Source organism: Lissotriton helveticus (assembly GCF_964261635.1).
Source record: "Lissotriton helveticus chromosome 1_1 unlocalized genomic scaffold, aLisHel1.1 SUPER_1_unloc_61, whole genome shotgun sequence".
Classification (NCBI taxonomy): Eukaryota; Metazoa; Chordata; class Amphibia; order Caudata; family Salamandridae; genus Lissotriton; species Lissotriton helveticus.
This window is the reverse complement of record NW_027611705.1, coordinates 466,017-600,780: the sequence shown is the minus strand read 5'-3', so window position 1 is coordinate 600,780 and position 134,764 is coordinate 466,017. Positions and strand designations below refer to the sequence as shown.

The following is a 134,764-nucleotide window of genomic DNA, read 5'->3' as shown; positions in this document are numbered from 1 at the left end:
GACGCCATACTGTATCTAGACTTGTGGGTCGATTATACGAAGAACCTAGACGAGAAATATAGATGGCCTGTTTCAGGAACATGGGATGCTGAATGCATCATGAGAATAGAAGAAGCGCTCTGGAAAAAGAAAGCCAGACAGTCACAGAAAGATGCCATAGAATTATGGCGTAAGGAATCACAGACGCACAGAGAAAGAATTCAGAAAAGCAGAGAAACATAGAGAAGATTCAGAAAAAGAACGAGAGAAAGAATTAATTGCAGAAGCTGAACGTGTTAGGGCAGAACAAGTAGACCGACAACGAAATACCCTTATGAATGGCATGTATCTTCTTCTGGCCGAGGGCCTGCCTAAGGCCACCCCGGAAGTGCCAAGTAATTTACCGCCACCATTAGTTCCGATTAAAGTAGGCCATAAAAAGACCGCAGCAGATATTTTTCTTTCTTCCTATCTAGAGGATGTAGCTCCAGCATATACTAACATACCCGCACAGCCTGGTAATAATGCACACCTACCCGCTCCAGCTGATCAACCTGTTGTTCATGCTACGACACCCCCTCATGCCCATGTCACGCTTCCCGCTACTGTTCCCACTACAACTGTTCCCGCCGTTGGGCCTGGGAATCCTTTCCCCCGGGGCCCATCTACTGTACATACTTTACCGGCTACGATGACTGACGGTCAGGCTGACGGTCACGCTTCAGGAGGTGCAGCAGGAGGTCATTTTTGGACCCCACCACCAGTACAGCGATTAACAGCAAGAGAATCGAAATTTGCCTAGCTTACGTAACGGTAAGTTTCAATTCTATTAAGGACACGGAGGCGAGGATTATGCTATATCTTCCTTCGCTTTATTAACATAAAGACTCCACAGCAGCTTAGGAAAAGATATAATAAGAACAAAAAATGCTTTAAACATAAAGCATTGACGTAATGTTCAACAAATCAAACAACAACTCCCAAGAGTCTCTTTGCATAACATTAGTCCATAGTCCTTCTACACTGTCCATCATCACTATATAACCGGACTTCTCATCATCTTCCTCCTCTTTCTTCGCGCAGATCACGCTTGAGCCTCATTGGTCCTGTTTAGCACCGTCGTTGCCTGTCAAAAAAGGAACAGCATCAGCGAGGTGGCCCAGGAATGCGACAACAAGGCGAGGAGCATTCAGTGATTAACACAGTACTGACAATGTAAAGGAAAACGCCTTACTTACTGCCATACGGGTGGGTAGAGACACCACTGTGGCCTGGGTGGGATAATCCTCGCCTCCGTGTCCTTAATAGAATTGAAACTTACCGTTACGTAAGCTAGGCAAATTTCGATTCTATGTCAGGACCGGAGGCTTCAGATTATGCTAGTTTAAAGCTTACTTACCACCAACTGAGCCAAATCCACCACCGGCTTAAAATAAAACCTCTTGAAGGTGGAATCCGAGGACCAATCCGCTGCTCGCATTAGGTCCTCCAGACGAGCACCCACCGAGAATGCCTTAGAGGCCATGGCCCCCCTTGCGGAGTGTGCTCCAAAGAGTGAAGTATTGATGCCCGCTTCTTGCATGACCCATCGCACCCACCGAGCAATAGTGGGGGAGGAGACAGCTTTGTGTGGCTTCCGCAGGGCAATCAACAACTGACGCTCGCCCGGAGGGCGCAGATCCAAGGTCAGGTCCTCATATGCTTTGAGGCATTGCACGACACACAACTTAGGAGTGTCAAGAAAGGCTGGATAAGAAATGGAACGCGACGACGTCTTAGTGCGTCGGCCCACGGTAAAAGTAACCCCATCCGGGGAAAAAATGCGTGCAGAGACATCCAGCGCGCGCACGTCAGAGACGCGTCTACAAGAAACCAAACATAACAACATGGCTAACTTCGCCGACAGCTCTTTAAGAGACAGATAGGAATTGGCCGCCACGACAGGAACACATTCAGAACCAAATTGACGTCCCAAAGGACGGAAAACCTGGGTTCTGGCGGCAGCGCGAGGCGAATAGCTCGCAGAAGCCGGCACACAAAAGGATGTTCCCCTACCGGATGGCCATCGATGTTATCATGGCCAGCAGAAATCGCCGATCGAATAGCATTGATCGTCCTATACGCTAGACCCTTGTCGGCCAAATGCGCTAGGAAATTCAGCACGGGAACGAGGCCTGCGACCATGGGATCCAGGTCCCTTCGTAAACACCAACGCATCCACTTAAGCCAAGCGGATCTGTAACGCTTCGTCGTACTATCGGCCCATGCTTTGGAGAGCAAGTGCTCAGCCGACCCCGAAAGGCCCGGGAGCGACCAGCGTCTCCTGAGAGCCTCCACGCCACGAGGCGGAGAGAGTTCTGCATGACGAGAGGGTGAGGTTCCTGATCCTGGTTCGTCAGGAGCAGAGGAAACAGGGGGAGTAGGATTGGAAAATCCCAAGAAAGTTCCAGAAGAACCGGAAACCATACTTGAGACCTCCACAGCGGTGTAACCAACACCAGTTCCGCACCCTGGCGGCGTATTTGAGCCGCCGTTCGCATGATCATGGAGAACGGGGGAAACGCAAACGGCTGTTCCCGACTCCAATCCTGCAAGAACGCGTCCGTGGCCTCCGCTAGAGGGTCCGGCCTCCAGCTGTAAAACCGCGGCAGCTGGTGGTCGAGACGGGACGCAAAGAGGTCCACCGAGAAGGGGCCCCAGAGGGAGTGTAGCCACCGGAAGACTTCCGGATCCAGTTTCCACTGGCTGGCGTCCCTGAGATGTCGAGAGTGCCAATCTGCTACCTGATTGCACTGGCCTGGCAAATACTCCGCCGTCACCGCAATGTGACGAGACAGGCAATAATCCCAGAAGTCCTTCGCCAAGTCCGCCAAGGCGCGGGAACGAGGACCTCCTAGATGGTTCACATATCGAACCGCCGAAATATTGTCCATCCGTAACAGGACACAAGCCTTGACCGAATCTTTGGTCCAACAGCGAACCGCGAAGGAGCCCGCAAGGAGCTCCAAACAATTGATATGCAATTGTTGTTCTTCTGACGACCAGGCGCCGCCGGTGGAAAAATCCCCGCACCGGGCGCCCCAGCCCGACCTGCTGGCGTCGGACTCTATGATCAGGTCCGGAGCCGAACCGAAGATCGCTCGACCATTCCATGCCTCCATGTGAGACAGCCACCATGACATCTCCTCCTTCATCTCGTCCGTGAGGGGAACCCACTGATCGTAACTCATCCCACGGCGCAGATGTTGCGCCTTCAAGCGCTGAAGAGCCCTGTAGTGCAGCGGGCCTGGGAAAATCGCCTGGATGGAGGACGAGAGAAGGCCCACCACCTTGGCAATATGACGCAGTGACGTACGATCCTTTGCGATCGTCTGCCGAAGCAGGTGTCGTATCTTCGCGACCTTCCGACCCGGCAGGCTCAAGACCGCCTGCACCGAGTCCACCACGAAACCCAAAAAGGTGATCTGCTGAGTGGGAACCAAAACCGACTTGGAGCCGTTGATGACGAACCCTAGTCTCTGAAGCAGGCCGACAGCCTGACGCAGCTGGCCCGCCAGCACCTCCGGGCACTGCCCCATGAGGAGGATGTCGTCTAAGTATACTAGCATCCGGACCCCCTGACTTCTGAGAAACTCCACCACCGGGTGGAGGACCTTCGTGAAGCACCACGGGGCCGAAGAAAGACCGAACGGCAGGGCGGTGAATTCGAACACCTTGTCGTCCCACAGGAATTGTAGGAAGCGACGATGAGGGGGGTGGATGGGAACGACCAAGTAGGCGTCCTTGAGATCCAGTCTCACCATCCAATCCAGAGGGAGGAGCACGTCTCGAAGGAGGTGGATCCCCTCCATCTTGAAGTGACGGTAGACCAACCACCCATTGAACTCTTTGAGATTGATCACAGGCCTCTTGCCCCCATCCGTCTTGTCTACTAAGAAGACGTTGCTGAGGAACCCATGTGGGTGGCGCGTTGCTAGACGGATGGCTCCCTTGCGCAGCAAGTCCGAGACCTCTCCGTCTATCAATTGCGCGTCGGATTCTGAAAAAACCATCGGGCGCGGGGGCCTCGCCTGAGTTGGCTGGTCGTAAAACTCGATATGGAAACCTCTTACAGTTTGCAAAACCCAAGCATCGGCAGTGAGCAATTCCCACTCCCCGTAAAAGCTTGCCAGCCGCCCCCCAATCGGAACCTGATCCAAGCAAAGTACACTTACCGGGGGCATTTCCCTGTCCGGAGTTCTTCTTGAACCCTCTGCCACCGAAACGCTGTCCCCTGGTGGGGTAGAAGTTGGTGTAGTTGGCCGAGGTCTGGTATTGACCTCTTCCGGAGCCTTGTCCCTTGTTGTTGGTCTGCTGAGCACGGCCGATCGCGCGGCCCCTACCACGACCGGCCCCTCCAGAGAAACGCTGGTGGAACACCCTCTTGATGCTAGACTGGGCCTTGTCCAGCGACGTGAACATATTCACAAACTTGCCCAGCTCGCGGATGAAAGGCTCGCCGAAGAGGCCACCCTGGGCCACAGCACCCGCCTCGGACGAGGCCAGGTCCCCCAGCTTCGGATCCAGCTTGATCAGGAGAGAACGCCGCCTCTCAGTGGACAGGGCACAGTTGGCGTTGCCCAAGAACACGATCACCCTCTGGGCCCAATTCGAGAGCACCTCCGGTGATATGGCGGTGCCATTCGCTCGAGCCTCCTCCGCCATGTCGAGGATCTTCGTGGCGGGCCCGACCGCATCCAACAATTTGTCCTGGCAGGCCCGCCAGGACCGGTCAATCCCTTTCCTGGGGTCCTTCATAAACTTCGCCAAGAAGGTGGCCATCTTGGGGTCCAATTCCGGCGTCATAGCCACTTTCCCTTCCAAAGTTGGCCGAGGGCACTCCCCACGTAGGCAACCCCTCGCCTCCTTTTCTAGGGGCTTGCGCAGTCTGCCTGCAACAAACATCGCCACCGTCTCCCCCGGAGCCCAGGCCGCGGATCGGGGGTGGACAATCTCGTCCGGGTCCAGCATGCCCGACTCATCCCGGGGCATCTCCTTGGCCGAAGGCGCCGGGAGCCAAGAGCGGGTCGACTCCCCGTCGTCATCCGTGTCCGGAGAGTCGTAGATCGGGGAGGCGGGCGCCGTAGTCACGTCGCCCGAAGTATTAGGGTCCACCAAGGGTGCAGGGGGCACCGCCGACGCTTTAGCCAGGAAGGCGTCACGAAGACGCTCGAAAGCGCCCCTGTCCACGCCTTGGGCCTCCGATGAGGGCCCCTCCTTACAAGGCCTCTTCGGGGCGGGTGGCAACCCGCCGGACGTCCCCGGGAGTTCGGGGGACGGAGGTACATGCGCCGCTGCCAGCTTCGCGCACTCTTCCACGATGCGGGCGGAAAGGCGGTCCTCCATGGGCCCGACCACCTCCGTCACGCAGCGATAGATGGAATTGTCCACCGCCTGATAAAACTCGTCATCCTGCAGATAGGGGCAGGGTTCTTCTTCGTATTCCCCTTCCATCTCGGAACCACGGGCAAATGCGGGGCACCCAAGAGGGCGGCAACCGAGAAAGTTCTCGAATGTGGGCAGGCCAAGCGGCTGCGATCACGTTTTGGGCCAACTGACGTGGCAGGTGGGCTGCACCAACCCCCAAGCGCGCAGACCCTCCTCGCCGGGACCGGGTCTACGTACCCCTCAAGCGCGCTAGGCCACACTCGGGTAAAGGTGCACAAAGGCCACCCGAAGGTGATTCACGCAGTCAGAGCCGCTATACAGACCCCAGCGGGCGTCAACGTGGGTAAACTACAGACCCGGGTCACGAGTTGTCAGAGGGGTACGCGAGGGCTGGCACCTGCGCAAGCATACTCCACGGCGCGGCTCCTGGCACTGCGGAGGCGCGCCGAAGGGTCGGCGAGACGACAGGCCGCCCCCTTGCGGTCTAAGTACACACTGCACACAAGTGGGAATAAAGTCGCGTAGGAACGAAGAACGTTCCCGCAACTGGGGACTCTGTAAGGGAATAAACCATGCAATGAGTCCCCCAAATGATCGTACACAAGACAATCAATCACAATGAAAAAGGGAAAAATATAGGAAAGCACTTATCTGGCTGCGGGAGCAGCAAAGAAAGAGGGGGAAAATGATGAGAAGTCCGGTTATATAGTGATGATGGACAGTGTAGAAGGACTATGGACTATTGTTATGCAAAGAGACTCTTGGGAGTTGTTGTTTGATTTGTTGAACATTACGTCAATGCTTTATGTTTAAAGCATTTTTTGTTCTTATTATATCTTTTCCTAAGCTGCTGTGGAGTCTTTATGTTAATAAAGCGAAGGAAGATATAGCATAATCTGAAGCCTCCGGTCCTGACATAGAATTAGCAATGCAACGTACTCCGAAACCAGCAACAACTGAAAGACTTAAAGAGTATCTTACAGACTGTAGATATGATCCAGTACCAGGTAAAGACGGTCGCATGATGCTAGCATCACTACGTATACGACGAGCTTCAGACTATTTAGTGTTATTGCCAGAAATGACAAACTATCTAGATAAAATATATCACTTTATACAAACGGGACAGGGTCCTGAATGTATTTCCGAGGCCATGGCAGAAGGTAGACACTCAAGGTTTAATATTACGATTCCTCATAAAGATCGGCCTGGTGTAAACAAAGACGAGATGGATATACTAACTATATGGGGTCAGAATATTGCAGACGGAAAACATGATAAACAAAAGTGTATAGAGGCCATGTACCGAAAGATCCATAAAGACATAGTAATATTTCATGAAAAAGAGAAGGCTGCAAGAGAAGCAGATACAGACAAGAATGAAACCTCAGAGGAGGATGATCCAGAGAATACAGAAATAATAGCATATGTAGGTAAGGGAAGACCCTTTAATAAAACGATACGTCCAGAAAGCAAGAGACTTTTTCTCTCTGCTATGTCAAATCCGAAAACTCCTCAACATCTATTCCAGGCTACCGATAAAGTACTTCAAGAACGAATGGGGTACCATGTACTCAGTTCCATGGATGAACAAGAACTAGCCCGGTCAGCAGTACAATGGGCTGACAATTCTAATATATATAATGATGATGCAGTAGCGCAAACATTTTTGAACCTCTCCCCAGACGAACAGCGATTAGCTGGTATGTACATGATTCAGCACCTCATCTCGTTGTATAATAGCCAACATTCTGATCCAGGCCCCCTTTCGGATGTACTAGTAGAGTTACTGACGAATAAATGGAGAGGCCTAGGTACCAATTTAATTAAAGTAATTTTAGAACATCGATACAGATATAGTGTCTTCCTGAATCCACAGTTTGTTTCAGCTCCACCCCCGGAAAGGAAAATGTTTTACATAGACAGACAGAACCCTTTACGAGAAGTTCATCCCATTCGGAAACCGGATAACACACTAGAACGCGTGTTTGTATACACGCCCATAACTAAAATGGAATTACTGGAGATGAAGAAAATAGTGCCAAGTCATGATAAAGATCCAGCAGGGTTTCACCGAGAAATAAAAGACATGCTCCTCATGGGAGACTACATGTATCCTGATATTATGAAAATACTGAAAGTACTGTTACCTGCAGGTATTTACGAGAAACTCAAAGAAAAGGAATGGGAGATAAAAAGATTAATTGGACTGAATTAGAAGACGAAGACAAAGGTCGAACCCCAGGTGTAGGTCTTGGGGATAAAACTAAAGCATTACCAGGACTATTAGTACAGATTTTGCCAAGATTATTGACAACTAAAAAGGAGGACTGGGATGCAATCTCAGCCTGCAAACAGAAACACGACGAAGATACTAGCGATTTCTATTCTAGATTTGAGAAATGTTTTATCATTAATAGTGGTATGAAAACTAGTAGCGAGTCTTACCCACATCTTTTTGTAACCAAATTAGTTGAGAACTCCCTACCCCAGGTTAAGAACCGTGTATTGAAAGTCGAGAGCACATGGCAAGCAAATACGCCTTCCCAAATGTTACAAATGTTACAGTACCACCAGAACAGAATTAGAGAGGAACATGATCACGAACAGAGACGTATGAAAGATACGAAAATGAAAATGTTAGTTGCTCAGTCAGTTCCAGCCGACGGTCAGAAAAGGGGTACGACACAGTCCAACAATTCAGCTGCTCCCGCTAAAGGGACATGCAACTATTGTAAACAGACAGGTCACTATGTAAATGATTGTGCAGTTCTGAAACACAATATAGCTACAGGTAAAACTAAAGAGAGACCACGTCCTCCTAGACAGGACCAGGTTCCACATCAGGTCCAGCATCACAATCCACAGAACTTACAGCCTATGCGCGTTCCACAGTACAGACAACAACTGGTCCTCGACATAATTTTGCCAATAGGAATAATCATAGACCTCAATCAAGTGAATTGACTCCACATCCAGAACAAATCTGTAGTCTTAGTGGTATAGAGGATAATAGCCCACACACTCAAAGGAATATTGTTACAATAAGTGCCAAATAACCAATGAAACCAAAGAAAGTCCAATTGGGACGATTAATTTAATATACCATACAGTAATGTTTGAAAATCAATATATCTATGTACATGTATTTACACAAATCATAAAGCAAAATACACTTTTTGTTAAAAAAGAGAACGTGCACAGAGAAAGATAAAGTAAGTGCTCAAGTGAATGATCAAGAAGATCAGAAGAAAGTGTGGTTGATTTATGTACAAAAGAATAATGAGCCTGTCCTAGGAACTGCTTGTAAAAAATACTTCTTTTTTACTCGCTAATTGCTATGTACAATTCCTTAGTCCTTCAATTGCACCATTGGCAATGAAGAGAGGGGGTAGGGAGTGGACAAGGGACAGGGATTAGTAGGTACAGGCTCCCAAGGGGGAATGTCGTCGACGTTTCGACCCAAAAATGTAGTGGGTGGTTCAAGTCCTCAATAGCGGGTCTTCATCAGGACGGAGTAATGGGGAAGAATTTCTTTCAGAGTGCACGTCAATTAAAAACATTCATTGGGCACCCTTCCGTAGTGCCTTGTCAAGACAAAGTGCGTCGATTAGTCCGCACCCAAAATGTGAGAGTATCCAAAGTTATACTACAGCGTTGATTCACAGCTGTTATTCAAAGTGTCTATAAAGCCAATCTGACTCCGTTTGAAAGTGCATTCGTTAGCCGGTATCGTTGTGTCTCAATTGATACAGACACCCGGTGCCCGTGTCTTCCGTAAGGGCGAGGGGTATTTTGTCTCTCCTCTCTCAGTATCTCCGCTTGCTTACGTTCCGCTTCCCGCACGGGTTCGCGAAATGGAATGCGGAAGCCGGAACAAAAAAAAGAGAGGGAAGTAGGCTTGCCTCTTATTGAGGTTCCTGTAGATCAAGAGGGTCCTTATGTACATAGTCAAGTATTAGGAAAGGATAGAAAGTTTTTGATTGACACAGGGGCAAGTAGAACGACTATTAGTCATGAGGAGGTTCCAGGGGCACCCCTCTCAGGCTCGCAGAATGTTTCCCTTGGATTTTCAGGAAAGCCTATTGTTAATGAAGAATCGAAACCTGTTCCCCTAACAGTTGGTCCGTTATCACGAACTACAGACTTGTTGCTTACGAAATCATGTCCAGAAAACTTACTTGGTATCAAGACACTGAAGGCTCTAGGAGCAGTTATATGTTGTTCCCCGGAAGGAGTTAGACTGTTTTTACGTGACTTTAAGGGTCACTATGTATTACGAGATTTTGATGCTAGATTGAAATATGTACCAGAACATTTGTGGGCACAAGGCCCAACTGATGTAGGATGTATGCACATTATACCATATCGAGTTACACTCAAGCCAGGAGTTATATTACCCCGAATCCGACAATACAAGTTACCACCTGATACTGTAGTGGCTTTACTGAAAATCATTGACGAGCTCATAGCACAAGGAGTGGTAGTAGAAACCGACTCAAATGTTTGTAATTCCCCTATCATTCCGATCCTTAAACGAACTGATCCGAATGCACCTCCAGTTTATCGACTAGTGATTGATCTACGAGAATTGAATAAATGCATCGTACCACAGTACCCTGTGGTTCCAGACATCTCTTCATTATTGACAGCTATTGACCCAGAGGCTACGTTCTTTACTGTTATTGACCTGAAGAACGCCTTCTTTAGTGTCCCCATTGACCCGGAAAGCCAATACCTTTTCGGATTCTGTTTAAATGGCCGTAGCTTCAATTTGCACGCGCACCTCAAGGATTCACAGAAAGCCCCAGCATCTATAGCCAAGCATTGAAAAGACAACTTGACAGTATCCACATGCCTGCTAACACTGCCCTACTCCAATATGTCGATGATCTATTGATCACCGCCAGAAGCGAATCGGAATGTGAACATGCATCACTGACTGTCTTGTACTTCCTGGCTGACAAGGGACACAAAGTGTCCCCTTCGAAGCTGCAATTCTGTGTTCAGCAAGTGGTGTACCTTGGGTACTTGCTGTCCAAGAGGGGGAGACAGCTAACACCTGATCGCATCCAGTTAATTGTAAATATGCCACATCCCAAGATTCAAAAGGAAGTGCGGGCCTTCATAGGTCTCACCTCTTACTGCAGACAATGGATTCCTCAGTATGCATACCTAGCCAAGCCACTTATACAGTTGACAACCCAGGAGGCAGCGACTTCAACTGTCCTCCCTTGGACTCAGGAGCACACACAAGCTTTTGATGAATTGAAGAAAGCCTTATGTCAAGCTCCAGTTTTAGCGACACCATGTTACAGCAAACCTTTTACACTCTTTGTTACTGAACGTGATGGTACAGCATTGTCTGTCCTCACACAAGATCAAGCAGGTTCACATAAGCCTTGTGCTTACTTTTCAAGTACATTAGATCCAGTAGCCCAGGCTCTGCCTGCGTGCTTGAAATCAGTTGCAGCAACAGCTCTAGCAATCAGACAAAGCGATTCCATAGTGTTAGGACACCAATTGACAGTACAAGTTCCACACTCCGTGGAAGTCTTATTAAACAGAACACAGACTCAACACCTAACTATAGCACGACTGACAGGTAATGAATTAACATTATTCCAGCCACACATAGAAATCAGACGCTGCAACATTTTAAATCCAGCTACACTGTTGCCATCAAACAAAACAGACCCTACTCCACATGACTGTGTAGAGATCATTAATGCAGTAACGAAGCCCCGACGAGACTTGACGGATGTCGCATTGACTAATCCAGACCTGACACTTTACGTGGATGGTTCGTGTATGAGAACAAGCACAGGAGAATTAGTGGCCGCATACGCAGTGACCACTGAAACCGAAATCAAAGAAACACACCGTATTGATACACTGTCTGCTCAAGCTGCAGAGCTCATTGCTCTAACTCGAGCCTGTATAATAGCTAAGAACAGGAACGTTAACATATACACAGATTCACGTTATGCATTCGGAGTTGTACACGACTTCGGAGTCCTTTGGCAAGAAAGAGGTTTCTTGACCTCTCACGGAGCCAAGATCCAGCATGGTCCCCTCATTCAAGCACTGCTAGAAGCAATACATTTGCCATCAGCCATAGCCATCATGAAGTGTAAGGCACATATTAAAGTCACAGATACCATTTCCCAGGGTAACGACCTGGCAGATCGAACAGCAAGACATACAGCCCTGACTCATACTCATGTAACTGATATGACAAGGACAATAGTACCGACACATTGCATGATAGTTAAGGATCCCGCACTAGATGTAATTGACATACAGACACATGCTACTCCAGACGAAATCAAGAAATGGACTGAACTAGGAGGGATCCAGACAGACCAGGGATGGATGACGAAGGGAAAAGCCACATGGTTTCTCCCCGACTCTATGGTTCAAGTTATGATTAACACAGCACATAGTCCAGCACACTTAGGAGAAAAAGCCATGTTAGACAGTTTACAGAATCTTTGGTACAATAAACATTTACGAGCAGCAGCAAAACAGAAATTGCGTACTTGCATGATCTGTTGTCAGTTCAACCCAGGTAAAAGCATTCCCGTAGAGCAAGGTGGATTTCATCCTCCCGATCACCCTTTTGAAGTCCTCCAGATGGATTATATCCAGATGGAACGTTGTCGAGGATTCAAGTATGTCCTCGTAGTTGTATGTGCTCTTTCCCGTTGGACAGAAGCATATCCAGTTTCAGATTACACTGCTCCGACCACTGCCAAACAGCTGGTTCGTGAATTCTTCCCACGGTATGGTTTGCCTCATATCGTGTACTCAGATAACGGACAGCCATTCTCGTCTGAGCTCATGAAGCAGGTTACACTCCTGCTAGGATATCAGTGGAAATTCCACTGCGTCCGACATCCCGAAGCCGCAGGTCTCGTAGAGAGACACAATCAGACACTGAAAACACGCCTTGCCAAGATATGTGCCGAGAAAGGTGTATACTGGATAGTTGCATTGCCAGTTGCACTCTTTTACATGAGAATGGTAGCTCATTCAAGAACAGGGCTATCCCCGTATGAGGTGGTCTTTGGCAGGCCACCGAATATGTGGGGGACGCCTCTGCCGAGAAAAATCACTGATGTTGAAAGTAACATGTTGACAGATTACCTTGCTTCATTGATGTCTGCACTACAATCATGTCGTTCACAGGTCGCGGCAGCCTTTCCCGACAACACCGAGGTGAAGCCACATCAGATCGTCCCTGGAGACTTGGTGTTTATCCGGAATTTTGATAGGAAGAGTCCGCTGGAGCCCCACTGGAAGGAGCCGAAGATTGTTTTATTAACCACAAGGACTGCAGTGAAAGTGGAGGGCCGCAAAGGCTGGCTCCACTCGAGTCATGTTAAGAAACATTATGGACTGCCGCCAAATACTGACTCTCAGCCCAGCCCCTGCCCAGTGACTGATACTAAACTCCCCCTGGTAGAGAAAACTCCTCAGCAGGAGTATAAACTAAAATTGAGGTCTAGCAAGTCAGACAGTTTAATTGTTTAAGTCCTCCCCTAGGTGAAGCGGTTAGACAGGTTCCTGACATGTACCAGTTAGACCCCAATAGAGAGAGAGATAGACAGAAACAGATCTAGAAACGAAAATATTGTAAATCTCTCAAAAGCTATTGCATCGTCGCTTTATTGATTATGTTTTTTCTGAGTATTGCGATTATTGTTGCACATTTACTTCCCTATTGTCACATGTGCACATTCTTTCTCAAATGACACTGCCGAGCATACTTTCAGTGAACTGCCCCCTCACGAGTTATCTTACAGATTTGCGCTGCGCAACAATACTTTCATCAGTATGTTACACCATTCCCATCAGACCAGCAATGCTACAAATTGTTGGATATGTGGCCGACTCCCTCCCTATCAGAAATACAAGGGAGTTCTGCCCCTCTTTCCGTATCCGTTTACACATAATGGTTCCTGTGGTGCATGGTTTAGTTTAATGGATTCTTTAGATTGATTCCATAGTTTACCAAGGCAATTGGGTATGGGGAAATCTGAACACAGTTATGCACAAAGTATGTTTCCCTGACAAGGAGGGTCTACCCAAAAGGACAGGGACCGATATAGAAAACGAAGTATATGGATTAGGTAATTATACACTTAACCTCATGATTCTGAATGTCCAGTCCGAAACCAAGCCAGACTTGCCCTCTATGTCAGTGTTACCAGGTAAAGGTGAATTATGTGTCAGAAAGAATGGTTCGGTACACCTAGGTCATAGTGAATGTACTACTGTGATCGAATTCAGTGATAAAGGCAAGTCTACATTCAAAGCTACCCGCAATTCCTATTTCATTTGTGGTCAGACAGCCTATATACGTTTGCCACTAGAGTGGGATGGGACATGTTACATTGCATTCCTTCTGCCACCTGTTTTTCTAGCTCCACCTGATTATCATAGGAACTCCCGTCTAGTACCTAATAGACCCAAGAGAGAACTCCCGATTGTCGACTATACTGAAACGGCATGGGAACGATACACAGATTTCAATAAAAGTTTCTTTCCCTATTTAGGAGCTGTCTTCAATAGCAAATCAATACGTCACTTGACCAGAACCCTCGAAGCAGTAGTGAATGAAACTACTTCCGCCCTAGGCAACTTAACAGAGGAACAGTCTGCTATGAGACTTGTTGTCCTTCAAAATCGTCTTGTCCTTGACGTCATCCTGGCCGATAGGGGCGGAGCCTGTAAAGTCCTCGGATCGAGCTGCTGTGTTTTCATTCCAAATAACGCACTATCAGTATATGAAGCTATTACCCGTCTTCATAAGATAGCTAATCAGATACATCAGAATCTAGGCACCTGGACTTGGTCCGGTTGGCTCTGGAGTACCATATCCGCTTGGGGATGGAAAATCCTGTCATTCCTAGGAGTCATACTACTCATAGTGTTCAGTTGCTGTCTCTGTTTACAATGTGGGCCAGCGATTTGCGGCTTGTGCGCCACATCATGTATTCCCCATTCGAGTTCACGTTCCAAATCCCGTCCGAAAAAAGATGAGCAAATGATGTTGTATGAACAGATAGATGGATTAATGAAGATCGATATATCATGAAGGGTCCGTAGGGGACAAGGAGGGAATGAGGTAATATGAATTTTTATGGTCAAGAAATGTCCCCTAACGTGAACCCCACTGTCTCCATGTACGTGCTTCAAGTACATGTAACTTCCCTCCATGACCAGATATGAAGACGCAAATACATTTGCGTCCAACGTTAACAAGTCCTCTTTCAGATCCACCATGAATGGATTGAATATTCAGTTCCTAAGTATGCCATGCCAACGTCTTTACATGGTGCACTTTCACTTTTCTCTGGCTTTACAGAGCTAGGCCCTGATTTCTGCCATCGAATCCTTTCTGCTCTCTGCCTCCTGAAAGCTGCAGCCTTGATCTGCATCCATGACCTTTACCTTACTCCCTGCGCGGCGAGCGGTACCCGGCCCGGCCTATTTGCCTGCCAAGACAGTAATTTGCCTTCAAGTTATCTGCTCCGCTCCTCGAAAATACATTCCTGTCTAGTGTTTTAGGTAAACATCCCCCCAGCTGCAGAGCAAAGGGCCCGGCCTTTCTGTCTCCTTACAAGTAATTCATTGCTCCCGTTACCATGGTAGGCCCATGGCCCTCGCATTACACGTAGACACATATGCACGCACTAGCAGTCAGTATAAAATAGCCTCTGCCCGAGAGACCTTTCCTTCTAGATACTACAGTTCTCCAAACACAAGATAGCAGATATGATTAGGTTTAGGTTGTTCTGACACGCCAGACTTCTGTCGCCCTTCTAATGCTAAATGTCAATTCCCCAGCACCCTCTGGTTCCACGTCAATCACACGTCATGCTGCCTGCGCGCGCATCCCTGCCATATATTTCTGCTGACACTGCAGGATTCCTCTAGGGATCCACCCACCTGTGACACTTTCATGTGACGTTTCTTGCACACACCTCCGTGTACGCCCTCGTGCACGCCTTCTGTTACGCACATGTGTTCTTATCTCGTCTCTTTCAGCTGTTACGCCTTCTGTATCCATCACCACTGTATGCATTTACTATATATATTGTGCACTGTTAATAAAGCATTGTCTATCCCTTCCTGAACCTTCGTGGTGATGGAACATGATACCATGGTTCGAACCATTCCATTTTATGGAATAAAACCCTTATAAACTCAGATTCCACGGACTCTGCCTCTCATTTTGATTGAGCTATTTTATTGAACTTTACCGCATAGAAATTCAGCATACGGTAAATATTTATTTACCACAGTTGGCACAGTCGTCGATCCATTGCCTGAGGTTGCGTGTGACAGTGTCGGTGGTGTCAGTTGGTGGGTTTCGGGCAAGGGTGGCAATTAGCTGGTGTTCTGTGACTTTTGCTCCAGCTGCATCGGGGGGCCGTTGTGTGTGGTGATGCATGGTGGGTTTCTCAAAGGTGAAGTGGTGGTCGGTCCAGTGGAGTTCGGTGGTGTGGTTGAAGGTGACATAGTTGCTGGCAGAGAAAATGCTGTTGAGCATGTGTCCGGCGGACTGGGTGGGAGTCGTACCTAGCTGTTTGAGTCCGAGGTTTTCGAGCAGGGTGGTAGAGTTAATGTTGAGGTGGAAGTTCAGGTCTCCGAGGCGGATGTAGTCCGTGGGTGCAAGGGCGTGTGTGCTGACGAAGTCGGGGATGGAGTCGCTGCACTGTGGCCGGGGGGGGGGGTCTGTAGATGAGGGTTCCTCTGAGAGTGGTATTGGGGTCGATCTGGATCTGGAAGTGCTGGTGTTCGGCGGCGCTGAGAGTGTCGTCACTGCTGGTCGAGATTCTGAGGGTGTTCCTGTGGCTGATGGTGATTCCTCCTCCTGCACTGTTGGTACGGTCCCTGTGGGTGATCTTGTAGCCGTCCGGGATGGCTATGGCGATGTCGGGTGCAGAGGAGGGTTTCATCCAGGGAGGATGAGTCGGGTAGGTCCCAGAGTTCGATGGCGTGCTTGCGGGCAGAGCGGGTGTTGAGTAGTATGCATCTGAGGTGGTGGCGTCCTATCCCGGTGGGCGAGGTGGCGGTTTGGAGGCAGGTGAAGCTGCAGATCTGGCAGGAGAAGCGTCCTTGGGTGCGCTTCGGGGTGGCCAGGAAGCAGGTGAATGATCGGCTGGCGTTGAGTGCGTGGAGGGTGCTGGCATCGCAGTGGCATTCGGGGGGGCAGGGGGTCTGGCGCTTTGCGCGGTTAAGGCACGGACGAGCGCAGGCAGGTTTGCATTTGGCGTGCTTTTGGTACGGACGCCATTAGAAGGGGAGGTGGGAGGGAGGAGCAGGGGTCGCAGCAGCGGGAGGGGGAAGGAAGGCTGGAATGCTGGAGAGCTATAGAGCGAAAAACAGGCGGAAGCAGAGAATACAAAGAAAAGGAATACAATAGTGGGCCCACTGGGCCACTAGGGATATGGCGCAGGTGGGAGCCTGCGGGTGGAGGAGGACCTTGAACTTGTGGCAGCAGCGAGAACAGGGAGCAGGGACATGGGCACAGACAGGTAGAGCTGTGCGGCATGGGGAGCGACCTGCTTGGATCAGGGTCAGGGGTCGCTCCTTTATCTCACTCTTGATTCATGGCTCTTTAATCCACCACCAGCCACTCTTGGCTTCTTTATCTCACTCTTGATTCCACCTCATGGCTCTTTAATCCACCACCAGCCACTCCCGGCTTCTTTAGCTCACTCTTGATTCCACCTCATGACTCTTTAATCCACCCCCAGACACTCTCTGCTCCTTTATCTAACTCTTGATTCCAGCTCGTGGCTCTTTAATCAACCCCCAGACCAGTGGCGGCTGGTGACATTTGAAAGTGGTGAGCCGTAAAATGATAATCATACTGCACCGTAGGGAGGGAGCGTAGCGAGCGAGCACGAACCACCTAAGGAGGGGTCGGGGATTTCCCCACGAGAAAATTTTGAAAAAAAGAGTGGACAAATTGTGCATTTTCAAGCAAATTTGAGAAAGCAGGAAGGTTAATAAAGCAATTGTGAAAGTACAGTTATTACATTAATAAAGTTAATAAACTAACATTATAAACACCACTCTCGGTTCTACTAATTTTAAACAAAATCCTTAAAATCATCCACATAGCACCAACAGCACTCTGGCCCTCAGTACAAGTCCAAATCCTGGGGTGAGACATTAAAAAAACAGAAGATAAACCTACGAAAATAAAAGAAAAAAGTCGCCTGTCAATGAGAATATATGGATGCAACTGAGCAAAATGGTTTGCAACAGGAGCTGTATCGACGGCTCGATTGAACAGATCTTGCTGAGTGCAACTACTATGGGTGGAAGCAGACAGCTGAAAGCACATAGCGCTGTGTCAAGCGTTCGAGGGTCGGAGTGTGAATGCAAACTTGGGGGCAAAAGCCACTCACTGTACATGCCTGCCCATATGTTACAGTTTGTTTGAATGCTTTTTTTCCCCAGCTCAAAGGACAGTGGTTAAGGCCATCATTATGTCAACACTGGACTATGGCCACATACTTTATCTGGTGGCGGATAAAGCCTCCATCAAAAGGTTGCAAGTGGTCCAGAACTCTGCGACGAGGATGCTTTATAGATTCCAAAAAGGGCCTCGGAAACTTGTCTTTTACAGGAACTCCACTAGTTTACAATGGAGTAGAGAATTAACTTTAAGGCCTTGGTACTATGTACACAGAGCAAGATCAGAGGCTGGTCAACAATGGCTACATGAATTCGTTCATTACTGCTTACAAACCTTCCCGTTCCTTCTGTTCCAGTGAACTTTCCCTGTGCGGTGTTCCCATAGTCAAACACACACGGATGGGAGGTTGGTCTTTTGCATTTCAGGGCTCCAAGTTATAGCACAACCTGCCAGAAACTCTTAGAAACTGTCCTTCACTGACGTTTTTTCGAAGATGTCTGAAGACCTGGCTGTTTTGAGGTGGCGGCAGGGCTTGGATAGACCGGACATGTTAGCGTGGGGAAACCCCAATGGGGTAGCTGAGCGCTTTATAAAATATCTCTATTATATTATTATTGTGGGGTAAAAGAGCAACCTCCAGCCAGAGTCATGCTGTCATATTCAAGAGTTTTCCACACAGCATTTTGCAAATAAAGGGTGATTCATTTCAATGTGACTGTTGTACGACTGCGTCTCACCTCAAGCCTTTTGATGTCTGGACATCTGCCGAATGGAACATGACTGAGCGAAAATGTTAACTGAGAGAGAAGTCCTGGGCATAATTATGAGGATTATAGACAGCTGTGATGCTCAAACATATTTAAACAGAGGAAATATTACATGATGTGCTGTCATTGATCCAGTCATGTGGTGTAATGCAGTGCCACGCCACCGCACAACCAATTCAACCGAAATTCAAAGCCTTTGGCCTAATTGTTTCCTCACACAGGCATTAAGAACACATGATGTCTGTTCTTCTGACTGCAGCTAAAAGGCTCGTTCAAATAATGCAACCACTTGATCGAGTTATGCCTACTCTGAAAAATAACGGAAAACGGCATGATGGTGGACTGGAGTACTAGGAGGTGTATTGGTAATGGTAATGCAGCCAGAATCGCTTTCTCGTGGGGGGCTCAGCTCAGGTCAGGAGAAGATTATAACCAAGTCAAGTGCAGAGACTCCCAGCTCACACTGCCCACACTGACACCCAGGATTAAGACACTCAAAGTCAAGAGTACTGGGTCAGGTACTGTGACCCCATGCCAGCCACACAGTCACTCACATGTCTGATGATCTTCTCGAACGATCTCCACGAGTCGACTGCAGTGCAGGTGCTCTTGTGCTGTAGAGAGGAGGAGAAAGGGTACCTGGCCATGGGCGGGCCCGATTTTCCCAGCAACTGCAGAATGTCCAATCACTGAATGGCTTAACACTAAGCCATTACAGTGATTGGGCATTGCCATTGCCCCACGTTGGATGCTCCCACCCCGCGGTGCGAGACTAGACTGCAACAACGACAACCGCATATTAAACACAGTGTCTAGACAGCACTACATGCTGCATCAGTACAGTTGCCAATCCTGACGCTGCTCTCCGCACCCCTTGCAGCTAGCACATGCCCAGGGTGCAAAGGTAGTGAGGAGACGGATCTGCACATTCTGCTCATCTGCCCTTTGTACTCTAAGGCAAGAGCTAAATGGATTGTTGAATTATGCAAGAATATGGGTCTCGGGGACTGCAGGGATGTATTTAGAATATTAAAATACGATACTTTCCCTATGATTGTATTTGTGACCTCCAGATATCTTTTGTCTATGTGGTGCACCAGAAGCGCAAAAATCAAAAATGCCACACCATGAGACCTTTACTTCTGTGACTATTTTAACCTTTAATGGATTTTATAAAAAAAGGAGTGGATGTGTTAAACTTTACTAGGATATTTTTAATGTCTTTCTTAAAATCTTTTACCTGACTGTTTTGCATCATGAGTACACTGTACTGTTTGTAACTGGCTTGTTTTATTCTAAAAATTGTTTATATGTGCTTTTATGGCTTCTAGCCGATAATAAAGCTTTTTGACTGACTGAGATTCTATCTTGTTTGTTATACAACTTGGATTTCATTGTCTGTGATGGTGAGACCGGGACTGTTCTTATCAAGGAAATGCCACTGAGTGCGAGCAGCCGAGACCTTTAATAGAGAATTCTCAACCACAATATTTTGGCAAAGAGGTCAAGCCAGGAATAAATGGGTGAGGTTTGTGGCTGCCCAACTCCGTGAACACATTGGTGGGGGCGTTCACAAGGATTTGTTACAGCACTCTGTACTTTAACAGAGCCTGTTTCCAAGCACTCAAAGTGTTTACAGATAAGAGACTAAAGGAATAAGGAGATAGTGATGCCTAAGATTGTATATCATACCAATCAAGTTACAGCCTGCTTAAACTTGGCTCCCCAAATGCAGCAATAGCAGGCAGAAAAGCCTTACTTTAAGATCCAGTACTGTCTAATCTATGTTTCTTCTAAACATTAGGGGATTCAACAAAATTTATCCGGTTTTAGAAAAGAAAAAAACATAAAAGTCATACATAGGATGCTTGTTTGCAGCAGGCTGCTGGGGTTCTGGACAAGGAGATTGAATTGGCTATTAGACGATTATCTCGCTCACCTTCGCACCCTTCCCTAGTGGTTTCTTCTGTTGCACCATATGCCAGTTCCCATACTCAGCCTCAGTCCCCTCAAGTAGGCTTGGTGGACATACCTCAAAATATGCCTCAAGACCAGGCTGGGGGTATCGTCCTCCTTAGTCGCCAATTTTTAGGTCAGCCTCTGACATGACCCCTGGCAAAGGGTTGGGCCCAGGAGGCGCTAAGAAGAAGCGCCCTTTGGTTGGGGGCCCTAGTAAACGCAAAAATAACATTTGATCACAGTCATCTTCAGCAGTCAACCCAGAAGTGCCTAACCTGGATGCTATTTCGTCAGACATGCTCAAAGCAGCCTTGCTGTCAGCACTTGAAACTAAATTGGACCCCGTCCTACTACAACTTTCTGCACTGGAAAGCAACATGTCTGCACTGATCGTCTCCTTGCAAGGGGACCATGCCCTTCTCTCCACAAGTATCCCTCCTACAAGGACCATGATCTCGACCACCATTTCCAGTCCCAGTGGTAGTAGCACTGGGGCAGGAGACAGAGCAGTGTCTATCACAAAGCAGCCTAGTCACATGGTAGGAGATACAATGCCACCTATTATGCCCAGGACTGACCCTAAAGATCTTTTCAGTCTCTGCAATCTCAGGGTTTCAAAGTGGGCAGATTGCACAGTTCGGATGACAGGTGGGAAGGGCTGGAAGCCATGCCCCCCGGGGACTAGAATAACTATTATCCTAGTTTGGGCTCTGTTCATCTCCTACCAGAGTCCACAACGCTTGTTATGGTTTTAGCTAGAGTATCATGCCTCAACCCCGGGACCAAGGAAGACTTTCACCAGCTGAACAATAAGGTGGTGCACTGGCTCAATTCGAACATTGCCCCTGGGCTTAGGGTGGAAAACCAAATTCTCATGGTGCACCGGACACGGTGGGTTGGTAGCGCCAAGAAATTCTGGCTCGGGGACTGAATTATTTATCATCAATTTTAACAATCCAGACATGGTAAACCGAATCTTAAGCATGGTTGCCCAGTCTAACTACAGGTTTTGGAAATCAGCAATCTTGACACTCCTTCTGAGATATTTCTACAGACTCAATTATTACCAACTGCGGTCCCAGAGCGAGGAACTTCAAGAGGTGTGTCATAGGGGTCGTGTAGAGGGGATTACAGGGTAAGCACAGCAAAATAGGTTTACTCCTCTGAGCTCATTGGAAAGATTGTGATTGACGATGTGTGGGTATCTCGGACCCCGTGGCCCCGCATCCCTGGGAAATGTATCACCCCAGGAAAAGGTATCAACTGTGAACGGAGGGTGTAAATTTGTTTCTTGGAATATCGTGGGCTGGAGAGCGAGATTGAGAACACTGAATGGTTGGCCCTTGTTAAGAGTTGTGATGTGATATGCCTCCAAGAAACTTGGGCTGTAGACAATAATTATCACCTGGATGGCTATAAAACCCTCTTTGTTCCAGCTACCCTATCCAGGTCAGAGAGAGCCAAGAGGGGGCTTATCACCGTTGTTTCTCTAGTTTTCCTAGGCATCTCCGCTACCTGTAGGAAGGAAAATGCTACTTACCAGTGTGCATCTGTTCTTGGCATGTAGAGCTGCAGAGATTCACACTCTGTGCATAGATCGCCATCTGGTGTGGGGCTCGGATGATTGCACCTTGTTTTTGTCTTGGAAGAAGAATTTTGAAGTCACAAGATATGTGACTCCTCCCTCGGACGATAGTGCGCATGGGCATCGACTCCATCCTCAGATTGTTTTTCGCCATGAAGGGAAATGATGGAGTGTAGGAAGGTGGCTACCTGACTATGGTTACCCCAGATTTTTTGCCTTGTGTTTAGCTGGTTTTCGACTTAGTTGGCCTGGTTCCCTGCTAATCAGGGCCCCAGGCTATCTGCTCTCTCTGTAAAATGGATTCCATGTACCCTAGGTGCATAACTAGATTGGCTTGGGTCACCTTATCAGCCCCTGTACTTAGCACTATAGGTGCCCAGGGCATAGGTGCCTCCAAGGCCTAACAGGGGCTGCAGCATATCTTTTGCCACCCCTGGCTGGCTATCTAAAATTGACACAACTTGCTGATCACTCAGCTGGGGCAAGGTGGTGTAATCACCCCTTGCTTAGATATAGTATGCCTATATCTAAACCTATCTGGACACATATAAACCTTTGAGCCACTCCTATGGCAGGCCTTAACAATCCTGAAGGCAGAGTGCGTGGTTTAATGTGAGATGGTGCTCTAGCATGAGCTGAGCCTGTCTACAGCTGTCGAGACCAATTCCCTTAGCTGTTCCGGGATAATGCCAAACCATATACTATTAAGTGCATTATAATCCTCGCGGTTATATGTCAACTTTGGTTTGGCTTTATCAAAACATGTCGTGTAAGGTGTCATACGATTTGGAATACTACCCCCTTGCCAGTCCTGGCGACGGGGGTAGCATTCCACCCCTCTAGAGGGGACGACATGTTACTTTTGCTAAAACGCGGTTGATTTTTAAAAGAGCCTCAGATCCACAAAATGGATGCTTCTTCCACAGACACATGTCTGACCTCCTGCTGCTGACCGAAACTCAGCAGAGGAGGCCTGGACAAAGGCTTTCCTGTTGCAGGGAGGTGCCACACCACCCCAGACAGGAGTTAGTGGATTGTAGCAGGGAGGTTTGAAAGAAACCAGACAGTGCCTGGGGAGCACAAGGCTTCCCCTTGCATAATCCGGTCAAACCGGTTCTGGGGCAGCCAAGCCCCAGCTCCAGTGAGACCTGGACAAAGGAAAGGGGGTGTAACCACCCCCCTTCCTGGTCCCACCCATAGGGGAGGGACCTAGCAGGAGATCCACCCCTCAGATTGGAATAAGAGTGGGAGCAGTGCCAATGCAACTCAGATCATCCTGAAATCAACTTTAAACTAAGAAGACGACTGGACTTCGACTTTCTGATGAATAGAAGACTGAAGAGCATCTCCCTTGTGGCATAGGAGGGGCCACCCTGTGAACACAGGCACCACCCAGCACCCGAGGCACCCCCGACTCTGTGCTTTGGGGTTTGAGAAGCCTCACAACCGAGCAGCATTTGCACCAAAGATCAGCCCCCCAGAATCTCCACGATCTGCGTGGGGCCCTTTTGTTTTGTGCCACTCGACTCGCCATCCCGGCCGCTTATCACGTGGTCAGCGGCCATCTTGGCGACGAAACCTACAATTTACACTGTGGGTCTGGTTGATCCAGACCTGCCCTCGCTCCTGTAGAAAGGAGTACCCGCTCTGACCTTGCTGGTCCGAGTAATAAGCCTTTTTTACTTTCCCCGTGGCTTGCATTAGCCAAGGCTTGTTTGCTTCAATCGAGTTGCCGACACCGCCATCAGCTAGAACCTTCAAGGGACAGCTCGTGATCGACTCCTGAACGTCCTTGACCTCTTCGTGTCCACGTGGCTGCAGAGAGAAGCAACCCCTGATCACCTGTTTGCACCCGACTTTGCCTGGTTCCAATCTGGTTCCACGGTGGTCACTGGTCAGTGACTTTGAACATTGTCCCCTCTGCTTTCAGGTCTTCACCACTTCAGATCCACCCTTGGATCCACCGGACACTTCTCCTTGCCCCAGGGGCAGAGTCAGCACAAGCAGCACAAGCTTATGAACACGCGGCAAAGACCGCGTTACTAGCGACTCTTTTGCAACCTGATGTGGAACTTTGAACCACTTACGAAGGAATCTCAAATTGAGAACTTCGTACAAACCTTTGAAAACTACACTAATAGTGTGAGTACTTTCTATGCCCTTTTTTTGTGTTTTGTCCTGACGAAAGCTCCATAGACCTTCTGGCCCTAGGCGAGCTGAAACATGTCGACCTGTCTTTAAGAGTTATATGGTAATCCGGTAACTCAATTACTTAATATAACCATTACTTTTTTATCTAACGGTACTCACCTTCTTTGAATAAATATTATTGTTACGGGGAACTACCGTTTTTTACAATTCCTCAAACCCCCCCCTTGTTTTATTCATCACCTCCTGAGATCTGTCTCCCTATCTCTGGACACTTCTACACTAACTGGAGGTTGCCTCGGGTGAGGCAGGCATACAGCACGTTATTTTGAAAACCCAATGACTATGCCCTGACGCTTGACTAAGGGGCGGACGAAAAGATATACCGCACGTTTTCAACAACCGATTGTGTCAGCGTCTATGAGGGTTGTCAAAGAATAACCAACGGTTATTGTAGAGACTAGTGTCCATTCCCACTGTTGATTAATTAATGACTTCCTAATGGGAACTGAATGGACTACAATTCCTCTTCCCTCCCTTTTGATGAAAGCCTTTATCGATTATAGTCCTGTTATTTAAAAAGGGAGATCGGTACAGTACCTATTGTCATAGGCTCATTTCTCTACTGGACTCCGTGGTGAAGGTGGCGGGTCGCATGGTGCTTGACACACTTGTATCCTGGGTTGAGAAAACAACTTTTTATCCGATATCCAAAACGGCTTTCAACCAGGTCGTTCCACTGTGGAACAGTGTTTAAACCTGTACATGGTTCTGAACAAATACACTGTGGCTCATTCCAGCCCCATATACCTAGCCTTCATGGACCTGTCCTCAGCATTCGACTGTGTCAATAGGTCCAAGCTGTGGCAGTTGATGTCCTCCATTGGCATTGATAGTAACATCATTTTATTTCTGCGGGACCTTCACCGTGATTCAACCGCGGTTGTTTGCTATTCAAAGGATCTGAAAGGGTCCAGTCAGCTTGACATCAAGAGAGGGGTGTGTCAAGGGTGCATTTTAGCACCCTTTCATTTTAACCTATATATTAATTCCTTAGAGAAGACCCTTTTGGCCAACAAATGCTGATTGTCCCCAGGTAGGCAAGCGTAGCCTGCCAGTCCTCCTATACGCAGACGACGCAGTCCTTGGGCGAGGACAGCTAGGTGCCAACAAATTCTTCTGAATTCTTTTGTCCTTTTTATGAAGGACTTGGAACATTCGTTTAATCATTCCAAGTCGTTTATTATGCAGGTGGGACCTCGTAAAGCTAAGCAGTTCACTTTTAAATTCGGGCTTTCGTCAATTCCGAAGACCAATGTTTTCTCCTATTTGGGAGTTGTGTTTGACGATTCCTTGAGTTGGTGCCATTTGCTTACTTGGAAGAAAGGGGATCTAGTGAAAGCTTTTGCAGCTGTTTTTAACTTTGCCAGCAGAGTGGGAGGGAAGCCAATAGGGGCTCTTTTGAAGACAATTTAGGGGAGAGGAGTTGGCCTAATGGCTAGGGCGCTCGACCCCGGACCTGGGGAACCAGGTTCGAGTCTAGGAAATGTCGCTAAACCTCCTGCGATTCTGGGCAAATCACTTAATCTCCCCGTGCCTAACAAAATGAATGAGTGTCCACATGTAATGTTACTGGTGCTATGTAAAGCGCTATGGTACCCGGTTCGGTTCAAGTTCGCGCTATATAAAACTCTGCAAAAAACAATATATATATATATATATATATCTCAAAGGTTAGTTATGGGAGTGAGATATGGGGCCACATGGGGTAGGGGCAGTGCAAAGTGCTGCAAACTCTTTCCTGTGATGGGCCCTTTCTGTTTTTTAAAGAATGAGCTGCTGTGATAGAGAGGGAAATGAGCTGTGTAAGCCTAGTGTGCGTAAGTACATTGTGTTAAAAACTGTACCAACCACAGAACCTTGTATTCTAGGGCTTAAAAGCATCCATGATAGTTTTCTATTGACCCGGTTTCGGCTCAACCTCTTCCATTACCTCATGGCACACCTTCGCAGCTTCCACAGAGGCCAGGGCCTCATGCCCTGTGGCTGCAACGGTGAGTCTCCTCAGGACATGAGCACTTTTTTAATGTTTTGTAGTTTTTATGCTGTCCTTAGAAAGTTATTTATAATTCCCCTTCTCAAAAAAGTGGGTTTTAGGCGGGTGAGACCAGTTCTTATCTTTTTACAACTGCTCTCTAATGACACTGTTTTGCATACACTTAACTTTTTATGGGTCCCTGTTAGACTCAGGTCAAGCTGCGATTAACTTCTGTTATGTAATTCATGAATTTTTATCTTGTGTTCTGATTAACTTGGACATATTATATTTGTCAATCTGTAACTTGGAAGATGTTTTATCCTTTTATGTATGACTTTTATGGTTTTCTTTTATAAAACCGAATAAAGTATATCGATAATAATCACTAGGGGATTCATTTACAGGGTAGCATAGTATCCCTCACAATAACTTCAGGAGTCACAGTCGACACAATGTACATGCGTTGTTCCCCCTACTCCAACCTTACATATACCCCCAATCACCTAACCAAACCTCTCCCTCCTGATGCCAATGTGGTCCTCCGTCATCCCACAGACCAGATTTTTGGCCCCTTTGAAAGTGCCCATACAATAAAAATGCTGCAGTTGTAAATACATATCAACTACCATTTGTTGTGTTTGAAACATTTTATTGAATACTAAAACCTAATAAACATAAGCTGATTATTACAGCAAAACAAAACATCAGTTGCTATACATCTAAGAGACAAAAGTTGTACATAAAAATCAACATACTGTAACACAGCAAAGTTATGTAGAGCACAATTCCTAATTTCGGGCAATATTTAAAGTTCTACAATAAAAACGTTAATAAAGAACAGGATAGGAAAGAAAGAAGGTGGGATACAGTGGTTTCATTAATGTAATGCTTCCTACATATAGAAAAACAAATACTATTATTTTCCTTAAGCAATAAAGTCTGTAAATTAAAATTCTTAGAGAAAAATATTGAACAATGAACATTTCATGTGCAATTAGAATTCAATTTGAATATTTTAACCTCCTCAGCATTATTTGACTCATGATTACAACCGGAATGCTTTCTGGAAAGGAACCGCCTCATGGGGTTCAAAATCACATATTTTCCAACACTAGGATTCAAATGATAAACGTGAATTTCAATTCGATTTATTGATTTAGGCCTTTTTGGAGATCAACAATTTTAAATATATACAAAATCCAAATTTGTCACCTAAACTTGAATTCAATCCACTTTCTGATTAAACACTGACCACTTGTTGTTATCTTCCTAATTAGTGATAATGTTTCGGATGATTTTGAGGGAGGAGATTATCCCGGTCTGGCTAAAACTGGTTAATGGGATCTTAGAAGGTACATCTCCCCTGCCTGACTCTTGGAGTGATGCAGTTATTGCACTGATTTTAAAGCCGGGGAAGAACCCAACTCAATGTCAGTCATACCGCCAAATTTCTTTGCTAAATGTTGACTATAAAGAATTTGCTGGAATTCTGAATGCCCGGCTTAGCAAAGTTGTTGGGCCAATAATTCACATGGATCAAAAGGGTTTCTTGCAAGGCCGGCAGATGTAGGATTTAATACATACCTTAATTGGGTCGATTGACTTGGCTTCGTCGCAGGGTCTCCCTCTATCAATCATTACTGTTGATGCAGCCAAGGCCTTTGACCGGGTGAACTGGCCCCTTCTGGATAGGGTTCTTAAGGTCTTTGGTTTTGCCTATAGTTTTAGGGAAGTGTTGAAATAAATATATAAATCCCCTCGGGCCCAGATTCTGGTTAATGGCAATCTCTCCCCGGTAGTTAAGATAGGGTGTGGAACTAGGCAGGGCTGCCCGCTTTCCCCCATCTTATTTGATTTATATACAGAGCCGCTAGCTCAGAGCATAAGGCTGAATCAGAAGACTGTCCCTTTTTAAATAAATGGGTTTGTACAAAAGTTAGCACTGTATGCGGACAACCTGATTCTTCTATCATCCAATGTCAGCACTACACTTTCAGACGTTGAAGCTGAAACCCAAACTTTTGGAAGCCTGTCAGGTTATGAGATAAACAATGAGAAACCCAAGGTTATGGCCTGGAACATAACCGATCAGGAGGGGAATTTAGCTAAAGAACTTAGATACTTAGGAGTTATAATATCTTAGGCCCCCACCCTAATCCCCAAGATTAATCTAGATAAAGTTTCAAAAGAGGTCAATGTCCTACTAAAACGATGGAAGAGCATCCCACTATCATTGTATGGGTGAGTTAATCTCATCAAGATGTGTGTCCTCCCAAAATACAAACCTTTTTAACAAAATTCCTTTAGAATTTGGAAAATCTGATATTCTTAAAATCCAGTGCAAGATATCTTCCTTTGTCTGGGCAAGTAAAACGATCTGGTTATCCTGGAAGAAATTAAGGCGCAAACTCCAGCGAGGGGGGTGGCCCTTCCAGACTTCCAGCTGTACTGTTGGGCTTATCAACTAAAGATCTGTAGAATTCTATTGCTCTGTCCGGACAGTTTGCCGATATGCTGCATGTTTAAAGCCATGTTAGTAGGGGAAGAGGAGCTAGGTTTCATGTACAAGTTTGACTCACAATTTTGACACAATATTTATTGACTGTATAAATAATTAAAATCGTTACAGTAAAATCAACAATGAAAAAATTTCTTGAATATAAAAAAATAGATACTTAAAAAGCTAAATTTAAAAGCTAGTGCTAAAATCGGGACTGTGATTGGTTACATCATTTACTAGCATTAAGTATTTTGTTCAAATGACTGAGACCCGAATGATTGTCCATTCCCCAACTTATGTGCCTTGGAGTTAATCTGTTGCTGGTGAGCGCATAAGCTACTCTCAATAGTGCATTACGTTTCTTACTAGGTGCATTGTTTTCTTGGAAGGGGACGTGCAAATGGGACACAGTCAATGGAGCTGCGTAGATGGATCCCGTCCACAGTGGCCCACAGCTTTTAAGGCCAGCCTGATTTGGTGGATGAATGTCGCCAGTCTTGCCAGGATCATTGTGCTGGTATTAGACAGACATAATGCTGATGCTTCGCTACAAGACTTTATATTCGTGCTGAGGCAAATTGGGCGCAGCAGTCGCCGGCGGTCGTTGTTGAGGTTTGGGCAGCAACAGAGAAGGTGCAGCCAGGATTCCTTCTTGTAGGTACACAATCTACAAGTTATGGATTCCCCATTTCGAGCCCACACGGGATTGAAATCAGCTATCCCAGCATGGTCAGCCTCATGTATAAAATTTTGCTTCGGGTCTGAATTGTGAGGGACTCACTTAAGTAGGGTTGTGCTGTTCCTGCCCTGTATGAGTCATTTAGTGGGACCAAGTGCGAGCTTCGGCGAAGAGATTTGTAGTCAAGGTCGAAGGAAGTTTCGCGCACTTGTCTATTAATGGCTTTCTTCCATGCGCTCAGGGGGATGTCTTGCCTCGGCATGCATTCTTCTTCGATCTTCAAGACTCATATTGCCTTTCCCAGCCTTGTGTGCCATTCCGAGCCTGGCCATTCGAAGATAGATCTCAGATGATATTTTAAAGAGTTGGCCGGAGCCCTTAATATTCTTAAATATTGCTTTATAGTCTCCCCCTGACATATCAGGTCTGGTCTTGCAAGGCCGAGCTCCAGTCTTAGCCTAATTTTTCTTGTCAGCTTTGGTATTTGTAGCACCGATTTATATACCTTAGCCTGGGCAAGATTGAGAAGAGTATCCAGTTTCCCGGGGAAGAATAAGTGGCCGTAGCTGATTGCTGGAAGGAGTTTTGCTCTAAGGGCTATCAGAATAGGGCTGGCGGAAGGGCTAATCAGGTTCTGGCTGAGTTGTCTTAATGCGTGGATGACCTTATTGGCTTTAGAGCTCTGCTGGTTTATATGAATATTTGCCTTGGCCCGTTCCGTGAACCAGACCCCTAAGTAGTTGTATAAGGCCACCAAGCTAATTAGATCATTTCCCAATTGCCACTGTGCTTTCTTTTTCCGTTGGTAGGGCCCAAAGATGATGACCTTGGTTTTCCCTTGGTTTACTGTCAAGTTGTTTGCGATGTTAAAGCGGTTTAGAGCATTTAATGCTCTTTGTAGTCCCACCTTCGTATGGTCCAGTATGACTGTATCATCGGCGTACTGAAGAACAGGAAGCCTCACGGTTCCTAATCTTGGGGCTATTAGGCTGGCACCTTTTAGTGCCTCTCCCAGGTCCGCCGTATATAAATTGAAGAGGGTGGGGGCCAACACGCACCCTTCCTTCAGCCCGTTCTCTATGTTTATTTTGGGGGGAGACTGTACGGGCACTTGTTTTGACCCTCACCCAGGTGTCCTCGTGTAATGACCTTATTGCCTTCAAAAGATTTGGAGGGATGCCCCACTTTTCTAATTTCCAACATAATCATTTTCTGACTACTTTGTCGAAGGCGGTGCTGTAATCCACGAAGCAGCAAAAGAGTGGGAGGTGGTTCTTCAATGTTGCCTGGGCTGAAATGTGTGCGAGCGCCATGACATTGTCCATTGTTGATGCCTGGGGCCTAAAGCCTGTCTGGTACATGGGTATTATGTTTCTCTCTTCTACCCATTTTTCTACATCGTTCAATAGCAGGCGAGTGTAAGCTTTGGCTTCCAGATCTAACAGGACGATGAGCCTGTAGTTTGACGGCTTTAGGCGATCTCCTTTTTTGAAGATTGGGACAAATATGGAGCCCCTCCAGGACTCAGGGGTTATTGCTGTCGAAAAGGTGTAGTTGAAGAGTGGAGTCAGGAGTTTGGCCCAGAACTCCGGTGCCTGTTTGAAGACCGGAGCTGGAATCCCGTTAGGCCCCGGGCCCTGTTGTTCCTCATGCTCTTGATGGTTTTGATGACCTGTTGGGTATTTACCCAAGTTGTTAGGGTATCATCTACGACGGCCGGGGATCTACTTCCCCATCGGGCCATGTCTGGGCACGGAATTGGAGCTCCTGGTTTTGTGCCGCTCAGTTGTGCCAGCTCTGCAAACTCCACTTTATTACTTGGTGGGGCTTCCTCGTTGTAAGCCGTTACATGTAGGTGCTTCACGTGTTGTATCCAGACCTTTTCTGCAACCCCATTTTCTCGTGAAGGGGCTCGGTTGCTCAGCTGATTTATATATCTCCAGAGTCGTGCTGAGTTCTTTTGTTTAAGCAGGGAGAAGACCTTGAGCCACTTGCTTTCCGTGTCAGCTTTTTTGTGTTCCCAGACCTTCTTACTGAGTGAGGCCCTCAGTGATGCAATCGATGCTCCCTCGGTTTGGAGGCGTCCTCTTTTCTTGTCTGCAAGTGCTTTGCGCAACTGTCTTTTGTGGTCACGTATATCCTGTGGGAGGGTACTTCCTGGTCTATGTGGCCGGTCTATTCTAGGGTTTTGGGGTTTGGGGTTCCCAAGCTTGGATTGTAGATCCTCTATTATATTATCCCATCCTTTTATGAGTGAGGGCTCTCTCAATAAGCTGCCTTCCTGTGCCTGGTCCAGCCATATTTGAAGTGTGCTGTTGATCTTTTCTGACCACTTAATCCTCCGCAGGGCGCTATGTTTCTCCTCCCCACTTGACTTCCCGATGGATTGTGGCCTAAGGTCGCTTTCCTTCCTGTCTTCCACTTCGAATTCATCCATTCTGGCCGCCAGCTCTTCGCTGATCATGATGTAGTCTATTCTTGAGACATCCCAGAATGTGGGCTTGAGCTGCCAGCCTGTCGAGCGGGATCTCTTCAGTTCGTTGGTGGATATCAGGTTGTGATTGTTGAGAAATTCGTGCAAGGAGGCTGCCCTGCCCAAGCCCCCGGAAGATGTTTCGGTTTTGTCCATATTTTTCAGGTTGAAGTCCCCAGCAAGGATGACCTGGAATGTTTTGTGCTTGTTTACCAGATCTTCTAGTTTCTGTGCCAGAGCCTCCAGTTGGACTTTCATTAAGGTCTGTGCAGGGTTGATGTAACAGTTTATTACCAGTAGGCTCGTTGGCTGTTTATTGAGACTCAAGCCTCTTATCTGCACAGCTTGCAAACCAGGGAAGTTCAAGTTGATAGAGGTGACTGTGAGTGCGCACTCATGCTTTGTAAAGACGGATAGAGCGCCGGCTGGACGACCGAAGATATTCCTTTTTACGGCTGGTATTTGATGTTCGTAGTACCCTGCTAGCGGAGTGGTGGACAAGGCCCACGTTTCTTGGAAACAGATTATGTCTCCGCTTTCCAGAACCTGCTTCAGGCTTTTGTTTTTACAGATTTTGCTGATCCCCGCTATGTTCCAGGATATTATGGTTAATTGCGGATTTGACGTTGATCCGGGCTCTGCGTCTCCTCTGGCAGGCTGGCTTTTGTCCTGGTTAGGAATGCTGTATACTCCTTCTTGCGTGTCCCTTTTGGTCAAGGGGGGGATGTGGTGCAGATGACCCGTTGGTTATTTTGGCAGGAAATTCTAATGCCCAATTGATCCCTTTTACCCGTCTGGTTTCGGTCTTTGGGGCCCAGACTGTTTATCCCATGCAGTACCGACCAAGTGGCCTTTCTCGCTCTTTCAGGGGCCAGTACGTGTGGATATTTTGGATTCGGCAAGATCCGAACTTCAATGCCCCATTCCACAAATTGGGTGGTGTTGTTCACTACAGCTTGTTGTATTGCTTTGTTCTTCAATCCCACTACTGAGGAGTCACCATGAGTGTCCCCCTTCATGCTCTCGAATTTCACCCATTCTATCTCGCCAGTGCCTGTCTTATCTAGGGTGTCCAGGTGTTTAAACAGGCGTAGGATGTTACTCCGGTTCAGGATGTCGTGGTTTCCCGTGCTCGAGAATCTTGGTGTGAAAACCACCTCGTAGACAACTTCTAATGGACCCGGCATTTGTGCTCTTTCTTCCTTTTTTATAGCAAGCGCTGCTGAAGTTGGCTCTTTGTTTGAACTTCCTTGATGGCTTGAAGGGGAGATTCCTTGAGGCCTTACGTTTTGGCCGCTGTTCATCCAGGTAGCAGGCTGGATCTGCGTATTTGGGATTAATTGGGTTAAGATGATCCCTTGCTGCTTCTTTGTTGTCGGAGTTATCTGAGATGGCGGTTCTATAGTAAGTAGGTGTTTTCCGACCGTTGAGTGGATATCAGTGAGGTGGTTTTGCCTCTCTGGTGACTTTTGACCATTCGCGTTGGAGCTCCTTGATGGGGTTATTAGTTTGAGTTGGGCTTCCGTTATCGAGGAGACCGGGTAGGCCTTGTTACCCCAGTTTTTTTCTGTAAATATTGTATGCAGCTGGGTTGCTTTTGTGCCCGGTTTTGGGGGCGGTTGATTAATTTTCAATAGCTGGGTTTGTCTCACTTTTAGCTTTGTTTTTTTCTGTTGTTTCTTTAGCTTCTTTTTTGCTCTCCTTGATAATGATAGTTCTTGCATATCTGTTGCACGTGAGCTATGCTCCTGCTGGACTGTTCCGGTAACATCACAGTCCCCGAGATTTGGGCTTTGTATGTTTTTAGATGCTTTTAGGCTACTTTCTAGTGTGTTATTCGTAGGCTCTTCGCTTTTGCCGTTGTCGGCGGTGTTCTGCTGTCCAAGTGGGACCGCAGGGTTCTGTGTTTCCCTGGAGATGGAACTATTGTGCTTCTCCCCTTCTTCTTGGTTGTTGGGAGTCGGAACCGCCATGCTCCCTTTCGCTAGTTCCACTATATCTGCTAGGACCTCGGGAAGGCAGGCCCATTTCTCGATGAACGTAGAGCAGCGACAGGAGCAAGTTGGAAGGAAGCAAGTTTGGAGATCCTATCGTCAAGGGCCTCCACCTTGGAGCTTATGTCTGCTAGGCGGCCTGCAATTGCTTGTAGTTGACTCTCCTAAATTCTTTTAAAATTTGTTTAAAGACTCTGCGTTCGGCGGCTAGGTTGTGATCAGACTGCCGAAATTGTTTGGGACTATCCTATTATAGTGATTGGGCGCCACTTTGGGATTCTCCTGGTACACCGCAGTGTCTTTTGGACTCTCTTGCTTACCCACTAAAAGAGGCAGGAGTTGTATATTGGAGAGACACTGTACTGGGTGAGAAATGCCATTCCTGGGAATCCTGGAACCATATTACTAACTGTACTTTGTCCAGGTTCAAGCTTTATCAGCTCTCTTCCTTCCTGCTGTAAGAAGCAAAGCTGGCCACTTATAGAGGATAGCAGTATGGAAAGCGAACTACAGGATCTAGCTCCAAGGAAAACAGAAGTGGCGCAATGGTATAACCATCTTTTGGCCGCTACAGACAGAAAGATGGATCGTCCATTTAGAATCTGGGAGAATTGCCGAGCGAGGAGTTGGGAACTTTATGGCAAGTATCTCTAGATACTCTTTACCCCCTGATTAAATCTGCTGCACTGAGAAAAAACACTTTTTTACACTCCATAGAATCTATTGGTCTCCCCTTAAGTTATCCAAGATAAAGGGAGGTGGAGAAGCCAGCTGTATGAGATGCGGCCTTCAGAATGCAGATGATGTCCATGTATCCGCGTCCTGTTTCAAGATACAAGAATTTTGGACAAATGTGGGTAAGACTATCTCTAGAGCCCTGGGTCGCATCGTGGAGGTAAGCCCAACTCTTATACTATTTGGTTTTACTCCTGCACTGGGGGGAGCTTCAGACCCGATAGGGCCCCAACAAAAACTGGTGTTTTACTTAATTTTGCTGGCTAGGAGGGAGATTTGTAAAGCATGGCGCCAGACAACATCTCCTACTTGGAATGCTTGGTGGAGTTCTGTTAGAACCAATAAGATAAAGGCCGCATTAATCTCCACAATGTATCTGATCTCTTCAGTTACTGCCGATAAGGTCGACTCTGTACAGTAGTAGGGTCTAAACCCATGTTGAGCAGGATCCAGACAGTTGGTGGTGATCTCCTGATTCATGTCCTTTTCAAAAAATTTAGCAGGAAGAGGAAGAACTAATTTGGGTCTGTAGTTCTTTACATCTGAGGGATCGAGGGAAAGAGTCTTTAGAAGTGGCAAAATCAAGGCCTTTTTGCATCTGGAAAAAAGACTGACTTGAGCATCATTGTTATAGCAAACTGAGATGAGCAGAAATGGTAGCTGAAACTGACTGGAGGGAAAAAATCTGCAGGGTCCAAATTTCAGTGTTGATAAGATTAGAGACTTTCTCTTCAGAAAGTGGGGTGAATGTACTCATTACCAGGAAATGGTAAGTTACTTTATTCACTGTACGTTACTCCACTGTATCTGTCCCTAAAGATTATCTGGTGTTATCTCAAAATTCAGGAATATTTTATTTACTTTGGAAAAAAGAATATGGTTAGTTCATCACAGTTTTCTGGCTGGGAGATGTTACACTTCTATAACCAAAGGATGAAAGTGATTTAACTGTGTTAAACAACAGGCTGTAACTCTTCCTCCAACATTGCTATTGGTGCCTACATTTTCTTTTACATTTCTTGAGATCATAGGAGTACCATGGCGTGGAAGGCGCAGACAGATGGTTAGTCTTCAATCTAAAAGGCCCTACTTGACAAACTGTCTGGTAACAATGTGCAAGATGATTAGCCTGAAGTGGCTCAGGATTTTCACTAATCAGAAGTGGCTCTCACTTCAGAAAAGGTTGACGACCCCTGTTGTAAACACTTAATATTCCCAAAATCAAATAATTTAAAAAATGCAAAAAAACCAGAAATGTGCTACAAAACAAAGAGTTTCCGTTGGGCTAGGACTGTGAAAGGAGGCTTGTTTTTACACTTGCATTAATTGTCTAGGATAGATAGGACAGGCATGATGCAAATTGTGAAAGGGAGATGGGCACACATGTTACCTCCACCCTTTTCAAGTGGGAGTTCAAAAATATGGATCCAGCCCACAAGGTTCTGAGTTCCCCAGAAGTGTACTGAACCCCAGACCGACCGGAGCCTTGAAGCAGCAAGAGTATATTGTAGTTACCAGACAGCCCAAGAGCTCTAGAACCAGCAGAATCTACTCTCCAAAACTCTACACAAAAAGGAGTTAGAATAGCCTAGCCCTTTTCCATGTCACCCTACCCCACAGCACTGCCACCAACCCCACCACAATAGCCTTGAAAACCATAGCTCCTTTCCCCAAAACACTGCCATCATCCATTCCCACAAAACACTGGCCCTTTCTACTGGCCCTAAAGCTACTCCCCCAACACTGCAACCTACCCTCAAAAAACTACATGGCTACACTGTTTGCTTCTGCCATGACACTGCCTTCTATCCTGCCACCCCCACCCAAACTGACCCCTGCCCAACCATTGTCCCTATTGCCAAACACTTCCCTCTACACTCACCATTGTATCCTGAAAACACTGGACCCCCAGCACCAAAACACTACTGAGGGAAAGCTGGATGAGAAGGGGTGAGTGGGAGCCACCAACGAAAGGGCAGAGGGCTCAACCAGTTGGTTTTTTAAAGCAGTGAACGGGGCAGTGGCGCGTTTGTTGGGCCTCTTTAGAACAATATTGGCCCACTGGGCCCGGTGTTCCACTACATTTAAATCTTGGCTTGTCCCAGGTCCCACTACATCCCCTTTCGGAGGAGGAACCCTGCAGTAATATACTGCCCCGTCTCGGGGGCCACCACACTGTGTTGCCCATGCCCCCTTCCATTTCCTTGCCTAGGGCACCCACAGCCCTGGGCGAGGATAAGGAAGAACGGGCAAGCTGTAGGAGTGGAGGAGACAGATGCACACTGCTGCAGCATGCCAGTATAACCTACCTGATCTACTTTTTGGTGCCCCGTTCTTCGATGTTCAGTCTGTTCTCTCCTCTGGCTGCAGAAGTGTCCAGGCTGCAGGCAGGAAGGTCCTCCGGTCAAGCGACAGGTGGTGGAGTCCGAAGCCCTTCAGATGAATGCAAAACTGCAGGCAGGCCGGTGAGGAGTAAGAAATGCGTTACTTACCTGTAACTGCAGTTATCCAGTATTGGTGTCTTTCATAGATTCACATGCCTGAATCATTCCCCGTCGCCGAGACGGGAGCCTCCGGTACATAGAAAAGTAATGTCCTATAGACATACATAGAGAAAAGTAGGCCTAAGGGCCTTGCCTTAGTAGCCTATCTATGTCCTTTTGTAAAAAGGACCAAACTCCAGAAGGTATCCAATCAGCTACCACCTCCCTCTAGAACCTTCCTGTCAGGAGCCTCAGTCTCTCAGATTTTCGTACGCACCAAGCTAGGTAGGCGTAATACTTGTTAGAGAAAGAAGTGAGTCCTTCCAGGGGAGGCGGGAGGGTTTCATGTGAATCTATGAAAGACACCAATACTGGATAACTGCAGTTACAGGTAAGTAACTCATTTCTTATCCAGTATTATGGGTGTCTTTCATAGATTCACATGCCTGAATCAGAGTAGTAAGCAGTACATCATGCACATTTCTGATGGAACAGCATACAGTAGTCTTAGATAATACATATCATACTACTAAAAGCCATCAACAAGTAACAAGAAATAAGTAAATAAATGTGCATACCAGCAAAGGATGGCGGGAAGGAGGAAGGCTCACCTCACTGGAATAGACGGCGAAGCACAGCCTGGCCTACTGCTGCATCCTGCATCAGTTCCGTATCCAGGCAGCAGTGCCTGGTGAAGGTATGCGGAGACTTCCAGGTCGCTGCCCTGCAAATGTCCAATATTGGCACCCCAGCAAAGAGCGCTGCCGATGTGGACACAGCTCTTGTAGAATGAGCTCTTACTTTGGAGTGTAACGAACGTCCTGCTTTGTCGTGGCAAAAGGCAATTGCCGAAGATATCCATCGTGAAATACTTTGCTTGGAAAGCGGCATGCCTTTTCTTGGTCTACTGAAAGCGATGAAAAGCTGGTTCGTTTTCCTAAAATGTTTTGTCTTGTCGAGGTAAAATTTAAGACACCTCTTCAGGTCCAAAGAGTGCAGAGATCTTTCAGCTGCAGTGCTTGGATTTGGGAAGAAAGATCGGAGGACTAGAGGTTCATTTAAATGAAAGTCCGACGGGACCTTAGGAATAAATCGAGGGTTAGTTCTTAAAACCACTCTGTCTTCCTTGAACTGCATGAAGGGATTTTGTATTGAAAGAGCCTGTAGTTCGCTGACCCTTCTTGCTGAGGACAGGGCCAAAAGAAGGGCCGTTTTCCAGGAGATGTATTTGATATCTGCTCTGTGAATAGGCTCGAAAGGGTGCTTCATCAACTGGTTGAGGACCACATTAGGATGCCATGTTGGTGGAACTCTCCGTGGGCGAGGAAAGGATCTGTAAAGCCCCTTAAGGAATTGTTTTATTAACCTGTGAGACCAGAGAGAGGGTCCTTTTGAAGTTCTTGTAAAACGAGAAATTGCTGCCAAATGTACTGATAGAGGCATGCGCAAGTCCCGCCTGTGCCAGGTGTAGCAGATATGGTAGTAACTGCTCCGGAGTAGCCTTTAAGGGATGTAGATCTTTGTCCTTATACCAAATGCAAAAGCGTTTCCATTTTAACGAATAGGTCTTATTTGTGCTCTCTGCTCTTGCTTTTGCGAGGACATCTTTGCACTCCTGCGGAATGTCTAGTTGACAGAACTCTCGGAACTCAGGAGCCAAGCCGATAATCTGAGAGATTTCAGATTCGGGTGCTGTACCTGGCCGTTGGACATCGTGAGCAGGGACGGATGTTGGCCCAGACGGATTGGCGGGTGGACTGAGAGGCGATGGAGGTCTGTGAACCAATGCTGCCTTGGCCAGAACGGGGCAATCAGAATCAGGGTGCAATGTTCTGTCTTCATTTTTCGGAGGACTCTTGGTATCAGGGAAAATGGCGGAAATGCGTACGCAAACACGTTGCGCCATGCGATGGAAAATGCATTTCCGAGGGACCGCAGTTGAGGATGCCAACTAGCGAAGTTGCGGCATTTGGCGTTCTCCCAGGTAGCAAAAAGGTCGATCTGCGGTCTTCCCCATTCCGAAAAGATGTGATCCAGCACTTCTTGTTCCAGCTCCCATTCGTGGGACAGCGATCTCTGTCTGCTTAGAGCATCTGCTATGATATTGTCCTTGCCTGGGACATACTCCGCTGACAGCGTGATACTGTGGAGCACAAGCCAGTTCCAGATTTTCTGCAATTCGTGAGATAGTGTGAGCGAATGCGTTCCTCCCTGTTTGTTCAAGTAGTGCATTGTCGTAGTGTTGTCGGTCCTGACAAGCACTGGGGAGTTCTGGATGCGCGGTAGGAAAGCTTGCAGAGATAGAAAAACTGCCCTCAGCTCTAGGAGATTGATATGGACCTGCTTTTCTTGGTCCGTCCACTTGCCGCTGATCTGCAGCTCTTGAAGGACCGCTCCCCAACCCTCTAGGGAGGCATCCGTAGTTATCACATGTGGGGCTGCAGGCAGCAGGAATGTTAGTCCTTGTGAGAGGTTTTTGGACGACCTGCACCATAGCAAGGCTTTGGACATTTGCTGTGTTATCACAATGCGATCCTCGAAAGAGCCTGTGCTCTGAGTCCATTGCCTGGTCAAGGCCTCCTGCAGAGGGCGCAATCTGAGCCGACAGTGTGCAATAAGCAGGATACATGAAGAAATCATCCCCAGGAGGGACTTGAAAGTACGGACCGGCAAAGTTTTTCTCGAGGCAACTGCGGTGGCCAGAACAATAAGCTTGTGCTTCCTTTCCTGAGATGGAAATGCTTTTGAACATTCCGTATCCAATGTCGCCCCCAGAAAGGTAAGAACTCGGGAGGGCTGAAAGGTTGACTTCTCGTGGTTGAGCGTCAGACCCAGTTGCTGGAAAAGATTGAGACAGGCGCTGGAAGACTTGACTGCGCCTTTCAAAGATGGTGCTTTTACCAGCCAGTCGTCCAGGTATGGGAAGACTTGGTGTCCTTGCTGACGTAGGAAGGCTGCCATTGGGGAGAGGCACTTGGTGAAAATTCTGGGTGCCGACTTGAGGCCGAATGGGAGGACACAGAATTGATAGTGCTGACCTGCCACTGCGAATCTGAGAAATTTCCTGTGGCCTTTGTGAATAGGGATGTGGTAGTATGTGTCTTGCAGGTCTAAAGACGTCATAAAGTTTCCCTCCTCTAGCGACCCCAAGATCTCTTGGATAGTCACCATACGGAACGATTGACTCTTCAAGAATGTGTTGAGTGCCCTGAGGTCTAGGATGGGCCTCCATTTCTTCCCTTTCTTTTGTATTAGAAAGAAGCGGGAATAGAATCCCTTTCCTCTGTGAGCTGCTGGTACTCGCTCTATTGCTCCTTTCTTTAACATTGCAGAGACCTCTTGAAGGAGTAATCGTAGATGCCTGTGTTGAAGCTTGCGAGGAGGAGTAGTCAGGGGAATTGAATTCTAACGAATGTCCGAATTGGATCAACTGCAGCACCCACCAATCCGTTGTAATTGATCTCCAATTGTCGAGGAAGTGTGTTAGTTTTCCTCCAAGTTTGAAAAAATGAAATTGTGGACTGACTGGCTGTTGGAAAAGGTCATTGGCGTCCGCCAGCGGTTTTCCTCTGATTTTTTCCCCTGTAGTTAGACCTTCCATACAAGGTCTGACGACCTTGTTGCTGTTGTCGCTGTTGATATTGCAATCTGCCTTGGTTATAGGAATATGAGGATATGCTCTGGCAAGAACCTCTGTAAGAGGATTGACCTCTGCCTCTGCTCCCTCGAAAGGACTGGTTCTTAAACTGCAATGTGTCCAGCGCTCGTGCCGTGTCCGTATCTTTTTTGATCGTTTGCAGGGCCTCATCGATTTTTTCCCCAAAAAGGTGTTGGCCATCGTAGGGCATGTCCAGTACCTTGGTTTGGACCTCTTGGCGAAAGGATGTAGCCTTAAGCCACCCCTGCCTTCGCATGACCGCGGCCCCTGCTAGCTGTCTGAAGCCGGTCATAGCCACATCTACGGCACAATCGATAATTTCTGATGCCGATGTTTGGCCTTCCTTAAGGAGCGATTGTACTTCCTCTTTCAAGTTATCTGGTAGTTCCGCCAGATACGGGGCAATATCCTCCCACAATTGCCTTTTGTAGTGGCCTAGTAACGCAATGGAATTAGCCACTTTCACAGTCATGGCCGACGTGGTGGAAAAGCATTTGCCAATACTGTCAAGCTTCCTGCCCTCTTTGTCCGGTGGAGCTGACAATGGGGATGCAGGATTCCTCGAGTTCTTTTGTGCTGCCTGGGTAACATCTGAATCTGGCTTGGGATGCCCAGTAAGGCAGGCTGCTGCTGTTGATGGTGCCTTAAACTTTTTGTCCAGCCGTGTCGAAGACTGAGTTTTAATCGTCGACGATGATGGTTTCGTCGACGGTATCCTCGTCGACGGTACCTTTCGCCAGTCGTAGATGGTGCGCTTGTCGACGATGTCTTCGTCGTCGGCGATGTCTTCACCGTCGTCGGAGACTTCGACGACGGTACGCCTGTCGACGAGGGCGTCTTCGTCGACTGCGTCGTCGGTTTCGGCTTCGTCGTCGACGCTGATGTCGTCGTCGACGGGATCTTCGCCGAGGGCCTTGTAATGAGGATAATCGACGGCACAGGCTTACCCGCCGTAGACGATGGAGTTGTCCTCGTCGTCGATGAGAATGCTGACTATGCCATCGTCGTCGACACCGTCGTCGTCGATGTAGAAACATAGACTGTAGACACAGTCTTCTTCAGCGCTGAGGTAATCGTCGACGAAATCGTCGTCGACGACGGCGCAGGCTTCCTGAAGGCAGGAACCTCCTTGTCAGACGTTGTGGATCTTGCCTCAGAAGACTTTTTAATAGTCTTGTTAGGGCTAGGGGAAGCAACCCTTGGCCTCTTCAAGGATAATTTAGAAGAAACTGAAGCCATCTCGACGTCCTCAGAAGATTCCAGGTCCGCTCTGGTTTTCAGCCTGTTCAACCAGAGGAGCAGCCGGCCTTCTCTATCCTTTAGTGTTTTTGTAGAGAATGTTCTACAAATTCTACACTGTTTAGGAGAATGGTCCGGATAAAGACAGTATAAGCCGGTTTCATGCTTATCGTCGACGTGGAGCCTCTTCTTACCACAAGAAGAGCAAGCTCTGAAGAGACCCTTCTTCTGTTGTTCAGCCATGGTGTATAAATGAAGGAAATATCCAATTTCTGAGAAGAAAAGAGATAAAACTAGGAAACCTGAGGAGAACTCAGGTGGAGACTCCCTAGCACAACGTGCGGTAGAAAATCTGAGAGACTTAGGCTCCTGACAGGAAGGTTCTAGAGGGAGGTGGTAGCTGATTGGCTACCTTCTGGAGTTTGGTCCTTTTTACAAAAGGACATAGATATGCTACTAAGGCAAGGCCCTAAGGCCTACTTTTCTCTATGTATGTCTATAAGACATTACTTTTCTATGTACCGGAGACTCCCGTCTCGACGACGGGGAATGATTCAGGCATGTGAATCTATGAAAGACACCCATAATACTGAATAAATAAACAAAGAACACATCACTTGCCTGCTGCTGAGACTCCTCCTTTTATTGGAACATTGGCGAGCGATGGCTTAATGCAAGGACGAAGTAGCATTCACTGATATTTTTATGAAAAGTGCAGACTTGTTACAAAACTGGTGATTATTTTTTGCACATCTCCATATCCTAGAGGGTCTGAAAGACAATGCTCCCAAGTAAAATCATGCCCTGTGGGAAACAGTGGCCTAAACTCTGCCGGTGAACACAAGCTATTCAGGATAGATGTGTTGCAGTAAAGTTTGTAATATGTTGTGACTTGGGCACAGTCAATTTCTTTGGTCAGGCGATTGACATGAGTGTGGAACTTTGGTGCATTGCCTGGATTAGGTCTATATGCTTCTCTTAAGATACCCGAGCATCGTTAATGGACAAGCTATTCAATGGCTCTCACCTTTTAAGCAAGAAAGTGGACTAGGCCCCAGACAGATTCCTTGGGTCTGTCTGCCTCCGCCACGCAATTTCATCACAAATCTCGTCCCCTTTTGGCTACCGTAGGGTTTTTTTCAACACTGCCAGCGCCAGACCCTGCTGCAAACCAAGCAGGTCTCCCAGTTCTTTCATGGCCATGGCACACAAAGGCAACGTCCAGGACATCATGCCACTGCGTGACCTGCCTCTACAACTGGTGCAGCTGCAAAACCTCTTTGTGTCCTGCCAGACACTGACTCGCCCTATTGTAGGCAGTATCCAACATATTCTCCAGTGAATTAGATTATGCCAGCGGCAGACCCATCTCCCTATTCCACCCAGACTTAACAGTGGCCATGGATGTATCACGTCTGGGATGGGAAGGCCATATGGGAGACAGAGATTAGGGAACCCTCATCACCGGCAGAGAACAAACTCCACATCAAGCTGTTGGAGTTGCGAGCATTTCACTTGGCGGTGAAGGTCTTCCTGCCCACCATCACAGGAGGGCTGGTGCAGCTTCTCACAGACAAGGCAGTCAATGACAGTGGTCTCATCAGGAAATGTCACACTAAACGTTTTTGACAGTGAGCCGAGGATTCACTGGCTCCCAGGTACCCTGCCCTGAGATACAGAAGAATCCTTACTGGGTTGTACTGAATATAGTGTGAGAAGCATATGGGAGAGACGGTGATCTACCATCCTGATGAGTCGACGGTAATTAACTGGAAAGGTTGAAACATTAGCTAAACAGTGACTATTTCATGTAAATTATGTCTTCTATGAATCACCTTTGCTTAACTTGTATTGTACAAAAGCAATTTACAGCCCTGTTTCTGTGAACAAAATTTAGATTGTACTGTTTTATCATCATGTCACTTTCATCTTGAGCACTGCGCAGTCATCACTCAACGATTTATATATACCCTTGCTGCTGAGAATACAATTAGAATTTTTGGAAATGAAAATGCCTCATCTGAATTCTAATCATGATAAAAAAGGTGAATTAATATCTGCCCAGGGTCTGAATATGTGATACAGACCAGTGAGATAATGAACTCATAGACCTCTGTAGTTGTTAACAGTGCGCATGGGAAGTGCTTCTATGCGTCTACGCTTGTCACTTCTGCAGCAGAATGACGTCAACACTGAGCTGCATGATGTCTCCTACTGCGTGCAGCAGGACTGCTTTAAAGTTTGAGGATCCAGTCTGGCGTGTTGGAAATATTCACACGGTGAGGAATATGCAGGTAAAGGAGTATCCACCAGAAAGAGCGTTTGTTGGACCCGGCCTCGTGGCGTTGTCCCCCTCCTCCCGCATGGCGGGCCCTGGACGACATCGACCCCTGTCCTCCGGCCTGAAGCTACCCCCTCCAACCTTCACGAGAGCCGCCACTCCTGGCGACCCCCGGCTCTCCCCCTCCATGACATGGCGACCCCTACTCGCCCCACTCTGCTGGTCCGACCCCTATCCCGGGCCATCCTCTCAGGCCCCGACTCCATCTTGGGCCTTCCACGTCCGGGCTCCGTGGCCTCGGCCCGACCTCGGCCCCAGCAAAGCCCCGACATCGAGGCACCAAGATCCGACCAGGTGGTAAAACGGCCACTTGACGGATCAAGGAGGAGGAGAGTTTCGATGGCCCTCCAGCAATCCCCGGACGCCTGTTTCGATCGCCCTCCGGCCTCCCTGGGCGCTGGCTCCACCCTCCAGCTGGGTGCCTGGACACTCACATCCCGGCCCCTCTGACCTCCAGGTGCGAGGATCCGGACATCAAAGGACTCCAGACCTATATCTGGGGCAGCTCTGAAATGGGTCGGCAGTTGTATCCTGGAGTCGAGAGCCCTGCAGGTCGAACCGCGGCTGACCCTGAGACGAACTCACTATGGAACCCTGAACCCTATTCGGAGCCCTGCTGGCGCTGCCGCGGCCCGACCTCGCTGAACCATCTTCGGAGCCCTGCTGGCGCTGCCGCGGCCCGACCTCGCTGAACCATCTTCGGAGCCCTGCTGGTGCTGCCGCGGCCCGACCTCGCTGAACCATCTTCGGAGCCCTGCTGGCCCTGCCGCGGCCCGACCTCGCTGAACCTATTCGGAGCCCTGCTGGAGCTGCCGTGGCCCGACCTCGCTGAACCATCTTCGGGACCCTGCTGGCACTGCCGCGGCCCGCCGTCGCTGAAACATCTTCGGATCCCTGCTGGCGCTGCCGCGGCCCGACCCCGAGGAACCCCCCAGCTCGAGGATTGAGAGCTGAGCGCAGGGTATCCCTGTACCAGGCTGGTACCAAGACTGTCCCGCTAACCCCTTCCCACAGTTACCGAGACCTTAAGGATCCCTCGATCCATTTGTACATATATTGCTGAGATAACCTGCCGTGATTGCTGATAAAGACGTTAAGAATCTATCCTTGTGTTGTGTCCATTTGTAGTGGTGTGATTGCTCGCCTGTACGAACCTAGGAGAGGAACCTCGCCAGGAGGCCTCTCGACGGCGCTCGGCCAACTCCAGAAGGAGAGGTGGGTCTCGGGGTGGTCGGCCAGACAACCTCAGCCTCCCCCCTAGGATCGCCTTTCTAACAGCGCTATTGAAGGCAAGTAACTGGTTTGTTATGTTTTCCTGCTGTCGTATATTATCTCATTCTGGGTGGTGAACTCTGTTCGCTGAGTTTTCCGTACTCCATGGAGCGTAGCAAGGTCTTTTTCTACGCTCGCACTCTTCAACGTCATGTGCCGGAGCGGGGACAATCCACCTCCTAATGAGATTTTTCATGCTCGCGCTCGCCATGGTCTAGTTGGTGAGCAAAATCAACCTCCTGGGGTGATTTCTCAAAGCGGGTCGTCGGATTTCTCAATGCGAGTGGTCGCCGCAGGTCACAACCACCCGCATTGAGAAAACTTCCTTCGAATTGACAAAGCTGCTGCTCGAGTAGAAGCAGCTGCATCCTCTTGCGCTGAACATGGTGCCATTTGCAATTATTTTTACAGGGCGGGACAAACACCAGGAGATCAAAATCACCAAAAACGGCATGACTCTTACGCACTCCGCTGCTTGCGGAACTCCACCAGAGTTTGTTTGTCACTGTCCGGAGTTTCTCATTGAGGAACTCAGCATATGCTTAATCTTATCATGAAAATATAGATATCAGTCATATGTTAAGAAACAAGGGTGAATAGAAACCTTTTTAGTGGAGTAACATTTAAGACATTATTATTGTGATTTTGTTGGCAATTATTTGATTTTTGCAAGCACTAACACTCTGTGTAAAGTAAAGACCTTGAGAGTTTTGTAACTTTCAGGTACTCAAATTGTGGATTCTGTTGCAATTAAAAATATTTCCAGGCATGAGACTTCTTTGGAGGTTGCATGCGGGCAGCCTCAGTTATCCTGCAAGAGTTTCTTGATGAATCCTATTGCAACTACATTATGTGCTCTCTCATGTAAAGTCAGGTTGTAAGAAGCTTTTCTGCATCTCAAGATACGCCTTACTTTTCACCTGGTGTGGGTGCATTTCTCATGTTTAGTGAGATCTCCTTTCTGAGTATAACGTTTCTGACTTTCCCCTCCTGTATAAGGCTTTAGTCCAGTGTGAATTCTCTCATGTGAAGTGACATTCTATTCAAGACTGAACCTTATCTGACATTCAGAACACACATAAGGCTGCCCCTGTTCTCCCCTTCTTTTTGCTTTATTCATTGATCCTTTTTTATGTTTAATAGAAAAATCTCAGGCTATCACTCCCGCTATTGTTCATGGAATTGAATATAGGGCATTGGCATATGCCGATGATATTATAGTCTTAACTGATAATGTCGCTCAATCCTTTCCTGCATTGGAGATTCTGGCAGCTCAATTTGGCTTAATTTCGGGCTATAAATTAAATATTGCAAAGACGCAAATTTTACAATCTACGGCTATGCCCATTTCTCATGTTCCCACAGCTACGGAGGCAACATACCTTGGTATTCAAATTTCGCCTGATGTAGATCAGATTCTTGATCTGAATTACTCCCCTACTATTGATTTACTTCATAATAAATTAGAGCGGTTGGGTCACTTACAACTTTCGTTATTCGGCCGATCTAATATTCTTCAAATGTTTGTCCTCCATAAATGTTTATATCTTTTCAGATCTATTCCATTATTAATCCCTCCTCTAATTTTAACCCCTTCCATGCTGATGACAGAACGGTTCCGTCATCAGCTACGGGTGAGCTGTGCTGATGACGGAACCGTTCCGTCATGACTCCGCCCGCGCAAGGCGGAGTCAGCACAGGCGGAAAATACGCCCCGCACGGAAGGGGTTAAAAAAAGCAGAAAGGATATGCCAACGATTTCTATGGTCATATCGTAAACCAAGGAGGGCAGCTAAGTGGACCTGTCTTCCGCAGGATCGTGGGGGGTGGACAGTCCCAAATTTAATGTATTATTATTGGGGCAGCTATGGTCCAACATTTTGCCGTTCCTCTATTAGGTGATGCTGTTGAGCTTTCGGTCCATCTTTCACCTTCAATATATTCAATATCATTTGGAGACTCCACAAAAGGTGTACTAACTCGTATCCTTGAAATGAGTTATTTAAAAAAAACTAAATTTAAGGTATTGTGGGCATTATTTTCGGTTTGGCAAAAAGTTCGTCAACACTTTCATATCTCTAAGCTTATCTATTATACCCCATTAAATGCCTCTGGATTACTTCCAATGATATTTCAAGAGAGGGTGGCAAATATTTGGACAGCTCTCGGTTTGAAGGAGATTGGTGACTTAGCTGATCTAGGGCAAATAGCTTATTTTAGTTTTTTGAAGGAGAAATTTCTTCAGCAGTCCAATCATTTTTTTAAATACCTGCAATTGAGAAGTTTTTGGGATAATAAGTTTCCTCAAAATCCAACAATGTTTCAAAAAATTGTTATAATTGAATCTATAAGAAAGAAAGTAAAAATTGGCAGTTTATATCAGTCTTTTCTATCCCAACTTCCTGATGATTTAGATGACCAGAACAATAAGTGGGCGACTAAATTTGGAGTACCTTCTATTGATTTAAAATTTCCATTGGTATTAGCTAGGTCTGTCTTGGTCTCAGGTACTCTTCGCTCACAAAGTTATACGGCTAAGTTCAATCTTTATTATACACCTGCAAAACTTGTTAGATGGGGTTGTTAGTGGGGGCAAAGGGGCGTTTTGTGCAAGATGTAAATTTTCCTCCGCAGATTCCGTCCATATGTTCTACAAATGTCCGGAGTTATCTCTCTTCATCAACCAAATTGAAACCTTTCTTACTCAGATTACCCAAACCTCAGTCAAAATTGCAGCCGAAATGGTAATTACTGGCTATGAATATTCTACTGCCCCAGGAAAAAACAATACATTTGCAAGCTTTTCTTTTTATTGCCATGGCTATGGTCAGACTGTGCTACATCACTCTGGATACATCCTGAACCCCCTAACTTTTGTCATTGGAAGGCCAGGATGCTGGCCTGGTACAAACTTGAGACTTCAGTTCAGGCTTTCAGAGGAAAGAAAAGACGTTTAACTGCCTCTAAGAACTGGGCACCATTCAAAAAATGGGTTTCAAATTAATTATGGTTATTTTTTTCTTTTCTTTCTGTCATGTTTCTATAACTTTCTTACGTATGCATTATGTATGATTTATGTTTTGATGGTTTAATCTGTCTACCACCACCACGGGATAAAAGGGGAAAAATTCAATAAATAAATTTTTTTTTTTTTTTTTAAAAGTAGACATTCAGAACACACATAAGGCTTTTCTCCCCTGAGTGAGTTCGCTCATGTCAAGTGAGAAGTAATTTGTAACCAAAACTTTGCTTGCATTTCGAGCACTCATAAGGTTTTTCCCCAGAGTGGGATCTCTCATGAAGCATAACACTGTCTTTCAGATTCAACCTTTTATGGCATAAGGCTTTTCTCTAGTGTGGAGTTTCTCATGGAGAGATAGCATTTTTCTCTGCAGCTTTTCTGGCATTCAGAGCACTCATAAGGTTTTCATCAGTATGGAGTCGCTTATGGTTAGTGAGGCTGTGCCTATCACATAGGAATTTTGGGCATTCACAGCGTTGGTAATGTTTTTCCCCTGTGTGCGCCTGCTCATGTAGAGTGAGATTGAGTTTAAAATTGATGCTTTTCTGGCATTCGGAGAACTGCATTATTTTGATGGTGTGTTTTCTTATGGCGCTTGTAACCATCACTACCTCTGAATCTTTTCTGACATTTAGAGCACTGATAAAGGTTTTTCTCCAGTGTGGATTTTCACATGTTCAGTGAGATGAGATTTATGGCTGAAACATTTTTGGCATTCGGAGCACTGATAAGGTTTTTCCCCAGTGTGGATTCTTATATGCTTAGTGTGATTGCTTTTTACACTGAAACATTTCTGGCATTCAGAGCACTGATAAGGTTTTTCCCCAGTGTGGGTTCTTATATGATAAGTAAGATACTTTTTGGTAATGAAAGATTTCTGGCATTCAGAGCACTGATAAGGTTTTTCCCCAGTGTGGATTCTTATATGATGAGTGAGATACCTTTTGTTAATGAAAGATTTCTGGCATTCAGAGCACTTATAAGGTTTTTCCCCAGTGTGGGTTCTTATATGGTGAGCAAGATTGTTTTTTTGACTGAAACATTTGTGGCATTCAGGGCATTGATAAGGTTTTTCCCCAGTGTGGGTTCTTATATGCAGCGTGAGATATCTTTTTTCACTGAAACATTTGTCGCATTCAGTGCACCGATAACGTTTTACCCAAGAGTGGGTCCTTGTATGTTTAGTGAGTCTCATTTTGTCACTGAAACATCTCTGGCATTCAGAGCAATGATAAGGTTTTTCCCCAGTGTGGGTTCTTATATGATAAGTAAGATACGTTTTGGTAATGAAAGATTTCTGGCATTCAGAGCACTGATAAGGTTTTTCCCCAGTGTGGGTTCTTATATGCTGCGTGAAATAGATTTTTTCACTGAAACATTTCCGGCATTCAGAGCACTGATAAGGTTTTTCCCCAGTGTGGGTAATTGTATGTTGAGAAAGATTGATTTTTTGACTGAAACATTTGTGGCATTCAGAGCACTGATAAGGTTTTTCCCCAGTGTGGGTTCTTATATGCTTCGTGAGATGGATTTTTTCACTGAAACATTTCTGGCATTCAGAGCACTGATAAGGTTTTTCCCCAGTGTGGGTTCTTGTATGCCGAGTGAGACAGCCTTTTTGACTGAAACATTTCTGGCATTCAGAGCACTGATAACCTTTTTCCCCAGTGTGGAATCTCAAATGTGCAGTTAGAAGTGATTTACGGTGGAAACGATTTGGGCATTCAGAGCACTGATAAGGGGTTTCCCCAGAGTGAATTCTTGTATGTTCAGTGAGTCTGCTTTTGAAACTGAAACATTTCTGGCATTCAGAGCACTGAAAAGGTTTATCCCCAGTGTGGGCTCTTCTATGCTGAGTGAGACTGTTTTTGTAAATGAAACATTTTTGGCAATCAGTGCACTGATAAGGTGTATCCCCAGTGTGGGTTCTTCTATGCTGAGTGAGACTGTTTTTGTCAATGAAACATTTTTGGCAATCAGTGCACTGGTAAGGTTTTTCCCCAGTGTGGATTCTTTGTGTATGCCGAGTGAGTGCGCTTTTGTTAAAAAAACTTTCATGGCATTCAGAGCACTGATAAAGTTTTTCCCCAGAGTGGATTCTCATATGTTCAGTGAGTTTAGATTTACGGCTGAAACTTTTTTGGCAATCAGAGCACTGATAAGGTTTTTCTCCAGAGTGGATTCTCATATGTTCAGTGAGTTTATATTTACGGCTGAAACTTTTTTGGCATTCAGAGCACTGAAAGTGGTTTCCCCCAGTGTGCATTCTGTCAAATTCTGTGAGATAAGATTTATGGCTGTATCTTTTTTTGCACAAGTAACTTTTTTCCCCAACTTTGTTTATTTTGCCTCGATTGAGGCGGGTTTGAACAATGAATTTGTTCTCACAGTCCGTGTTTTTATAAGGTGTTTTCTCTTGCTTATATGCCACGGTAAGAGTGAACCTGATTTTAGAGTTGCGCTTGTTTAGATAATGTTCAGCATTTATCTCTAAAAGAAATTGTGTGTAATCTTCTTAACACTTGAATTGAGCAAAATATATCTGAAGCAGCCCTGTAACACCTTTTGAAATGTTTCTAGCAGATAATAGTCTTTAGGTAAAAGCATCTCAGGCAGCAACTTACTTTGTGACTGAAGTTTTTCTCAAATCTATTTGTATAGTTTCTTAGCAATGCAGTAATAAGCTGTTAGACTGATATTTAATGATTAAACTGATAAGTACCTTTTTGCACTGATGTAATGACAGTAACTGAGGGCGTTTGAACGTGCACAGTACTATTGTGGATCATTAGTCGCAGAACATCAGTTCCTTCTACCCTTTCTATGTTTGGTGAAAGGTTAAGGTTTGTAGTTCTGAAGACGAGGATTTATTTACATTAGCTATAACGCAATGGTGCTCCTTTAATCCATTTTTATATTTAACAATTTTACATATCACTCCTGCACAACAGATAATGTTGAGGCGATTTACATAGAATTACAGAACAGTACACAATAAAAAGGAAACAATCTGAGATGGTCATGAACACAATAAAGTGGTGAATTATTAAGGTTTTCGTAAGAGTGAGCAGAGTGGGTCGAGGTGTTAAATTCCGAGGCAGATAGTCTTAAACTTGCGTAACTGGTTAAAAACAGTTGTTGAACAAAGTTGATTTTCCAATCTTTTGGTTGTTAACGTGTCAGCTTCGAAGTCTTCTTTCAGTGTCTTTTCTTTGATGGTATCCAGAAGAAACCTTTTGTTGTAACTTTCTTTTATGCAGTGTGTGCTTCCTCTCTAGAATTATATGATGCTTCAGATGAACGTTATTCTGTCATGCTGACGCAATTTGTCTTTCTGATAATATTTCAGATGAGGATGCTGAAGTGGTCTTTCTACATTATTTCTAATGCTGGGTGCACAGATATGGCTTTGCTCTGGGTTAATGAAATGCAAACTTAGATACTTCACTTACAGGTATAGTACTTTCCTCGCCACACTTAGATTTTTGGAAATTGTTTAAACGTAGAATGCTGGATGCCCTTCAGTTTTTCAAAATAATCCTTCTTATGGCACTGACATTCAGTTGCTTAGTGCTAAATCCTGCTTTCTTCGTCCGTAATGTCAATCACCTATAGTAATAAAATTAAATAGATAATACATGTACATTTCCAAAAATATAATTTACAAGCCAAATCAATGCAGAATTTTGAAGATGGTGAGCTGTTTTTCAGACAGTGCAGAGTGTAGAATGGTAGCATGAGAGTACTTGAATGTAGGAATGAGGATTTGTAGAATTTTCAGCATTTTATTAAGCTCACAAAGGATACATGTACCCTATGGAGTTGTAACATAGAATCCTAAATGCAGATATTAAAGTCATATGGACTGGCACCAAACTGATATTAAAAAAATATACACTATTAATTAATTTGTAATGCAGATTTCTGGTACGGGAAGGACTCCTCCACGGACAACAGTCATTTTCCCCTGCCCTGAGTTACCACCTACTTGTATCTGGTATCCTGACTTTTGAGTTTTGGCCTCAGCCTCAAGCAAATATATTGTGTGCTGCGAGGACTATGCCTAGACCAATCCCTCAACTATGGTCCAGAGTATGAATCAAGGGCAATGAAATTAAGGCGTACTTACATGTGCTCATTTTATTCCACCTGATTATCAGTGTTTAGGTGTTTCTGCACCTGGATTTACTGAGTGCAGAAAATTAGGACACCATTTTTTTCCAGACAGAAAAATTAGACTGAAAAGACGCATAAGACTCTGGGTGCAGCAGACGCAGCCAAGATTATGTTGTGTTTTTTACTAACTCGGGGAAAAACAATTCTTTCCTCTGTTGGTGTTCATGGTCATTGTCGGCCTATGATTCGGCGTTAAGTTCAGAGTGTATTGAGTAGAGCCGAGGGGCCGAGCCGAGGAGGAGTTAACAAGCAAGAGGAGCGGAGCCTGGAACGACTGCCCGGGTTTGTTTTGTGACCGGTTCCCGCTCTCGAAGGTTTCTCCTGCGTCCTGTTATACGGGCGCTTTAAGTTTGATGGATCTGCTGTGGGGGTAGGAACGACCGCTGCCGGCACCGCGGTGCTAAGGCGCTGCTGGTGCTGCTCGTGTGGCGGCCGCTGCAGGGGTCAAAGGAGCATTGGCCTGTGGTGCTGCTGGTGCGGTGGCTGCTGCAGGGCACAGAGGCACAGAGGGCACAGAGGAGCCTTGGCTGCCACCTGATTTTAAGTATTTACTAAGCATTGAGCAGAGCTGAGCAGAGGAGTGGAGTGCCTACATCTGCTGTCAGTAGTGGGATTGACTCTGGATGCCGCTTTTGCTCCTGAACGATTGCCAGCATTCTCCCTTGTACTCTTGACAGCGATGAATAGCAACAAACAAGCAATGGACAGTGAGTGGCGAGTGACAAGTGGCAAGAGGTGTGTGGCGTGTGGTGAGTAGTTAAGGTTGCTCAGTCCATAAGTCGCTGAGCCATTGGAGTCTGTAAAACAAAATCTGAGAAATTATGCAAAGGGGAAATTGACAATAGACTTTGACCCTGTTGAAGCACTCCTCGACCCCTGAATTACTCATCATGCCTAGACTACTGCCCTACCCGGAGCCCGGCTATTAATCAACTGATTAATTAAATCAATAAGTAACCAGCAGTACCGGCGGATTCTGTACTGAGGTGTGCCTTGGGGTTTTTTTCCCTTGGAGGTGTTTGGAGGTGTTTTTGTCCTATCAAAGCACCCTTTGGTCTTGTCACTGGCCCGTTTGATTCTCTGAAATAAGCAAGACTTCTTCGCCTTAGATGGTGTATTATGAGGTCAGGAAAGGAGCGGCCACCTTTCCCTCCTAGCAAAAGGAAAAGAAAAATACAACAAACAGTAATATTAGATAAGTTTAAAATAAAACAGGCAGGTTTAAATCATCTAAGGTCCATACATTTGGGAAACTGGGAAAGTCACCATCAAAGTTTGATTTTATGAAAGACCCAACTGGTGCTATGCTAACATTGCTAACTAATCCATGTGACCTTCCAACTCCAATTAAACCACTGAGTGGAACAAATATTATATCCCCTAAGCAAGGAGTAAGTGAACCAGGCCACCCTGAGTCTGAAGATGAAGTCGAACGAATGTCAAATTCAACTAAGGACCAAGTCAACCACTGGGGTCAAATAACGGACCTAGAGATGTTAACTATTCCACGCAAAATGCACAAATCTAACAATGGGAGATACTCAGCAATTACTACCAACTAGGAAGCCAGAGCCAATAGGAGTGCAAGTAAAAATCAGAAAAGCTAACGGTACAGGGGAACCATCTAATTGGGCCAAATAAATCAACCAGAGCAAGAAGCTCCAAATGAACTAAATGGTGGGGTGAAAAGCATAAGGGAAGCCAATACCCCACTGAAATCAGATCTTACTCTGTCTAAAATAAATTCAGTTAAAAAACAGGACCAGCCGAAATATAATCAAAATAACGGATCTTAAATTAATAAGGACGAATACAACAGCAACCCAGAAACTCTGCAGCGTTGGAGTACTCCGTATCATAAAGACGTTTTGAATAGTAGTCCACAATTCATTCATTCTTGTGATGAGGGACATGATTTTCAAGGACCACAAAAAGAGAAGTATAAGGACCTATCATTCATAAATGGGCAACACCATAGCCCAGGTACTCAGGTACCAAGAAGTGGGAACGCGGGAGCAATTTGGGATTTATTCTTCAAAACCTCGCAATTAACTCTGGAAGCTTTAACATATCAGTCCAACAAAAAGGAGGTCCAAATAGATCTCGAGCGCTATGGCATCCTCTGTTACCGGAATTGAGCAGAAGATAACAACGCAAAATAATCTAATAGTAAGGGCACAATCTCAGCCAATATCTACGTATGCAGAGTGTAGTTGTGCCCCACTAATTAACAAACTAGCTACCATTCCCGATATTTAAAAAACAATAATTGACGATGTAAAAGTGAAATTTCATAATGTGGGAATTCAAACCATCAAGACCGACTGCCCCTCTAAAGGTACAATAAAATGTAGAGTCAATACTGTTGTTGTTAAAGAAAAAATAGATGATAAAACAAAAGATCAAGAAGTGATAAACCGACACAATCAACAATGACAGACGCAGCTCCGAAAGTTCATCTATCAAAAAGACAGACGAAAAAACAACGGAAAGCAAGAAATAAAGCTTCTAAAAGTATAAAAAATACAAATGCATCAGATATAGTGAGATTGAACACTGGAAATAACCATGAGAAATATCATATTGTGAAGGTGAGGGTAAACATATGTCTCCAACAAAACCCTTTTACCCTCTATTTAATAAGGATCTATCGGAGGTACAAGCAGATATGAAAAATAAATGCATAAACAATCAAGCTGATAGTATAAAAATGATAGAGAATGGGAAAATTCAGTCCTTTGAAATGCTGCAAGTGGAGGAAAGTAATAAACAGGTGGAAAATAAGCCATCACAATTGGAAACGAATAGAGCAAAGAGGGAGAGTATCAGAGGGGATGAAACGAATAGAGATTTGTTAAGTGGTGCAGGTAATTTTTATGCCGGAATATAAATCTAGGGGTAATAATTAAACAACTTGCAAACATCCGGACCCAACACGAGATGGCAGGAGTATGCGAAGCATGTGCATCTACAGCATACATGCCTCAAACAGAGGATTAATAGCCCCAAATCCCTGCCGTGGTATCTTGTCATGTTGTGGCTGAGTGTACCATGTGATGTTTAACCAACAAAGAGGACAAAGTTCCTATGCCAGGGTGCAAAAAGTCACCCATGCATCGTGGTGCAAAAAGTCACCCATACTTAAAAAATTGGAAGAAAAAGAGAAAATGAGATTCCTAGGTATAAAGGACCCAGAATTATAAGAGGGAAAGACATTGTGTTTCCTCTGTTGCCCTCACACACCCCGAAGAGTGTCATGCTTCATCATCGGGCGTTTGCTCCTCGTAGGGCCGGCGCTGCAATTCCCTACGGGTCCCAAGAAGGGTCACTTTATCGGAGATCTTTTGGAGGAATGCCGGATGATGCATGCGGGTGTGCGGGTTATGAGTCAAGAGGAGGGTAAAGAGAATTCGTGCCAGTGTGATATATTAAAATTGAAACAAGGGTAAACATGCAGCGATATGTTGAAAAATATACCCTTGGCAGTCAATACTGCTAAAAATTATTGACCCAAGAGGCCTATTATGCCTAGGTGTCAATTGTCAAGGTCAACATGTTTCGCGCTTCCGTTGCCAAGGGGTCGTTAGCGCTTCGTCAGGACCATCAAGTAAAGAATATGTAAAGTGCACGTGATTTAGTGAGTTTAAAAATTACCCTCTTATCTCAATCAGGGTGGAGTAGAACCTGTGAACCTTTATCATGGTCACGGCTAATAGGTGGAGACCACTCCTGAATGAAGCCAAGCACTGCGTGTAGTAATTCTACGTGGTCAGAATTATGGACGCCCGCAAGTAACCGGGAAATGAGTGCGGGTGCTGCCTTCTTGCAACCTACCCCAGACCACGCTTCTGCCGTAAGACAGACTAACGACCCCTTGGCAACGGAAGCGCGAAACATGTTGACCTTGACAATTGACACCTAGGCATAATAGGCCTCTTGGGTCAATAATTTTTAGCAGTATTGACTGCCAAGGGTATATTTTTCAACATATCGCTGCATGTTTACCCTTGTTTCAATTTTAATATATCACACTGGCACGAATTCTCTTTACCCTCCTCTTGACTCATAACCCGCACACCCGCATGCATCATCTGGCATTCCTCCAAAAGATCTCCGATAAAGTGACCCTTCTTGGGACCCGTAGGGAATTGCAGCGCCGGCCCTACGAGGAGCAAACGCCCGATGATGAAGCATGACACTCTTCGGGGTGTGTGAGGGCAACAGAGGAAACACAATGTCTTTCCCTCTTATAATTCTGGGTCCTTTATACCTAGGAATCTCCTTTTCTCTTTTTCCTTTCTTTTTCTTCCAATTTTTTAAGTATGGGTGACTTTTTGCACCACGATGCATGGGTGACTTTTTGCACCCTGGCATAGGAACTTTGTCCTCTTTGTTGGTTAAATATTGACATTCGGAGCACGGACACTGGACCTTTATAAGCTCCTTGGGTCCCCCCCTCTCTTTTTGATAAATATACCATGTGATGTAGCAGGCTATAGTGCTTGGTGTGATTTGGTCATTTTTGACAAGGTGGAGTGCTGAACGGTTAGGCAAATTTTTATTTTCTTTGTTTTTGGGATCGTGTGATATAGTGCGGTAACTACTGTATGATGTAAATAAATTACATTGCTAATATACCATCAGGATGTGGGGTGAGTGTTATTAGGGCTGAAGCCTTGCTGATTATATGCAGAATAACAGGTCTGGGATGTCACTACTGACTAGGGCAGGTTAGCAGCTGCACAGGCCTTGGGCATTGATCCTATTGAGGATAATATGTGACGGGCACTGGTGACTGGAGCTAGCTAGCAACAACGCTCACCTCTGTTATTCATTACAAGCAGGTTAACAATACATGTCAATATTGACTGGAACTGGTTGGCAGTAGAGTTAACCTCTGGTTTTGAATGTTTGCAGGATTTAAGGTATAGGGGTCACTACTGACTGGAGTTACTTAGCAGGATAATAGGTCTCAGGGAGCAAATCTTGACTGAAGATTGTTAGTATGATCACTAGTCCCAAGGTGCTACTAATGACTCAAGTTGGCTAGAATGATAACAGGTCCCAGGGGGCAATACTAACAGGAGCTGGCTAGTAGGCTTACATACAGGTCCAAGAAGCCACTACTGACTGGAGCTAGCTAAAATAATAACAGGCCCAAGGGTGGTGGGGTGCGAGTGGCACCAGTGACCGGAGTTGGCTAGAAGCATTGACAACCTTTGGTATTGATTAAATACAGGATTCCAGGTCACAGGAGGCACTGCTGAATACGGCTGGATAGCAGCAGTGGTGGCCTCTAGGAAGAAGGAATTGAGAAAGCATAACTGGATATACTGGTTTCTTTAATACCGATAATTGTTTACACATCATACACATCAATGCCACAACATGCATTGATATATTATGTTACCAAATTACAATATTCTTATATTAATTTGATGTGTCTGTTCGCCTTAATATGCCTGCAAAGTTATACGATTCTATTAGGGCCCAGAACCATTTTATTTAGTGATGTCAATCAGCACACTTTCCTGCATCTTGTAGTAAATGGAATACTGACAAACAGAAGTGTTATTTCCAGAAACAGTGAATTCTGCAGCTTGTCTGTGTATCTTTTATCTGCACCTCACGGACTCCTCACATTCCTCTGGAGAGTAGATCCTGCCTCCTACTCATTAGTGTTGTTTTAGTAACTGTTTCTATCACGTGTTCATGTTTCATTGACTTGTATTAGGAGAAAAGTGTATAAAAATACAAGGGGAGCATTAGCATTATATACTCCAACTTGCTTTAGGGTGGATGCTCTCGTCCATTGCAAAGACAATTGTCACTTGTTAGTTTGCTTGGCCTTTTGCTATTTTTGCATTAAATGTATGATAGATTTGTTGGCCTCCAGGTGTGTTGTGTTTTATTTTACATTTCATACGAGATGACGAGGAAAATGACAGTCCAGTATACACATTCTTTATATAAATCAACTCACAGTATACTGTTCTGGAAGTTCAGTCCCACAGACATTATCTCTAACGGAACGCCCTAGGAAGCATGTGCTTTTCAAACCAGTTGCCTTCTGATGCGGCGTCCTCGCTATTGGATAAGTCAATATGTCCTGAATTTTAGGAGGGTTACCGTAACTAGTGCACTATGTTAGAGATGATGAAGCATGTCACCTTCAGGTGAGTGAACGCAACTTGTCTTAAAAGCACATGCTTCCTAGGGTGTCTGCATTCAGTTACAGATAATGTCTCTGGGACGAACCTCCAGAACAGTATACTGTGATTTGACTGTTTTATTTTAACAAATGTACATAGCAGATATTGGCACTTGCTTGTTTCACAAAAATGATCGAATACCTGCCTCCGAGCGCACTTCTTACAGACGAGTATGGGGTTATCATGTTGCTGCTACAAGCTCCTTACCTGTGCGAGTTATCGGGAACGATGCAGGGGCAGACCCAAATCAGTCACATATGGAGATCAATGACAAATACTGAAGAATTAACAGAGCTTCCAAGCTGGTGACCATTACTTATTTGACCCTGAAAATAAAAGACACGTTTTTAGTATTCTGGTGACTCATGACCATAAAAAACAAAGGTTATAAATTCAATATTGCCTCAAATACTTAAAAAATGGAACTGGATGCGCTGAATCGGATGTTGTCCCAGGTCATGCATGACACCTTTCACCAGTATTGCTTATGGGACTTGTAGTTTTGTTTTTCTCATTAAAAGGATGGGTTCTAAAGTCCCAGTGTTCTAAGCGATGTTAGTTAAAATCAGAGGCCTGAGTGAGGATGAAGCATGACACTGCTCTGCTTAGCAGTGAGATGACTGACAGTTCCCCAGCCCTTCCATTCTTTGACCTACAGAGGCTCGTCGGTCGTTCATATTTTTTTGCAACGAGAAAGAAACTTTTATTGCAGCTTGTGCCAACTGAAGAGATAAAACCCATGGGCGTGTTTACTTAACTACTAACAAACAAGAACAATCAAGAACATGAGTTTCTGGAAAACTATCAAGCGACCAATCAGAATCAGCCGCCCTTCACACCCAGGAATTCTTGAGGCTTTGGAGAGGATGAATTGCACGTGGCACAAGAGGAACACTACATCGACTCAAAGCTCACTTCTTAGAGATGTACTGAAATGCAAGCCTCATGGCACACTTAGCGAGCTCTTCACCTCCTCCGCCTCAAACTGTTGACCAGCTATCAAGGCAAAAGAGCCTGCAGCAAAGCATTGCTGGCTTGGTTCCACACCGGACCAGGCAAAGTGGTCAAGTCCATACTCCTCCAAGTCAGCAAGCACTCGAGCCAGTCCTAATCCCACATGGATGTTCCCCATCACAACTATTTTAATGGTACTAAGTTATGTTTCTCCTAAATGTATGAGTCAAAAAGTGAAAGATTTTACTAGGAAATGCTGAAAGAGAAATCATGACGTTTTTCAGTATTTGAGTCTGCCACAGTACACAGGAGCATTATTTCTCTACAGCAGCAAATCATGTATGCGCCCTGCAGAACGCATGTTTGAATGAAACATGGAATGGATTGCAGCCAACAATCTATGCAACATCATAGCAGAGTGCAAGATAACTTGTGTTATTATTCCAGCAGAACGAAATGCCATTCCTAATGTGTACGGAAAATGTACGGTCAGTGTTGTTCTTCTGCTAGTTAAAAGACTATCACCATTAATGTGCCAGGAAATACAATACTATGAGAAATCCTACTTGTTGGCAGGGTGGTGCCTGCCACTATATTTCAGGTTACTTCCAACATAATCTGATTTATACATACATTCTCCAGGGTGCTGCCAGCGATCGGGTCTGCACACAGCAGTCTTGAGACACTCAAGTGCTCCGGTGGCCCTAACACTAAATATTTGGGACAAGGTACTGAGGCATAGAGAGCTGATCATATTCCCTCCCCATACACACTGTTCCAGTTACCGCGCGTACAATCGTACTTGCTCTCGCCCCAGGAAGCTCCAGGAAGCATTGGACGCCAGACGCCTGGAGCTGACGTATTGGATCTCACGCGCATGCGCTTGTGTTTGCGTGCACATGCCCATTTGTCCCGGGGATACTGTACCTGCATCCGCTCCGCTCTTTCTGAACGCCAAGCGAACGCCGAGCAGAGCGTTGAGTGAATAGAGGATCCAGGGGCCAGTGGCGCCCGCCTGGAGGCCGAGAATTGCAGCCGGAGGCCAGGGGGGAGGTCTAGAGTTTAGCTGAGGAGCTTGAGGCGCGAAACCCTGGCACATTAACCTTAAAATTAAACTTAAAATAAAACACAGGCCCTAAGAAGTGCTGTAGGAACCTGCTGAGTTAGAGTTGGTGACAGCACCTGAGCAGACAATTAGCCAACGGTCGCAGGGGGCTGGAAGAGCGGAGTGCACAGCGGCAAACCGTGAAACAGGTAATTGAGGAGCAGTTGTCCTCCATAGGTTTAAAATATGGAATGGCTGTAATTGTTTTTCTTAATAATCAAGGACATTAAAACTAACCCAAAAGCGACGGCGCTAGTCACATGGGTACAGGTTATTGAATTGGTATTGGGAAAAGGGGCCTCGTGATCTAATCCCAGCGGAGGATTGGAATAGGGGTGTAGCATTTAAAACAGGCTATAGGATTGGTGACCTGAGACCAGAGTGCGAGTAATGAAGAAGGAAATCTAAAAGATGACACCGTCCCAAGCAATAACCCGTAAGACTATAAAACGGGAAAAAGAATGAGATTAACATTCCAGTGGCAGGTGAAGGGAGCGGAGTAGGTAAATCAAAAGGGGCGATGAGTGAGCCAACTGGAAGGAAAAAACAAGTAGCAAGGAATGTACAATCCTTGACGCTAACACTGCAATCAGCAAAACCAAAAATAGCAAAAGGTGGTTCATCAGTGTCTAACTCAATCAAAGACTTTTTGGAAAGTCATTTCAAGGGGAAGGATGTGACGGACAAGGAGTCAAGTGCTGAGGCCTACCCAACCTCTGAGTCCATGGGTGAGGTTGGTCTAGCCTCTCCAAACCAGACCATATTTAACATCTCTGGGGTTTCTTTGAATCCACGGCTGTCCTCTTCGCCAAGAATGTTCCAGGGGGAGCCGTCGAAAGCAATGTTGGGCGAGTTGTCACAAATCAGAGGGTTAATGCCGGCATTAGTTAGACCGATTGGTGGGAACAGGAGGGGGTAGGCAGTAAGGATGAAGAGGTAGCTTTGTTAAGGGCTCCCAAGCTAAAGAAAGAGGAACCAACTGTATAAATATCCCGACAGCCAATTATTGTGAGGAAATGGTGTGAAAGGAGATATGACATGAGTGGATTCCCGAGGTCAAGGGGGAAGAGGAGGTCGCCCTTAGAATAAGACAACAAATAAGGCATCATGTAAGGGAGGTGAGAAGAGTGAAAGGAGAAAGGAAGAAACAAGAATGTCAAGAGAGGGAAATAACACAAAGATCAAAGGAGTATAATGCAAAGCCGATAGCTGAACGAGAAGAACCTTGGAATAGGCTAGAAAGATCAAAGATCAGTAAAAGTAGTCTGGCACCAACAACGAAACGGAAAAAGGAGAAAGAGGGGAAAGGTACAGAATTGAGGATAACTACACAATTGGGACCTGGAAATCCTAGACGTAGGAAGACCACCAAAGAAAAAGATCAGGGCGACATTCCAACAAAGAAAAGGGAAGCTAGATTAATGGGAGACATCCACGGCGTAAGGCAAGATTGTACCCCCGACTTATGGGTTTTCCTAGAACCATACGGCCAGGACAAGGGCGGAAAAAAAGTCAGGAAATTAAACCCACTAAATCGATCACAACTTATATTCCCCATGTCAAAATGTGCAAGCCTCGGCAGCACTGGCACAGAGGACCTTAGAGAAGTAGGGTTTGTTCCAAATAGCAAAGGGGGTGATGTGACCAAGCTCCTCTTCTACTCTGCCTTGGTGAAAGCCGCTGCAGAGAATGCCAAAAATAAGCTGCAAAAGGAGGGGATTAGATTGGTAAGAAGGGAGGAATTCCAGGGGCAGCACTTCCTTACGAATCATGCTGGACTAGGGTTACGGCAGATAAGGTTAATCAACTCAAGTTGGAATAAGAAGGAGGATCTTGCAATAACTATAACTGATAACGAATTTGCAAGATACTACAGATATATTTGCTGGAAATAGGTTTAATGTCCTAGCATCCCCAGAATTTAGGGAGTAAGAAGAGGAGGGGTTCCTGAGTGAAATTGACTAGGAGCATGGGTCGTCACACAGCCTATCAGTTCTATCATGGAATATAAATGGCTACAAGAAAATATCGACTCAGAATAATTTTGATAAATTCATTAAGAGTGATGATATTGTCTGCCTACACAGGAGACTTGGCTGTGTGACGATACCCTAGCAACCCTAGTTACAGAAGGTTTCGCCCAACACTCTAAAGCAGCAAAGAAAAATACTCTGGGGAGGCCATTGGGGGCCAACTAATGCAGAGTTCCACACAGATAGCTGGGAAGGTTCAGAATTTGAAACTACATTGTGATTGGGCATTAGGCTGTAGGGTCCTACTGCAGAAGTCGGATCCCTGCTTTGATGGAATATGTATTATAAACGTTTATATACAGTAGGGAAAGGACAATGAATATAAGGTGAATTTGGGAAAACTGAAAGAAGATATAGAGTATGTTAGCGTAAAGAATCAGAAGGATATATTATTGGTGTTCGGTGATTGTAATCATAGATTAGACCCCAAAGGGTGGATAATTGTCACGAGGAATTTTTAGAATCTTATAATATCGAAGTAGCCATTTTCTCTAGAGGAGAGATCTCCCCAAAGGATGCGACTTTTACTCAGCTGATGGGTTTACTGGGCATGGTGTGCGTAAATGGGAGAATGCAGCCAGATCGGCCAGCAGGACGCACTTTTTTGAGGGGCCAGCAACTCTGCCCATTAGATTATGTGTTTTGTCAGGCCTGGTGCTTTGGGCTAATTAAAAATTTTGAGGTGGTAAAAATGAAAGGTAGCGACCATTATCCATTGAGGGCAGAATTACATCTATCAAGAAGCAAAAATAGAGAAAGGGTTTTGCAGGTACATGTGGATTATCCAAAACGGTTGACAACTAGTATAACAGAGGAATATATCGAGAAATTAAAGGAGGCTATTCCTGTAGAAGAAATTCAATTAAGAAATGGAATTGCCTGGTTTGAATCCACCGTAGGCAAGCTGGTGGACACCTTAAAGAAAAAAATTAAATTAAGAAAGGCAGGGCCTGGGAGCCACAGTGTTAATAAAAATGTGAACACCTGGTTTGACGATAAATGCCGGGTAGCCAAGGCACAGATCAGGTAGAAGGCGAGAAGGGTAAGGGTCAGGTTTAATGTGGAATTATCTCTGTCCCTCCAGTAACTAAGGTCAAAATACAAAACACTAATTCGTAACAAAAAAAGAACCTGTAAAGATAAGTGCTGGGCAAAATAATTGAAAATAGAGATGTCAAAGGATTTTGGAAATTAGTCCAAGAAAGTGTGGGTAGAAAAGCAGGTTCTCTAGAATGTATGGTCCCTGAAGATGAATGGGGGGGCTCCCTGGGAGAAATATATGGGAAATGGCCTATACAAGAAGAGTCAAGGATGCCAGTTTGGCCACAGGTGAGGGTTGATATAAAAGAAGAGTTTACCTCAAGCTATATAAAGAAAATTATAGCAAGTTTGAAGCTTACCCGCGCTGCAGGCCCAGATAATCAGATTATACCCCCAGAACATGGGGGTTTAAAGCAGGCAACTCCACAATTGACCATTGCTTTGCTCTATGGGCCATAGCGCGGAAGTCGATTGAAACGCAGGGAAGTTTATTATGCTGTTTTGTGGACTTCCGTGCAGCTTTCGATCTGGTGGACCGGGAGCTGTTGTGGGAGGCCTTAACTAGTTACTGAATCCCAAAAGATTTGTTAAGTCTGATTCAAATACTCCATACTAAGAACTGGGCCCAGATAATTTTAGATATAGATGGAAGTTTATCTGGGAGGATTGAAATTGGAAATGGGTTGCGGCAGGGATGTGTATTGGCCCCCCTGCTGTTTTCCTTGTTCCTAGCAGATTTGCCATTGACCCTGCGAAACAAGATGGTAAGCATATTGCATGTTTGCTTTATGCCGACGATCTGGTGATTAAGGATAAAATAAGCTCTGTATACAAATATCCTGCAAGATGACGCAATAAAAGTGATGTCATCTATCTTAAATGATGAGAATCTAAATGTCGAACACAAACAGCTCATTTTGAACTGTATTGAGATGGTCTTAAAAAACAATGTTTTCCTGTACAAAGATGAGCTGTACAAACAAATCAAGGGGACCAGTATGGAGGCCACTTGTGCCCCCAGACTGGCATGCCTTTATGTCAGCGACTTTGAGCTCAAACATATCTATAACGGGATGGCACCATATTATGAGAATGTGTCTCACTGGCATCATTTTATAGACGATATAATGTTCATGTGGAATTGTGCCAGTGAGGGCTTGTTGTCATTCTTGGAATGGCTTAACTTGGGAGATGAAAATCTAAAATTCACTGTAAATTACAGTGATAGCTGTGTAGAATTTTAGGATATTAAAATCAAGGACTCCCAAGGGGCACTTGAGGGAGAGCTGTTCACCAAGCCTACAGATAAGAATACATTGTTACACTATCAGAGCAATTACCCCTGTACACAAAAGGATAACATCCCCTTTGGGGAATTCCTAAGATTAAGGCTGAGTTGTACAACACTGAGGGATTTTTACCATCATGAAATTATGGAAAAGAAACTAGGAGCTAGGGGCTACCCCAAAAAACCGATCAAACACTCCTTAAAACGAGCCTGATTCTATGATAGGGATCACCTCCTTAACATGAATAAAGAAAAAAAGAACATATCCTGAGAAAGAATAGTGTTTGTGAGTCAATACTCAGGTTTGAGTAATAAGATCAAGAATATAGTAAACCGCAATTGGAAAATGATTAACAACGGCATGCTGACACCACTAACGAATCCATTGTTTTCGTTTAGACAAAACATTAGGAAACACTTTAGTCAAAACATACAAGAACATTGATGGGACCTTCCAAACTACTTTACAGAATCAGAGAGCAATAGGAAACCACGTGGCTCATGCTCGATCTGTCCAAACTGTATAATAACATTTTTTTTTAATTTTAATGGAAAGGACTTGGGAGTAACTACTCTTAATTGCAGAAGTAAGATCATGGTTTACCTCCTTATCTGTCCATGTGGCCTTGGCTACGTAGGGTAGACGGGAAGGGAACTCCGCATTAGACTGCTAGAACATAGGTCAGCATTGAAAAACAATAAGGAAAATGCTCCTATGACAGACCATTACCCCAAAATGGGCCAATATTGTAACCAATTTAGGTGGTTCATTTTGGAGAAAGTAACTGTGAGCAGGAGAGGTGGAAATCTAGATAGCATTAGAAAGATGGGTGAACAGTGGTTCATGTGTTTTCGCAACACAAGAGAGGAGGGGATGAAGTTGTTAGCAAATCAGTAAATATACCAATAGCATGAAATGTGCACTCCGTGAGGGCCAGGCAATGATTTAGAGTATAAAAGTAGAGCCCAAGCAGACTGTACAATTCAATTAGAACTATATAAGAAAGCTATATCTGTAAACATAAGGAGTTGAAGAAGGAAATATCCATACAATAAGATCGAAAATAATAAATAAAAAATAATGAATTTATGCAAAATAATTGATGACAAACGATCAGGCAAAAATTGTGATGTAGGATGTTTAATAAATAGGGTGTAATTGCACCAGGAATAAATGTACACTTAGTAAGAATGAACGCTTCGTTGGAAGTGTTACTCAAAAGTAAGTGTAGAAAAAATTGTACAGATAAATTTTACTATCAAAACTAGTTGGGGCGACAGCAATTGGCAAATGACAGTGAGGCTTGGATGCACGTACATGTGCATCCGAATGGAAACAGGAAGCGGGAGGAGAGGTACGTGTGAGAGGCGCAATTTGGAATACGGCATGGAAACGAGTCTTGGATTCATTTAGCTCTTCCGGGCTGTTTGACCTTTAATGCCCAGGAAGTAAACAGGGATAAACAAGCCCTCGGGGAGAGACGGATTCTGAGTGCGCCCAAAATGAGAGCGGGCACACTAGACACTAATTAATTTCAGGCTAATGAGGATACTGAGAACATTTATAAGCTGACGCATTTCGATATCGGCGTTCGATGCGTCTTGAGAAGGTGACTGGCTGCAGGCACCTTGAATCGAGCTTCCCCCGCATTCTCTGGTAAGAAGAGTACTGAGATTAGCGATATAGATAGTGCAACCGTCATTTTTAATACACTCTAGTTTGGGGTATGTGTCGGCAATTTTGTCCCGTACAGCTAAAACGGAAGTTATAGCTCGGAGGGCACAAGAGTTACTACGCTGATAACGCACAACGTATGGGGGACGTTTCCTTTGGCCACTTCGTGTACAAATAGGTAAGCCCTGCCTGCTTTTATTTCGGCATCATGAGGCTGCAAGGATTTAATCGGAAAATATTAGTGGAATAAAAAGATACATTGTTATTTTAGGAACAGAGGTTTTCACTGGGGAAGAAATAACTTGTGGTACCCCCACAAAGAAATAAAGATAAAAGAAAAAGAGAAGGAACAAGACGCTGATGCAATAATAGGAGGCAGGTAATATTATTAGGTAATTAGGCAGCTTAATTCAATATTTTGTTGAGGTCACCTTAAAAACAGTTGTTTATTCTTTGTATTATCAAATTTGTTGCAGAAACCAATTAGAGTTTCATGATCTTTGTTTTTAAAGTTGGTGAGTTCACATGCACAGGAGGGACCACCAACAATTGAATTTGAATTTAATTTGAATTTAAAATTACTTATAAAGCGCACGTTCGCCAGCGGCTTCATGGCGCTACAACAAACAGAAACAGGGTGGTCTAGCCCATGTAGAATAAATAATTCAAATTGTGGGGGGAATATTTTAATTAAAGGCTTTAGAAAACAAAAGGGTCTTAAGTTGCTTTCTGAACTGGGAGTAGAGAGTCAGGGTCCTAATCTCAGGGGGGAGGGAATTCCAGAGGAGTGGGGCAAGGGTCGCAAATTTCGAACCGCCCCATTTCTTCCTCCGAAAACGCGGGACCGTAAGAAGGGCCTGGGTGGATGAACGGAGGTCTCTGGTGGGGACGTAGGGAGTAATCTCAGAAGAGATAAAAGCTGGAGCCGTGCCCAGTCTCGCTTGAAAAGTGATGGAAGCCAGCTTGAACTGGACACGCTCGCGAACGGGGAGCCAATGTAAAGATTTAAGGAGGGGGGTGGCATGGTGAAATTTAGGTAATTTGAACACCAGGCGGGCCGCCTGGTTTTGGATCTGTTGCAACCGCCTAAGACTATATGCAGGTATACTGGCATATAGGGCGTTGCCGTAATCCAGGCGGGAGATGACCATCGCCAAGGTGATCAATTTAAGGGCTTGAAAAGAAAAAAAACGGGACACCTTGCGTATAGTACGCAGTGAAAGAAAGGAAGGAAGAGGACACCACAGAACTGACCTGGGAGTGAAGAGTGAGTTGAGAATTGAGCTTAATACCTAAAGTTTTTACTGAGGGAGAGGGGACAGGTGGGGAACCGAGAGAAGGGGGCCAGAACAAAGGAGACCAGGGGCTGGATGAACCACCTGTTAACACCAGTTCGGTCTTATCTGGGTTAAGTTTTAGATGGTTGTGGTTCATCCAGTCGCGAATGTGGGTCATAGTAGATTGAAAATTAGAGATAGAAGACAGAGAGGAAGAAAGATCAAAAACAAGTTGGAGGTCGTCAGCATAGTTATATACTGCGACCTCCATCTGCTGAAGAGAAAAGATGAGCGGGGCAATGTAAAGATTGAATAAGAGGGGAGAAAGAGAAGAGCCCTGGGGGACCCCGCACTGAACTTTCCGGAAATCCGCGGTAAAATCACCCAGGCGAACAGCCTGGGTGCGGTCCCTCAGGAAGGAGGATAACCAGACCAGTGCAGTACCTCCGATCCCCGCCGCCCTGACACGGGAGAGTAAGATGGTATGATCAACCGTGTCAAAGGCGGCTGAGAGATCGAGCAGTACCAAGGCCTGGGTCTTATTGGTATCCATTCCCTCCCTGAGGTTGTCAAGGACCGAGAGTACCACGGACTCCGTAGAGTGTGCGGGGTGGAAACAGCCTGGCGGGGGGCTAAGACCCCATGCATCTCCACAAAAGTGCTCAGGGTGCGAGTAACGTGGCGCTCGAGCACCTTTGCTAAGAATGGCAAAAGGGAGATGGGGCGGTAGTTGGCCGGGACTGAGGGGTCCGCACCAGGTTTCTTGAGGATGGGAACGATGATAGCAGTTTTCAGAGGGGTGGGCACCACACCCTGGGAGAGTGAACTGTTAAGGAGGCGAAGAGGGGGATCAGAACATGAAGAAAAAATGTGACAGAGGATGTGGGAGGGACAGGGATCAAGAGGGGAACCAGATTTGACCAAGGGAATTATTGAAGTAAGACATTCCTTAGTCAGCGGAGGAAAAGCATCAAGATGACCCTTAGGGGGAGGACACCGAGGGTCCACAAACGTAGGAGAAGGAGGAGGAATGTTGGCCTTGATAATAGAAATTTTCTGAATGAAAAAATTATTGAGGGAGTGACAGAGTTCAGGTGAGGGAGTGGGTTTCAATGTAGTTCTGTCAGAGAATGCCAAGTTGTTCACAATCGAAAAAATTACTTTTGATTGGTTCTCTGCGGCGAGGATTTTGGAGGAGAAATAAGCTGTTTTTGCCCCTAAGATGGCCTGCTTATACTGGGCTAGGATGTTGATAAACTCCAGTCTTAATAGGGGACAGTAATTTCTCCTCCAGGCACGCTCAGCTCTGCGTACCGCTAATTTGGCAGTCTTGAGATCCTCATTAAACCACAGGTTGGCATCCTTCTCCCGCTTAGATGTGACCCGCTTGAGTGGGGCAATAGAGTCACACCCAGAAGTGAGCCACTGGTTGATGGAAGCGGCTTGGGAGAGGGTAGATAACCCCTGTAGTGAGGGGTAGGAGGTCATGAGTGAGTCAGAGAGGTTGTCTAGGTCTACTCGTCCCCAAGCCCGGACCCACACGTTTTTAGGAAGTGAAGGTTTGACCGGGGGGTATATAGAAAGAGTAAAAGAAATCAAGTGATGGTCCGACCAGGAGCAGGGTAAAATAGAAACAGAATTTACAGGGCAGTTCAAGGACCAGATCTGGTCAAGCACATGTCCTTTAGCATGGGTGGGGGAGTGAATGTGAGGTGTAAAATTAAAGGAACAGAGGGTTTCAGAAAATTCCTTAGAGGAGGTACACTCAGCAGGATCTGACGGCCAAAAATTAAAGTCGCCCAGGAGCAGGATGGAAGAATTATTTATAGCAATTGTAGCTAATACTTCCAGAAAGGACGGAAGGAACAATGAGGGTGATTGGGGGGGGGACAAGCCACATCAGCCAAATTAACAAAGGTAATAAGGTTTTAGCTGTAGGGCGATTAAATGGGGGATTAGTCTCAATATTAAATGTATGGTATAACAATGACAAATAGACTCGATATGGTAATTTGTTTTTAGAATCAGCCTGTGATAAAAAGAGTGAAAAGATGGCAGGATGCTGAAAGGGGACACATCTAGGAGAGATGAATAACCTGATATAAGGTAAAAGAGAGGGCAAAATAGTGCCCATACATTTGGAATAATCAAGTCTGATAACAAGATAGTTACTGGAAGGTGGGTACAATTTGTGCACAGATCCCTAGTAAGTAGGAGCATTTCTGAAAATGAGTGGTCATTACGCACCAAAGGTACAGCCCATTTATTAGAATATCGCGAATAACAGCGGGTTAAAATGGGAAAAATAAACTGAATATGGATGTCATATAATTGAAGAAATGCTAACCTATAGGAATTAGATAAACAATCAGAATATCTAGGAAAATTATATAATTTGTACGCTCTCTGTAACTAAGAATACTGTGATGCATGGGACAGCATTATAATGCATGATTTTAAAACAAATATTTGACTGTATTTGCCTACAGGAATAAAGCACAGTGGCAACCAATCCGTGCCTTGCAAATTGAGAGAGACAAAAAGTGAATGTCTTGAAAAAAATAGACTATTTTCTTTAAGACCATCGAAATGCGTCGACGCTTCATAACACAATTGTGGGAAATCAGCTCATCCTTTCAAAATTACGAATTAATTGGTATAAGGATTAGCCAGAATAGTGCAAACCCGGATGTGTAACTTTATGACAAATTGTGGTGTCTGTTTTATGTCTCTCTTGTTTTCTTCTTTTTTATCTTGTATAGGGATTTAGTGCATTTGAAGGTTAGAATTATTATTATTGTGTTGTTTTATGAGCAGTGTGGCTCTCGAGAGACCATAGCACATACAATGAATGCTGGTGCTGTTTTAAATGAAACAATTAGTTGTAATCTGCTTGAGAGCAGGAGGTTATGTATTCTCTTTTTTAATAAAATATGTGGTTTATATAAATTATTTATGGTATAATTGTTTTGCAGAAAAGTCTTTTCTTTTTTACTATTCAGTGGAGTTCTAATACATGGGCTCTTTGTGTGAATTGATTTTCAGTAAATCAATTTGTCCACCAAGGGATCTTTTGATTTTACTATTTAAAAGTACTCCAATCCCCTGGTTAGTTAAAGGGGTCACTCTTGTTTCTGCTACATGAAGTAAAAATATGCCAGTCAGTAGTAAGTTGCGAAAGTTATGTTGTTGCGTATGTACAGAGGACTCCCTTCTGGAGGCAGCCTGCCCGCTTCCTCCAGAAGGAACTCCAAGTTATGAGATGTATGTTAAATATGGGCCATCTGCTATTATGTTTTCTCCCTTATGGGTAAAATATACGAAACAAAGCAATGTTGAATTACAGTGGCCACAGTTTGGCTCCTTTGATCTCCAGGCCCTTTCGAGCCTGGAGGAGCAGCTGCTCCGCAAACGGTCTCGTCAAGCCATGTTTGACGCCACTGCATTGTGGAGGAAAGAAATAGATAAAAAAATGAGAAAAAAGCAAGCGTTGAATAAAAAGTAAGAGAGGATGTCTATGGCTGATCATGCGAAAGAACATTTAGAAAATAAGGTTCAGGAAGGGGTTGAAGTGGTAGATAGGCATCATAGGGCTAAGGTGACAAAATGTTACCCCGCTCGTTCTCCCAGGGACCTTGAGGTTGAAGGAGAAGAGGGGGACTCGTTGTTGAATTCTATTCTTGAAGGTCCACCTCATGCCTATGCTACGGCTCCTATTTATCCCGCTCTTCCTCAAAATGTTCCTAACGCTCCACCCCCACCAGTGGTCGTTCAGGCTGCCCCACCCATTGTACCACTGCCTGATCCTTTGACTCCCGTCATCCTGCCAGCACCCCTTCCCTCCGACAGTTCATACCGCCTCACCTATTGACCCAACCCTGACCATACATTCCCATCTGCTTGATAATCAGTCTATTGGTACCCCTGTTGGTGACTCTTATGCCACTCCGTACCGAACGAGATGGTCCTCCCTTATGCCCAATACCCTGTTTGGAGGATTCTTCATTACCCCTAGAAAGGAGCCTTTGAGGTCTGCTGAACTCGCTGGGGGTAGTGAAAGGGATGCTATGCGAAAACAATATGCATTTTAGGTAAATAATAGTCATATTTATGGCGTTAAAGATATCTGGTCGACCTTTAGACAATGAACGGCCATACAACAAACAGACATGGCCGAGTATATGTGCACACTTATAATGAAAAGATACGAAGCATTGTTCATAGATACTCCCCGTGGATTAATTGATTTAAGACTAACTATTGCCGAGAGTCATGTTCAGGGAGATGATATGCATGAAGCCCTTGTTACCATGATTGCGTTCAGAGACACAGCGGCTTTTCCGCCATTTACAAATGACAAAGCTATGCCTATGAGAGAGACAGCTCCCGTAGTTATCCCTGCAGTGCTCGCCAATAACCAGGGTGTTGGAGCAGCCCCAGCCCACTGGCGTAGGATGTGGGTGCATGTCTCTGTCACACACTTTTATCATCTCCCTTGCTTTCTTTAAGACTTCTACTGGATAATCTCTTTCCAAATATTTTTGATGTTGAAAATCCAAGTGTTTCTCTAAATCTTCCTTTTCCGAGCAAATTCTCTTAATCCTCATGTACTGTGAGAATGGTAAATTGTTTTTGAGGTTTTGAGGATGAAAACTTTGAAACAATAATGAATTGTTCACATTGGTTTCTTTTCGGTAGACTTCTGTTCGAATCTTTGACTTGTTGATGCTTACGGCTACATCCAAAAAGGAAATCTCTTTCTCACTTATATTATGAGTGAATTTGATTTGCTCCACACATTCGTTGAGTTCCTCAATTTTTCTTTCCAGACTCTCTCCGCTTCCTGATCAGAACACGAAAATATCATTATTGTTTCAAAAATATTTGGAAAGAGGTTATCAAGTAGAAGTCTTAAAGAACGCAAGGGAGAGGATAAAAGTGTGTGATAGAGAAAATCTTCTCAAACAAAAACAGAAGAAAACGGTAGAAAGACACGTCTTTGTTTTAAAATTCTCTACATCATCTCAGAAAATCAAAAATATTGTGATTAGACATTGGGAACTACTACAAAATGAAACAGATTTTCAAGGAATCTACTCTCAAAAACCAATCTTTGCTTTAACAAGATCAAAATATTTGAAAGAACTTCTGATGACACCATCACGAGAACAAGAAGTATCCCACAAAGGAATGAAAAGATGCGCAAATTGTGTGCATTGCCACAATGTAATCATTGGAGGGACATTACATCATCCTAGAACCGGGAGAGTAATCCCATTATACTATGATTGTGATTGCAATTCCAACAACGTGATCTACTATATCACTTCCTATTGCAGACAATGGATCCCTAACTTCTCGGCCATTGTCAAACCTCTTTTAGCTCTCACTACTAAAGATATGCCAGAAAGAGGTTTTCCATGGACAAATGAGCATGTGGCTGCCTTTCAGACACTCAAAGATGCCTTATGTACAGCTCCAGTGTTAGGCACCCCAGACAATGGCAAACAATTTTTCCTTTTTGTCCAGGAGACACATGGCTGCGCTTGCGCGGTCTTAACTCAGATTTCTGGAGACAAACATCGCCCTTGTGCTTATTTCTCAGCTACACTTGACCCAGTAGCCCGGGCTCTCCCTGGATGTTTACGCGCAATTGCTGCTGCTGCACTTAGGGTCCGCCAGAGCGCAGGTATTGTTATGTCTTCACCCTTGACCTTAATGGTCCCACATGCAGTAGATACCTTGCTCAACAACACCAAGACACAACACCTTACCAGTGCACGACTTACAGGTTATGAGCTCACTCTTTTTTCCAGTCACATTGATATTAGGAGATGTAATATTCTAAACCCAGCTACACTACTCCCTACTGACACAAGGGAAAAATTCTGACCCTCATGACTGCATATTACGGGCTGAAGAAGAGACAAAGGGTCTTGTGGACCTACAAGACACCCCCCTAACAGACGCTGAGGGAAAACTATACATAGATGGTTCATGTCTTAAAAGATCGGATGGAACTATCTGCTGCATATGCCCTCACCACTCTGGTTACAGTAGTTGAGACAGCACAAATTCCACAGGCATCGGCCCAAGCGGCTGAATTAATGGCCTTGACACAAGCTTGTGAAATTAGTAAAAACATGTTAATATCTATACGGACAGTCAGTACGCCTTTGGGGTGGCTCACAATTTTGGAAAGAAAGACATTTTCTCACCTCACATGGGACTAGAATACAGCATGGCCCCCTGATACACAGACTTCTAGAAGCCTTGACATTACCTAGAAAAGTTGCAGTGATTAAATGTAAAGCCCACCAGAAAGTGACTGATGATGTAGGGGAAGGCAATGCCCTTGCAGACCAAACAGCAAGACAGACTGCTCTAAGTAAATCAGATGGAATGTTTGTTACAGGACCAGCCAGATGGGTGGTGGAAGGAGGAATGTTGAAAAATACTAGTCAGAGTGTGGTCGAGAATCAATCTCATGCCACTGCAAAAGAACTGCACACATGGGAGGAACATCTGGCAGAGAAAGAGATAAGAGGGATGTTGGGTGCGTATATCTGAAGGGAAGCAATGGAGGTTACCAGACAGTCATGTCCCCCCAGTTGTCACTATGGCCCATGGCCCTGCCCATATCAGTGCAAAGGGAATATGCAAGTTACTAGAGCCAACATGGTATAATAAAAAAATACCCCTATATGCTGACCGGGTGGTTAAGTCATGTATGATCTGCCTTATGCACAATCCAGGAAAAGGTACAGTTACCCCCGCTGGTGGCTTCTCCCCACCTACTTTTCCTTTTGAGGCCATCCAGATGGATTATATCCACATGGACAGATGGGCGAATTTGAAATATGTCCTTGTAGTGGTCTGTGCCTTCAGCAGATGGGTGGAGACATACCCCACCAAGGATTCCACAGCTATTACAATGGCCAAAGTTTTGTTCAAAGAATACTTTCCCCGATTTGGGTTGCCCGTTAGATTTGGAGTGACAATGGCCAACATTTTACAGCCAATGTGGTCCAGTTTGGGTGTTCTGGGTTTGGTGTCAGACAAATATGTCATGTTGCTAATCACTCCCAGTCAGCCGGATTGATGGAGAAATACAATGGGGTACTTAAATTAAAATTGGCCAAAATAGTGGCGGAAACAGGCGTTACCTGGATTGATGCCCTACCCCTTGCTCTCTTGTCAGTAAGGACGACTGCCCACTCAAGGATAGGATTATCTACCGAAAAAACAAAGGAGGTACCTTCAGTCTGGGTAAGGGAAAGGACCCAAGTGGTGTCCAAAAAATGCATGCAGACCACACCGTTGATCTTGAGAGAAGACAATATTATGTCATGTCAAAGAGAAGATGAAATGGAGAAGATACAGAGTCTTTGAGTCTTTGAGTCTTTAACAGCGTGTGCGCGTTTTTAAACTATCGTGAGGAAATAATTTTATCTTGTGTCTAAACAGGCTAACCTACCTCAGTGGACGCCGGGGCTGTTCTCTCCTCTCCTTCCCGCCCTGGTCCGACGCGGTGACTAGCACCGTTGCGCGGAGGGCGTGGAAGGTCGAGACTGCCACTTCCGGTTTGCGGGGGAGACCGGTTAGCGGTCTAGTTTTTCGTGAGGTCACTCGCGCTGGGACATAAAAAGCGGATGTTAATAAGGGAGCGCAGCGGACGAGCGCAGCGGGCGCGACGAAGGCGCGCCGAAGTGTCGCCAAAGTCGAGCCCGTCTGCCCCCGTCCGCGGCCGACAGCGGGCTAGGGCGAAAATCCCTGGTCAAAAGTTCCGCTGGACGAGGGAACAACTCCTTAGTTTCCGCCCCCGCACTGCTACCCCATGTTTGCACGGTATGTCGAGTAGCGACAGGACTTGTCCTCACTGCGGCTTTCGTATGGCCACTCTGCTTCAGGAGTCCGCGGAACAGGCGTTGGCCTGTGGTCTCCTGAATGTCAGGTCGCTTCGTAAGCATAGGCTCGATGTGCTCGAGCTGATTACTGATAAAAACCTCGACATACTGTTTTTAACAGAAACGTGGCTTGATCAGTTCTCCGACTCCGACATCATTGAAGCCACACCAGAGAATTACTCCTGGGTTAGGCTGGATAGGCCAGAGGGGGTGGGAGGGGGGATTGCAATAATTTTTAGGGACATTTTGGCCTGCGGCTTGGAACGCACGCTGATTGCGGAGAGTGAGGCGGGTCTCTTTTCGATTAAAATCAATGGGGCTCACACGCTAAATGGATGTTTGGTATATCGACCCCCAGGGACCTGCACTAAGTTTAGGGAGAGCTTGCTAGAAAGCCTCATGGAAGAAACCCTGCGCAGGGACAAATTTCTCCTATTAGGTGATCTTAATTTGCACCTCAACTGTCCGGAGGCTACAGGGGTTGAGGATTTCGGTCGGGACATGCTTGCCCTGCAATTGGATCTGAAACTGGAAGCCCCTACGCATCAACTGGGTCATCTCCTGGACCCGGTCTATGCTAATTGGGAAGGTGTGGAGGTGTCAGGTGTTGAACCTTTTCCCTGGACCGACCACTTCCTGGTTACTTTTACAATACAGAGCAGAAATGCCCATAAAACTAGCCAGGTACCATCTAACTTTCGTAGAAGAAAGTGGGCTCAATTCTCGGTGGAAAAGTTTAACCACGCCTTAATTAGGGATGGTTTGCCGGGGGGCGAGGATATAGAAGCCGCCACCCGTAACCTGAATCAACGCATTTTGGCTGCGCTTGACCAGACAGCACCACTCTGCCGTTCGAATACAAGTGCTCGGAAAGAGCGCTCAGCACCTTGGTTCAGTGCTGAGCTGAGACTGACAAAGGCAGACTGCAGGCGGGCAGAAAAAGTCTGGAGGGTGTCCTATGACAGCAAGGCCAGGGAAGTATTCCTGGACAAAAGGCGTATTCACCATAGGCTGATAAAAAAGGCTAAGGCAGCCTACTTTGCTGAACAAATTCAAGGGGCAGAGAACTCCGCTAAGGAACTCTTTGGCATTTACAAATCCCTGACGTCGGTAAATGCTCCCACAGAGCCGGAGACCTGCTCTACGGAGTCTTGTGACCGGATTGCAGACTACTTCTCCGCTAAAGTGGAGAAGATTTACTCGACCTTCCCTACTCGGCCCACAGGACTGGACCTAGAGGAAGCAGTAGGGGACACAGAGACGGCAGGGCAAATATCACACTATCGCACCCCTCCTACGGAGGAACTATTAGCGGTGTGCCGCTCTGTTAAATCAGGGTCCCCGTGGGACCCGGTGTCGCCAAAACGCTTGGCAGACAGTTTGGAAGTCCTGGAGCCTTATATAAGGCACGTCCTTGATGTGTCCTTCGGATCGGGGAAGCTGCCGGTCGGATGGAAACAAGCGGTGGTGCTCCCGCTCAGGAAGAAATCCCACCTGGGCTTCGAGGTATTAGAAAATCTGAGGCCCATCTCCCTCCTGCCTTCTCTGTCAAAAGTGGCAGAGAAGGTGGTTAATACCCAAATTATGAAGCATGTGGAGGAAAGGGGACTGCTCCATGCGACGCAGTTTGGCTTTAGACCTCGACATTCCACCGAGTCCGCCCTCCTCATGGCGACGGAACATCTGAGAGAGGGCGTGGATGCAGGCCAAACTATGGCGCTGATCCTGCTGGACCTCAGCGCGGCGTTCGACACTGTAGCTCACAACATCCTGCTACAGTGTCTGAACAGTGGTGGCATATCTGGTACCGCGCTGAGATGGATCCATGACTTCCTCAATGAGAGAAGTTTTCAAGTCAGGCAGGGAGACTGCTATTCAAGGGGGGTGCCTTTGGGCCAAGGCGTGCCGCAGGGCTCGTCCTTGAGCCCAACCCTCTTCAATTTGTATGTCGCGCCTGTTGCATCGATCGTAGAGAGCCATGGCCTCCAACTGGTGTCCTACGCCGACGACACGCAGCTGGTGATCTCCCTGTCGCAGGCGCCCTATCTTGCTGCCGAGGGCTTCCGTTTGTGCATGAAAGATCTTGCCGAATGGATGGCCAACAACTGTTTGAAGCTGAACGGTAGCAAGACAGAGGTGTTGGTGGTAGGGAGAGCCCAGTCTGCCTGGTCGTCGGCATGGTGGCCCTCTTGCCTTGGACCCCCCCCCACTCCGTGCCTTGAGGCGCGCAACTTGGGGGTGTGGTTTGACGCTGGGCTTACTTTCGGCCCCCAGATCAATCGGGTGGTGGGAGTCTGCTTCGGCATTCTGAAGAGGCTGAGAAAGGTCCTGGACCTACTCCCGCTTGAAGCACGCCAAACCCTGGTTCATGCCCTGGTCACGGCGAGGGCGGACTATGGGAACCTGCTGTACCTGGGGGCTCCAGAAAAAAGTATGGCCCGGCTGCAAGTGTTGCAGAATGCGGCAGCGCGTCTGATTCTCAGACTGCCAAAAAGGGCGCCTTCTAGGGCGGCCCTCCAGCAGCTTCACTGGCTCCCGGTGAGGAGAAGGGTAGAGTACAAAACCCTTTGCACCTGTCATCGTATTTTGAATGGCAGAGCACCGGCCCCTCTGACGAATCTGATCACAGCGTATACACCAGCTCGCGCGCTCAGATCTGCAGGGGGTGGCCTGCTGAGGACTCCCAGAATTAAGAAAGCCCGGATGGGAGGCAGGTCGTTTAGACACCTGGCAGCAACCAACTGGAACAAATTGCCCACGAACCTGCGCCTCGAACCAGATGAGGCGAGATTCCGGGCGAAACTAAAAACTTATCTTTATAGTAAATAAGGTCCCATGTAGCTCTGGTGCTCACTGTTATCTGCCTACTTCCACTTTCAGCGCGTGGACACGCCGGTGTGCGTAATCGCAGCGCTTAACAAATGTCCCAATAATAATAATAATAATAATAATAATAATAATAATAATAATAATAATTTGAGACTAGAAAACAGTACCCATCAGCCCACTCAAAAGCGGAGTATCGTCATCTGGGTAGTGGGAGAGAAGGTGTCCTATAGGCTCATCCTCAGCCGGAGTCTAAGGTTGCCTGATCATGGACCCTTTAGGTCGAAACATCCAACCCACAGAAGACAGGATGTGAGCAGACAGGGCAGAAAGAAAAAGTTGCAGTGCAGAAAATAAAGGAAAGGTGCTCCAAGTATTTAAAAATGCCTAGTTTGATGACATAAGGTAACTTTATTGGGTTTGACCATCAAATTGGCATCATTAAAAGCAGTATGCTGATAGCATGGAAAAAATGGTTTGCTATCTATCATGAGTGTTACTTGGTCGACATGTTTCAGCCTTTAACGGCTTTCTTCAGGACCATGATGAGCTACCGCAACACATACTTATCGTGAATAACGACCAATGTCCCATGGATTCACAGGAAAAAGGTGTATCTTCTCCCTAAATGCAGGGAGAGAAAACCTCACCTCGCCTGGCGACTGCTCAGGTAAGAAGGAGGCCACGCACTCTCCGTCGTTGCCTCTGGTCTGAAGAAAGCCGTTAAAGGCTGAAACATGTCGACCAAGTAACACTCATGATAGATAGCAAACCATTTTTTCCATGCTATCAGCATACTGCTTTTAATGATGCCAATTTGATGGTCAAACCCAATAAAGTTACCTTATGTCATCAAACTAGGCATTTTTAAATACTTGGAGCACCTTTCCTTTATTTTCTGCACTGCAACTTTTTCTTTCTGCCCTGTCTGCTCACATCCTGTCTTCTGTGGGTTGGATGTTTCGACCTAAAGGGTCCATGATCAGGCAACCTTAGACTCCGGCTGAGGATGAGCCTATAGGACACCTTCTCTCCCACTACCCAGATGACGATACTCCGCTTTTGAGTGGGCTGATGGGTACTGTTTTCTAGTCTCAAAGACTCTGTATCTTCTCCATTTCATCTTCTCTTTGACATGACATAATATTGTCTTCTCTCAAGATCAACGGTGTGGTCTGCATGCATTTTTTGGACACCACTTGGGTCCTTTCCCTTACCCAGACTGAAGGTACCTCCTTTGTTTTTTCGCTATATAAGTTGGGGGACTAGGTACCTATTCTGTCTATAAACCATTTCCCCTCGGACCCTCCAAATACTCTGTATACTGTTAGGATTATCTACCTACAAATAGGTATTCGGTAGACCAGCTAATGTATGGGGCGTACCAAGGCCAAAGAAAGTGCCGGATGTTGAGTTTCCAGTATTGACTGACTACCTGTACCAGTTAACCAATTATTTTCGTACTCTTTATGATCAGGTACACGCTGCTATCCCCGACAAGAGCGAAGGCCCAGGTCACACCATTCAACCAGGTGACTAGGTGGTGATCCAAAATTTTCAGAATACCAAGTGTCTGGAGCCCCGCTGGTCGCACCCCCGTCAGGTTCTTCTGGCCACCCGCACTGCTGTAAAAGTCGAAGGGAGAAAGTACTGGACACATGCTACCCATTGTAAAAGGGTGCCTCTCCCCCTCACGTACGACCAATGGGTAAAAGAAGGACTGCCGGATTGCGACACAGAAGTAGTACCGACCTTTGTCCCTTTCAGTGATGCTCAGCTTCATTACACCACTACGGAAGCCGAAACTGATCGAATCTTAGGGGGTCCAGTCATCCCTCCTCTGCAGGATCAGAGGAAGGAACAAGAATCTCTCTTTCCAGACCACTCCATACCTTCTTCCACTCGCTACAACTTGGGACCAAGAAAATGGGCTGGCCCTTGACTCTGTCTGGTGTCTAATAGGCTGTAGGGCTGTGATATCTCTGGCTGAGACTGGTGCTGGTATGCTGGACCAATGGGAAGTCCGTAGGACTCTTGGTATCCACATCCAGTGAAGCAACCACCAATCACAGACAGCCGCTAGTAACAACAGGCTGAGCACAATGGCAGCGGTCCGAGGGTCTGAAGCGCACAAGAAATATGTCAAACTTCTGAACAATAAATGCTTCTTTTCCACAATAGTTATACTTTTTGCTCTCCTCATCCTGCTGGTTGTTGGATGGTTTCTGTTGCTGACCTCTCTCCCAGGTCCTCTGGCTACGACACCGACACCTGCAGAACATCTCCACGCCACCTTGTCACCCCGCGAACTACCACAACACCTGGAATTCATGAACAATACTTTTATACAATTATTGCACCAGCATCAGCTTGTGAATAATACCTCGATCTGTTGGGTATGCGGGCTCATGCCACACTCTATGACACACACTGTCCCCTATTTCGTCTATCCACTTTCTGTTTTTGGGTCCTTTCTGGCTTGGGAGGATGCTCGTCACCGATGCATATACGATCAATGGAACAACAAGCTCCATCATTGGCGATTTTTATGACACTTTCACCCGAAACAGAACAGGCAATGTTAGTAATCCTTTCTGCCCTACTACGACATCTGACATCTTGAACATCTCTTGTGCTGAACGCAATGAGATGGTTGTGTTCAACACCTCAAGTAGAATAATCTTCTACCGCTTTCGGTCCAGACACAAAGTTCCCACCAAATTCCAGGCTTTCAATGTGATCAACACGCATGGCCAACACGTGTCTAGGGATACGAACTGCAAGAATAATTTAAGCACTGGCTTTGAATATTACGAACCGAGACATTGAGCGAGACAGGAGTTACATTTACCAGGATGCAAGAGGTAATTTCGCTGAGCATGTCCGGGCGCGCTCCCACCCCCACAGTTGTGCATAAAAGGACTGGGGACCCGGGAGGTAAGAGTCAGTGATTGCGCAATAGTCAGTACACTGAATATTACCTCACCACCACTCCTAATCGCTTCTCCAAATACAGTATACCCATTTTGTTTGTGGACAGTCTGCTTATACCTGGCTTCCAGGAAATTGGTCAGGTGTGTGTTATTTGGCCTTTCTTCTTCCCCCTACCTTTACTGCTGTTGGGACACATCACTTGACCAATCCCCACATCCACCATCGTATGCCTAGGGGAGTAATTGAGGCCGATAACACTGCAGGACAGGAGGCGGGAGACTTCTTCAAAGGTTTCCTGCCGTTCTTGGGTCCTATGGTCAACAGCCGCAACAAACGACACCTTACCCGAGTGGTGAAGGCAACCATTAATGAAACAGCAGGGGCATTGGGCAACATCATCGCAGATCTTCAGGCGGACCGCTGACACTACAACATCGAATGGTACTTGACATCATCCTTGCTGACCGTGGTGGTGTATGTAAATTAATCAGCTCTAGCTGCTGCACTTACATACCTGATAACACTCCATCAGTCTATCAAGCTATCCAACGTCTGCATAAGCTTTCCTCTGAGATTCATCAGCAAGATGACTGGTGCCTCATAGGCTGGATTTGGGGCCTCCTTTCCAGATGGGGATGGGGGATCCTCATTTTTTTTGCCTTGGGACTAGCAGTCATCATCTCATGCTGCCTGTGTATCCAGTGCTTGCCTATGCTTTGTTGTATGTGTACAGAGCTTACAAATTCCCTGGTTAGTACACCTGACACCAACGTAAGGATTATGCTTCAACAAGCAATTGGACACCTAATGTAGATAGACATTTCCTAAGAACATGTTTTGCCACTCAATGGCAAAAGGAGGTTCTGAAGAAAATAAGTTTTCACTAGGTCCTATTAATTTCCTTACATTCCTCCATTCCTTGCCATCTCGTGACAAAACCCTGCCTACAGCCTCCATTTCTGCTGATGCTAAAAAAACTATCACATACCCAAGACCCCCCCCCCCATGTTCTTTGCAGTCAGCCAATTCATCAACAGAAAGCCATGAGACACCTACGCCCTGTGTAAACAAGCTTGATTTTCATCTTCTGCTCCCTGCTTGGTAAACATCCTTGACACTGTGATCAGGTCATCTGGACAATGGTCTGACTGACCGAGCTTTGATCAAGCTGATTGAACAATGGTCTGAATGCCAAGTCTTGATCAAGCTGATTGAACAATGGTCTGAATGCCGAGCCTTGAGCAGGTCATCAACTACAAAACACCACCTTGATTGAACAATGGACTGAATGCCAAAAGAGTGGAATAAAAATGTATATAAGGCTTGCTCGCTGTGGAGTAAAGCAGCAGCCTCCTGGGTTTTGTCTCTGACTAGCTTGGGACTCTGTTCCATAGCCCGGGCTATTGTAATAAAGGTGGTTCTCTCTGCAGACGAAGGTTTCCGGATCCACTTTATTATATAAGGAGGGTAAGAGTAGACTTTGGTGATTCCCGCACCACCAAGCACTCCTCCTTGAGGTGGGTTTCTCTTAGTTCTACAAATGACATGAACAACTCCACCAAGGAAAGGCATTGTTCTCAGCCTCAGAGTGCGCAGGCACTCTCCCCTGAGGTCAGAACAGAACACACTCTGGTGGGTAGCAGGCTGGCTCCGGCCAGTCAATGACCGTTCTAAGGATTGGTAGGTTTCAGGGGACCCCTCTAAAGGGGCCTCTGTGTGCAATTTATAGTAAAATCGACACTGGAATCAGTGCAAGTTTATTATGTTGAGATGCTTGGTGCCAAACATCACATATTTCAGTGAAGCCATCATGGAGCTGGCGAACTCATAATGACGAGTGTCCAGCCTATGTACTTACTATGACTTCCCTGGTCACTTACAATAGCCAGGAATCGACTAGGATATTGCAGGGGCATCAGGGGCATTTCATGCAGATATGCCCTCACAGGGGGGAGAGGATGTGGTGCAGCAGCCTGAGCTGCCGACTCAGGAACTGGGGATCCGGGCTCAAGTCTCTCCTTCAGCGCAACATCCTGTGATTCTGGCCAAATCACTGTATTTCCCGGTGCCCATAGACAGCGTTTTTAAACCCTCACTGGTGATGAGCTGCACTATATAAATCTGCAAACTTTAACTCACTGCCTAAGATATGTGTAAGACATCCCTCTAGCAGTGTTCATGGGAATGGCACACAGGGATGTGTGCCTGGTCTGCTCTTCAGTTTTGTCAGTAGGTGACGGATTCTGAATTTAATAAGTGTCCCACTCAGTAAGGAGGGGTCTATCACCCACTCCCTTTCTTCTCTGTCGTCGTCAGTTGTGTGTGCGTCCTCCGGGTGATGAGACATCGATGCCACCAGAGGGAGCGGCCAGATGATCGAGGAAGGCAGAGGAAGAGGCATCTGTGGAACAGATGAGGTCGACTCCGAGGGAGGAAATCGGCGGTAGTAGTCATCAAGCACATGTTGCAAATTAGAGATGAGAGACATGGGCATCTGCACAGTTGGATTCTCAAGTGGTGGTTGAGTATTAGGTTCAGGGTAATAATCATATTGTTGGCTGCACTTATGTCATTTAATGTATCGATGTGGATTGTGGCTATCTTGGTCTGACTCTATCCGGTGTACTTCTGAACGGTGCTGTTTGTTTTGCTGTTTTGGAAATTTTATAAAATTGATTATCAAAAAAAAGGAATCATATCCTTGGTCATCATCAATAACTTGGCATTTGATGAGAAGCTCAGAAGGAGTACGAGCAGCACGGAAGGATTAGTTACTTATCTGTAATCCTAGTTCTCTTCCAGGGGTATACTCATTAAAGTCATAAGCACTGAATTATCTCCGCCCATGAGCGGGGACCCGGAACACATAAACAATATACATATATATGTGAAAATATAACCAAAAGTACATAGTACTAAGTAATTATACACATATACATGTATAACAACCATAATATGCAGCCTAACATTAATACATAGGCTAATCAAACCAAACCTTACACACGTTCTGAAGCATGAAAATATGTTGTATATAAATGCAATAAACAGGCATGAGCCTAAAATGCATTTCATAGCCATGAAAAACCTTTTATTTTCATCAAAGAACCTGTTGTAAACAGTTATTAGCCTAAAAAGGCTGCATATGAAAAAAAATTTGTGTACAGAAAATCAGACTGGCACCCTGCCTTTAAGGCCCCAGAGAATCTGCACACTTTGCCTTTAAGGCCTCCAGGAGAACTCTGTTCCCATCATGCCCCACAGGTGACAGTTAGGTCAGTTCTTTTGTACGGTACAGTAACTTTAGCAGGAATCTGCACTTAAAACCTTCATAACACATATTGAAAACGATAAACCTCAATGCTACTGCTCGCACGGGGAGGTGGGAGGGTGCTTATGACTTTAATGAGTATACCCCTGGAAGAGAACTAGGATTACAGGTAAGTAACTAATCCTTCTCTTCCAGGGGATACTCATTAATAGTCATAAGCACTGAATAGAGTAACAAGCTCATACCCACCAGAAGCGGGCGAACAGATAAAAGCATAGCCGCACTTTAAAATCACAGTGTTTAACTAGAATTAGCAAACAAATTTCTGAGTGATGCTTGTCCCACTTGTGCATCAGTCTGCGCATCAGAATCCAAACAGTAATGGCGTGTAAACGTATGCACTGAGCGCCAAGTAGCTGCTTTACATATCTCTGACATAGCCACATTCCTAAGGAGAGCTGTGGTAGAAGCTTTTCCCCTCGTAGAATGAGCCCTAGGTCTACCTGATAAAGACTTGTGGGCTAGCTGATAAGCCAGTAAGATACATGACACTATCCACCTAGAAATGGATCTCTTGGATGCTGCCAAACCAGTATTCGTAGGACCATAGTTCACAAACAGACGGTCCGTCTGTCTCAAAGACTTTGTTTTATCTAAGTAAAATTTCAAAACCCTTTTTAGATCTAAATGTAAATGTACAGGAATTTATATAGCGCAAATCACCAAGCGGTTTCTAAGTGCTTGCTTAGGGAACCCGTCCTGGTATTCCCCTGTGAGATAACCCCGGCAGGGTATCCGCAAGGTGAAAGCCAGGCATCCCGCCGCGAGGGGCCGTTGTGGAGATTAAGCAAGCTATTGCCCAGAGTCTGAACCCGTGAATCAAGTAGGCACCGGAGCGAGAATTGTCGAGTCCATGGACATTTTAGGACTCAACCCAGCCGAGCCGGGAATTGAACCCTGATCCCGGGCTGACCTCTGCTTCCAGGTCTGCCTCCTCTAACCAGTGAGCCACACTTCTCCATTCTAATGAATGTAAAGTCCGTTCTGCCGGACTCGAAGGGTTCGGAAAGAAAGTAGGCAATGTTATGGATTGGTTAATATGAAAATCCGACACCACCTTAGGTAGGAAAGCAGGATGAGTCCTGAGCACCACTCTGTTTCCAAGAAAAACTGTATACGGTTCATTGCAACACAAAGCCTGGATTTCGCTCACCCTACGAGCAGAAGTGATGGCCACCAGGAACGCTACTTTCCGAGACAGGTGTTGCAAAGACGCTTTATGTATAGGCTCAAATGGGGGACCCATTAACTTAGTCAACACCACATTATGCTCCCAAGGTGGAGAAGGAGACCTGACTGGAGGATACACCTTTCTTAACCCTTCCAGAAAATCCTTCACCACAGGCATCCGAAAGAAACATATCTGTGTTGGCGATTTTCTATAAGCAGTTATTGCAGCAAGATGGACTTTGATGGAATTAAACTGCAAACCAGATTCAGCAAGGTAAAGAAGATAAGGCAAGATCACCTTTTCTTGACCATGAATAGGGTCAAGACCCTTATTCTGACACCAAAGGTAAAAGCGTTTCCACTTAAATCCATAGGATTGTCTCGTAGAAGGCCGCTTTGCCTCCTTAAGGATGTTCATACACTCCGGATTCAGCTGTAAGTGCCCGTACTGGATGACTTCAGGAGCCATGCTGCCAAGCGCAGGGAGGGCAGATTGGGATGAAACACTCGCCCCTTCTGCTTGGACAGAAGATCCGGGCGACACAGCAATCTCCTGTGCGGTGTTATTGATAACTGGAGGAGATCTGGGAACCACCACTGGCGTGGCCATTCTGGGCAAATCAGTAGCATTCTGGAGTGGGTCTTGTACAGCCGATTGATCACTGCTGGTATCAACGGTGTCGGTGGAAAGGCGTACAGCAAATTTTGACACCAATCTATCAAAAGGGCATTCCCTTAAGACCCTTTCTTGTAGAACCTGGACGCGAAGACGGGGCATTATGCGTTTGCCGCGTCTGCGAACAGATCTATGTCTGGTGTTCCCCAATCCTGGAAAATGCTGTGCGCGACGTCTTCGTTGAGAACCCAGTCGTGCGCTTCGACGAAGTCTCTGCTGAGGTCGTCCGCCTGTGAGTTGAGACTCCCTGGTAGGTGAATTGCTGTTATGGACAGGTCTCGTGCAAGTAACCAATGCCAGATGGTCTAGGCTTCTATGGAAAGAGTCCTGGATCTGGTACCCCCCGCTTGTTTAAGTAATACATTGTCGTTGTATTGTCTGTTTGTACCAGGAGGGACTGAGTTTGAAGCGATGGCGCCAGGGACTTGAGAGCAAGATGGACCGCTCTGAGTTCGAATAGATTGATGTGATATCCTTTCTCGAAGTCTGACCATAGCCCTTGACCTGCAGAGGGCCCATATGCACCCCCCAGCCGTGGAGAGAAGCATCTGTTATCAGAGTCTGCGTTGGCGGGTCCTGATGAAAAGGGACTCCCTTCATCACGTGCACCTTCTTCATCCACCACCGGATGGAATCTCTTGCAGACTGTTGGAGATGAATCCGGTCCTCCCAGCAGCCCGTCCTCTGTTTCCATTGATCTTCCAGACACTGTTGCAGAGGACGCATCTGCAAACGTGCGTTTGGCACGATGAAAATGCACGACGCAATGGACCCCAGGAGAGAGGACACTTGCCGAACTGTCGGACGTGCAGTTTGAAGGAGAAGTAAACACTTCGACATGATGGATGACCACCTCTCCTCCGAAGGACACACGTTTTCTTCTTCTGTGTCCAACTGAGCACCCAGGTAGTGGATCTTCTGGGTGGGGTTCATTATGGACTTCTTGTAGTTGACTTGCAGACCCAACTTGCACATGAGTTGGAGGCATATCGACAGATGTTCTTCTAGAAGCGATGGGGATGAACTCTTCAGAAGCCAGTCGTCTTAAGTACGGATATATGAAAATCCGCCTCTTTCGAAGACAAGCCGCCACTACCGCCATACATTTTGAAAATGTTCTGGGAGCTGTTCTCAGGCCAAAAGGGAGCACTGCGTACTGATAATGACGAGCCACTACTTGAAACCTGAGAAATTTGCGATGTTTTCTGGATACCGGAATATGAAAATAAGCGTCCTTTAGATCGATGGAGCACATCCAATCCCCCTGATGTAATTGAGGGAAGATCTGGTGAAGAGCCAGCATTCGAAACCTTTCCTTCCGAATGAATTTGTTCAGTCGTCTCAAATCCAGAATGGGTCTGACAGGGGTGGGGAATTCCTATCTCCCGACGCCAAAGTCATCTAGATTTCTTAGGAGGGCAAGAGGTTTTAATTTGTATTTTGTCCAAAGGACAAGTAGACAGTTTTATGGTAATCCGATACACAGCTGTTCAACCCTGTAGGTCACAGCCAGTTAATAAGATGCTCTGAGCAGTTTATTGGCAGTGAAACTGTGAATGCAAAAGCTGGGGCCTGCACTTTAATTTCCCCAGAACAGAACAACAAAATGATAAAGCAGAGCTCGAAGTTGGAAATAGCTCGTGCTCGTGTAGCTTCCAGGCCCCATGTAAGAGGCTGCCTTATCTGCCTCTTGGCCCCTTGCTCTGACTTGAACTGTATGACCCCTGCCTTGTATTCTCTGCTCCACTCCTGGGCCTCATCTTTAACTCAATTTGCTTTCCCTTCTCATGCACCCCCTCCTTTGCACTTTGCCTTTCCTGTACACCTTATGTTACACCCAGTGCCTGAACCTGCTCACCCCACCGCACCTCCCTTAGCCCCCTCTCTGACATCTCTGACCCGCTCCCCTTGGCCTCTCATATCTTACACATCGAGGGCTTACATTAAAGCTCATTAGTTTCCCCATGGGCTTTCATGCAGGCCTAAGGCCACCCCCAATTCTGTCCTTGCACTAGGCCTCTCATGTCACTTTGTGCCTGCACCAGGGGCATTGTGAACACACTGCTGTAGAAACTACAGCAGCTGTGAACTTTTTGATGGGCCTCTTCAGTCTGCTGGTCTGCAGACAAAGGCCCATAATGGACTTGAAAGGGTGGGTGGGTGAGTGAGTGAGTAAAAGGGTGGATGAATAGATGCATGTATGAATGAGTGAAAGGGTGGATATACAGATGCATGGATGAATACGTGCAAGAGTGGATGATAGATGCATAAATTAATGAGTGAAAGGGTGAATGGATAGATGCATGTATGAATAACTGAAAGGGTGGATGTATAAATGCATGGATGAATACGTGCAAAAGTGGATGATAGATGCATACATTAATGAGTGAATGGGTGAATGGATAGATGCATGGCTGAATGAGTGAAAGGGTGGATATACAGATGCATTGATGAATACGTGCAAGAGTGGATGATAGATGCATACATTAATGGGTGAATGGATAGATGCATGGATGAATGAGTGAAAGGCTGGATGGATAGGTGCATGGATGAATGAGTGGATGGATAGGTGCATGTATGAATACGTGAAAGGGTAGATGTATAGATGCATGGATGAATACGTGCAAGAGTGGATGATAGATGCATACATTAATGAGTGAAAGGGTAAATCGATGGATGCATGGATGAACGAGTGAAAGGCTGGATGGATTGATGGGTGAATGAGTGGAGTGAAAGGGTGAATGGATAGATGGATGAATGAGTGGATGGATGTAAGGATGGATGTGTGAGAATGGGAGGAAAAGAGCAAGGGTGAATGAAGGGATGGGTGAGTGGATGGATAGGTTGAAAGTGGATTGATGAGTGAAAGGATGGATGACTTACTGAAAGGGTGGATTAATGGGTGAGAGAGTAGATGAATAGATAGCTGACTGGGTGAGGGAGGGATGGATGGATGGATGGGTGGGTGGCTGGGTGGGTGGAAGGGTTGACGGATAGCTTGGTGGGTGGAGAGTTGAGTGTAAAGGTGGATGGAGGGATTAGTGAAAGGGTGGATGGATATATGAGCGAAACGGAAGATGGATGGGTGAAAGGGTGGATGGATGGATGAGCGAAAGCATAAATGGATGAAGTGAAAGGGTAGGTGGATAGATGAGTGAAAAGGAGGGTGGATGGAGGGATGAGTGAAAGGATGGATGAATAGGAGTGAAAAGGAGGATGTGTGGGGTGAAAGGATGGATGAGTGAAAGGAAGGCGGGATGGATCAGTTGGATCGATAGGTTTGGAGATGGCAGGATAGGCTTTAGCAGCTACAGTAGAGGTGGTGGAGCTCTTGATGGGCCTCTTCTGTCTGCAGCTCGGCAGACAAAGACTTGTAATTAATTTGAAAGGATGAATGGATGTGTGGGTGAAAGGATGAGTGAGTAGAAGTGTGGCTGGCTAGATGGGTGGATGGATGAATGAGTCACGGGATGGTGGATGGACAAAGGATGTTATAATGAAGGAAAGGGTGAATGAGTGGATGAGTTACAGGGTGTAAGGATTAGAGAGCGAAAGGATAGATGAATGTAAAGGATAAATGGATGGATTGATGGATGGGTCGAAGGGTGGGTGGAAGGATGAGTGAAAGGGAGGGTGGATATATGAAGTGAATGGAAGGGTATATAGATGGAGTGAAAAGGAGGGTGTATGGATGAGCGAAAGGATGGATGGATGGTTGAAATGGATAGGTTTGGAGATGAATGGGTAGGTTTGGATATGGATGAGTGGATCGAGAGACAGATGAACAGATGGATGAACAGATTAGTGAAAGGTAATGGATAAAAGAATGAATGGGTGCCAATGTAAAGGTGAAATGCTAGATATCAGTGGGTGAAAGGATGAATGGATAGATGCTTAGATGGAAGAGGCAAGAGAGCTATTGTGGAGAGGATTCCTATTACTTTTTTCCGCTTGCTTGGTGTCATAAGAACTTTGAATCAACGTGGGGGGTATTTAAATGTTCTGGTTACTCACTTGGCCTACATTGTGCTCCTTTCTCTAACTTGGGATTATCAGGTAGGCGTGGTGCTGTTTGCCAGCGAGTTCTTACTAGACAGCTAGTATTTGGTCTCATAAAGGCCACATTGCCATAGAAATTCCCGGCACTGAACAAAACTACTTTGTAAAAGAGCAGAATGCTGTCACACACAATGAAGCCAGCTCACAGATAGGAAGAGATAGCATTTCAATAAAAACAAAAGGTCTTGGTTAACTCAAATTTCATTAGGGGCTCAAATGTTAAAGTCACGAAAGGGCACCCATGATATATGTCCTTGTATTAAAGGAGATTTACGTTTTTCATGAATTCACATGAATTTCCTTAAGTAGGTCAGAAAACCGTAGTCCTAGGAAATATTTGTGAATTGCATCTTAGCATGAGCAAATATGAATATGCCCCAGCGGAAATCTGTTGAGTGTTTACAAGTTCACTTTTTCTCCAGCCACATTTTTCCCAGCCCTGGAAGAAACGTTACTTCTGCCGTTGTCAGGGGTAAATTTCCAACCTTTCTCAGTATGGAAAAGATTAGAGAAGAGCTGGTGAAAACCTCCAAAATTCAAATCCTTCTATAGTAATAGCCTGACATAACCAGAGAGGCGTTTATCAGAGCTCTTCTACAAAGAGATTGAAGCCATTATTTGACGGTGCACTACATGGCACCAAAGGGACAAGTGGATTTTGTTACAGGACAAGTAGATTTATGAAGCTACTTGTCCCATGGACAAGTACATATTTCAATAAATTCCACACCCCTGGGTCTGAACTCTGTAACTGGACCTTTTTTCTGTACGAGAAAGAATCGAGAGTACAGGCCTTGACCTCTCTGCTGGAAAGGAACTGGTTCTATGGCCTTCTTCAAAAGGACGTTCGCCTCCTGTTGTAAGCGCTTTATATTCCACTGTACCATCTTTAGAGGACGCATGACAGGGGGTGGCTTCTTGAATCTCAAAAGGTACCCGTTCTGAATGACACCCAGCACCCATCTGTCCTTCGTGATCTGTTTCCACCCGTCCAGATAACGCACAATACTTCCTCCAACCGGAGTGGGACACGGTTGTAGAGGAAGCATCCGTTCATTGTTTCTGAGGCTGCTTGGTAGCAGATGATTGCTGCCTATTTCCATTGCCTCTGCCTCGTCCAGGCCGCCGCTGCTGGAATTGCAACCTTTGTTGATTCTGGCCTTGATTTTGCGAAGACCAATTCGTCTGTTGGCTCCTTTGCTGAAAAGATCTCTTGTCATAGGGACGAAAAGTACCCCGACGTTTAAATTCTTTTTTCTTCTCAAGGCCTATGGCCTTAAGAGTGTCCAACACCACCTTCATTTTAGACATCTCGTCGTCTGCGTGAGATCCAAACAGAGTCGAACCATTAAACGGTAAATTTACCATTTTCCTCTGTGCCTCCGGCTTTAGCCCCGTAAGGCGAAGCCAAGCTGTACGTCTTGCGCAAACACCGTGTGCATAACCATGAGCAGACAAGTCCGCCGCATCAGCAGACGCGCTAATGCTCTGGTTAGCCACCAATCCTCCTTCCTCTACTATTTCCAGGAAGTCTTTCTGATCCTCGTTAGGGAGTTTATCTGCAAAACGAGCCACTGAGTCCCAGAGCAGACGGTCATAGCATCCCAATAGAGCAGCCGCACTGGCCACTCGCATGACCGACCCTGAGGTATTGCACATTCTTCGCCCCAAGGAATCCATACTCTTACTATCCTTTTCAGGTGGAGCAGAAGAGGTAGATGCTGCAGAATGCGCCTTTCTGACTGCTGCTACAATCAGGGAGTCTGGTGGTGGGTCAGACCGCAAAAACATTGGATCTTCTTGTGGTAAATAAAATTACCGGGACTATTTTTCTATACATTAAATGACAATAAGGATAGCTCAATAAATGAGAGGCAGAGTCCGTGGTATCTGAGTCATACGGGCTTTAATTAAGTGGCTCGAGCCAATGGACATCGGGTTCCATCACCACTAAGGTTCAGGAAGGGATATTCAACATTTCATTAACATCACACAATATATAGTCAGTCAAGTCAGTCAAGTCAAAGAATTTGTATAGCGCACTACATACCCAGAGGGTTTCAAGGCGCTTAGGGAAAGGAGGGGGATTACTTGTCAAATATCCAAGTTTTAAGTTGCTTTCTGAATGCTAGGTGGTTCTGGGTAAGGCGAAGGTAAGTGGGGAGTGAGTTCCATGTTTTAGCCGCAAGGTATGAGAAGGATCTTCCTCCCATAGTGGTCTTGTTGATGCGGGGTACAGTGGCGAGGGCTTGGCTGGAAGAGCGTAGTTGGCGGGAGGGGGTGTAGAAGGACAGTCGAGAGTTGAGGCATTCTGGTCCAATGTCGTAGAGTGATTTCTGTGCGTGGGTCAGCAGACGGAAAGTGATCCTCTTATCGATGGGCAGCCAGTGGAGGTCTTTCAGGTGGCCAGAGATGTGTTCGTTGCGCGGGATGTCTAGTATGATCCTGGCTGAGGCGTTTTGGATTCGTTGGAGTTTCTTCTGGAGTTTAGCGGTAGTGCCTGCGTAGAGGGTGTTTCCGTAGTCCAGTCGGCTCGTGACCAGGGCATGGGTGACTGTTTTCCTTGTTTCGGTGGGGATCCAGCGAAATGTTTTTTTGAGCATGCGAAGAATGTTGAAGCAGGATGAGGATACGGCACTGACTTGTCTGTTCATTGAGAGTGAAGAGTCCAGGATAACGCCTAGGTTCCGTGCGTGGTCTGTCGGGATGGGAGCTTTTCCAAGGGCTTCCGGCCACCAAGAGTCGTCCCAGGCAGAGGGGGATGAGCCTAAGATGAGGACTTCTGTTTTATCTGAGTTCAGTTTCAGACGGCTATGTTCCATCCATTCGGCAACTTCTTTCATTCCTTCGTGTAGGTTGGTTTTGGCGGTGCTGGGGTCATTGGTGAGAGAAAGGATCAGTTGAGTGTCATCTGGTAGGAGATGATGTTGAGATTGTGTTGGTGAGCGATGGCCGCAAGGGGGCTCATGTATACGTTGAAAAGGGTGGGACTGAGTGAGGATCCTTGTGGAACACCACAGATGACTTCAGTGGCCTCGGACTTGAATGGTGGAAGGCGGACTCTCTGGGTTCTTCCGGTGAGGAACGAGGTGATCCATTCCAATGCTTTTCCTTGTATTCCGATGTATCTGAGGCGTTGTAAAAGGGTGCTGTGGCAGACTGTCGAAGGCTGCAGAGAGGTCGAAGAGGATGAGGGCGACTGTGTCTCCATTGTCCAGTAGAGTTCGAATGTCGTCTGTTGCTGCGATGAGGGCGGTCTCCGTGCTGTGTTTTGCTCGGAATCCAGATTGTGAGGAGTCGAGGGAATTGTTGGCTTCGAGGAAAGCGGCGAGTTGGTTGTTGACAGCTTTCTCGATGACTTTGGCCGGGAAAGGAAGGAGCGATATGGGGCGGTAGTTTTTGAGTTCGTTGGGATCCGCTGTGGGTTTTTTCAGAAGGGCGGTGAGTTCAGCGTGTTTCCAGCTCTCCGGGAAGGTGGCGGAGTTGAAGGAGCAGTTGATGACGTCTCGGAGGTGCGGTGCTATGACGGAGTCAGCTTTGTTGAAGATGTGGTGAGGACATGGGTCTGTGGGGGATCCTGAGTGGATGGAGTTCATCAGGCGGATGGTGTCCTCAGTGGAGATTGGAATCCATTCGTTGAGGGTGTTCAAGGGGGGAGAGTGTCCAGCATATGGTTGGGTGGGTTGGTCTCCGGGTTGGTTGTCGAAGCTGTTGTGGATGTCTGCGATTTTGTTGTGGAAGAATAGAGCCAGGGAGTCGCAGAGGGCTTGGGAGGGGGTGATGTCGTTGGAGTTGGCCGAGGGGTTGGTGAATTCCTTGACGATGTTGAAAAGTTCCTTGCTGTTGTGGGCGTTGTTGTCTAGTCGGTCCTTGAATGCTGTTTTCTTGGCTTTTCGGATCAGTTGGTGGTGTGTGCGGGTGGCGTTTTTGAAGGCGTTCTTGGTGCTAGTGGTTGGGTCTTTTTTCCAGGCCTTCTCAAGGGAGCGGCAGAGTTTCTTAGACTTCTTAAGATCATCGTTGAACCATGAGGCCTTCTTGCTGCGAGGTTTGCTTTGGCGTTTTTTCAGTGGTGCTAGGGTGTCGGCGGTGTTGGATAACCATAGGGTGAAGTTGGCGGCGGCTTGGTCAGGGTTCGAAGAATGGGCTGGGGTGTTTAGAAGGAGCGATGAGGAGATCTGGTCGATGGTGATTTTGTTCCAGTTTCTTTGCAGAGTTGGTTGGAGGTGGTTGGAGTGTTTCGGCTTGTTGTAGGTGAAGTGAACGCAGCTGTGGTCAGTCCAGAGGAGATCCGTGGTGTGGCTGAATGAGACATGGTTGCTGGAGGTGAAGATGGGGTCGAGTGTGTGACCTGCGATGTGGGTGGGGGAGGTGACCAGTTGTTTAAGTCCGAGGTTGGCGAGGTTGTCCAAAAGGGTGGTGGTGTTGCGGTCGTTGTTCTTTTCAATGTGAAAGTTGAGGTCTCCCAGAAGGATGTAGTCTTTGGAGGGGAGCGCATGTGGAGTGATGAAGTCCGTGATGTCCTCGCTGAATTTAGCGCGTGGTCCTGGTGGTCTGTAGAGGAGGGTGCCTCTAAGTGTGGTATTGGGGTCGATGTGGATCTGGAGTGAAGGTGTTCAGAGTTGGCGAGGTTGGCGTCTGAGCTGGTTGAGATGCGGATTGATTTTTTATGGACGATGGCGATTCCTCCTCCTGTGTGGCCGGTACGGTCCTTACGTATGATCTTATAGTCTTCTGGGATGGCAATGGTGATGTCTGGGGCGGAAGAGGCGTTCATCCATGTTTCTGTTAGGAAGGCGATGTCTGGAGAGATGGTGTCTAGTAGATTCCATAGGTCGATGGCGTGTCTGTGAACCGATCGGGTGTTGAGAAGGATGCATTGAAGGTGGTTGGGGTCGAGAGTCTGTGGTGTGATTGGAGCGGAGATGTTGTCGGTGCCGCTGAATTTGCAGGAGTAGCAGGAGAAAGGTCCATGGGTGTGTCCGGGAGCGGCTTGAACGCATTTGGGGGCGCGACTGGGGTTAAGGGCTAGGAGGGCGGCGGCATCGTAGGCAATGCGGGAGGCAGGGGGTCTGGCACTGGGCGCGGTCCAGGCGCGGATGGGCGTAGACAGGCTTACCTTTGGCGCACCTTCGGCGAGGCCGCAGCGCGTGGACGCTGCGCGAAGGACCATCTGACTTAAATGGATAGTGGAGGGGGCGGAGCATGGGAGGGGCAGCAGGGAGGGTGGGAGGAGACACGGGCCACGAGCACAACAAATGGAGGGAGGGAAAGAGAAACTGGGGCACGGACACACAGAAGGGGACAGCTAGAACCAATTAAATGCAGCCCAATATAAATAAAATATGCTTAAAGTGAAACGAATTTACACAGGGCAGGCAATGCAGCGCTATTACAATAAAGTGAGTTACAATGATATATTCCCAAAAACGATACCAAGCAGGCAAAGAGCGCTAGTCCGGCGTCGAGGCGCTAGAACTGCAGGCGATGTCAGGCAGTGAATAGCAGGAGTGTTTCCAGGTGGTCGGGGAGGTGAGGCAGGGAGCGAGAGGGAGCGACTGTCGAGGAGTAAGTCCAGCTGGTCACAGAGAGCCAGGAGAGGAGCGCTCTGACTCGGCCAGTGCGTGGGAGGGGCAGCAGGGAGGGTGGGAGGAGACACGGGCCACGAGCACAACAAATGGAGGGAGGGAAAGTGAAACTGGGGCACGGACACACAGAAGGGGACAGCTAGAACCAATTAAATGCAGCCCAATATAAATAAAATATGCTTAAAGTGAAACGAATTTACACAGGGCAGGCAATGCAGCGCTATTACAATAAAGTGAGTTACAATGATATATTCCCAAAAACGATACCAAGCAGGCAAAGAGCGCTAGTCCGGCGTTGAGGCGCTAGAACTGCAGGCGATGTCAGGCAGTGAATAGCAGGAGTGTTTCCAGGTGGTCGGGGAGGTGAGGCAGGGAGCGAGAGGGAGCGACCGTCGAGGAGTAAGTCCAGCTGGTCACAGAGAGCCAGGAGAGGAGCGCTCTGACTCGGCCAGTGCGTGGGAGGGGCAGCAGGGAGGGTGGGAGGAGACACGGGCCACGAGCACAACAAATGGAGGGAGGGAAAGTGAAACTGGGGCACGGACACACAGACGGGGACAGCTAGAACCAATTAAATGCAGCCCAATATAAATAAAATATGCTTAAAGTGAAACGAATTTACACAGGGCAGGCAATGCAGCGCTATTACAATAAAGTGAGTTACAATGATATATTCCCAAAAACGATACCAAGCAGGCAAAGAGCGCTAGTCCGGCGTCGAGGCGCTAGAACTGCAGGCGATGTCAGGCAGTGAATAGCAGGAGTGTTTCCAGGTGGTCGGGGAGGTGAGGCAGGGAGCGAGAGGGAGCGACCGTCGAGGAGTAAGTCCAGCTGTACAGTAAAACTGTACAGTTGCATTGAATACAGTAGGCGTAACAAGAGAAAAGAAGAGAGATAAGAACATATGGGCGTAAAGAAGGCGTGCACAGAGGTGTGTGATGTAGACGTCACAGAAGTGTCATAGGTGGGTGGATGCATAAAGGAAATCTGCAGGGTCAGCAGGAACTTTGAACACACATGCGCGCGCAACTGACATGACGTGGTATGGACGTGTAACGGGGAGAGCTGGGGGGCTTGACTTTAGCACTAGTAGAGGAGACTGAAGTCTGGGATGTCAGAACGACCTGTACCTATAGCATATCTGAGATCTTGTGTTTGGAGTACATGTTGCTTGATTTAAAGGCCATCAGGGCAAAGGCTGCTCATCACTAAAGGCTGGTGTATGCGTATATTTCTTTATGTATTGCATGGGGCTATGGGTCCTCTATGGAAACTAGTTCAGTAAATCACTTGCATGGAGACAGAAAGACTGGACTCTATCTTTTGCAGGCAGGATATGTTTATCCTGTTCGTTAGCTAGGAATGTGGATCCGGGGAGCTGAACAGATAACTGTAGGCAAAATACTGTCTTGGCAGGCAGGCCAGGCCGAGCCGGGCACCGCTTTGCTGGAGCAGGAAGTAAGGTAAAGGTCAGGGATGCAGGCGGGGCTGCAGCTTTCAGAGTGTTTCAGGAGGCTTGAGGCCTGGATTCGTGTCTTGGCCCTGCGGAGCCTCAAAACGGGTGCTTCTCGATATTTTAACATGCACCATGTAAAGACGTTGGCATGGTAGGTTTTAACCCCTTCGGGGCTATTGACGAGCTGGGCTCGTCATCGCGCTTACCTGTCCTGCGCGGATGACAAGGCCAGCTCGTCACGTAACGCGGTAATTTTGAATTTGCCGCGCACAGCGGGAAAAGCCGCCGCAGCGAAGCGGTTAAGACTAAATTATCGTTTCATTCATGGTGGATCTGGTAGATGACATGTTAACGTTGGACGCAAATGCATATGCGTCTTCATTTTGGCTATGGAGGGAAAATGCATGGAGGTCATGCACATACATTGAACGTTGGGGTACACGATAGGGGACATACTTGGCCATGTAAAATTCGATTTTCCTCATTCTTCTGGAGCCTTGTACTTCTTTGCAATCCTAGAAGGACCTGAACTCACCGTGGCCGGAGTTAGGAATGTTCTCATTGCTGGTTCTATCAACCCGGGCACTAACGGCAGAAGAGGCCTGCCAGTCGGCTTGTGATGCAGGGTTTCGAAGATGACTGACGTTGCTACTTGGGGAACTGCCATCAGACTTGATGACGTTCTTTGTGCATACCACTTGGGTTTTCCCCTCATTCAGACGGTATCCAGAATGCCGCCCGAACTCCTTGGTGATTTCCACCAATATCCGCATAGCCTCGGCAGGTTCAGATGAGATCACTGCCAGATCGTCAGCATAGGCTAATATTTTACTCTTGAATCCATTGGTTATCGCCGGCTTGATCTCATGATTCCCCAAAATCTGCCTAACCAATGGATCGATGTAAAGCGCGAATAAGATGGGGGAGCAGGGACACCCCTGACGGGTGCCACTTGTTATCTCGATTTTATCTGAACACTCACCCATCAACTGTATTCTGGCGACCGGGTCGGAATACATAGCCTTTGTAGCCATCAGGATTCTTTGGCCAAAACCTCTCCCTTCGAGGACATTCCATAGGTAGTGCCACCTGACGCTATCAAAGGCTTTTTCCGCGTCGAGGAGGATCATGGCGATCCCCTCCCCTCCGACAGCATGGGCCTCAAAAAGAGAGATTGCTCTTCTGATATGATCTGTTGTTCCTCGACCCGGAATGAAGCCATGCTGCCAAGGGGATACCAGACTGCCGATGATCCTCCCCAAACGCAACGCCAGGATTTTTTCATACAGTTTATTGTCTGCATTTATAAGCGAGATTGGCCTATAGGACCCTGGGTTTTCCTTCGGCTTCCCTTTTTTATGGAAGACCACTATGTTTGTGTATTTCCATGTTTCAGGTATTTTTCCAGTACACATTATTCCATTAAACAGGTCCAATAACATTGGGACCACCTCACTTGATAGACACTTATATACCTCTAATGGAATGCTATCCGGCCCCGCTGCTTTGGCGGACGCTAGGTCTAATAGCGCCTCACGTACTTCGCCGACCGTCATATAGCTCTCTAACTTTTCCCTCTCAAGCTCACCCAATTTGGGTCCTCCATCCGGATAGCTTTCATGAGGCTCCTCACCCACTACCTCTTCCTTATATAAGGTTTGATAAAAATTTGCAAATACCCCAAGTATCTCCTGCGGTTCAGCAAACTCACGCCCATTCTCCTGGATGCTAGTTATTATATTCTTTGTGTTATCCTGCCTGATCCCCTGTTTCATACATCTTCCCTCTGTATGTCCAATATTCTGAAGCCGCTTTTTCCGCCATCTGTTTATGTATTTCTGCTTTAGCAGAACAAATTCTAGTTTGACTTTCCTTTCCTTCCTTCCCTTGTATTATATCCTGACAATGTTGTTTATCCGCTCTTGCCAAATTCGCTAGGAGCCTGTCTTTTTCTACCTGTAGCTTTTTCCTAGTTTGGGCGGTATAGCTAATTGTCTCCCCCCTTAATGCAGCTTTAAACGCATCCCATACGCAGTTTCTGTTTGCACTGTACCGGTTGGCTTAGAAGAATTCCCGAGCCCATTTCCTCAAATGTTCAGTAAATAGGGTATCTGCCAAAAGTTTTCTATTAAATGTCCAACCCTTTGTTTCCTAGCTGGCCCTAAACCATCATAGCTTATCGCCAGCGGACTATGGTCCGATAGAACCTTGGGGAGCTTCCGGATATGGACTTTACTTATTTTTGTGGATGAAATTAGAAAATAATCCAGTTTGGTGTACTTCTGGTATGGGCATGAAAAATATGAAAACCCGGGATCATCAGGCTCCTTTATTCCCCATACATCCACTAACCCGTGCAACTGCATCGGGGAGCAAAGCGCCCTAAACACCCTAGGCTTAAGGCCTGTGTACGGATTTTTCTTAACCAGGTCAGCTGATATATTCAGATCCCCGTATACCAGAATGGGAGCGGGCCAGGTTGCCAGTTCCCTTTCCAATATTTCAAAGACTTCGGGATTGTCTTGGTCGGAGCCGTATTTCCCACATATTGTTACACCACACTCCAAAATGCACTTCCAAATGCTTCAAAAGAGAAACAGTTAATACAAATGAACAATATTAAACTTTGTTGGTACCTTAGTAATGTGCTTACTTTTTGGCTTCACTCCATCTGGAGCGATAACGCTCTGAAAGGAGAAAATACTGCTGTGAGTCTCAGAGTCTTCAGTGTTACTGGTCTCAGTCACGAAGACTGCGGTGTCGGAAGATAACTTTCTCTTATTTGGCTTTATTGTTCCACCAGTCACGCCATCGCTTTTAGCAGACACGCTACTGTCAGCAGCATCATAACTTCAGGCAGACCAGCAATGCAGATCTCACCACTCACATTGGGTGAACAGACTCTTCTCTGCTACATACATCCACTCTGTTCTCAAATTTGCTTGGGGCTGTCAAAATGCAAAGAGCTGCAATATATTCGCCACACTTTCCCGACTACCTTGTTTTCAAAAGTTGTGACATTCAAGCGTGATTCTTTGTTCATCTGCAAGCTGATTTTTTTAGAGGTTCTATTGCCACACAATACTCGTCCCATATTCCAATTTGTCCACAGGATGTTTTAACCCTGGTAGGTTATCAACTGCCTGTTTTGCAGATAATTTCAGATAGTTTCTGTAAGAAACTGAATTAAAATTTGCGGTAGATGAGGAACAATCACAACCGTTGTCAGAGTGAACTTTCAAAGCCATTCAATTGGCCTAGGATCAACCCCCTGGTACCCAAGCACCGAACAGGCAGGCTCAACTTAAGGTAATATGTAAAACATTTAGGCAGAAACCAAACAAGTAAAAGTCAAAATGCAAAACAATAAAAAACCAAAACCGAAATACAAAAATAAAGTAAAATATATTGAACAAAATGACACTAAAACGATAAAATCCAATAAGGAGAATTAGATATGAACTGTAACGCTGTAAGAATCACAAGGTGCCAATGGATGAGGGGCCCGTGCATGGATTATTCTCTCTGGAGCTGACTGCCAAGCCAGAGGAAACCGGAGGCCACGGCCTGCAAGCACATAGTTTAGGAATTAGCAGCAGTGGTCCAAAAAGACATTTAGTGCTCCAGGATCAGATAGGGCTGCTGGCCTACAGGGGGATTCACTGCAGGTTTGTGCACAAAGTGCTTAGAGTATTGAGAACAAGCAGCAGATGCCCAGCAGGGCAATAGCAGACGGTTGAAGGCAGCAAGGCCCGGACGAGACTGAAAGGGAGTGACAACTATGGCCCTCACCATCATGCAACAGCGTAGTGGATATCAGCGGGAGGACAACCCGGTGACAGCCACCCACTGGGGCTGGGACCCTCACGACAAGGCAGGCCGGTCTGGTGATGTGGTAAGAGATATAGCAGCCATGTCTTCAGCGAGAAGCAAGAAGGATCAGAATCTAAAAAAGATGCTTACCAAGCTCCCGATGACTGGCAGCGGAGAAGGGAGGCTCTCCCCAATGACACAAATCAGCCAAGATGCGGACACTTCTGAAGCCCCAGTTACCCACGCCTTTTTAGAGTCGCTATTCGGTGCATTACGAGGTGAATTGCAGACGCTTGCAGGAGCTGAAAAGGGAAATAGCGGGGGAGATGAAGGAGATAACCGATGGAGGCCACACGTTCCCAAACAGCATCAACGTCCCGCCTTAGGATAAGGTGGGACGTCGATGCCGTTGGGGACCGTGTGGCCTCCATCGAGGATCAGGGGCAAGCCCGGGAAGAGGAGGTGGAGCATCTACAGCAAGAGATACTCCGGCTCAAGGCTCAACAGAGTGATCTACATGGCACACACAGAAGACCTGGAGAATTGGTCTTGGCGAAACAACATCCGCGTTAAGGGAGTTCCACCTAAAGAAGAAGGGCCAGACATCACACAATACCTGCAGGGTCTCTTCAGGAGCATACTGGACGCCCCCACCGGATATTTTGGCTTACATTCCAGACTTTCAACTAAAAGAGTGTACACTACGTACTGCCAGGGACAAGCAACCACTAAGATATCAGGACCACTCCATAGCTTTGTACCAGGACCTGGCTCTAATACCCCTTCAAAAGTGTTTGGTGTTCCGAGTGGCCACCACGCGTCTTCGAAATCAAGGAATACCGTATTCTTTGGGTCACCCTTTCCGGCTGATTTTCATATGGCAGGGCAAACTCCTCCAACTCAGATCCATGCAGGACACTTGCCAGGTGCTGGGCATTGAGAATCCAATCCAGGAGGAGACAGAGGGCCCACAGATTAAAACTCCTTGAGAAAGATGGCATAAGGTAGGAGGCGTAGCACAGAGCGAGCAACGAGACTGGACCCCAAGACCATGGCACAAGAAAGACTGGCAGTGCTGAAGACATTGTTGAAGGAGACATTCCCCCATGATGACACCGTGAACGACTGAGGGACAGATAAATGACATTTGCAAGGCTTGGCGGGCGTCGAAGAAGTCTGCGGGGAGCTTAGAGACACGGGGAACAGGCCACACACATTCCCAACTATTCCGACTTCCAAGGACGTGCACGTACAAATGGCGGGCCCTGGACAATTTGAGGTTAATGGGTTTCTAAGTTGAGGTTAGGGAGGGGAGGGTGGAGAACTGGTATGTAGGTTAAAGGCGTTGAAGAGAAGATCACAGGGAAATGGAGGCCGGGCAGACGTTGGGAGCTCAGGGGTAAGAGGGATCACAGGGACCCAAATACAGGCAAAAGCTGGTGCACTCACTATGACACACCATTTCCAAGCACACACTGAAAATTCTTACTCTCAATGCGAGAGGTCTCAACAATCCCAATAAAAGGAGATCCATCCTTTCCTACCTGGATAACATGGAGGCATATGTGTGGCTCCTCCAAAAGACACAGCTCCCATCCAAAGATTGGCATAGAATGAGGTCACAACTCTTTCCTCAGCTGTTCTTTTAATCTACCCTGGATAAGAAGGCGGGTGGCTATTTTAGTAGCCAAAAGTTTTAAGGGGACAGTGGGGGGGAAAGGTGTCCGAAATCAAAGAGGTTGATGGGAGCAGGGCCATCGATAGTGTAGGTGTTGGTATGAGTATTTTTGATGCCGAAATTGTGTTGCAAACCGTCAGAGTTACTGCTCCCAAAATCACCCTTCACCCGATATACGATCAATTCAGGGGCTGCCTCAATTGCCCCTAGATAGGAAAGGGTCTCCCCACGCCCCTAAACCAATAACCATTTCAAATACCAAGGGATGGTGCTAATAGGTAAAACAGGCCCAGGGGCTCGAATCAGAACAGGTTGTCTAGTACCTCGTGCATTATTGTTCCTGCCACCCCAAGTATGAATGGCTAATCCGGATGTTTTGAGTCTGCCGCCCGCTGCTTGCCCTTATGTGTTGGTACTTGCAGCAGGAGTACTTACTTTAAAGAGGGATCAGTATGAGTCATGGGACCAGCTAAGCAATAAATGTGCGGACTGGCTATCAAGGCATAGAAGCTTCCATATATCCGAAATATAGGATATTATTATGGCACGCAGGGTTGGTTGAGTCAGTGCATCTACAAAAAATATTGAAGGGTAAAGTATTCTAATTAACTTTCGCAGACCTTCTTTGGTGAGATACCTACTAAGGGGTTGCGAATTCATAACACCTAATAGCACTAACATAAGCGCACTACCCCTTGGTTATTTCTACAAACCAAGTCATGCTCCTTTCACCAACAATTCCTCTTGAATTACTACATCTAATAGGGTCCAGGCCTTATCTGGATTATAGACCCAAGACTGACTATCAACTTTTGGGGTAAATACTGATCCTGAAATTAGGTTACCTCATGCCCTGCCAGTAACAGTGTACTATTCCCACAACCCACTTATCCCCCCAATGCAAACGAAGGCCTCAGCAAGTTCAGACCTCCTCATCTTAAGCTGGAATGTTGCAAGGTTGTACTCTAAACTGGTTAGTGGAAACATGAATCTTATTAACATCTGTTTAGAGGCCCTGTTGCACACCCAGTAGCTATCAGCGCCTTTAACAAACTCAGTGGAGCCATTCAATCCTTGCTGTCTAAAACATTTGTACAGTACTGCGCGAACCTAGATGGTTCAATTGTCAACAGGAAGCTCCTCAAGGCCCTATCTCAAAGCCCTAGGTGTAATGATTTGGTCAAGTCCTTACGGTTGACATTTAAGCAGACTATTGCGAAAAGGAAGGAACAGTTATTAGGTGAGCCCTGGGATGTGCTCATTAATGCTGCCAGCTTAAATATTGGGAATATATTTTGGACTACTATTAAAGAGTTATGATCAATGGGACAACCGTTATTTGCCATCAGCTGCAACATAATGAGCGCTACCTGGGAAAGTCAATTCCAATTTCATTTTATTTATGATTTTGGAACTCCGAAGAGGTCCACATAAAAGTAGAACAATATAAAATATACTTTCCATAACAATCGAGTATACAGTACAGAAATGACATTTTAAGGATATTGATTGGAAACTCTAAAAGGATCTTAACATCCGTAAAAAATTGATTAATATATATTTAAAAAACTTTTTTTTTAAATTAAAGATTCTGGAGCAGAACGTTTCATTTGGTGGATTATAAATGGCGTCTATAAATGCGGTGGCAGACAAAATATTTAGTTGTAAGTAAATTGGTCTCAACCACTTACGCCGATGTAAAAATAAAGCCGGAAAAACAAAAAATACATGGATAATAACATCCTGGATTGAATTATTGCAAAAATTACACACAGCTGAAGAACCATACCAACTGGACATAACATTATTCAAAGGAATAAGATCCAGGCTCAATAAAAGCCAAAAATGGCGTACTCCATGAGGGAGATTCCAAATGATATAGGGTTGTGCTTTTTTTATCAGACAAGAGTCAAAGGCCTTAACTACACCTTTCTTTAAAATGCTAGCCTTTCTATCCATGGTAAAGCTTACTTTCCAGGAAGCCAGTTTCAAAATGGACTTCAACTGATATGGGGATAGAGAGAAGAGTACAGATTCATCTAATTGAAGTAGATCAACCGTCGTTCTAAAATTTTTTATGATTAAAGAATGCTCTTTCAGAGTTCCTAATAGTTCTTTCTGAATAAGAAATCTTAATGTACCGCATTCTCCCTTTGCAAGACTTAGAACCCAACGCACTATCCCTGCAAGGCCCTGAACCCAACTGCTACGTAAACCAAATTCTAGCCTAAGGGCGGCCACGGAACAGCCGGAGTTAACACAGAGTAAACTCCGCAAAATCTTGCCTTCAGTTGTATTTAGGAAGCCCCACTTTCCCAGGTCAAGTATTTCAGTGCCATACAGTAAGGAAGCTGGAATTTTAACACGAAAAACCTCTAATAAAAAGGAAGATCTATAAAAAGAGATGAAACTTTTGCCTTGAGCTATTGGTTTCCACGTATTATTTGCTATATGAGCCTTATCACTTAGATTTCCACATATAATTTTTCCTAGGAAGACATAGGATTTTACCACTTCCAATTTTTGCCCACCTACAAACCAGGCAACACTTCCATGTTTCGACTTTTCCCTTCCTGCAATACACATTACTTTACTTTTTGACACATTTATCTTTAGGTGGTGGATCTCTGCATATTCGTGTAATGCCTGCAGACGATTATTTAATCCCCTCGGTGTTAAATCCAGGATTAATATATCGTCTGCGTAAAGTAAACAAGCAATCGATTTACCCCCCCAATAGAGGGGCAATACCTTCACAGGAAGACAGGGCATAGGGGTGGTCAGATATATATAGGGAAAATAATAAAGGGGCCAATAAACACCCTTGTTTTAAACCATTTGCTGTGGTAATAGCTTGGGATAGACCTCTTTCCCCTCCCATCAGGCCTCAACACCAAGTATCAGAGTGGAGGGCCCGAACTAGCTCCAGGAGGGTAGACGGCATGCCAAGATCCGCTAGTTTCCGCCACAGCAAAGGACGATCTACTTTATCAAATGCTGTGGAGAAATCTATGAAGGCTGCATAAATTCTCCCTCCTCGGACCTTAATGTATTTTTCTGTTAAAACTTGCAATGCCGTTAGGTTGTCTAAAGTTCCATGCTTTCGCCTAAACCCAGTCTGTTCAATGGGTAGAATTTCACCCATGACCACCCAATCATTAATTAGCTTCAAAAGGCATTTGGCGAAAACTTTACCTATGGCGCCCAGAAGGGCAATTTGTCGATAGTTATGTGGAGCTTCACGGTCACCCTTCTTAAAGAGGGGGACTAATAATCTCCCCTTCCAGGAAGAGAGAACTGTTTTGCGTGAGAAACAATAGCTAAACACCAGGAAGAGAATTTTGCTCCACATTTCACTATTTTGTTTTAAGACCGAGATTTGAAGCTCATCCGGACCCATAGCACCAGAGGCACGCAAACCCTTTATGGCCAATTCGATGTCTTTTTCAGAAGGCGGACCATATGGTGAGCAATCCACCTTTTGCTCTGCTACAGCCGTCTACCGTTCCATTACTAGCGTACAAGTTCTCTATGAAGCCAAACCACGTATGCTCTTCAATGGCTATTGGGAGTGGTCTAGATCTTGCTCCACAACCTTCCCCAATAAGGGACCAAAGTTTTCTTACTTGACCTTTGAAAACAGATTCCCGTAATTTAATCCATAAAGTATCTTCCCTCTCTTTTTTCAACCTAGCCTTTGCCCTACTTCTCCTTCTTTTTAGTAATACTATTCTATGGTATCTTTCGAGCGAATAAATCAAGTATTGTTCCCTTATTAACTTATTTATTTCAGTGTTAAGTAAACGAAGAGATCTAGGGATTATTTCGGTATTTCTTTTTTGGTTTGTTTTTTTTGCAATAGAGATCACCATATTCAAAAAGTCATCGAAACATTCTATTTCAGGCCCGTTCCAGTTAACCAAATTTTCCACAGTAGCCTCTAGAATGCTCTCCAAACCCCTGATTGACCTAATATCCCAATGGCATCTCCCGGAGTTCTTTCCAAAGCCGACCAATTCACTGTTTAATGACCATGGGTCCGTCTTAGATGGATTAAGATTTACAGTGATGGTTAATATTTTATGGTTGCTATATGATGTATTTGAGACCATAGGATCTTTCAAAAGGGAGAAGGAGGAACTTCCCACTATCACATAGTCGAAGATGGATTTACTATTATTAGATTTGTGGGTTAAGTTAGCCGGTGTATCTGAGGATAACCTTCCATTTGCTACAATACCTTCTATTTCGGTCAATTCCTCAAGAAGCAGTTTCCCTCTCTTATTTGTCCTGATATTGTCCGGAAAAAGGGCTTGAGGAATCTGCAAAGATTCCTCTTTGTCTTTATTTCTAAACATCTCCAGGCTAAGGTTGGAGATTTTACAATTAAAATCCCCTAGCAAAATTATATGAGGGGTAGCTTCTGCAGCAATTATTTTCTTTATATAGGCAAAGACCTTTTTTAAAAGTGCATTATAGCAGGCATCTGGAGGAATATAGGCGTTTAACAAATGCAGTGGTTTACAGTTTTGATCATTGTCGAAATTAGACAGTGTTATTGCCTGGAAAAGATTGCTAGGGTCTAAGTAGTGAGCAAAATCCCATTTTATCTTATTAGACTGCAAGCAAGCCACCCCGCCCCTTGCATGGCCTCTCCTAGAGGGAGTAGCTCTTCCAGCTAGCAAAAAATAATCTTTACCCGCAACTAATTTCTCTACACACCAAGTCTCTTGGAGACAGATCACATTGGCATCTAATGTATGTAAAAATTGTAGCTTTTCTAGGCTATTCTGTATTCCAGCAGCATTCCAAGATAGAATTTTTAGGTCATTGTTAGCAATGGGGATGCTGTTTAGGATTATTATTAGATCTACTTGACACAGGCAGCCAATTCCATTGGAGGCTCTCAGAGACATTCCGTTGGGATGACAGGGAAAGGGGATTTATATATGTCACCTGTCGTACATTTTTTGAGATACAGATTTTTAAGTCTTCAGTATTGAGAAGACAATCTCTACTACCTGAGACTGCCTGAAGTAGCAGGGGCTTATTAACGAGACTTCTCCTTCGTGATTTTTCTAAGAAAGGAGTGACATCAATTCCCTTACTTTGTAGCCCTTCTGACCATTGAAGGATATGATTTACAATGATTTTTGAATAAAACCTTAACCCCGCTATATGTCCAACTTCTGGTTTCAAAAGGGAAACCAAGTCCATATCACTACTTTGGATAAGTTTCAGACTTTCGATCTTCGAAAAACATTTAAAGGAGCGAGGACCTATTTAATAAGAGATTCGTATCAAACAAAGGGAAAAAGTCTAGATGAAGAGTATCTATACTTTCACTTTCATGGACATCATTAGACGTTTTTGGAACGTCTTTTTTCCCCAATCATATCAGAGAATGAGTTAGCCAGGGGATTAAGTGCAACAGATATTTGACTGGTTGGATTCAATTGCCCAGTGTGGTAACAATTATATACAATAGAGAAAGTAAAAATCCTTGGGTATGTCGACGGCGTTTCGATCTATGTAACTTTAGACAAAGTTACATAGATCGAAACGCCGTCGACATACCCAAGGATTTTTACTTTCTCTATTGTATATAATTGTTTTTTAACCTTGATGTTGTTGTGTGACAGTCCGTTCACTTTGTTCACTTTTGTCACGTCCTGCACCGTACTATTCACTTGAGCACCTGAAATACAGTATAAGTATAAATATTTATGTATATCCAAAAAAGAATAGATCAAAATAAATAACTTTTTCTACCTATACCTACAGTCTTTGCTCCCTAGCGTTTATTGAATACTCGCTAACCATACCTGTCCTCTAGGACCTAATCAGGCCAAAAACTGAACCATTGTGACTGAAAAAGCATCATTCTACCCCAGGTTCTACTAAGTGGGGTTCCCTTGTTCATAAAAAACATAAAAATAGGAAATAGCTCATCGGACCGTTTTCCAGAATCTACCAGAATTTTTTCTTCTTGATCAGGCTTATATACGCAATCATCTACTGGAGCTTTTGATGGAATTTCAAGTATATTCCTCAATATCACTACTGTGTCCTTTCGTTCAATTAGCTGAGAATTACCATCATATACAATTTGGACTGAATCTTGAAAAACATTCTCAACTTATTCACGTCCACCGTGACTTTCTTTGCTTTCAGTTCTATTGGGGTCAACTCATTGCCTGGACTAGATTCCTTACCCTCTTTTCTATTCAATAATACCTTTAAAATGTGGGTTACGGTTTCTAACACACAGTCTGAACCACCAACGAATTTTTCTAATAACCCTAAAATAGAGGAAAGCAAGTGTTCTAAAGATGATAAAGAATTAGAGACAGGTTTATCCTGCCCGGTAGATTGATTAAGGTGAAAATCAGTGATATTAAAATCAGGACTCATGGAGATATTTGATTCCGATATTAAATAATGGGATTTATTAGAGGGAGTACTACTGTATAGTTGAAGTCCTGAGTGAGCTATTGCTGCTGGGGTATTTACTAATTCAGGGATCTTACTTGTATCATAGGAAATATATCTCTTGCAAAGTTCTATATCTAAATCAGGGAGAGTGAAGTCATTACTACGAGCCTCCACCAACGGGGGAGGCCCAAGAGGTTATTTTAAGATTCTATTGGGGGGAAGTAGGGATCTGTGCACAGTTACCTCCGCTGTTTTAAGGGTCGAGCCTAAGGGGCCATGGGGGGGCAGAAGACTGTTGTTATTTTTATTTTTATCCCCAATAGACTGCACTAACTGGCCCGACGGTTTCAATAGGTCTTGGGGCCCTCCCTCCCCAGCAGAAAGGGTAAGCATCATTATAATCCGCGTTACGCGTTTTATCAGAACTTTCCCGTACCATCTCACGGTCTATCTGCGGTTACCCCCGCAATCCTTTACAATCAGTGTCATGATTAGGGGTGTCCATAGATAGAGGGAGTACAGATTCGTATTGGTAAAGAGCCAGGTCTTCAAGGCCTTACGGAATGAGTTTCCAGAATCAAAATATAAAGAGGAAGGGAGTTCAACAAATTGTCCGCAGCAAGCGAAAAGGACACCCTCCCCCCCATCTAGATTTTCTTGAATCTAGGCACAGTCACCAAATTCTTGCTGGAAGATCTTAACTGCTTACCAGGGACATATCTCCGAAACAATTTTTTAATGCCTTCTGATCTCTTATAAAAGGTCTTGCGCACCAAACACAGGGCTTTAAACTCAATTCTCCGGCCCAAAGGAAGCCAAGGAAGGCTCTTGATGGTAGCCGCAACAGAGTGGAATTTAGGAAGGCCCATCACCAGCCTGGCAGCAGCATTCTGCACAAGTTGGAGTCGGTGTAGGAGACCCTTGTTTATCCCTACATAAAGGGCATTGCAGCAATCCAATCTGGACAGCACAAGGGCCACCACTGCCTGTTTCCGCGTGGGGTGGAGAAATTGACATATCTTTCTGAGAGTTCTTTTCATTCCGAAGCAGGTGGAGACTTCTATTTATTTGGGGGCCCAAGGAGAGGGAGGTATCAACTATGATGCCTTGATTTTTGGCACTGAGGCCAGGGCGAGGGCACGATCCAAGCATATCTGGCCTCCAGGCCCTGGACCAAATTTCCTGATTGTCTCCAAAAATTTAAATCTCAGTTTTATCCCCATTGAGTCTTAGCTAGTTCTTTACCATCCATGCAGCTACCGCCTGCATGCAGCTTGTAAAATTTGCTGCTGAAGCTTCAACACTCTCAGTGATGCTAATCATGATTTGAGTGTCATCAGCATAGGATAACAGTTCTAGGCCAAAAGATCTTACAACCCTGGCAAGCAGGGCAACATAAAGGTTAAAAGGGTGGGACTCAATGAGGATCCCTGGGGAACTCCGCAGAACAGCCGTTTAGGAGCAGAAAGGAATTGACCCATCGTAACTCTTTGAGCCTGTTCCGTAAGAAAAGATGTAAGCAAATTAAGGGCGGAGCACTCAACCCCTATTTCCCGGAGCCTCCCAGCCAATCTAAGGGGAGAGATAGTATCGAGGCTGCCGTTAGGTCCAGAAGGGTCAGTAAGGTGGTGTAACTTGCGTCGACCTGTTGTCGAATGTTGTTAAAAACAACGGTTTACGCCGTCTCGGTACTGTGCTCACTTCTGAACCCATGTTGCGAGCCATCGAGCAACTGATGATCCTCCAGATAGGTGCTAAGATGGAGGTTCAGGTGTATCTCCAAGATTTTAGCTGGGACAGGCAACAGGAAATTGAACTGTAGTTCTTTAGTTCTGCCGGATCCAGAGAGGGCTTCTTTAAGAGAGGTTTAACCACGGCCGTTTTCCAGGCAGTGGCATACTGGCCAGAAGTAATAACGGCATTAAGAACTACGGTCAAAGTAGGAACAATAGCCTCCATTCCTAGTTTCAGGATCTTCAGGGGACAGGGCTCCATAGGGGAGCCAGATCTAATTCCCCCTACCATCCGCTCCGTGTCTTCTTGAAGTATAGGGGGAAAGACGCTCAAGGGGCAATCCTTTGGAGGAGCTTCCAGAGAATCTGACAGACGATCGGCCTTTGACCCTCCGACTTTGGATATCTCCAGGGAAAAATATATGTGCTTGATTTTGTCAGTATAAAAGCATGCCCTTTTATCACATAGCTCCTGGGAGACCTCGGTGTTGGCAGAGGCCGAGGGGGCTAGGAGGGAATTAATCACAATGAAGAGTTCCCTGTGGGATTTAATGGATTCCGTCATCTTGGAATAGTAGATAACCTTTTCCTCATTAATAGCTAACCTATATTCCTTCAATCTGAGTTTATGCAGGTCCCTTTCGGCTGGGATAAGCTCACAGCGCCATATTTTTTCCTGCTGTCGGGATACCTGCCTACGGTTTCTCAACCTTTCGGTGAACCAGGGTGCTGAAGGGCGTTTTCTGGCCACATAATGCTCCAGAGCTGCCAAGAGCCAGTTGGAAAAATCATCATAGATTGAGTTAACAACCAGGTGGGGGAGACAGCAATAATTACTAAGCTTAATTAGAAGACCCTCCTTATTTATGCGGCTACGGTTTCTCTTCATCTCCACCCTGTTCTTAAAATTGGGACCTGGGTGGGATTCTGCAATTCGCAGAAAAAATGGAATGGCGTAATGATCAGACCAAGAGAGTGGGATGGGATCATTCACCTCCATCCTCGGATCGTTAGAGAAGATCACGTCCAGAATGTGTCCGCCGTATGAGAGGTGCTCCTCACCAGCTGAGGAAGGCCACAGGAGTCCATAGTTCCCAGGAAAACCTGCGTTTTAGAGCACAGAGTTTTCTCCAAATGGAAGTTAAAATCACCCAAAAGAGTGACAGTGGATCTAGCCAAATAAGGCTCAATCCGATTGCTGAAGTCCTGATTAAACATTCCACTGGGTCCGGGAGGCCGGTAGCTAACCCGTGGCAAGGTTACAAGGAAACAGCAGTGGAAACCTTGGGGTTAGCAATCGAAAATTGGTAGGAGGGATCAGTAAATTATCTGGCGATCAAAAATGCAATAAACAAACAATGCTTTCTCCTGTCACATACAAATGATCTAGCAGAATATGCGTCAAGAAGAGGGCCACCCGGGTTGGCAACATCATACATTGGGCATAAGATCCAGTCCTACCTTAGCCAAGCGCTGGGAAGGAACGCACTTAAAAACATTATATGGGAGAGGGGCGTGGCCAACTGCAGAGCATGGCGGCAGCTTGAAGAGCGAGCTCCTCCAGGCAAACCGGCCCGCGTTCACAATCCGTACATTGATCCGACTTTTTTCCAGCTCGAAGGAGCGACATCGGCTTGGGGACCCAAGCGGCACAGCCTAATCCGATCCCGGCAGTGACTGGACGCCGGGAACTGATCCATCCTGAGGCGGTGTGCAGAGGCCTGCGCCTGCCTGGCCGCACCGACCTAAAGTGACGAGAGAACCCGGGCGGAAGTTCACCCTCCTTGGCCCGGGCGCTGTGCGTGCGGCCGGCCGGCCAGCCACCACTGAACTTTGTCGCGCGAGGTGCTGGAGCGCGCCACCTGTCCAGCGTCGACCCCTGCGTGTACCGAGGGGACTGTGAGGAGCGAGATTGGCTGCGGATGCCGTCCAGAGGCAGCGCAACTGCCGGCGGGGACGAGGGTCTCCCTGGTCCTCAGGCGGCGCCATACTGAAAGACGCAGGGGACCGGACACGCCATGCATGCTGCGGGGTAAGGCACCTTGATCCAGGACCCCTGCCCTCCACCCGCGCTGTAACCGACCAGAGTCGCAAAGCACATTAACGAAGAGACGGGTCTCAGCCCCATTATCCTAGCGTGGGAGAGGCTCCGTGTGAATGCTTCCATAGAGGTACCCGGCGCATAAGACATTCTGTTGCGTAGCCGATCCCGCTCTGGCGGAGCTGCGCTAACACGCGGAGGACGACTGGCATACTCCGCAGGGTGCCCCTTGTGCAGCACTACAGCAGCGCAGCAGTTAGTAGCGCTACGAAGAGCGCGGAGGACAGGAGTGAAGACGCAATAAACCGCGACAGAGCGACTTAACAGCAGGCGTACTGGTCATCACGGCCGCTGGCTGCGCCGCGCCTAGGCCCTGTGGGGGGGGGGGGGGGGGTGCGGAGCCCCCTTGGATCCAGTGGGTCGCACAATTGACTGTCTGGCGACCGGGAATAACACGCACCTCCAAGGCCGAAAACGGACACTACAGCCGAATACAACTACGTCCGCCACCTGCGCAACAACATGGCGGGTAAGGGCACAAGGAGTGCGTCGACCCAAGCGAAGCTTGATAAATTTGCATACAGTCAGCATGGACAATCACAAAGTGGCGGCCGCCACTCGACTGGAACGGCTCTAGAAACAGGCGGAACTCCGAAGGTGACCCTGGAGGACGTAATGAAAACTCTCACCGAAGTCCGGACGACAGTGGGCTCCATCTCCTCCGAGGTGACACTGCTCCGGGCAGACTTCAAGAAAATGGCGGAAAGAGTGTCCCAAGTGGAGGTAGTTACGAAGTCGCTCATTGAGGACACCTCGGACCTGCAAGTAGCCATGGAGCGCATGGAAAGAGTCACTAAACAGTTACAGGAGAAGCTCGACGATCAGGAAGGGCGTTCCCGAAGAAACTACGTCCGCATCCTGGGCCTGCCGGAATCGGAGGGTAAAGCTGCAATGGATCTATACGTTGAGGAGCTAATCAAAACCCAGCTGAAACCTAAAGGCTTATCGCACTTCTTTTCTGTAGAAAGAGCACACTGTGTTCCAGGTGGGGCGGCTAAGCCGGGCGCTAACCCTAGACCAGTGCTGGCCAGACTGTTCAACTTTAGGGATAGAGACGCAATCCTGCAGGCAGCGAGGGTCTCCCCACCTGTGAAAATTCAGAACTCAACTCTAGCCTTTTTCCCGGACTACACGGCTGAGGTGGCTAGGCGCAGGAAATCATTCACGGAAGTAAAGAAGACACTGCGAGAAAAGGGCCTGCCATACTCAATGCTTTTCCCCGCCAAATTGCGCATCGTGGCTGAAGGAAAAACATGGTTCTTTGACACACCGGAGGTGGCCAGGGAATGGCTTGATGGATGGAGACAGGAGGGCCAACCCCAGCGCCCACACAGGGACAGACACCACCAGCGCAACGGAGGGCAGACAGATCATCCGTCCGGAGGCCCCGCGAACGGGGAGGGTGCAGCAGGTCTGGAATCGGATCTTGAAAGGGACCCACTTGACTCTGGACAACCTGTTAGGGGCTGATTTAAGTGGGTTGCATGAAGGACAGCATGTTTACAACCCTTGGGACCTTGGAGCTGATGGAGCTGAGTAGGACGGGCAATGGCCGGTGCCTGTAGGGGTCTCACCAACCCCACAAGCAAGTAAGATGAACGGGGATGGGATTAAGCACTCTGCCAAGTTGGGGAAGCGGGCAGGAGTTCGTCCGTGGTGCAGGGAAGCAGGGAGGGGGCGGGGGGGGGGGGGGGGGGGAAGTTGTAATGTTATGGTTAATGTTCTCAGTCATCGTTACTTCAGTAGGAACCACCGTGCTACTACAAGCCATACACTCATGGTACTCTAGCACAAGTCATTGCATATATGTTCCACCCCAATTCCACACATCAGTAACACTAGACGTACACCTAAATGGCCCGACAGAATAAAGATATACCCGCTGAGGGCGGCCCGCCGATGACACAGTGGTACCCCCCCTAAAACTGCTTACGTGGAATGTTAGAGGCCTAGGGGACAAAATTAAAAGGGGGTTGGTCATTCAGACCATCAAACGCCACGGGCCTGACTTGGTGATGTTGCAGGAAACGCACCTGGCTGGGACTACATGCAAAGCACTAGACAGACGAGGGTACATCATGGCGGCACACGCGGAATTCCCTACAGGGTCCAGGGGCACTGGGATACTCCTCAAAAAGACCTCCTCCTTTATGGTTGAGAGCCGTAAGACAGACGATCAGGGTCGATTTGCGGCGCTGTCTGGCCAGTGGGAAGGGAGACCCCTCAACGTGGTGTCAGTGTACATCCCCCCGGCGCTGCACTCTACGGCGCTGCCGGCGTTGGGTCAATTTCTCATTAATCTCCCAGAGGGTGACATGATCATTGGGGGAGACTTCAATGCCATAACGGACCCCTTGCAAGACACCTTTCCCGTACGGGAACGCCAGAGAGGGACTGCCACGCTTCCTGGTTTTCTGACGGCGCTAGGCCTCACAGATGTTTGGCGCCAATTGCACCCCACAACGACTCAATACACGCACTACTCCTCTACTCACAACAGTCTCTCACACATGGACTACTTTTTCTTTTTGGGGGTGGGACTGGGATCAGTCGACAAAATAGAAATCCTACCCAGAGGTATATCTGACCACGCCCCACTGTCCCTCCACATTACGACTAAAGAGAAGAAGCGCGCCAGACTCTATCCAATTTACCCCAATTATTTAACAGTCCCCGGAATCAAGAAAAAGCTCAAAACGGCCACAACGGATTACTTTACAGAAAATGCGGGGACGGTTTCCTCACCTTCAGTGCTCTGGGAGGCCTACAAAACAGTCCTGCGCGGCGCAGCCATAGCGGCTATTACGGGACACAAACAAGACTCCAGAAGTGAACTCGCTCAGCTAGAATTGGCGCTTCACACTGCAACCGCCGCTCACATGTCAAACCCTACCCCCGACACCACACATACGCTACATCTCAGACAACAGCAACACCTGGCCCATCTCACATCGGTTACTAAAGGACACTTAGCAAGCACCGCACACAGGATATATGATGTGGGCGATAAAGCAGGGAAGATGCTGGCCTGGTTAGACAAGCGGTATTCAGAGACTCTACGCACAGGATGGTCAGCTGCTGACACACCCTGAACAAATAGTACGCACCCTGGCACGCCACTATCAGGATATATACACGCCAATCCGGGTTGTTACAGAACAGGAGGCGTTGGCATCCCTCGACAACATTGCTGTCCCTGCGCTTTCACAGGATGCACAACAGGAACTAGACACTGATTAAGAGAGTGTGAACAGGGCAGAACTCCCTCTGGATCAGCGCATAGCCACGATAGTAGCCATTCCTAAGCCGGCCAAAGCGCCGACGGAGTGCGCCTCGTACCGACCCATCTCTTTGCTTAACGTGGAAGCAAAGATCCTGGCGAAACTCCTGGCGAGACGCCTGACCAAACACCTGCATACCCTCATACACCCAGACCAATCGGGGTTCATGCCGCATAGAAGCACAGCACTGAACCTGCGGAGGGTCCATGGAGTCCTGGCACGAGCACATCTCCTCTCCGAGCAGGCTGTCATCCTGTCCCTTAACGCCAAAATGGCCTTCGATCTGGTGGAGTGGGAGTATCTATTTGCTGTCCTTACACGTATGGGCTTCGAACCGAAATATATCACATGGGTACGGCTACTGTATAAGTCGCCAATGGCGCAGGTGGTAGCGAACGCCCACATTTCGCCGGCCTTCCCCCTAGGGCACGGGACCAGACAAGGGTGCACGCTGTCGCCCCTGCTTTTCGCACTAGTGCTGGAGCCACTGGCTGTCCTGCTCAGAGCAACACCACTGTTTAGAGGCATCGCCTGGGAGGAGGGGTGGGAGGATAAAGTCTCCCTGTATGCAGATGACATGCTGATCTACATGGCTAATCCCAATGAGGGTATTCCTGCCCTGCTGTCCCTGTGCGACGAGCACGGAAAAGCGTCGGGTTACACCCTAAACTGGTCCAAATCCATAATATTCATACTTAAAGGCCCGGAGCCGTTATTGCGGGATGACTGCCCCCTGCAATTAGCAACCGGCTCATTCAAATAGTTAGGTATTTTCGTCACCTCTAATGCGGCGGACTTTTACACCGAGAACTTGGTACCACCACTGGCACGTCTACGTGCTGATGTTAAGTACTGGGCTACCCTGCCGCTCACCCTCCTTGGACGAGCAGCATCATTTAAAATGATGGCGCTCCCTACATTTCTCTACGTGTTAGAAAATGCCCCTTATGTGGTGACTCCACGCTACTTCCAGCAGGTAGCTGCATTGGTGTCTGCTCTGCTGTGGAATAACGGCCCAGCCCGTATAGCACATGACAAATTAGTGAAGAGCTGGTACGAAGGGGGGATTGCGTTACCCAATCTTCAATTGTACTATTGGGCGTCACAACTTAAGATAATTAATCACTGGATCCATGTCCCACGGGAGGACCCCGCATACAAGGCGGACTGGTCACAGTTGGGAACGGACGGCATGCTCTCAGTGTTGTACAATCCTTCACAGGTTCGGAAATTGATTGGCCCGACGTTCCATACAGCGACCCTATGGCACACAGCACAAACTAGGCTGGAAAGGGAAGATTACCAAAATGACACCGTTATGGGACGCGAACTCACTAGGAAACCTAAGATCCAGCAAAGGTTTCGCACGATGGGACCAAATAGGGATTTCAGTGGTAGGAGACCTTTGGGACAAGGGATCGGTGGTACGGTTTAGGACCCACTGAGACGTTCAGATATGTGCAAATCCGGCACGCACTACTACGCGCAATTCCACCCGACACCACACTTCCAGAATCGTCACCACTAGAAGATAGGTTATTGACAGACTTTATGGAACAAAAGGCAACCTCTCTCACATACAAAAAGCTGGTTAACAACCTGACAGACCCTACGCAGAAACTTAGGGAGAGGTGGATGGGGGAACTAGGTGACATAGACGACACAGATTGGAACGAGGCGCTTGCGTCTCCTAGAGAAGTAGGAATCTTGGCTAGGTTCAGGTTAGTACAACTGAAGATTCTACAATGCACATATTACACCAGGACGCTTCTACACAAGATACAGCGGGCACCACACCCTTTCTGCCTGAGGGGATGCGGGGAGGAGGGAACGCTACTCCACACACTATGGGACTGCCCACTAATCCAGAACGTTTGGAGACAAATCATGCGCACAGTCTCTCAAACCCTTGAAATATCACTCCTGCCTGAACCCCGTAAATGCCTCTTGAACATTTGGGACCCCACAGACCTGAACAGGTATGGACAATTATGGGTCACATTGGCTGTCACAGTGGCCAAAAGAGACATCGCACAAAAATGGGGTGCTCCAGAGTTGCATACAGTGAATGGCTGGATTAGAAATATGGACCTTCTAATGGTGAAGGAAAGGGCGGTGTACGTACTGCGGGCATGCCCCCGTAAATGGAACAAAGTGTGGATGCCGTGGAATAAATACAGGGGGGAGCCATGTGCACCCTTACCAGAGGACGATGATTTAGAGTCAGAAGAAGAAGATGACTAGAGGGGGCGAACCTGTATATTGAACTTTGGTTTGGTAGTGGGGTGAAACGAGAAAATGTTATTACCTTTGAAAATGTACTGACTATGTGCAATGGAAGATAACTACCTGTAAAAGGCTGCAACACTCTACTGAAGCGATGACGTTAGTTAGGTTCTGTAACTGTAAAAAAATGTATTTTTCTTTTTGTTTTCCTTATTCTTTTCCGTTACTTAAAACCTGCTAAGGACAGACTGTAATATGTGAATGGGCAGAATACGGACTGAACTAGGATATGGTGTATTAGTAAGTGAGATTTTGTACAAAATGGTTGCTCTTATTTCTCCCATGTCCATAGTGTGAAGATAAATACAGACGTTGAGCTGTTGTATATTTTATCAGTATCGCTGATACAAACTTGTACTGCTATGCAACTACTGATCGCAAATGTCAATGTAAATAACTTTTCTGCCTTCCTGACAATAAAGTTTTTCAAAAAAAAAAAAAAAAAACATTATATGGGCTAGACTAGTGCCCCTTCAAATTAAGGAACTAAATCCCGGATGGAAGTCCCTTGAACACAAAACAAGATGCAGACTCTGCAACTATAAACACGAATCTCTGTTACACATGATTTGCTGCTGCCCTGTGATGCTTCTCCCCCGTCAGACCCATTTAAAACAAATTTGGCTACGGCTCGGGGTTCGGACAGTAAAAGAAGCGGTGGCAGCACTTTTCTCTTGCTCTCTTCCAGCAGATTTGGCGAGGTTTGGGAAATATATGGCAGAGCTGCGAAAAGGGCTTGCGGAAGAAGACAGGTCATGCAATATGCAGTTAACTCCACAGAATAAGTAATATGTGCCCCCTTCAAATCAGATGGAGAAGGTATTACATTTTTACATTTTGGCCAAATATTACAAGAAACTTAGTAAGAAAGACGCATTGGCTGACCCTTGTGATGTCATCAATGGACAGACATAAATATTCACATATTTACCGTATTTTAATTGCCTCGAGACTGTTGTATATAAATGTTTTCTTTTATAAACCGCTGTTTTTTTAAAACCTTTTATAACTGGCATACAAGTAGTATTGCAAATGGTTTTAAGTAACTGTGCAAAATAAATAAAAAATTCATTCATTCATTCAATGCCAATAGCTTAAATTCTCGCAAATGCGAGACCTATTGCATTGCAAACGTTTTTGGGGAACTCTGGTCACCCTACAATAGCGTGAAAAAGCTGTGCCAGGACGAACTCCGGGCTCTCTTCCTCTCTCTCAAAGGCTGCTATCTATGTTGTCCCTCCCAGTGTCATATCTTAAACTGCAGTGATTGCTCAGCTTGAGAGGCACGAGGGTCTGCATCACCTGTGTCCTCTTGAAGTATCCTTGCTGACTAGGAGGGCGGTCTCTTCACAAAGACAGCGTGCGCCAATAAGAGGGAGTCACGAAGCTCCACAGACAGCGCGCGCCAATGAGGAGAGGGAGTTGCGAAGCTCCACAGACAGCGCGCGCCAATGAGAGGGCGTCGCGAAGCTCCACAGACAGCGCGTGCCAATGAGGAGAGGGAGTCGCGTAGCTCCAAGGACTGCGCGCGCCAATGAGGAGAGGGAGTCGCGAAGCTCCACAGACAGCGCGCGCCAATGAGAGGGAGATGCGAAGCTCCACAGAGAGCGCGCACCAACAGAGGGAGTCGCGAAGCTCCACAGACAGCGTGCGCCAATGAGAGGGAGATGCGAAGCTCCACAGAGAGCGCGCGCCAATGAGGAGAGGGAGTCGCGAAGCTCCACAGACAGCGCGCGCCAATGAGGAGAGGGAGTCGCGAAGCTCCAAGGACTGCGCGCACCAATGAGGAGAGGGAGTTGCGAAGCTCCACAGACAGCGTGCGGCAATGAGAGTGCGTTGCGAAGCTCCACAGACAGCGCGTGCCAATGAGGAGAGGGAGTCGCGAAGCTCCAAGGACTGCGCACGCCAATGAGGAGGGGGAGTCGCGAAGCTCCAAGGACTGCGCACGCCAATGAGGAGAGGGAGTTGCGAAGCTCCACAGACAGCGTGCGCCAATGAGGAGAGGGAGTTGCGAAGCTCCACAGACAGCGTGCGCCAATGAGGAGAGGGAGTCGCGAAGCTCCACAGACAGCGCGCGCCAATGAGAGGGCGTCGCGAAGCTCCACAGACAGCGCGCGCCAATGAGGAGAGGGAGTCGCGTAGCTCCAAGGACTGTGCGCGCCAATGAGGAGAGGGAGTTGCGAAGCTCACAGACAGCGCGCGCCAATGAGGAGAGGGAGTCGCGAAGCTCCACAGACAGCACGCGCCAATGAGGAGAGGGAGTCGCGAAGCTCCACAGACAGCGCGCGCCAATGAGGAGAGGGAGTCGCAAAGCTCCACAGACAGCACGTGCCAATGAGAGGGAGATGCGAAGCTCCACAGACAGCGCGCGCCAATGAGGAGAGGGAGTCGCGAAGCTCCACAGACAGCGCGGGCCAATGAGGAGAGGGAGTCACGAAGCTCCACAGACAGCGCGCGCCAATGAGGACAGGGAGTTGCGAAGCTCCACAGACAGCGCGCGCCAATGAGGACAGGGAGTCACGAAGCTCCACAGACAGCGCGCGCCAATGAGGACAGGGAGTTGCGAAGCTCCACAGACAGCGCGCGCCAATGAGGACAGGGAGTTGCGAAGCTCCACAGACAGCGCGCGCCAAAGAGAGGGAGATGTGAAGCTCCACAGACAGCGCGCGCCAAAGAGAGGGAGATGCGAAGCTCCACAGACAGCGCGCGCCAAAGAGAGGGAGATGTGAAGCTCCACAGACAGCGCGCGCCAATGAGGAGAGGGAGTCGCGAAGCTCCACAGACAGCGCGCGCCAATGAGGAGAGGGAGTCGCGAAGCTCCACAGACAGCGCGCGCCAAAGAGAGGGAGATGTGAAGCTCCACAGACAGCGCACGCCAAAGAGAGGGAGATGCGAAGCTCCACAGACAGCGCGCGCCAAAGAGAGGGAGATGCGAAGCTCCACAGACAGCAATTAGGACGCCTGGAGCGCGCTTGGAAGGGATGTGACGAAGGAAGACACAGAGGATTCCAGAATGCTCCTGATAAATACTTGAGGGACGAGAGGAGCGTTAAAGTAAACACGAACCGTACAGAAGCACAGAAATCATGACTCAGTCTTACGGTTAAAAAACCCAATGGGCCTTCGGCTCCCAGCGATGCCTGCATGTGACGCAGGTATGAAAAGAAAGGACTTCACTGAAAGAGAAGCCATGGCTCGAGCTTCGCGCGCAACGAGGCTGCTCCCGAAGCTGAACAGGGAGGGCTCAATGCGGCGCCCGCCCTTCCCACGGCCACTACTCGATACGGGAAAAACCATGTTTACAAGTCGGCAGAGTCGGTTTCCTGCGGTTCATGTTGTGCTTTCCTTTGGCTGATGGCGGTTGGAAGTGGCGGCAGTGGCGAGGCTCCAAACAAAATAGAACGAATAGAAACACGCCCCCTCCCCCCCAATGGACGAGCCGGGCCGAGGAGCTCTGCACTCACATCAATCTCCGCCTCGCGCTCCGTGTGTCTCATTCATCGTGTCACTGTCCTTCTTGTGTTTGTGTCCCTGCGAGGACACCGTCTCACCTGTCCTGGCGCTGAGCTGTCAGCTAACGAGCCACAGGTGTCGCCCTTTATTCCACGCTCCACCAGGGAAGAACGTGTCTGTCCTCAGCTCATTCGCAGTTCTTCATTTAAGGCACAATTTAATCCACGCTCCACCAGGGAAGACTGTGTCTGTCCTCAGCGCATGCGCAGTTCTCATCCACAGGCCCTCTTTAATCTGCGGTTGGCGCTATCTGTCCTCAGCGCATGCGCAGTTGTTCAACCACAGACCCTATGTAGTTCAGTCCCAGTGTTACACAAAGGCATCAGAAACCTCACCAGGGCTAGCGAGGGTGCCAGACCCACAGCAGGGACCACAGCACCCATATTAAACCCCAGGTGAGGTCATGAGATAGAAAGATTGAACACCTAATTATTGTATAGCTAAACATAAACAACAATCATTGGCATAGCCATTAGGTTTCTCCTTTGTGACCATATAAGTGTTTAGTTATCCAGCACAATATCCTTGGCGCAACAACATCAACTGTTGCATGGCTAAACACGTATAAGGTCCCAAAGGTGCGACCTATTGGCTATGCCAATGCTTGTTTTGATTGGTTCCTGTTTGTGCCTTTTAGAGATGCATGCTTCTGTTTCGTTCTCCTGTCTAACTACTTCCGCCTTTTGTTGATCTAGGTCACAGATACAAACATTCTCCCGGAGGCCGCAAAGTTTGGTCTATGGTGTGACCAAGGGCCGCACTGATGCCAGCGAGGTGTAAAGTCGAGGTAGAGAAACAATGCATGTATATCTAGTGGCTGCCTTTAATAATGAAGGTATTCCTAAAGTTAAAGGCTTAGTTACTTCCTTTTCCTAACTGCAATTAACCTTTAAATTAGTGTTTGTTGTATATGTACGTTTCTTTTTCATGTTAGTGCTGAGTCAAGTAAACGGCAGCCCAGTGCTGCTGCTGCCCAGGGCTCAGCATGTAAAGACCCGGAGGGCTTTATGCGGTTCCCGGGCCGTACTTTGAGTATCACTGATCTAGATCCTCCCTGGCAACCGCGCCAGCTACATATGTATTTCCATATTCTTCAAAAAGGGGTCAGGGTTGAGCCGAGGCCAGTGTATCTCCTTTGCTCTTGGTGGTCCCATGGGAGTAGCAGCTGCTCATTCTGCTAATCCGTCCTTAACTTTCCAGAAGGGTCAGAGCAGACAGACTAGCTGAGCCATTCTTGGTTACTGAGTGAGTCTGTTACATTTTTGCAACATTTCTTCAGCAAGTCTGTTTATTCCTAACGTATGGTGACAAGAGGATCAGATCAGATTCTTCCTGTTTCTCTTGCTAAGCCATAGCGCGTTCATTGGGGGGAGTGGGCGGGGTAGAGCTGGGGCTGCCCTTCAAGATGCTCACACCCTGCACAGCTCAAGAAGCTGCCCTGGCTTAACAAGAGAAACAGGAAGAATCAGAGAAACAGACACAGGTCCGACACACGATACCAGAGAGTACTAACTGAGAACATGCTTGTTCGCACAGTCTTTTTAAGCCAGAGTATTTTGATTGATTCAATGTATCGCTTTTAAAATTACTCTGAATGCTTCTAAGACAATCGCATTTTAAATTTAAAGCTTTTTGAAACAAATGTTTTTTTAAACTGAAATTGACTTGAATTCTTACTCACTGTGGGGAAGCCTGACCTACGTCGAACAGTAGAACGGGAGCTGGGCGGGGCAGGACCAGTGAGCACAGCTGAGAGGATTCGCCCTCGTGGGGAGCAAGGGACAGGTCAGCGCTCTAGTAGTTAATCAAAAGCCTACTTATGGTGCCCGCAGCACGGACGCGCAGCAGCACACTCCTGATGCGCTTAAGGCTAGCCCACCTGCGTCCGGACACGGTCAAGCGCAAGGAACCATACCGGATTCGTCCCAGAAAACAGTAAGCTCATCACATATGATAGAGCATTATTACTCTCATTGAGATACTCGGGTAGAGCCCATTGTGAGATGACTCTAGCGCCAACAAGCTTGATAGCGAAGAAGATGTCATGCCCTCTCTGCCGGACTAAGTTCAACTCAGGCAAGATTGAAGGGCCACTACAACTAGATAGGCCCACAAGGAATGAGAAATGGGAAATGGGACTTATTAACAGTAGAACCTTGCCAGCACACACCACAGAAATCATAATGCTAATAGAGAATGAAGAACTTGACATTCTCTTCGTTACTGAAATGTGGTTAAAAGACTGGTCCGCCCCTGGCATAATCCAAGGACTAACCCCCGATTTCCTTATCCAAAGGCAAGGCAGGATGGGAAAAAGGGGAGGCGGGGTAGCAATCATTTACAAAAACGACTATGAATGCATGATATCGTCCGTTGCCACCACCAACAGTGAAACTGTACAATTCAGCCTAAAACATCGGCTAATAACTCGTTTTCAGGCACACTGCTCTGTAGACCCCCAGGACCCCCCACTCCGTTCCTAGAGGAATTTCCCAGCTTAATAGCAGACATGGTGGCCAGCAAGAGCTCCATTACATTATTGGGGGACTTTACCTTCCATCTGGATGAACCTGATAATACCACAGCAGTTAGATTAATTCATGACATGGAGGCCATGCAACTGAAACAACTGATAAACACAAGCACCCATGTAAAGGGTACCATACTGGATGCCATTTTTAGGTCTCGCATACGCAGTGAGCATACGCTGCATAAGAGGACCTTTAGCCATTGCTCTGCTCTTTTTGGAAGCACATACTCGTGCTTCTGGCGGCATCCGCCTTGCGGGAGCAAGCAGGGGCGCGCCACAAGCACGAGTATGTGATTCAAAAAAGAGCTGATTGCGTGCACACGCACGCTGACATTCTAACGTGCCCCAAGTGCACGCATGCACTACTTGCATCTTCAAATGGCACTTGCTTTAACAAATCTCATCAAAGATCGCTCCTACCACTGATGCACGCACATCTACAGGGAGAATATTTGAATGTGCTTTACTTAATCAAAACCTGTTCATTAAACGATGGCTCCGTGGATGCGCAAGCATCAGCCAGAGCTCGCTTTGAGTACACTTTTGAATACTTAACAAAATGCCACTTAAGGACAGCCACCGCAGATACGCATGCATACATGAATATCTAGGACAACAACAAGCACCTGTAAAGAAACTAGTTTTTGCAAGCTTTTTTTGTACTCAGACTTTTGAAGATGACTGTCGGGAGTTTAGGTATTGTTGCAAGATTTGCTCCTGCTTCCGAGTAAACAACCAGAGAGGTCTCGTCCGTGGCAGAGATGCATTTTTAGAGTCTCAGAGTCCTCCAGTTCAATCTCTTTATTAGTTTAAAATGAGCAATAAACAGTTAGTGTAGACTCGTTCTAGGGTTCGCCTGGAACACGAGTCAGAATAGAATAAAATCATATCTCCTCAGAATTACAAATATGCATAGATGGTGCCTTCAGCATGCCAGTGCACAGCATTGATGCCATTTTTACATCCACTATTAGAGGGCATGATTCACTGTATTTTTCCACTGCCGCTCTGATCCTTGACACAAAAACATTTTTTAATAATTAGAAAGGAAACACCAGAGCAACACTACAAAAACAGTAGAAAACGATCTTGCACAGGCAACGTTTATTTGATTAAATGTATTAACCCTATTTTAAAATACAGTGTATAGCACTGTACCAAAGGAAACACCAGTGCAACACTAAACAAGCATTTGCATAGCCAATAGGTCTCGCTTTTGGAACATTATAAGTATTTAGTTATGCAGCACAATATCCTTGGTGCAACAGCATCAACTTATGCATGGCTAAACACTTATAAGGTCCCAAAGGCGAGACCTATTGGTTACACCAATGCTTGTTTCAAATGTCCCTAAGCTAGAAGTAGGGACCCCAACAGTGTGTGGCGTGCAGCAGTGTGTGGCATGCAGCAGTGTGAGTTGTGCGGTAGTGTGCAGCCTGCAGCAGTGTGTGGCGTGCAGCAGTGTGTGGCGTGCAGCAGTGTGTGGTGTGCAGCAGTATGTGGCATGCAGCAGTGTGTGGCATGCAGCAGTGTGCGGCGTGCAGCAGTGTGTGGCATGCAGCAGTGTGAGGCGGGCAGCAGTGTGAGTAATGCAGCAGTGTGTGGCGTGCAGCAGTGTGAATAATGCAGCAGTATGTGGCATGCAGCAGTGTGCGGCGTGCAGCAGTGTGTGGCATGCAGCAGTGTGAGGCGGGCAGCAGTGTGAGTAATGCAGCAGTATGTGGCATACAGCAGTGTGTGGCATGCAGCAGTGTGTGGCGTGCAGCAGTGTGTGGCATGCAGCAGTGTGTGGCGTGCAGCAGTGTGAGGCGTGCAGCAGTGTGAGGCGGGCAGCAGTGTGAGTAATGCAGCAGTATGTGGCATGCAGCAGTGTGTGGCATGCAGCAGTGTGTGGCGTGCAGCAGTGTGTGGCATGCAGCAGTGTGTGGCGTGCAGCAGTGTGTGGCATGCAGCAGTGTGTGGCGTGCAGCAGTGTGTGGCATGCAGCAGTGTGTGGCGTGCAGCAGTGTGTGGCATGCAGCAGTGTGTGGCGTGCAGCAGTGTGAGTAATGCAGCAGTGTGTGGCGTGCAGCAGTGTGTGGCATGCAGCAGTGTGTGGCGTGCAGCAGTGTGTGGCATGCAGCAGTGTGTGGCGTGCAGCAGTGTGTGGCATGCAGCAGTGTGTGGCATGCAGCAGTGTGTGGCGTGCAGCAGTGTGTGGCGTGCAGCAGTGTGTGGCATGCAGCAGTGTGAGGCGTGCAGCAGTGTGAGGCATGCAGCAGTGTGTGGCGTGCAGCAGTGTGTGGCGTGCAGCAGTGTGTGGCATGCAGCAGTGTGTGGCATGCAGCAGTGTGCAGCGTGCAGCAGTGTGTGGCGTGCAACAGTGTGTGGCGTGCAGCAGTGTGTGGCATGCAGCAGTGTGAGTTGTGCGGTAGTGTGCAGCCAGCAGCAGTGTGTGGCGTGCAGCAGTGTGTGGCGTGCAGCAGTGTGTGGCGTGCAGCAGTGTGTGGCATGCAGCAGTATGAGTAATGCAACAGTGTGCAGCGTGTAGCAGTGTGAGGCGTGCAGCAGTGTTAGGCGTGCAACAGTGTGAGTTGTGCGGTAGTGTGCAGCCTGCAGCAGTGTGCGGCGTGCAGCAGTGTGCGGCGTGCAGCAGTGTGTGGCATGCAGCAGTGTGTGGCGTGCAGCAGTGTGTGGCATGCAGCAGTGTGCAGCGTGCAGCAGTGTGTGGCATGCAGCAGTGTGCAGCGTGCAGCAGTGTGTGGCGTGCAGCAGTGTGAGGCGTGCAGCAGTGTGTGGCATGCAGCAGTGTGAGGCGTGCAGCAGTGTGAGGCATGCAGCAGTGTGAGGCATGCAGCAGTGTGTGGCGTGCAGCAGTGTGTGGCGTGCAGCAGTGTGTGGCATGCAGCAGTGTGTGGCATGCAGCAGTGTGCAGCGTGCAGCAGTGTGTAGCGTGCAACAGTGTGTGGCGTGCAGCAGTGTGTGGCATGCAGCAGTGTGAGTTGTGCGGTAGTGTGCAGCCTGCAGCAGTGTGTGGCGTGCAGCAGTGTGTGGCGTGCAGCAGTGTGTGGCGTGCAGCAGTATGTGGCATGCAGCAGTGTGTGGCATGCAGCAGTGTGCGGCGTGCAGCAGTGTGTGGCATGCAGCAGTGTGAGGCGGGCAGCAGTGTGAGTAATGCAGCAGTGTGTGGCGTGCAGCAGTGTGAGTAATGCAGCAGTATGTGGCATGCAGCAGTGTGCGGCGTGCAGCAGTGTGTGGCATGCAGCAGTGTGAGGCGGGCAGCAGTGTGAGTAATGCAGCAGTATGTGGCATGCAGCAGTGTGTGGCATGCAGCAGTGTGTGGCGTGCAGCAGTGTGTGGCATGCAGCAGTGTGTGGCGTGCAGCATTGTGAGGCGTGCAGCAGTGTGAGGCGGGCAGCAGTGTGAGTAATGCAGCAGTATGTGGCATGCAGCAGTGTTTGGCATGCAGCAGTGTGTGGCGTGCAGCAGTGTGTGGCATGCAGCAGTGTGTGGCGTGCAGCAGTGTGTGGCGTGCAGCAGTGTGTGGCGTGCAGCAGTGTGCGGCATGCAGCAGTGTGTGGCATGCAGCAGTATGAGTAATGCAACAGTGTGCAGCGTGTAGCAGTGTGAGGCGTGCAGCAGTGTTAGGCGTGCAACAGTGTGAGTTGTGCGGTAGTGTGCAGCCTGCAGCAGTGTGCGGCGTGCAGCAGTGTGCGGCGTGCAGCAGTGTGCGGCATGCAGCAGTGTGTGGCGTGCAGCAGTGTGTGGTGTGCAGCAGTGTGAGGCGTGCAGCAGTGTGAGCATGCAGCAGTGTGTGGCGTGCAGCAGTGTGTGGCATGCAGCAGTGTGTGGCATGCAGCAGTATGAGTAATGCAACAGTGTGCAGCGTGTAGCAGTGTGAGGCGTGCAGCAGTGTTAGGCGTGCAACAGTGTGAGTTGTGCGGTAGTGTGCAGCCTGCAGCAGTGTGCGGCGTGCAGCAGTGTGCGGCGTGCAGCAGTGTGCGGCATGCAGAAGTGTGAGGCGTGCAGCAGTGTGAGGCGTGCAGCAGTGTGAGGCGTGCAGCAGTGTGAGGCGTGCAGCAGTGTGAGGCGTGCAGCAGTGTGAGGCGGGCAGCAGTGTGAGGTGGGCAGCAGTAGGAGTAATGCAGTAGTGTGTGGCGTGCAGCAGTGTGAGGCATGCAGCAGTGTGGCGTGCAGCAGTGTGAGGCATGATGTGAGGGGGTGTGAGTGTGAGGGGGTGAGAGGGTGTGTGAGGGTGAGATGGTGTGTGAGGGTGAGTGAGGGTGTGTGAGGGTGTGAGGGAGTGGGGGGGTGAGGGTGAGAGGGTGAGGGTGAGAGAGGCTGAGAGGGGTGTGAGGGTGTGAGGGTGAATGAGGGTGTGTGAGGGTGAGGGTGTGAGGGAGAGTGAGGGTGAGGGGGGGTGAGGGTGAGGGGGTGTGTGAGGGTGAGGGTGAGGGGGTGTGGGTTCTGAGGGTGTGAGGGTGTGAGGGTGAGGGATACCAGCGCTATACGTAAATGAGTTTCTCAGATATTGGTTCTCTGAACATGCATGTGAGGAGAATCACGTCACGTGCACAGTGCTATCTGAACGGGACAGTTAAAATCAGGTGCTGTTTTTAAAATATTAGTTTTCCTGACATAATATGTAAGGAGAATCTCTTTTTTCGTGCACTGTGAGACGCAAACGGCATAGTTAATACCTGAAGATGTTTTCTCAATGATGGCTCATTCATTTTGCTTCACAGAACGAACTGAAGAGATAGTGACTTCCACTAAACTTGTCTGGAGCCTGAAACGGCCAACTAGCAAGCAAGGATCCGAATTGTTGATACTGCGCAGAAACTTCTAAGCTGACAAGGTATAGCAACTTGCTATTTGGTGTTTTGGGTCATATATACTGGACATAGGATGGCGAATATCTAAGCCGTGCTACTAATGATTAAGTAAAAAGATGATGGTTGTGGTCGTAACAGACGCTGCTTCTTTTCTGCTCCAGGATTTCTGTGTTTGAATTGTGTTTTGGTGGACTATCCATCGTCTTGCAAGGCACGTGGATAAAGGTTTCCACTTCAGGTAAATAAAAAATCATTGGAATTTATGGTTGATGTGTTTTAAACTTCACCAAGTCACTGGTGTTGAGTTTCAACAAAAATACAGGTCTAATATATGACTTGTGGAGTTGGTTTTTGTGCCACACTGGCTTTTCTCCCTGGCTGTGACCCAGATAGTTAGTTGTGATCACCTAATGTGTTGTGCAACTAAATGGGTAAAGATACTCATTTAATGGTTGTTGTTCTATGGGGTTTTGTCCTAACCTCACAAAGACTGATTAGATGTGCTTTGTTGTTGGAATGGGTCATTTGGGTCCTAATACTCTCTGTTTTTGTTAATCTCTTCACAAGAGTCTTGGTTTTTCGTTTTGGTTTCTTGTGTGGGTGTTCTCATGGCCGATGCTGTCATGTGTTGTGCACCATCAGAGGCACTGTTTCTTTTCTGGCTCAAGAACATTTCCACTAGTGCACTTATGGTGAAGGGTTCATGATCTCATGTGAGATAGGTATTTATGATCAATGATCTGGTTTTTTTTTTAACAGCCCTGATGAAGCCCTTTATGGTGAAACGCGTTGGCTGTGTGGGTCAAGAATAAAAGAAGAATTTTTCATGAAGACAAGTCTCCTTATCAATCTGTATGACCTGTGTGCATATTATATGCTTTTTACTTTGTGCCTCTTTGAGCGAGTGTAGCATATAGTTTAATTTAGGCCCTAGGATAGTGGACCTACAAAGGAGGGCACAAGCTAGATTACTTAATGAGCCTACATTCAGTGATAGAAGAGTAAGTGCAGCTGTAATTGTTTTCCCCCACTGCCTGTTCTGTTCTGTATTTATTTACTATACAAATGACATCATAGATCGCTCATAGATTTCTGTGCACCCGTAGCTACTCTCAAAAAGGTGCCAATGCGCAAGATCGATTCAACATTGTCCAATTTAAATTTGCAGTCAATAGCGTCTGTTAAATTAATAGGTGACAATTTTTTAAAATACAGAATCAACAACCATTCTGCATATTTCATATAGTATTTACTAAAGACTTAAAAGTGTAAAAGTGTTTGACCGCTGTGAACATCACATGGACATGGCAGGGAGTCACGTTTTGCGTTATACCCATAGGGAAAACAAAGCAAATATCTTACTGTCCCAGCTCTTCGACGGAATAGGAGGCCTCTCTCCCATTGGGACATGGGTAGTGTAATATAACTTGGTAGACAATGCTCAGGGTACGCAATGGATATACATTTTGCAACAGTTTGTTTATTCAATTCCCTTTCTAGTCTTTCTGCGCTATAAAGTGCGTACAATGCTCTCTTTAAAACTTTTTTGTCCATTGTTACAGCTGTGTTTGAATTGGCAAACAGTCTACCAAGGTTAACACTTTCCAGACTCTTGACTACCCCAGGAAGCCATGGAATATCCATCCCTTTCTCACAGCGAAGACTATCATCTATTATGTCCCTTGTGAGAGAAGCCGCGGGATTCTTCATTATGGATAGCCAAAATAGTGCGGGGTGGGCCCTTATGATGTCTTCAATGTATCCTAATTTCAGTTCGCCTTGACATATGTACAGAGGGGTGGAGATTGGAGCGCCCAAGAGTTTTCTACAAAATCTATTTTCCTCTGATTGGACGCAAGAGCATTTGGCAACACTCCATACCTCTGCCCCATAGGTAGCTATTGGTACACACTGGATCTTAAAAATCTTTAAAAAGGCTGGAATTGTTCCCGATCTTTTAGGGCGGAGGAGACTGAGGATTGAGTTAAAAGCCCTTGAGAACTTACTTTTACAATATGCCAAGTGTTCACACCAGCTGCCGTTCGCAGCGAAGACCATTCCCAGATAAGGGGAAGTAGCAGTGCAAGTTAATTTTTGGTCGCCCACAGAGATAACATTTAAAGGACATTTCCTTGGCCCACAAGGCAGTATAAAAGATTTCTTAAAATGTGTGCCTAAATCTAGGCCGGACATAAAATCTGTGAAACCTCGAACTAAAGTGCATAGTGCATTTGGTGTGCGACCAATTAAAACCGCATCATCTGTGTATAAAAGCACTGAGAGAGGTTTGCCTTGAATTCTGGGAACATCATTAGTTAGTGGGATCAGTGATTTCTGTAAATTGTTTATATATATATATATATATATATATATATATATATATATATATATATATATATATATATATATATATATATATATATATATATATATATATATATATATATATATATATATATATATATATATATATATATATATGAGGGGGGCCAGAACACACCCCTGTCTGACCCCTCTATCTACACTGATGTCATTGGAATCTTCTCCCCCACCACCACCAATCCTATGGTCCCTATGGAGATAGGCAAAAAAATGAACAAGGGCCTCATCCAGTCCATTTATTTTCTAAAAGGATGGGCCATAGACGGGACCTATTGACAAAATCGAAAGCTGAGGACAGGTCCATAAAAGCTAAGTAAAATGGCGAGTACTGTGCAAAAGTGTACTTCCCTATGATCAAAGACATTGCTTGTTCTTGCCAACTTTACCCCTGAAATCTAGTTGGCATTGTTCTAAAATCGGATTGTCCTCTCTCCAGGTTAACATTTTTGTGTATTAAACTCTGCCTAAAATGTTAAGGGTGTTATCTATGAGGGAGATCGGTCTATAGCAACATGGTTGTGTGCAATCACCCTTTTTAAAAATGAGAACGATCGTGCTGGTACACCATGTCTTAGGCAGTGGGGCATTGGTTAGATTATTAAAAATAATTAACTACAGTGGGGCCCAAAAATCTGGTTTATATTTAATAAGATTGATGGGCAACCCATAAGGGCCTGGAGTTTTATTGCCCGCACTCTGACGTATAGCCTCTTTAACCTCGTTTATTGATAATGAGACTCCAGATGGCACCCTGTTAATAAAAGGGTCGGATTAAAAAGCAGGCTCTTGGTAAATAGTGGAAAAGTGACTTTCCCAGGTAGGGCTCATTATGTTGCAGCTGATGGGAGTTAACGGTTGTCCCATTGATCTCAACTCTTTAATGGTAGTCCAAAATATATTCCCATTATTTAAGCTGGCAACATTAATGAGCGCATACCAGTGCTCACCTAATAACTGTTGCTTCCTTTTAGCAGTAGCCTGCTTATATGTCAACCTTAAGGACTTGAGCAAATCATTACACCTAGGGCTTTGAGATAGGGCCTTGCGGAGCTTCCTGTTGACAATTGAGCACTCCTGATTGAACCATTTAGGTTCGCGCAGTACTGTACAAATGGGTTTAGACAGCAAGGATTTAATGGCTCCACGGAGTTCGGTAAAGGCGCTGATAGCCACTGGGTGTGGAACAGGCCCTCTAAGCAGATGTTAATAAGATTTGTGTTTCCCCTAACCATAGAACTGAATCGGTCTGCGTTATTAATGCCTCGACATACCAGCCTGCGATTATCTGTGGATGGTGATAGATCTCCAGCACCACATTCTGTCTGAGGCGTTGGAACTGGAGACATCCGTAACCTTATTTGTATTGGGTTATGGTCCCCAAAGATTGTGGCCATAATTTTGGCTTTAAGTAAGCTTGCTTCTAAAGCGGGGGAGATAAGAAACATTATCAATTGCAGATGAGCAGCCCCTCCCTCTGAATGTCGTTTGAGGGGGGGCATTATCTTTTGTAGTTGCATCAATTTCCATAACATTAATTAAGTTAAGGGTGTTCAAATGGTCCATTAGCTCTCTACCCCTATTGCATGTTTGTCTGCTGCTGTGTGAATATTCACTTGACCATGAGTAAGATAGCTTAGCATTAAAATCGCCCCCAGACAGACTCTTACTGACTTGAAAGAGTCTTTGGAATTTCCAATAGATGCAATAAAATGAAACAAATTTATAAAATGCATATTTGGAACAGAATGAAAATCATTG

At 46.6% G+C, this 134,764-nt stretch overlaps 1 long non-coding RNA gene across 1 annotated transcript; it reads right to left on the bottom strand.

Moving 5' to 3' along the window:
- Window positions 1-51,643: 51,643 nt before the first annotated feature.
- Window positions 51,644-123,396, bottom strand: LOC144806310 (uncharacterized). The gene is made up of 3 exons (XR_013605759.1): window positions 123,232-123,396; window positions 59,337-59,455; window positions 51,644-52,350 (listed from the first exon to the last, which is right to left on the bottom strand). It is a non-coding gene; the product is annotated as an uncharacterized LOC144806310 (long non-coding RNA).
- Between the last annotated feature and the right edge of the window lie 11,368 nt (window positions 123,397-134,764).